The 121,705-nt window shown below is 57.4% G+C and overlaps 8 protein-coding genes and 1 non-coding gene across 26 annotated transcripts in view; 3 read left to right on the plus strand and 6 right to left on the minus strand.

The window, feature by feature from the left end:
• Positions 1-1,522, minus strand: part of TBX10 (T-box transcription factor 10) — a 4,114-nt gene extending 2,592 nt beyond the window's left edge. Inside the window, exon 1 of the mRNA XM_040970810.1 lies at positions 1,516-1,522. Within this exon, the coding sequence (XP_040826744.1) occupies positions 1,516-1,522 (7 nt within the window). The remainder of the gene's footprint in view (positions 1-1,515) is intronic.
• Positions 1,523-3,907: 2,385 nt separating this feature from the next.
• ACY3 (aminoacylase 3) lies at positions 3,908-5,701 on the minus strand. The gene is made up of 6 exons (XM_040970761.1): positions 5,466-5,701; positions 4,864-5,059; positions 4,656-4,749; positions 4,422-4,529; positions 4,227-4,336; positions 3,908-4,093 (listed from the first exon to the last, which is right to left on the minus strand). Exons 1-6 carry the CDS (start codon positions 5,699-5,701, stop codon positions 3,908-3,910), a joined length of 930 nt encoding a protein of 309 aa, XP_040826695.1.
• A 3,608-nt stretch (positions 5,702-9,309) lies between these two features.
• On the minus strand, positions 9,310-12,552 carry LOC121150082 (aldehyde dehydrogenase family 3 member B2-like). 4 transcript variants are annotated; one of them, XM_040970758.1, is made up of 8 exons: positions 12,390-12,552; positions 11,783-11,903; positions 11,553-11,638; positions 11,382-11,463; positions 10,783-11,169; positions 10,362-10,528; positions 9,820-9,919; positions 9,310-9,642 (listed from the first exon to the last, which is right to left on the minus strand). In XM_040970758.1, exons 1-8 carry the CDS (start codon positions 12,549-12,551, stop codon positions 9,458-9,460), a joined length of 1,290 nt encoding a protein of 429 aa, XP_040826692.1. In that variant the 5' UTR covers position 12,552; the 3' UTR covers positions 9,310-9,457. The 4 variants fall into 4 exon arrangements, with proteins under 4 accessions (XP_040826692.1, XP_040826694.1, XP_040826691.1 ...); XM_040970760.1 differs by lacking the exon at positions 11,382-11,463 and adding an exon at positions 12,055-12,165 and having other exon boundaries at positions 10,783-10,908; positions 11,549-11,638; XM_040970757.1 differs by lacking the exon at positions 12,390-12,552 and adding an exon at positions 12,055-12,165.
• An 11,182-nt stretch (positions 12,553-23,734) lies between these two features.
• Positions 23,735-31,132, minus strand: UNC93B1 (unc-93 homolog B1, TLR signaling regulator). Its single transcript, XM_040970756.1, has 11 exons — positions 31,005-31,132; positions 30,741-30,882; positions 30,310-30,463; positions 27,614-27,775; positions 27,399-27,519; positions 27,148-27,241; positions 26,687-26,811; positions 25,579-25,761; positions 25,103-25,376; positions 24,743-24,861; positions 23,735-24,353 (listed from the first exon to the last, which is right to left on the minus strand). The coding sequence occupies exons 1-11, from the start codon at positions 31,098-31,100 to the stop codon at positions 24,021-24,023; spliced, it is 1,803 nt and encodes a 600-aa protein (XP_040826690.1). The 5' UTR covers positions 31,101-31,132; the 3' UTR covers positions 23,735-24,020.
• Positions 31,133-36,382: 5,250 nt separating this feature from the next.
• ALDH3B1 (aldehyde dehydrogenase 3 family member B1) lies at positions 36,383-46,761 on the plus strand. 2 transcript variants are annotated; one of them, XM_040970954.1, is made up of 10 exons: positions 36,383-36,513; positions 39,778-39,940; positions 41,879-41,989; positions 42,063-42,183; positions 42,763-42,848; positions 43,173-43,254; positions 43,592-43,978; positions 44,180-44,346; positions 45,839-45,938; positions 46,448-46,761. In XM_040970954.1, the coding sequence occupies exons 1-10, from the start codon at positions 36,383-36,385 to the stop codon at positions 46,636-46,638; spliced, it is 1,539 nt and encodes a 512-aa protein (XP_040826888.1). In that variant the 3' UTR covers positions 46,639-46,761. The 2 variants fall into 2 exon arrangements, with proteins under 2 accessions (XP_040826888.1, XP_040826889.1); XM_040970955.1 differs by lacking the exon at positions 36,383-36,513 and adding an exon at positions 37,414-37,457.
• A 309-nt stretch (positions 46,762-47,070) lies between these two features.
• On the plus strand, positions 47,071-51,744 carry NDUFS8 (NADH:ubiquinone oxidoreductase core subunit S8). Of its 2 annotated transcripts, none has more exons than XM_040970956.1 (7): positions 47,071-47,343; positions 48,164-48,221; positions 48,312-48,362; positions 48,692-48,781; positions 48,870-49,042; positions 51,333-51,461; positions 51,567-51,744. In XM_040970956.1, the coding sequence occupies exons 2-7, from the start codon at positions 48,164-48,166 to the stop codon at positions 51,696-51,698; spliced, it is 633 nt and encodes a 210-aa protein (XP_040826890.1). In that variant the 5' UTR covers positions 47,071-47,343; the 3' UTR covers positions 51,699-51,744. The 2 variants fall into 2 exon arrangements, with proteins under 2 accessions (XP_040826890.1, XP_040826891.1); XM_040970957.1 differs by lacking the exon at positions 47,071-47,343 and adding an exon at positions 47,463-47,831.
• Positions 51,745-53,118: 1,374 nt separating this feature from the next.
• On the plus strand, positions 53,119-60,001 carry TCIRG1 (T cell immune regulator 1, ATPase H+ transporting V0 subunit a3). Of its 9 annotated transcripts, none has more exons than XM_040971124.1 (20): positions 53,119-53,208; positions 54,644-54,764; positions 55,018-55,096; positions 55,343-55,584; positions 55,663-55,745; positions 55,924-56,059; positions 56,140-56,222; positions 56,304-56,397; positions 56,487-56,699; positions 56,872-57,016; positions 57,478-57,617; positions 57,808-57,965; positions 58,052-58,142; positions 58,462-58,580; positions 58,666-58,879; positions 58,989-59,114; positions 59,233-59,328; positions 59,409-59,526; positions 59,598-59,775; positions 59,851-60,001. In XM_040971124.1, the coding sequence occupies exons 2-20, from the start codon at positions 54,648-54,650 to the stop codon at positions 59,924-59,926; spliced, it is 2,508 nt and encodes an 835-aa protein (XP_040827058.1). In that variant the 5' UTR covers positions 53,119-53,208; positions 54,644-54,647; the 3' UTR covers positions 59,927-60,001. The 9 variants fall into 9 exon arrangements, with proteins under 9 accessions (XP_040827058.1, XP_040827057.1, XP_040827051.1 ...); XM_040971123.1 differs by lacking the exon at positions 53,119-53,208 and adding an exon at positions 53,614-53,847; XM_040971117.1 differs by lacking the exon at positions 53,119-53,208 and having other exon boundaries at positions 54,564-54,764.
• Positions 60,002-61,435: 1,434 nt separating this feature from the next.
• Positions 61,436-117,674, minus strand: CHKA (choline kinase alpha). 5 transcript variants are annotated; one of them, XM_040971127.1, is made up of 13 exons: positions 117,238-117,674; positions 97,637-97,748; positions 87,401-87,430; positions 86,607-86,660; positions 80,460-80,573; positions 69,511-69,644; positions 69,042-69,146; positions 68,536-68,594; positions 67,454-67,541; positions 67,138-67,246; positions 65,074-65,180; positions 64,410-64,491; positions 61,436-62,331 (listed from the first exon to the last, which is right to left on the minus strand). In XM_040971127.1, exons 1-13 carry the CDS (start codon positions 117,531-117,533, stop codon positions 62,272-62,274), a joined length of 1,350 nt encoding a protein of 449 aa, XP_040827061.1. In that variant the 5' UTR covers positions 117,534-117,674; the 3' UTR covers positions 61,436-62,271. The 5 variants fall into 5 exon arrangements, with proteins under 5 accessions (XP_040827061.1, XP_040827060.1, XP_040827062.1 ...); XM_040971126.1 differs by lacking the exon at positions 87,401-87,430; XM_040971128.1 differs by lacking the exons at positions 86,607-86,660; positions 87,401-87,430.
• On the minus strand, positions 113,882-114,039 carry LOC121150333. The gene has a single exon (XR_005882952.1). It is a non-coding gene; the product is annotated as a small nucleolar RNA SNORA23 (small nucleolar RNA).
• Positions 117,675-121,705: the final 4,031 nt, after the last annotated feature.

Raw genomic sequence — 121,705 nt, forward strand, 5'->3', positions numbered from 1 at the left:
CCTGGGCAGCAGGCCTGGGCTCCTCAGGAGGAGATGCTCCTGGGGAGGTTTCCAACAGTTCTGTGGCCATGTGGCCTTGAGAAAATTGCTCCTCCTACAGCCTCGGTCTCTACACCTGTCCCAGGGTTCTCACCACCTGCCTGCCTGTAGGGTCACTCGAGGATGCCGCACTCTGCCCCTTTTGTGAGACATTTTACTGAGGATGCCCTAATGTAGAAGGAGCTGTGCCCTGGGCCCAGCCTCCCTGGAGTCCCCGCAGCCCGACAAGCCCCGTTCATCCTCCCCAGCTCTGAAAATCTGCCTCCAGCAACGTTAACCCCCCCACCGCAGCCTGGGTCTCCCAGGCCTGTCATGTCTGCTCTGCGATCCTGGCAGAAGCTGGGCCAAACAGTCCACCCATGTACACCCACTCGGGACTTCGACAAAATGAGTGTCGCGCCTGACCCAGGACCCCCTCATCTGACCCAGCACCTCCATGCCTGTACCCCCACACCTGACCCAGGACCCCTCACCTGACCCAGCACCCCCACACCTGACCCAGGACCCCTCACCTGACCCTGCACCTCCATGCCTGTACCCCCACACCTGACCCAGGACCCCTCACCTGACCCAGGACCCCTCACCTGACCCTGCACCCCCACACCTGACCCAGGACCCCTCACCTCACCCTGCACCCCGACACCTGACCCAGGACCCCTCACCTGACCCTGCACCTCCATGCCTGTACCCCCACACCTGACCCAGGACCCCTCATCTGACCCTGCACCCCCCATGCCTGACCTAGACCCCCATACCTGACCCAGCACTCCCAATCTGACCAAGCATCCCCACACCTGAGAAGCAGACAGCTTGCAGACACACACACCATGTTCATAACCGCAGTATCCACAGCACCCAAAGGTGGGGCAACCCGAGGGTCCAGTGATGGACTAACAGACGCCTCGGATTCGGGCGGTGAGAAGCATCCTCCTTTGCAATGGTCAGTAACTCTGCCCCACAAGGATTTCTGAGGACACTACAGTGTGGCTCTGCCAGTTACAAACACATCATGGCCACCTTCCCTGCAGATGCCAGGAACCTGGGAGCAGCGTGGGGTTCAGACAGCGGGACAGGGTGTGTGTGGCAGGCAGCACTGCAGGCTCCGTGACGATGCAGCCATGTGTGAGGAGCGGGCCTGTTTGTGCCCAGTGCGTCCTGAACCCGCGGCTATCCCTTTGTCATGATCCCTTGAGAGGCCGCAAACCTGGTGGGGCCCCGTCCTGAGCAGCGCCAGCCCAGGTGACACCCCAAGCAGAGGGAAGGAGGGCAGGACCAGCAGGACACAGACACGCTCACGGTCCCAGGGACACAGCGGTGGGCAGGGTCAGCTCTCCAAGGGCTTCCCGTCTGGCTGCCACCCTCACACCCCAGTCACATCCCCCAGCCCTGGACTGTTAGAACGTGCTGGGTCCCCGGCCTCTCCCTGCCACTGTGGCCCGAGCTGGCCCAAGCTGAGGCCATGTGGCCATCCCATACCTGCCATGATGGTCCTAATGGCCAGCTCCTGGAGAAAGCTGCTCAACTGGGTAGGGCTGCAGCCACCCGACAAAGGGGCTCCCACCTGCCAGCGGGGTAGTGCTGTCCTGGGCTGTGCCTCTGCGGTGTCCCCAGCCACCGAGCAGGGATATGCTGGTCCAGGTCCTGCCCCTGAGCCGGCAGCTGCTCTTCCCAGGTGAGGTCCAGGCTCCACGCTAAGCCACAGGATCTGCAGCGTCTGGCCAGGGCTGGGCCACAGGCTGGGCTTGCGTGGGGGCCCAGGGGCAGCCTCTGTGTGGACGAGGGCGGGTGGGAGGGTTCTGACGTCAGCAGGCCCCCCTCTCCCACCCTCCCTCCCTTTCTCAGCCATCACTGATCAATGGGTCCTGCATGGGGTGGGGCTGAGAGGTGGCATCTCAGAGCTTGGCTGAGTGTCCACAGGGGCCCTGCCTGGCTGGCGGAAGGGGCTGAGGCCAGCGGGTCTCAGGGAAATGGGGGACAGAGCGGCAGTGGTGGCAGATGGAAGGCTGAGGGCTAGAGGCAGTGCCCTCCCACCAGGACCAGACCCCTGACCTGGGGCTGGCCACTGGGGCCAGGGGCAGGTAGATTGGGTCAAGGAAATGTGAGCAGTGAACACTAGGGGGCAGTAGCAGCAAGGGTGAGGAGCCTGCAGCCCTGGCAGCCAGACAGCTGGGCCTTGAGACCGGGCAGGTCCCTGGCAGTGTCTCAAGGCACAGTCTCTCCTGTCCAGGATGGAGCAGCCAAGCATGGGGCAGCAGCCTTGGGTGACACTCCCCACGTAGTCTCCACAGGGTGTGAGGGGCACCGACACTGGCCCTGGTCAGAGACCGTGTGCACAGGTCTGTGTGTTGGTTTCCAGCCTGGCCTAGAACCTTTTCCAGCTGCCCCAACTTGGCCTGGCGTGGCATTAGGGAGGTGGGGATGGGCAGGGTCCTCCCCCTAAGCTGTGCCAGCTCCTTAGTGGTGGCCACTCTTTGGCCTCTAGGCCCTTGCTAACTAGCCTGGGGTGGACCACCCAGCTGGCCCCTGGCCCCCAAGCCACAGTATCCAAGCTGTGCTGGGTATGCTTGACTGGGGTCTCCAATATCCTCTGGGCAGGCCCCACATCCTGTAGAGGCCTCAAGTTCCTGAGAGGGGCTTGTGGGGGCTGAGGATTGGGGACTCTTCTCTCTGTGCCAGGCAGCTAGGAGGTGCCGGCTGGCTCAGTTCTGCGCCCCAGAGAGGGCGGGCTGGCCAGGGCCATGCAGAGCGGAGGAAGGAGGCTGGCTGCTACACAGACACACCCCCCAGCCTTGGCTCGCTAGCGGGCTAGAATAGGGGTACCCTGTGCAAGATGTGGGATCCTGGCTGTTCCCGGGGCCAGGATGGGAAGTGAGGAGGGCCTGGGAGGTATGTTGGTTCAACCTAGACACCCAGGGACAAGACAGTCCTGAGGTCCACACAGTGTGCACACAGGCACACATACAGACACACAGCCTCCCCGGCCCAGCCTGCCCCAGGTGCCTGGTGGCCCCCTGCCCCCTCATCCGTCCTGCCTGTCAGCCCCTCCCCGGTGCCCGCATATCCTTCACACTTTCTCATCTCACTGCTCAATAGCAGGATGCATGGCGTGGCAGCCACAGCCTCAGGGAGACGGATGGGCTAGGCAGGAAGTCAGATTTGTGGGGACACAGCGCTGGGCTCCAGCCAGGCCCAGTGGCCGGCGCAGCAGCTGCAGGGCACCCCCCGTCCCAAAGAGGGGCATGCCTGGCTCCCCAGCTGACCAGCCTCGCCTCCGCCACTGTGGCCACATCTCCTGCCCCGCCCCCACTTGCCTCTGCACAACACAGACCACCGACCCGCCACGCTCCGTTTTACACAGTGGGAGGGTGAGGTTTGGGGCAGCAGAGGGGCCCCCACCGAGGGGGGGGTGTTTTGTTGGGGTTCAGTGAATCCGAGCAAGACTCCGAGGCGAGTTAAATTATTTCAATTTCTAGTCCAGGGGCAACCTCTTGCCATAAGCAAGAAGTGCCCCAAATGAAATAATCGTGGGGTTTTTATATTAAGAGAATCAAAAGCTGCATGACAATGAGCAGATACGTGATTAGGGGCTAACAGTGACACAGAACAGAAAGCATGCGACAGGAATTTACAACCTATAGGCTTGCGGGCCCTGATGCGATCACTTCAACGCAGACAGTAATAAAACAGCACACCTCGAAGGAAGCTGTCTCTCCCATGAATCCAGAAACTCGCAGATTCTCCTGATCTCCTGTCTGCCTCCTGGTGTTTCAGGAAGCAGGAGCTTTACTCCTAACCGGATACAGCTGTCTCTGGAGACCCCAGACTCCCAGGAGGAGTCACCTTTACAATGAACCCTTTTAGGGAGTGGCTAGGGCAGGGCGGGCACGGAGAAGGAGATCTTTTCCGTCTGAATGAAAGCCACGCCCTTTTCATAATAGGCGGCCTCGTTGATGAATATGGGGTACACAGTGGAGTCCCCCTGGTAGAACACGTCCTCTCCGCTGAACATCTGGAAGATGGGGGCGCCGGGCCGCAGCGGCTCAAAGTCGCAGTCCTGGAGGGGGGATGCAGAGGTTGTCGCTGTGTCCCCTGGAGCCAGTGGCTCCAGCTGGGCACCCCTCCCCTGCCATGCCAAGGCTGCCCACTGCGTCCCAGGGCGTGGGCCTGGCCACGTGGACCCCACACACCTGCAGCTGGGGGTGCACGGTGCCCGCCAGCTCCCCCTCAGCTGTGCGTGGGAAGTCCACTCCGTCCAGGTACCGGTAGGCGTCCATCTCAAAGGCTGGGAAGGCTGTGCCTGTGTGTGGGACGGGCGTGAGACCCCCTCCCACCCCATCCCTGCCCCCCGGGCTCGGCTTCCCACCACGCCCCTGGGGTCTCACCCCGGTTGAAGAGCTCCACGAAGTCCAGAGCAGAGGCCACCACAGTCCTCATCCGCGCCAAGTCGTCGGCCCGCAGCACGCCCTGAGGCTGGGGGCCCAGTTCCAGGCCTGGGGGTGACGGGAGGGTGACAGGAGGGGGGCTGGTGGAAGGCCTCGCCCCGAGAGCCCCACCCGCGAGGTCCTGCCCACTTTCCCGAGTGGTCCCGCCCGCTTCTCCGGAGGCCTCGGTCCTACCCAGTGAGTTCTGGGCCGCGGAGCCCACGTGGAAGCTCTCCTCCCCCGGCCGCTTGTACAGGCAGACCCGGCAGGCCAGCTCCGGGTTCTGCAGCTGCAGGCAGAGGAGGAAGGCGAGTCAGGCCCTCCTCTTTCCTCAGGTGGAGACGGTGCGGAGCTCGGGGGAGGTCAGCCCACTCCCACCCATCCCCCTGCTGGGCTGGACCACCTGCAGGTGATGGCACAGGTGCATGATGAAGACTTCCTGCTGGCTCTCGGCGATGAGGCAGGTGCCCACGTTGGCTGTGGTGTTGTGCAGATCCAGGATCAGGTCGAAGGCCTCGGTCGAGCCTTTGGGCCCCAGGAGTTGGTTCAGTTCCCGGGCTCTTGTTACCTCGTATGGGTCATCCGGGGTGGCCTGGGCACTACAGGGGTGGGAATGAGGAGAGCTGCCCCCTGGAGACTGCATGTGCTCTGTGCTGGAGGGGCAGGGACCCTGGTGGAGGCCCAGCCTCCGTTCACCTGCCCTTCTGCCCCTGGCCCTTTTCCCAGCGGCACCTGCTGGTCTCAGCTGCTGTCTGCCCTCACCTTCTGGGGCTTGGCTGAGACACCGCCATCCCCAGGAGGGCTTCCCTGGTGGCTCTAGGCCAGGTCTGATGTTTTGTGGGTGCTGCACCCCATGGTTGTTTCCGCAATAAGCTGAAGTTAACCCCAGTTCCATCCTGAAGCCCAGAGAAAGTTGGGGCCCAGCGTGCAGGCAAGAGGGCTTCCTGGAGAAGGTGGCCTCTGGAGGGAGGGCAGGCAGGGGTGCCCTGCAGGTCTGGCACTCACGTGAGGAAGGCGCTGGTGAAGGCGCGGTTGAGGTCGCAGCCCAGGTAGCGGCGGCATGTGGCGGCAGCTGCAGGGTTGGCCAGCACAGGCAAGGCGGCAAAGCTGGGTCTTTGCAGCTCCCCCGGGGCCCGCAGCCAATGCCGCACCAGGTGCACCCCGGACATCTCATTGCCGTGGGTGCCGCCCGTGACGGCCACGCGGCGCAGGGGCTCCCGGGTCGCGGACCGCGAACTCATGCCTGCGGGCGGGCGCAGGCAGAGGGCTGGACTTCACGTGGCCCTGCGGGAGCAGGGGTGGCTGAGGGCGCGTGGGCCGTGCGTGCGTGCGTGTGTGTGTGTGTGTGTGTGTGCGTGTGTGTGTGTGTGTGTGTGCCTGCACCTCTGCTTCCAGGGCACAGGCTCGGGGTGTCCTTACCGGGGCGGGAAGCGGGGGTGCAGTCGCCAGGAGCCCGGGCTGAGAGCGGTGCTCTCCTGCCTTTGCAGCCTGGGCTGCCCTAGGCTTGCGCTGCCCTCTGGTCACAACCAGCTCTCAGTTGTGTTTACCGACCCGCTGCCCCGGGAGGTGGGGAGAGTTTCTGCTGAGTCAGCCAGGGTAGGGGCTGAGGTCTGTGCAGCCAAAGGTCCCAGAGCTGGTGAGCCAAACCCTGCTCCGCCCTCGGACCTGCACAGTCCACTGAGTCCTCTCTACAGACACCTGCCCCTTGCCCTGCGTGCCTCCTGCAGGAGTGTAGGCAGCCCCACCTCCAAGCCCAAAGGGAAGAGGGAATGGGGGTCCCAGGCCTATAGCTCTGGGGTGCTGTCCATGAAATTTGCAGTCTTCTGATCGTTTCCAGCCATGGCACACCCCTGTACCTGGAATAACTTTTTTTTAAAAAAAAACATTCACTCTTTTTAAAGATTTTATTGGAAAGGCAGATGTATAGAGAGGAGGCGAGACAGAAAGGAAGATCTTCCGGCTGATGATTCACTCCCCAAGCGGCTGTAATGGCCAGCACTGTGCCAATCCGAAGCTAGGAGCTTCCTCTGGGCATCCCACACGGGTACAGGGTCCCAAGGCTTTGGACCGTCCTCCATTGCTTTCCCAAGCCACAAGCAAGGAGCTGGATGGGAAGAGGAGCTGCTGGGATTAGAACCGGCACCCATATGGGACCCCAGTGCATTCAAGGGGGGGACTTTAACCACTACGCTATCGTGCCAGGCCCTGGAAATAATTTTCGTGACCCATTTCGCAGATGTGGACACTGAGCCTATGTGGACACATAGTGCTTAGGGCAGGGCTAAACCGTACCAACCTCACCCACCCTCTCTCTGCTCCCTCCTAAGGGCCAGAAAAAAAGCAGAGCGGACAAGGTCAAGTTCCCTGCTCTCTGCACCAGCTGAGAGGGGCCCAGAAGGGGTCAGCGGTCGCAGGGCAGACAGGCAGGAGGTGTTCAGCTGGGTTACCCACTGCCATTGATATCTGGCCTGTCTGGAGCATCGGCCGGACCGTCGGCCCAGTGGAGAGGGATCAGAGTCCTCCTGCCTGCCGCTTTGAGGGCCCCAAGGCCTGCGGGGCTTAAGACACAGCTTTGTTCCCAGAGGCAGCTGGAACTTTGCTGGGGCAGGTGTGGGGTGAGGCAGGGCCCCCAACTCTGGGAGAGCAGGGACCCCTGTGGGGGGGGGCGGAGGCCACAGCCCGGCTGAACTCCAAGATGTGGTTTTACCTCTGAGGGCCCCCCAGGCTGCTGGGCTCCTGCTGGCCATGTGGGCCGCTCAGCTGGCACCTTCGTGTCACCGGTGGATGGTTATGGAACCAAGGGGCTGCCATCTGCCCTGTGCGCACATTGCAGGGGGTGCTGTGGGCGCTGTGTGGGCCCCCCTGGCTCAGCTGTGTCTACCACAGCAGCAGAAGCAGGCTGGTGCAGTCCTGGACAGGAGAGGGGCCTCCCTAGGCTGTGTGACCCTGAGAAAGTCTGCACCCTCTCTGAGCCTGAGCTCCAGCCCAGGGCGGCCACAAGCAATGGGGAACAAGGGACAGGTACATGGCTGGTAGACACATACAGGTCAGGCCACAGGGTGAGTAAGAACCAGGGGCAATGGCCCTGCAAATACCAAGGGGCCAGACTTCTGAGGTGGGTGTCATGGCACAACAGATTAAGCCCTGTAAGAAGGCAGCTAGGACTTCAGTGCCCAACAGTGTCCTGGAGTGGGGCCCTCCATGGCACCCTCACACCAGCTCTAAGGGGCAGGTGTAATCCATTGTATCAGACAAGGAGGTTGAGGCTGAATGACCTAGGGACCCGGCCCGAGCTCTGGCAATGGAGAGCTGTGGCTCACACGGAGCCAGGCAGAGAGCAAAGGGCACAGGAGAGGTTGGGCTGGTGTGAGGTGTTGAACCCCTGAGGAGCCCAAGGGGCCGGGGCCAGGGATGTGGCGCAGGGTGGGTGGAAGCAGCCTGCTGGCTCAAGGCTCTGGACCCCAGAAGGCCAGCCTGAGTCTTGGCTGTCTGCTGAGCCAGGCCTGGTCAGCTATGACAGAGAAGTCAAGGCCAGGACGTGGTTGGGGTGGGCGTGACCCAGCTGCCTCAGGTGCGTCCCCTTAGGGCTGGAGCCAGAACCTGCTTCCCAGCCAGTGAAAGTCATGTAGTCAGAGGCCCACAGGAGACCGTGGTGTCGGAGCCCAGAGCTCAGCTTCTGGCCAGGCTTGGGGAGGCCCTATGTGACTGAGCCCCAGCCCCGCCACCGGAGCAGGGCCCTGTGACAGGCTTAGGAGTGTGCATGCCTTAGAACTCCACATCGTAAGCCGCTCGGGCGGGGGCTCAGCACACACCTGCTCGCTTTAGCTCAGCTACAGCCCCTGGAGCTGGCACGGCCATGGCTCAGAAAGGGCCAGGACCCTGCCCACGTCTACACTGTCTGCATGAGGCACAGCCGGGATTCAAACCCAAGTCTGCTCAAGCCCAGGCTCCAGCTGCCTCGAAATGCATGGGCCAACTGGAGTGAGGGGAGGGCCAGCTGCAGGCACTGCCCAGGGCCGCTCGGCAACTGGCCATGGAGGTGTCAACCTCTTTCTGAACCGCAAGGTCAACAACCAAGAGGGGCAAGGGGGCTGACGGGGGCGAGTGCTGGGACGGCCCTCCGAGCTAGCCAGAGCTGATTCTGAGGTAGGAATGCAGGGAGCAGGGGTCCTTTAGACCCAGGCCAGCTTTCATCTAAACTTCCTGTCCACCCATTGTCCCATCCACCTGCCCGTCATCCATCCATCTCCCTGCTCCCTTTTCAGGCCTTCCCATCCCTCACTCCCCTTCAGCCCTCCCTGTACACAGTCACCCCAGTTCCCAAGGGATCCAGAACCCCTCCCCCATGTCCCTTCCTCTCCTACCGCCAGGCCAGTTTTCACATGGTCCAGCGGGTGAGGCATCCACCTGAATAAGCCTGGGGCTGTGGAAGTGGACGCAGAGAGCGTGGCACCAGCTGGTCAGCCTGGATCAGACCTGCTCTGTCACTCCCACAACCCCAGTCCTGTCCGGTCCCCAGACCCCTGTCAGTTGGGGTCCCCACATGTGGCCAGCCCTAACCACCTTTGGGAGTTGGCCAGTGTGTGCGCACGGCCATGCCCGATCATGAATCAGCCAACGCCCCCTTGGGGTTTCCACGGGGAGTGCCAGGACCCTTGCCCACAACACTCTGCGGGCAGTGGTCACCACGCGGTCAGACTTGGGAGCAAGGTCCAGTCCCTTCAAGTCAGATATGACCAAGTCCCCACACAGGTATGATGAAGCTGCCGGGAACTGCTCGGTCTTGGGGGACCCATTTATGGCTATGACAAAGGGGTGCTCTCCAGCCACAAAACCAACCCAACTTTGGGAAGTAGGGCGTCCGATTCTGTCGAGAGGGGACCACGGCCCGCAAAGGGACTGGCCGGCCATTGGAAGTCCTGCCCAGTCCTGAGTTGGCTCTGACCAAAGCTGGCACCACGGGACTGAGGAGGTGGGCGTGGAGGCAGGCCGCGTGCTCACAGAAGGGTGCAGGTTGGGAAGCTCAAGGCCCAGCTTATGAGCTGCTGCGTTCGCTCGTTGTAGGGCGGGTAACGGGGCTCGTTGAGCTTCTCCAGGCCCGGGGGGGCGAGCAGGCAGGCGCGGTGGTGAGAGAAGGTGTCGAAGGAGAACTTGCCGTGGTATTTGCCCATCCCGCTGTGACCTGTGTGGGGCACGGGGAGGGAGGGCTGCGGTCAGGGCAGGGCAGACCAATCAGGAACAGAGGGGAGCTGAGGCCTCTGGCCGGGGCCATGCATGTTGAACAGTGCGCGAAGGGCTTCGAGTCAACCGTGCCAACCCCCGCAGTTTCCCCAGGCTGGAGAGAGGAGCAAGGACTCACCGACTCCCCCCAGTGGCAGGGACGACAGGGTCAGGTAGATGAAGCCCTCGTTGCCCCCAAAGCTGCCGCTGCTGGTTCTTTCCAGCAACTGTTTCACAACCTGAGGTGCAGGGGAGGAAGGGGGGTGCTGGTAGACTTCTCCCCACCCCAGAAGTTAGGGGGAGAGAGACCCTGCATCTGCAGGGCCTCCACTCACTCCACCAGCCCTTGAGCAATCTTCCCCACTCCCTCCAAGTCCCTCCATGAGACAGCACCCGCTTGGTGAGGGGTGCCGTGGGGTCAGGGTGCCACACCCAAGCACAGAGAGCCGCCATGACCTTGGCAGTGGTCGGGGCATTGTGCCAACAGTGCAGGCCCCACCCCAGCAGCTCTGCCCACCTGAGGGTCTCAGTTGGACCAGGTGGAACCTGTGCTTGGGTCAGGAGAACTTCCCAGGACACCCTGCCTGGCAGTCAAACCAGTGACCTGGCTTAGTCACCTCCACCCAGCTGTGACCCCAGGCCCCTCTCAGGGGGAACTGCACAGGGGCAGGCCGGCCCCACCTGGTTGTTGTTGGAGAAGGCATACAGGGCCAGCGGCTTCTCGCGGCGGTTGATGAAGGCGATGGCCTCGTCCAGGCTGCCCACGGTCATGATGGGCAGGATGGGCCCAAAGATCTCTTCCTGCATCACCGGCTCCGCCTCCTGCACGTCCACCAGCACCGTGGGCGCTGCGGGCACAGAGGGGTTCAGCCCAGGGCGGGGGTGCTGTGGGTATGGGGAGGCGGGGGAAGGTGGGGGTTCAGCCCAGGGCGGGGGTGCTGTGGGTATGGGGAGGCGGGGAAAGCTGGGGGCACAGAGGGGTCAGGATGCGGAGCGCCCAGGACACAGGGCAGCTCGGCCCGGGGTCAGGCCGCAGCCTCGGGGGACAGCAGGTGCAGGGACCCTCGCTCAGCTCACACACAGCTGCGGCCGAGGCACTCACCGATGTAGCGCTGGCTCTCGTCGCTCTGCCCACCGATGGCCACGCGGCCACAGCGCAGCAGGGCCTGGAGCCGCTGGAAGTGCTTCTGGTTGATGATGCGGCCCAGGTCGGGGGAGGTGCGGGGGTCTTCACCATAGAAACGGGTGATGGCGCTCTGCAGGGCGGGCAGCAGGCGCTCCTGCGTCTCGGGGGTGCACAGGACGTAGTCCGGGGCCACGCAGGTCTGGCCGGCGTTGAAGTAGCGGAACCAAGTCACACGGTTGGCCACGGTCTGGGGGTCACAGTTGTCGTCCACGTAGCAGGGGTTCTTGCCCCCCAACTCCAGGGTGACGGGGGTCAGGTGCTTGGCAGCAGCTGTCATGATAATCTTGCCCACACGAGGGCTCCCTGGGGACATGGCAAGGGGATGCCTCTCAGTTGGGGCATGTGGGGAGGGGGGAGCTGGCACCTGCCTTTTGCTTTCCTGTCCTTCAGAGACCCGATTCCACAGGGCAGCTCCCAGGGTCCCGGTCTGACCCATGGCCAGAGCCCCTCTCTCCACAGCCCTCCCTGCCCTGCTGTCTGCTGTGCCCCCTGCTCCAAGGCCAGGGCCTTCTCACCCGTGAACAGGATGTAGTCGAATTTATGTTCCAAAAGCCGGCCAGTCTCCTCAGGCCCACCCAGCACCACGGCGAAGCAGCTCTGGGGATGGAGCGGGCAGTGCAGGGTGGTCAGGGTTGCAGCCTCCACCTACCCTCCCCGCTCCCCAGAGTGAGCTGGGATGCACTCACCTGGTCCAGGTACCGGGGCAGCACCTCGGCCAGCACCTTCTCAGCGCCCTTGCTGATCTCCGAGGGCTTCAGCACCACGCAGTTCCCTGGAGGGACGCATAGGGGAGGGGTGGAAGAGGACTTGGGGGCCCCGGGCTCCCCCACTCTAGGGTGCCGGACGGGGCAGGCACCTCGTGGGCAGTCTGGAGGCTGCCCAGTGAACAGCCAGTGCCTCAGGGCTCTGTCCTCACCTGCGGCGATGGCCCCCACCAGGGGCATCAACGTTAGGTTCAGGGGGTAGTTCCAGGGCGCAATGATGAGCACCAGGCCGTAGGGCTCCTTCCGGATGAAGGCGCTGCCCAGCTTGGTGAGCTGGGGTGCAGGGTGCACGGTGAGGCCCGGCTGATGACACCCCACCTCCATCCCACCCCGGGGAGTCCTGGGAGGGTGGCCAGCAGCCAGTCTTAAGCGGGGGCTGCCCGTGTCCTCCAGCCCCCACGGCCTGCAGCCCAGCAGGGCTCACCAGGTTGTTGGCCGCGGGCTCGTCCTTCATCCAGGTGTGCAGGTTCTTGAGCGCCAAGTCCACCTCGTTCTGGCACATGATGAGCTCCGATATGTCCGATTCAAAGGCTGACTGCAAGAGAAACTTGGGGTGCTCTAGCCTGGGAGAACCCCTAGTATATGGCTGAGCGTTTTTCATACTCCTGTTGTACGCTGCAGGCCAGGGAGGCGTGCACTGCGCCCACAGGGAGCCATTCTCCACGGACACAGCCGGTCACCCAGGGAAGGACACAGCCAGCCTCACCCTACCCCGCCCTTTCTCTCTCCATCTCGGCCCCGCCCCTCCCCGCGGCCCACCTTGTGCAGGTCCTGGGCCAGCGCGTCCTGCAGGAGCTTCTTGTTGTCCTGCAGGAAGCGGCTCAGGGCCTGCAGCTGCTCAGTCCGGAACTCGGCCGGCCGCGTGCGCCCCGCGCCAAAGGCCTCCCGCAGCCGCCGCAGCGTGTCCTCAAAGGGGTCCATCCTGCGGGTGTGGGGAGACGGGATCGGGCAGTCAGGGCTGCTGGCACCCCGCCACCGCTGGCCGCGCCGGAGCCTGCAGCACCCACGCTGCTCAGGGCATCCCCATGTGTGCAGGATCCACGGGGATGACCCCCACACGGGCCAAGGGCCCCCTCTTTACCCTTTCAAAGGACCTGCTCACCCCCAGGAAATGGGAAATGGGGCTCCCAGCTGCAGAAAGGAGGGTGGGCAGAGGTGACCAGGCTGGCTCTCAAGAGCCTCACCTGCTCTGGGTTTGGCCTGGAGGGCAGAAGAGGAATCAGGCTTGAGGGCTGCCAAGCCAAGGGGACCAGCACACAGATTGAGCCCGCTCCTGATGGGGGCCTCCACAGTCACTGACCCTTCCAGCAGGGCCTGGAGGAGGGCTTGCCCAGGGATGAGTGCTAAGCACTCCCAGGAGAAGCTCAGGGCCAGTGGGGCAGCTGGGACCCTCAGGCTCTGAAGCACCCACCCAGCTGTCCTTGATGGCTACCATGGCAACTGGAGAAGGGCAGAGTTTGCCTCCAACCAAACCTGGAACGGATGGCGGAATTCTGGCAGGCCCCTCAGGCAGTGAGACCACCGGTGCACCAATGAGGGGCACAGACCCATATCCCCCACCAATAAGGGCTGAGGCGCGCCCCCCTCCCCCGTTTCGGCTTCCATGTCGAGCAGTTTAAAAAGCTCCTTCCCCATCTCTTCCGTGCTCTTCTCTGCAGCGCCCCTCCTTCATGCCTGCCTTTCTGCCGCCTGGGGAGGGGAAGCTGTGACCGTGGGTCCCTGAGATAAAGGCATCTGCATTCTTCCCATATACTTGGAGTTATTCTTTCCCTGGCGAGCAGCAAATCGAACATTTTGGCCAGCGGTGAGTCTAACAGTCCTCTCCCACTTTCTAGGGATGAATGCTCAGGAATATGGGACAAGCTGTGACACGTAGGCAAGCAGACATCTGACTGGGACCCAGGGTAGGCAGAGGCCAGGCCCACCAGGGGCAGCAGGGACAGCAAGGCAGGGGCAGCAGGAAGTCCTGCACATGCCCAGTCTCTGCACACCTGCCCTCCCTCCCTCCCTGTGCACACCTGCCCTCCCTCCCTCCCTCACTGTGCACACCTGCTCTCCCTCCCTCCCTGTGCACACCTGCCCTCCCTCCCTCCCTCCCTCCCTGTGCACGCCTGCCCTCCCTCCCTCCCTATGCACACCTGCCCTCCCTCCCTCCCTCACTGTGCACACCTGCCCTCCCTCCCTATGCACACCTGCTCTCCCTCCCTCCCTCACTGTGCACACCTGCCCTCCCTCCCTATGCACACCTGCTCTCCCTCCCTCCCTCACTGTGCACACCTGCTCTCCCTCCCTATGCACACCTGCCCTCCCTCCCTCCCTCACTGTGCACACCTGCCCTCCCTCCCTCCCTCACTGTGCACACCTGCCCTCCCTCCCTCCCTCACTGTGCACACCTGCCCTCCCTCCCTCCCTATGCACACCTGCCTTCCTCCCTGTGCACACCTGCCCCTCTGCAATAACTGAGGAGTCAGCTTCTGACTCGCATACTGTGAACACACAGCCAACGCCACTCAGCCATGCCAGCTCCAGGCAACTGGCTCTTGCCTCTCAGCCCGGCTGCACTGGAGGCACTGGTACTTGCTGGTGTCACGGGGGAGCAGGTTGACTAGGAACTCTTGGCCCAGACTGGTCCCACCTGGGTGCAGGCACCCAGGCCGCTGACCGCCTTTCACTGCCTTCCCAGGAACAGAGCAGGGAGCTTCTTGGAGGTGGGCAGCCCAGACTTGAGCTAGCTGGCGCGCCCATGTAGGATGCCAGCACTGTGAGTCTCCACAGCCCGTGCCTGCTTCCTGGTTTCCCTGACGGGAGAGGGAGATTTCTGCAGCCAGGGCAAGCAGGGAAGGCGACTCAAACTGAGACCAAACCTTCTGTCTTCCCCAAACTTCCCTTTCCAACCTGGCCCTGCCTTTGTCCCCTCTGGGATCAAGCCCAGGGGTCCCTGCCAGGCCCTCATCAGGGCCCTCTGCGGAGGGTTCATCTGCCCATTCCCAGCCAAGGGGCTCCTTCGGGGCGGCTAGGTCTACAAAAAGAGGCTACAAAACAAGACCTGCACCACCCCCGTCCGGGTAGAGCCAAGGCAGGCCAAGGCCACCTCTCCGAGCCCTGCACACCCACAGCCCGGAGGTCACCCCAGCCCAGGCCCCCTGAACACTTACCTGCCATGACCCCCATGCCACGAGCCCCACCTGTCCCCGAGGCCCACGTACCCCAGCGTGGGCTGTGAGCCTTTGACCTCGGCCTCAGACATCCTGCCGCCAGGAATGCAGAAAAGGGTGCTTCCTCCTGTGGCCTCCGCAGCTGACTCCCCGGGAGAGCTGGCAGCCCCACGCAGGGTGGTGGAGTGACAGCAGCTGGGGCGGGGTAGGCCACCTCCTAATTCCCAAGCTAACCCCTTCCCACTGCCAGGAACTAGGGCACTTGCAGTCCTGCCACCCCGGCTATCTGGGAACTGGTTGGACAGGCCTGTCAAGCAGAGGCACACAGGGGCCCACGCAGCCAAGGCTGCCTCCTTCAAGAAGCCTCCGGGGCCTGGCCCAGGGACCAAGCACCTGATCCTCCACTCCTGTGCCGTCCCCAGGCTACCAGGTGCACTCACTCAGGGAAACCTATCCCAGCTGGGATGAAGGGGTGGGGTGGGCAGAGAGAGGCAGAGGGGGCTGGGGCCAGGTGATAGCTATGCGGATGCTTGCCAACCTGGGAAGACGGAGTATCTGTGACAAAGGCCAAGGGCAGCAGGGAACCCCATGCATGGAGCCCAGCACAGGCGGCTGCAGGGGAGGACCGACCTTGAGTTCAAAGGCCAGTGGAATCATTACAATGTAGTCCTAGCTGATGGTGAGGATTAAGAGCGAGGGTAACTGCAGGGTAAGCCAGCTGGAGCGGAGGGAAGTTGGATGCGTGCTGGGCCAGCCGCTCATCCAGAGCTTTTACCTGCAGAAGCCAAGGGCCGTGCTGGGTGTTGTGGGAGCCACTTGAAGGGAGCACTCCCAGGCCCCGCTGGCTCGGCCTCCCGGTCTTGCCCACACACAGGGCTTTACCATCTTAGCTTCGTCCCCTGCCCCAGGTGCCCATGCCACCCTCAGGGAGGACACCACCAAAACACTGCTCACCCCCACAGAGGCTGTGGGGGCGGAGTCCCAAATGGGGGCCACAGATACAAGTCTCCTGGGACACACGGCTGTGCATGCATAGGACACGCCTATGGGAGGGAGGGAGGCAGGCAGGTGACAGGAGTGGGCGCCTCCTGCTTTATTTGAAAGGCAGAGTTACAGAGAAGAGAGACAGATAAATATCTTCCATTTGTTGGTTCGTACCCCAAATGACTGCAACATTCAGACATGAGCTGAACCAGAGCCAGGAGCTTCTTGTGGGTCTCCCATGCAGGCCCCAAGCACTTGAGCCATCCACTGCTTTCCCAGGAGTATTTTAGGGAGCTGGATGGGAAGCAGAGTAGCTGGGACTGAAACCAGTGTCCCTGTGGGCTGCTGGTGCCACCAGTGCAGGCTAAGCCTGTGGCGTCACGGCGCCAAGCCCAAGTTCTGTTTCTCCAGTCCGATGAGAATATTGAGTTGAAGCTGCAGCTGCCTGCAAGGCTGCCCGTCCCTGCGGAAAGACAGCAGGGAAAGCGAGGGAGAGTGGGGCTGAGGTTGTGGTTCAACCGGTAACACAAGGCTGGTAAGCTTCCCTTCCCATGCAGCTCCCTGCTCAGAGGAAGGGGAGCCAGCAGAGCACACCTCCACCTGTTGGCCCAGCTGGAAGGAGCCCCCGAGCCCCCTTCCCCAAGCACCTGGGCGCTGGGTGTGGTATCAAGAAACCATGCCCCATTCCACACTCATAAGAAGCCTGCCCGGGTCCAGCGTGGTGACTGAATGGCTAAATCCTCTCGTTGTAGGTGCCAGGACGTCACACGTGTGGTTCATGTCCCGGCTGCGCCACTTCCCATCCAGCTCCCTTTGTGTGGCCCAGGAGAGCAAGCGAGGACAGCCCAAAGCCTGGGGCCCTGCGCCCACATGAGCTCCTGGCTGTAGTTTGGCTCAGCTCTGGCCGTTGCAGTCATGTGGGGAGTGAACCAGTGGATGGAAGATCTTTCTGTCTCTCCTTCTCTCCATAAATCTGATCTTTTTAATGAAAATAAATAAATCTTTTTAAAAAATAATAAAAGAAACCTGGCCCTGGAGAAGGACACTCTCTTCTTATTGACACAAGCTGGAAGATCTCACCTGTCTGTGGCACATGGAATCAGACCAGGACGTGTGGGCATAAGTGGCCAGTCACAGGGTTCTGTGGGCACAGATCATGCCCCCCTCGTTGTGTATCAGAGACCAGCGCACTGCAGTGCCTCGGCCCTGCAGCAAGCATTGCAGCTGCGCGGAGGTGGCTCCAGGCCAGCACCGAGAGTCCACACAGGCCTAGAGTCAGGGACTGGCAGTCCACTGATGTGCCAACCCCCATTCCTGGGACAGCCAACTTCCTGGGAGAAGCCAAGGCGTGCAGGACACTGGCTGACCTGAACCTGGCACCAGGATGCGAACCTGGCAGGGCAAGTCTCCATCCAGGCCCCTGGGCACTCGCCTTCTCCCCAGGACTTGGCTGGCTGTGCCAGGCTCCCCTCTAACTCTGCCTCATGGCTCCCCGCCACCTGAGGATCTGGCTGCCACCCTCCAGCCCCGAGTGGGGGGCTGGTGTGAGCTGTGAACCCCGTCATTATGATGCTGCCGGAGAGAGCTTCCGATTTTTCAGGGTGAGTATGGAGAGGCCCTGTACACCCCACAGTCATGCTGGTCACGGAGCTGGGTCCAACCCCCTTGGGAAAAGGCAACACATCAGGAACTCTCCCACGGGGTCACACCCACGGAGCGGCCGACCTTATCACTGGGACTATCTTTCCAAAGCAACTGGTGTCGAAACTACCGACCATGACCTTGCAACGGGCTCTCCCTGCAGCTGCCTCTTGCCACCCCGCCCCGTGAACTGAAATGCCCTGACACTCCAGGGAGCTCGTGCGGGTGCCCCTGCCCAGACGAACCCCCACTCTTCTTCTTCAGAAACCACCCCGGCCCCAAGGTTGCAGTCTGAATCCGCGCCACACACATACGTAGTTCCTGATTTCTGTGATTCTGTAACCAGTTACACTATAGACAGCAGATTGGCTCAGTCCAGGAAAGGGCTAACGAACCCTCACCAAACCTTCACCTTGGCCTTGGCCTGGCTTGCATGTTCGCCACACACACACACAGGTTTTTCTTTGACACTCCAGGACACTCCTTTCTGGATGGGATCTTAGCCACCTCTCCCTTAACCGCTCGCCACCTGGCTGCCATCACTCAGTGGTGTCTGGCACTAAAGACCCCCTTCCCCCAGCTTCCCAGGTGAGCGCTGTTGGAACAAGCATGGCATGACTGAGGTCTCAACTGGCCATGCCTCTGACAGCTGCCCACTGAAGCTTGGGACATGGAGGTGGCCGCCCCAGGCTGGGGTCAGCCACAGGCCTCCTGGGTCCATGAAGTGACAGCTCCAGGCAGGTCTGGGCCATCAGGCTGCCAGCCAGTATAGGAGGCAGGCCCTGCCTGTCACTCCTGGGGCCCCACCAGAGACCACTCCTCTCCCAAAGCCCCTTCACCACTCACACTCTGGAGCAGGGGCGTGGGAGACAAGAACTGGGACCCACAAAGTGAATGAGAATTCAGGCACCAGCAGTGCAAATGATGAACCCAGACAGGGTCAGGAACCAAGCTGCGCTAGCTGCTCTGACCTACAGGCCGTCCTTGGCACCACGGCTGCCCTGACCAGCCACTGGCCTCGTCCGAGCTTTCCCTGGCTCCTGGCTTCAGATCAGCCCAGCTCCGACTGTCGCGGCCAGAGAATCAGTGAATGGAAGCTCTCTCTGTCTCTCTTTCTGTAAATCTGCCTTTCCAATAAAAATACATATTTTATTTTTCTAAAGATTTATTTAGTTCTTGAAAGTTGTAGTTAAAGAGAGAAGGAGAAGAAGATCCATTGGCTGGTTTGCTCTCCAAGTGGCCGCAATGGCTGGAGCGGAGCTGATCTGAAGCCAGGAGCCAGCACTTTTCTCCGGCTCTCCCATGTGAGTGCAGGGTCCCAAGGCTTTGGGCCGTCCCCCACTGCCTTCTCAAGCAGGAAGCTGGATGGGACACATCCAGTGGAGCAGCGGGGACACAAACCAGCGCCCATACAGGATCCCAGCGCTTGCAACGTGAGGATTTAACCAGAGACACTGCCCTGGTTTTCATGCAAGCGGTGCTCGCTTACAATGGGGGTTTTGCTTTTCACTGGGAAAGAACTCGTCCTGTGAATTCTGCATTTTGAACGGGTGATGTCTGATCCAGTTCTCTCTTGCCAGGCCAGGCAGCCTGGGCCTAAGCGCCCAGTCAGGCCTGTGGTCAGGGGAGCGGGCAGCCGCTCACGACCCCGTGCTAGGTTGCTAACTCTCACGTTCTATAGGTCCTGTGGATGAAACATCCATGATGCAGAGCACTGCCCACGTATAGGGGGCTCGTGGGTCACATCCCCTCACGGCAAGTCACAGAGCAGGGTCTCTGTGTGCCCTGAGCTGTGCAGTCACCGCCTAATGTCAGCACAAGCCCTGGGCCCAGGGTCAGCAGCTCTTCCTTCCCCACCACCCCACCCCCCGCCTGGCCCTGCCACCTGCCGTCCTGGCCATCACACACCCTGGGTCCTGGCACTTAGGGCGATCAGCTGACCCACAGTGTTGACCACTCAGTACCCCGGCTCCAGCCGAAACCTCAAGACCACTTGCTTGGCTCCATCCCCAGCTGGGACCCAAGCCCCACCCCCACTCCTGTTTCCTCCCAGGTCCACCCTGGGTTCTGCTGCCTGCCTTCTGTTTACTATGCAATGAACATTTCATTCTACCTAACTTAGATGCCAAACTACGGTTCACCGCAATACGCACAAGCTCCTATGGGGAGGGGGGAGTGCCAGGCACCAGGAGTCATGCCACACCCTAGCTAACAGAGGCTGCCACCATGGCAGCGCCTGGGCTGCAGCCATGGCCACTGGGAGGTACCGGCCTCTCTGTGCCTCTGCCCTCGGCGGGGGGATGGGGGGGACTGCTGGCTGCCATTCTTGCCAGGTGGGCTTCCCCTTAAGGTAGCTCTCCCACATCAACAGGAGGTGCCATAACGAGTATGCGCAAAAAGGATCTTACACCCTCAGGAGCAGTCTCTGTTTCCAACTGGGCATCTCTCCTTTTGTCACTGCTTACAAGTGGCCACACCCTAGCTGCAGGCCTTGCACCTAAGCAAGTGTTAAACACTGCTGGGAAAAACACAGCCCATAGCTGGTAGGCATTCTGGGCCTGGCTCATGCCAACTCCATGTTGACTATACCAGTGTTGGCATAGTTGCCTGTTTTTTAAATCTGCAAGAGCCTGACTGAACTGGCTTGATCCCAAGGCAGGCCGCTCCCAGCAGCGTGGTATGCCATTGGCATGGTGCCAGGCTAGGAGCAGGCAGGCCATGGATCCCATGCTGAGCAATTAGGCAGCCACTCCCACAGTGCTAGACCAGGAGACAAGAGGTGGGCCTGGGACAGGGAGTGGACAACCACTGCTGGCATTTGGCAGGCGAGGCGCCCGATGGGTCCTAGGCAGATTGTGCCCATGGTACACCACCATGCCAGTTTGTGAACAGAAGCCCTGGGGCCTGGGGTGGGGGCACTGCTGGCATTTGGCACTGCCGAGAAGTCTGGGTGTTCATGTCCAGCTGGTCTCAGGCAGGGCAGGGTCTCTGGTCTGGGGGTCCGGAGCGCGGGCTGTGTGTTGCGGCACCAGAGCACACGACACATGTCGTGCCGCCTCCTGTACAGGGGAGAGGATCGCGCCCAGGCGAGTCAGCCTGCTCCTGTCGCCCCAGTGACTCCTCAGAGCGCCAACGGCGGTGCCACGGGCACACCTACACTTCCCAAGGCTCATGAGACAGACACATTAGACGAGACAGGGAGACATGCGAGGCCTACACCCCTCAGCAGCAGGAAGTAGCTACGGAAGATGAGATGACTGTGCATCCGTCAGCAACCCTGGAGAGTGGGGGTCAGAAAAGGGGTGCTATCATGTACCCACTCCTCCTTCCAGGCTCAAGAGAAGCCAGCAAGGGGCAGGGGTGCCCCCCTCTCCCCGTGGGCACAAGATGAAAGCAAACATGTCTCCCACCTGTTTGCTCACTGTATCTCGGAATGTGTTTTGGACGTTCCCCCCTCTTCTTTATTTTACTTTTTGCAAAGTTTATTGTAAAGACATGCCTGATCAGCCCACTCCCAGACTGGTGACCCCAGCCGGGCCGCTGGCCAGTTGCTCCCAGATTGGCGTGGTGGTCCGCCACAGGTGTGACCTATCCAGGACAGTGGAGTCGGGCCCCTGGCTGCCACTCCCTTCCCGGCACATATTGATTCTAAGGCCTGTCAGTTGTCTGTGACTGCCCTAGACAGAGTGCCTGCGGACTCACTGAAGTGCAAGACAGTCTGCCTAAAGCCGAAGTCCAGTTTCTAAGATGAGTGCATGTGACACCCGCGATCCAGGAGCAGTCTCCAGAGGGGGTCAGGAGAAAAGGTGGGCGAAACACGTCGGCCTTCAAGTGCCGCAGCCCTCGTGGGGAGAGCCGAGGCTGTGCCTCACCGTTTTGTCTTTTGAAGAGGTTTGAGGTCTGTGACTGGTTTGCAGGGCCCACTCAGTGCAGCTCCCACCGTGGGCCTCCTGCCCAGCGCAGCTCCGGGTGCAGACCCATGCCCGGCGCAGCTCCAGCCATATCTTGGCCCGTGTGTCTCCAGCCACGGGCCTCACTCTAGGACCCTGGTCTACAGGGCATGGCAGTAGTCCATGCCACCCAGGAATCTTGGCTCTCACCTGAGCCCCTCCCCAGGGATCTGGCCTGGGCAAGGTGGTTCAAGCTCTAGGCCATCTCCCAGGGGAATGGGCGGAAACAACACCAGAGCTTAGCCGATGGGAAGCCAGCATCCAGAGCTTCTTCCAGGTCTCCCATGTGGCGCAGGGACCCAGGCACACGTGCCACCCTCTGCTGCTTTCCCAGGCCATAAGCAGGGAACTGGATGGGAAGTGGGGCAGCCAGGACACGAACCGGCGGCCAGGGTAGATGCCGGTGTTGAGACGCAGCCTGCTATGACACAGAGGCAGCCCAGTTACACGTTAGGTGTCGTGGCACAGTGGGCATCCCATGCTGCATAAGTCCCATGTGTTCCCTGCTATGGTCTGTGTGTGTCATGTTCCTGGGGCCTTAACACCCACGAGAGCCCATCAGCTCTGGGTGGAGCGGTCAGCTCCTGGCTTCAGCCTGGCCCACTCCGCTGCTGCAGCTACGTGCAGAACAAGCTGGCAGGGGGAAGGTCTCTCTGCCTTTGGAAAAAAGAGAGATTTATTTATTGGAAAGGCAGATTTACAAAGAAACAGGAAGATCTTCTGTCTGATGGTTCACTCCCCAAGTGGTCACAATGGCCAGAGCTGAGGCAATCTGAAGCCAGGAGCCAGGAGCTTCTTCCAGCTCTCCCATGCAGGTGCAGGGTCCCAAAGCTTTGGGCCGTCCTCAACTGCTTTCCCAGACCACAAGCAGGGAGCTGGACGGGAAGTGGAGCAGCTGGGACATGAACTGGCGCCCAAGGGGGATCCTGGCATATGCAAGGCGAGGATTTAGTCACTGAGCTATTATGCTAGGCCCTCCCTGCCTTTTAAATAAATCTCTTTTTTTTCTTTTTTCAGAGAAAAATCAAACAGATGAGATGAAGGGCCTCGCAGTCAGGGGTTCCCACATCCCCACGGTGCAGCCCGTTTAGGGTTCACCAGCTCTTCCTCTCAGGTGTCCAAGGCCGCGGCCAGCTCCCTTATCCAAGGGCAGTGACACCAGTGCAAAGGTCATGACTGGTACTGACTGTGGGCTGCTCAGGGCTGGGCACTCCCACCTCCAGGCCCCGGCCTGTGGGGCTTGCGGCAGAGACCTCTTCTGTTGCCTAGCCCATGAGTGTGTGAGACACGTCTCCTGCTGTGTGTGCACTGCCCGCCAGGGGTGTGGGTGACACATACATGCACGCTGTGACCATGTAGGTCCTTCCTATATGCTAGGAGCCGCCTGTGGCACGGCCACAAGCCTCCCGTGGGACACGGCCGTGGGACACAGCCTCCCATGGGACACGGCCATGGACACAGCCTCCCGTGGGACATGGATATGGGACACAGCCTCCTGTGGGACACGGCCATGGGACACAGCCTCCCATGGGACACGGATATGGGACACAGCCTCCCGTGGGACACGGCCGTGGGACACAGCCTCCCATGGGACACGGCCGTGGGACACAGCCTCCTATGGGGCACGGCCTCCCATGGGACACGGATATGGGACACAGCCTCCCGTGGGACACGGCTGTGGGACACAGTCTCCTGTGGGACACGGCCGTGGGACACAGCCTCCCGTGGGGCATGGCCTCCCGAGGGACGCGGCCATGGGACACAGCCTCCCGAGGGACACGGCCGTGGGACACAGCCTCCCGAGGGGCGCAGCCGTGGGACACAGCCTCCCGTGGGACACAGCCTCCCATGGGACACGGATATGGGACACAGCCTCCCGTGGGGCATGGCCTCCCGAGGGACACGGCCATGGGACACAGCCTCCCGTGGGACACAGCCTCCCGTGGGGCATGGCCGTGGGACACAGCCTTCCGAGGGGCGCAGCCGTGGGACACAGCCTCCCGTGGGACACAAGCCTCCCGAGGGGCACGGCCGTGGGACATGCCGGAAGCCTCACCACGTGCACCCGCTCCGTGGCCCTTCAGGCCTTCTCCACACAGCAGCCCTGGCACCTCCACACCACAAACCTCAGCGCCGATGGCTCGGGCACACTCTCCTGGCATACACTCGGCTCATGGTGGCTCGCGGCCTTCCACACAGCTGCTCTCTGTCCCGCTGGCGACCCAGGGCTTGCCAGGGTGTGGCGTGGCTGCCCCAGGGGACCTTTGTTTCCTAAGCGGCACAGCATGTAACTATCCCCCTCTTAGGACCCCCGCCTACTCTAGGGGTCAGCCAGGCCCCCGCAACCCTTCAGTCCAAACCAGACCACATAAAATCTCCTTATGGCTTCTTTTCTGTAAAAGGTTACACTTGTGGGTGAGGCAGTCCAGAGCTAAAGTGTGATGCCTGTGGGAGGGTTGCCGACTGCGAAGCTGAGGGATGTGATGCGCAGGAAGACCCCCGACCTCGTCACCTGCCAGTGCCCCTTCCCTCCTCCACCTGGGGACCTCTGGGCAGGGCAGTGTTGAACCTGCGGGAGGAGGCAGAGGGTCCTTCCTACAGCTGGCACAGGACATGGTGAACCGCGGCTGGCAGGCTGGGAGGCGGCGTCTCCGGGCCCCTCACTGCTCCTCGGGTCCGTCGCCCCCCAGCGCTTGCTCGTAGGGGACTGGTCGACGGCCCAGGCCAGCGACGGGCTCAGGGCCAGGCTGGGGCCTCGCGGGCGGCACGTCCTCCTCCGCGCCGTCCACCCGGTCTCCGTCCTGCTTGGCCTCCGCCTCACTCTCGCTCTCGTCCGAGTTGTCCTCCTCCAGGTAGCGGTAACCGCGCACCTTGTGCTGCGGCCGCGGGATGCGGGGCTGGCGCGGGACCACACCCCTCCGCAGCTTCTGCTCCATCCACAGGTAGGAGGCCGTGGCGCCCAGCAGCGTCACCATCAACACGGCCAGCTTGGCCTGGACGCAGGGAGCGGGTGTTAAAGGGGAGGATGAGGGCGCCTGCAGGGGCCCCCAACCCCTACCCACTGCATTCCTGGGCTCATAACCCCAGGGCCTCAGTTTTCCTTTAAGAGGGAGAGATGGTTAATCCCCTGTCTGCTGGGGCAGGAACAGAGGTCGGGGTCCACCTGCACCAGGGCCCAGCTGCCCCTTCCCACCTGATACCCCCAGGACCCCAAGCAGGGCCCCAGCCACGCTCATGGGCACATGGCATGCCTGCTGCTGCACCCCCTCTCTGCCTCCTTTCCATAACATTGGCCTGGATCTGCACAAACGACCCCCCACAGCTGGGGTGCACTGCCCCTGAGGGCAGTGGGGCAGGACACCCCAGCTCCACATAGCCTCACCTTCATGGGCAGGCTCATGCCCAGATACACCACAAAGATGGCCACAGCCTGCCACCAGTGGTAGATGGTGAAGATGAAGTCTTGCCGGTCCTTGTCCTCGTACAGCGCCCCCAGGAGGGCTGCGGGCAGGGCAGGAGGGACACGGTGGCCAGTGGCCAAGCACCTGGGCGGGCTCAGCTCCCAACTGCCAGACCCAGGCCCTGCCGATCACCGGTCCAAGTGGAGGAAGCCAGTGAGGCCGACAGTGGCCACCGTCTCCGGGGCCTGGACCTTGGGGCAGGACCACCTCAGGCTGCCTCCCGTACCCTGGCCGACCTCAGCTCCCCATGTCCCCTGCCCGGGGCCCGTGCTGGCACTCACTGCTGAGTCCCGTCTTGTTGAGGGCGCTGCCCACACCCCAGAGGCTGGCTGCCATGTAGAGGGCCCAGCTGTGCTGCAGGACCCGAGGTGTGGGGGCCCAGAAGAAGAGGCCAAAGATGAGCAGCAGGTGCAGTGCTGCCCCGGCCACCAAGGGCACCGAGCGGGGAAGCCACAGTCCCAGCACGCCCAAGACGGAAGCGGCCGAGGCAGCCAGGCTGTACGCCACCAGCAGGGAGGCCAGCCACTCCAGCCCCAAGGAGCACACACCGTAGCCCTAGGGGACAAGGAGCAAGCACAGAGGTCAGGGAGCCCTGGCTGTCCCCAACGCCATGTGTCTCTTCAGCCACGCTAGGGCCTCAGCATCAGTGTGGAGTCCACTGCACGGCCAGCGCCTCACTCTGGACCTAAGCATTGCTGCACGGCCAGCACCTTACCCGGCTCCCGCCCCAACCGCGCCCCGGGCAAGGGGAACCCACCAGGGCCAGGCCGGTGCAGGCAAAGACCACCTCGAAGCCGCTGTAAATGAAGAAGGGCACGAGGTGGCGCAGGCGGAAGTCACGCACGTGCTTGAAGGGCAGCTGGAAGATGTTGCCCCAGCCCACACTGCGCAGGTCGATCTCCTCCGTGGGCCGGTAAGCCGCACCACACAGGCCCAGCACCTGCGCAACACGCGGGGATGGCATGGCAGCCGGCCTCCAGGCCCCGCCCACACACCAGCCTCGGCCCCGCCCACACACCAACCTCCAGCCCCGCCCACACACCAGCCCAGTTCAGCCCACCGGCCACCAGGCCCCGCCCCAGCCCTGCCCACCGGCATCCAGGCCCCGCCCACACACCAGCCCAGCCCTGCCCACCGGCACCCAGGCCACGCCCCAAACCCACCCACATCGCCTCCTGGCCACGCCCCAACCCCACACGCCCCTAGTTCTGTATGGACTTTATCGATCCTGCCCCCAGCCTTGTCCTTAACTCCTCCCCTCAGGTGAAGGCCACGCCCCCACACCGCGGCCCCTTCCGCCCCGACCACACCCCCAGAAGGCATTCAGACACAGCCTGCCCCATCCGCATCCTGATTGAAGCCGCTTTCCAGCTCGGCCGCAGGTCGGAAGGTCCGGCCGCCCCTTCCCCTGGACTCTAAGGCCTGTCTGGGCCTCACGCATACGCCTCATGACTCCTCCCCGTGCAGCCGTCAGCCACGCCCCACACTGCTGGCCACGCCCCGGCACCGCTCACTCCCCTATGCCATTGGCCACGCCCCCAGTGAGCTCCCCCCCGCTGGTCACGCCTCCAGGCTACGGGCCACGCCCCCGGTGCCAGCCACGCCCTCACTGAGCTCCCCCGCTGGCCACGCCTCCAAGCTGCGGGCCACGCCCCGGTGCCGGCCACGCCCCCACCGAGCTCCCCCGCTGGTCACGCCTCCAGGCTACTGGCCACGCCTCCAAACTACGGGCCACGCCCCACCGAGCTCCCCCGCTGGCCACGCCTCCCGGCTACTGGCCACGCCCCGAAACTACGGGTCACGCCCCGGTGCCGGCCACGCCCTCCCCCGGAGCCCGGCTCCCACCCGACCGTCCAGGGCCGCACCAGCAGCATGGCCAGAAAGGCCGCCGCCATGAGCACGCTCTCCACCACGATGAGGTTCCGGCTACGCGGCAGCGTCCGCAGAACCGTCTTGTTGAAGCCGCTGAGGATGCTGTGGCTGTCAGTACCTGGGGAGGAGGGTGGCAGTGGGAGCTCCGTGAGCAGGGGCGGCGCCCACTGCCCACGCAGCCAGCCAGGGGCAGCAGGGGACAGTGCGTGCAAGGCAGGAGTCCTGCCGCTTCAGCCCGCCTCCCACCTGCACCCAGAGATCCTGCACTGTTTGGGCTCGGACTGTCTTCCTGGCTGGGGTTAAACACTGCCAGCCGCCTTCCTGCTGCGTGCCCACCCCGGGCGTGCAGTGCAGCACCCTGACCTTGCCTGGGGGTGCCCTGGGACACCCTGGGAAGTGAGGCCTGGAGGAGGGGGTGGAGAACCGCCTTACCCCCCACCTCCCCAGGACTGACCGCAGCTCTCCACGTGGTACAGCGTATGGTTCAGGTCATACAGGTAATGGTTCAGGAAATACACCATGGGCAGCTGGGCGCAGGCGAAGCTCAGCTGTGGACCACAGGGAGGGCCCAGCTGGGGAGGGCCAGGCTGGACAGCAGCCCTCCCACTGCTGGGGTGCCGGCTAGGACAATATCAGCAGAAGCCAGCAAGCAGAGGGGCCAGGCGCCTGCATGTGGCTCCCCTGGCTCCCCAGGCGGGCACTCACATGGTAAAGGCAATAAAAGATGGCTTGGAAGACCACGAGGTAGGGCACGTGTGAGCCCCGGGGGGGCCGCCGCTCCTCCTGCTGCTTGTAGTGGGCGTACTCGTAGTACTTCTGGGCCATCCTGCACCCCAACAGAAGCCAGCTGTCCCCTCCCTGCCTGGTCCTGCGCCCCGCCCCCAGCTCTCCGGTTGCCCACCCACACAAGCCGGGCTCACCTGGTGATGTAGTTGCCCATGGAGGCCCAGAGAGGCACGATGGCCATGCCCAGCGCCACGGCCGAGGGCACAAGCGTGTAGTAGCGCTCCCAGTAGTTGGTGGAGACGAAGAGGGCATAAATGCCCACAGCCAGAAACATCATCCATTTAGTGCCAAAAAACCTGCAGGCAGTGGGCAGGATAGTGGCACCATGGGCACGCCATGAGGGCTGGAAGCAGATGGGGTCACGGGTTCCAGGTCCCAAGGGCAGCAGGCAGGATGGTGGCACCATGGGCACAGTGTGAAGGCAGGAAGCAAGCTGGTCTCACAGCGAAGTAGGAGCCCAAACAGGGAACCCCGTTGTGGGAGGGCGGGAGGAGACAGCAGGCTGGTGAGTGACCAGGGCATGAGCTCCACACACAGCCAGGGGCTTGGCCCCGAGGTTAGAGGAGGATGCGAAGAAGCTCCTGCTGGATGGCAGGGGGCTGGAGAGGGGGCAGTGGGGGGCAGCGGGGGGCAGCGGTGTCCCGGCTCACTGCCCTGTGGCCCCTGGTGGCTCCGCCCTGGGTCTGGGAAGGTCAGGAGGACAGGAGGGGCTTGCAGACTGACAGGGAAAGGGCCCAATCAGAAGATGGGGGCTGTGGTCGACTGACAGAGGAAGTATCCAATCAGAAGATGGGGGCTGTGGGGCTAGAGACCACATCTGTCTGTGCTCACAGCTGCTTTGGACTTGACCTCCAAAAGCCGGTGGCCAGTGGTCTGAGTGCTTGGACAGTGTCTTGTAGAGCTCAGGCCCCTGGCTCTCACCACCATTATGCTTCCTAGATAATAAATACGTAGGTTCTCCCTCTGGTCTGTGTAACTGCAAACTGCCCAAACAAAACCGCACTCCCGGCACTGGTGTCATGCCGCTTGCTGCCCCCCTCTGATCCAGCTCCCTGCTTCCGTCCGTGTGCTTGGTCCCTCCCACCCTCCCGACTCCTAGGACAGCCCTAACTGCGAGATCCGGGGAGTGCATCTTGGAATGGATAGTCTGTCTCTCTACCTTTCAAGCGAAAGTAAGGGTGTACATTTTTAAATTCACGTTTTAAATGATGCCGACAGACTCTGGTCATGGGCAGAAAAGCAGCCTGGCCCTGGAAGTGGAGCAGCTGGGGTTCTCCGTGATTCCTAGCAGCAGGCTGGGGGCTGGCTGCTGCCCTCGGCTGCCCAGAGGCAAAACGACAGCATCCACTGTGGACAGCAGGGAAGCGAAAGCCCGCTTCTCACCCGTGCAGGAAGCGAAACAGTTTGGTTGACACTGAAAGCAATGGCGTTTACCTACATTGGACTAGTCAGAGGATGGCTGAGAATAATTTCTGATTTTTTGATTAGCTTATACAAAGGACATTACACGGAGGGGTTAGTCTAATCCTCCACCTGCATGTGCCAGCATCCCAAATGGGCACAGGTTCGAGTCCCAGCTGCTCTACTTCCCATCAGCTCTCCACTTGTGGCCGGGAAAGCAGCAGAGGACGCCCCAAGTCCTTGGGACCCTACATGGAAGGCTGGGAAGAAGCTCCTGGCTCCCAGCTTTGGACCAAGTCAGCAATGGTTGTTGCGGCCGCTTGGGGAGTGAACCAGAGGATGGAAGATCTCTCTCTCTCTCTCTCTCTCCTCTGTAAATCTGCCTTTCCAATGATTACAAAGGACACAGCTACAAATGCAAGTGGAATCGCAGACACCCAAGAACACACACGCCGGGCCGAGGTTTGGGCTGCGGAGGTGGCGGCCCCGGGTGAGCCTGCAAGTCAGTTCTATAAAGTTCACAGAGAACATGCAACCGCAGGGACACACATGGTGAAAACCCTCCCCGTGTTCCGCACCCAACAGACAGCTTTCAGTTCCACTTCCCCCCGCTGCCGGCAGCGCCCTGGGATGGCAAGCGGGAGGAAGTGTGCAAGACGCCCTTGTGCTCTTGGAGCCCTGGGGTGGGCAGTGAGTGTCGCCCACACGCGCTGGCAGGAGGGACACCAGAGCCCAGGGCTGGGAGCACTTTTTATTTCTGATTTCAGTTATTATCCTAATGCTGTCTGTGCAGTTGTCAAAGGAAGCTTTAAAAGAAGAGGGCCCGGCTAAAGTCCTCGCCTTGAACGTGCCGGGATCCCCCTTGGGCGCCGGTTCTAATCCCAGCAGCTCCACTACCATCCAGCTCCCTGCTTGTGGCCCGGGAAAGCAGTCGAGGTCGGCCCAAAGCTTTGGGACCCTGCACCCGTGTGGGAGACCTGGAAGAGGTTCCTGGTTCCTGGTTTCGGATCAGCGCAGTACCGACCATTGTGGTCACTTGGGGAGTGAATCATCGGGCGGGAGATCTTCCTCTCTGTCTCTCCTCCTCTCTGTATATATGTGACTTTGCAATAAAAATAAATAAATCTTTAAAAAGAAGAAGAAGTAGAAAGCCTTTCTCCTCCTGCCCTGGCATCCAGGGCTCAGCAGGGAGAAGGCGTGCTGGCTGGGGAGCTGGGCCACCTGCCTGCCCCACTGTTTCCTAACAGGAGACACTGCGCGAACCGTGCCTAGCTACGTCTCTGCCTCTGAGAGGCGCTACCATCGCCCAGCTGCACCGGCTCCAGCTGATGTAGCGCTGGGGTGCACGGCCGCAGGTCATTTCTGGGGGATCTGGCAGAGCATCTCCACGAGGCGGCCCCTGCCTCCCCCAGCGCCAGGCCCGCCGCACCTGATGAGCACGGGCGTGTAGAGCAGGGCGGCTATGGGCGTCACGTTGATGCCCATAAGCATCTTGTTGTCGATGTCCGGCAGCCCCATGTTGCCGTACTTGACCTCGCGGTAGGTCTCGTCGTAGTGCAGGATCAGCTGCATCTGCAGGAGACCTGGGGACCAGAAGCCATGGCGGGGAGGGCAGCAGGAGGCCGGACCCGCCCCCTCAGGCCGGGACCCAGGCTGGGCAGGCGTTCCCGGGGCGCCCCCTTCGCGGCTCTGGCTGGGAGGAAGCCGAGGGCACCTGCTCCATCCGACCCTCTGCAGGGGCGGGGCGCGGGCAGCCGACGGGGAAGCGAAAGGGGAAGGGAGAGGCCGGCCGGCGCGCGCGGTTTCTCTTTCCCGAAGCCGGCGCGCCGGGGGAGCGGGGAGCGCCCGGGGCGCGCGTACCCAGGTAGACGCCGTAGGTGAGCGTGGCGCCCGCGCTGGCCGCCAGCACGTTTTTGACCACGGCCAGACGCTTGCGGCGGTAGTAGCGGCGCTCCTCCTCTTCCTCGTTGTAGTTGGGGTACGCGCCCACCAGCTCGTCCAGCTGCGGGCCACGCACGCCGCTAGCACCCACGCGCGCCGCCCTCCCTGGCCCCGCGGGAGGCGCCCCCGACCCCATCGCCGCCGCGACCCCGCGTCCCCTCGCGCTCCTGGACCCCTGCTCACCGGGGCGCCGGGCCCGTCGGGGACCCCGAGCTGGTCCTCGTCACCCAGCGGCCCTGCGGCCCCCGCCTCCGGGTACAGGAGCGGCTCCGCGTCCATGGCCGGTGCCCACGGCGTCCCCGGCCGCTGCGGCCCCGCCGGGACCCGCACTTCCTCGCTGGCCCGGCCCGCCCCCGCTCCGCCCCTTCCCGCCCCGCGGGCCGGCCCATCTGGGACCGGCCTGGTGTGTGGGAGCTGCTGGAGGGGTGTGTGCATGTGTGCGTGTGTGCACGTGTGTGCATGTGTGTGCGTGCAGGCCTGCGCAGTCGGCCCTCACCCCCGGGGCGTGCAGAGGGAGATGGGGTCAGTGCTCAGAGACCTGCATGTGGTGCAGCGGTCAGGGCACCTGAGGGTCCCCACCACCCTACACCAGATTCCCACCTCTGTGCCTGACGCCCCCTTCCTGCCAATGCGCGCCCGCCGCGTGGAGGGGATTAGCAATGGTGGAGGAGGCCAGACTGGGGTTCCTGCGACCCACAAGGGATACCAGATGGAACTCTGGACCTTTCTATTTCCCTGTGTTTCAAAGAAAGTAAAAATAAATAAATAGATAGATAGATAGATAGATAGATAGATAGATAGATAGATAGATAGATAGATACATAAATAAATGGATTTTTTAATGTAAAAGATTGAGCCGGGCATGGTAGCCTACTGGCTGAAGTCTTCACCATGTGTCAGGATCCCATATGTGTGCCAGTATGTGTCCCGAAAGCTCCGCTTCCCATCCAGCACCCGTGTGGGAAACCCAGAAGAAGCTCCTGGCTCCTGGCTTCAGGTCGGCGCAGTGCTGGCCATTACAGCCGCTTGGGAATTGAATCAGTGGACGAAAGATCTTTCTCTGCCTCTCCTCCTCTCTGCATATCTGCCTTTCCAGTAAAAATAAATAAATCCAAAAATAAATAAATATTTTTTAAATTTTATGATTATTTATTCTTAGAGGAAAGGCAGATACACAGAGAAGGAGATACAAAGATCCTTTGTCAGCTGGTTCACTCCCCGAGTGACTGCAAAGGCCAGAGCTGAGCTGATCTGAAGCCAGGAGCTCCGGGTCTCGCACACAGGCACAGGGTCCTAAGATCTTGGGCCGCCCTCGACTGCTTTCCCAGGCCACAGGCAGGGAGCTGGAAGGGAAGTGGAGCAGCTGGGACATGAACCGGTGCCCATATGCGATCCTAACAGATTCAAGGCGAGGATTTAGCCCCAGTCTCAGGTAACTGCCTGGGCTGCCGTGTACCTGGGCAAGTCCTGCCCTGCCTGGAGAAACGCAGCCAGCAGCTGGTGGGCGTCCTGGGCCTCCTTATTCTTGTTTCTTTTGCTCTCTCTCGCTCGGTAGCGCTCTCTCTGTTTAAGATAAATGAGGAAGGCAGGGAATTCTGGACTGGGACACGCATCTGGGCCTCAGGCTGAGGAGTTGCAGAGCGCCTGGGGAGGGGCCTGCGGACATGTGGGAGTGGCTGAGGGTACCTCTGACAGGGGAGGAATGATTTCTGGGGTCTTCCACAGAAGATAGGCAAGGGAGCTGAGATGGAGTGTTTAGGGGTTGGGGGAGACAGGAGGGCATGTTGGGTCGGGCCTAGGTACCTATCCACCACATGGGAGACTGGAGCTGGGCTGAATCCCTGCTGGCACTCACAGAAGCTGGCACTGGGGGGCGTGCCCGGCCGGGCCAGGCCATGGTGGGGGGCGTGCTCAGCCGGGCCAGGCCGTAGTGGGCAGCATGCCTGGCTGGGCCGTAGTACCTGCCCATGAGTGTCAGAGCAGGTGGGGTGGGGAGGAGATTCTATACGGGAACTGTGGGCTCGCCTCAAGGGGCTGTAGGTCCTGTCAGCTTACACGGACAGCCTGGGCGGTGACAGGCCAAGCCAGGCTGACCCCAGGACTCACCTGACAAATTTGAAGTCACCTAGGTGAGGTTCCTTGAGAGACTCCCCTACTGGACCACTGGACTCAGAGTCCGGGCACAGGGCAAATCACAGGATGTGTGGTCTGACTTTGGACCGGGCCTCTGCAGGTGCCGGTGCCTGTGCAGTGGCCAGCATGGCCAGATGCACAGGGGACATGACCACCAGCTCCCCTTGGCCAGCAGGGGGCGCTGACTGCCCCGTCAGAGGACAGAAAGCAGAACAGGCCTGACAATTTTCCTGGCCAAGCTTTGCAGCAAGTGTCTGGGCGTGTGGATGCCGTAAGGTGGACTTGTTCTTTTTAATTTTTTAAAGATTTATTTATTTTTATTGCGAAGTCAGATATACAGAGAGGAGGAGAGACAGAGGGGAAGATCTTCCGTCCGATGCTTCACTCCCCAAGTGACCGCAGTTGCCGGTGCTGTGCTGATCTGAAGCCAGGAGCCAGGAGACAAGAGCTCTCACCAAGAAAGGAGCGGCCCCTCTGTCTCCAATGCAGACACACGAGAAAAACAAAGGAAAAAAGGCTGAAACGTGTCCCACCGCCTTCCTTCACACCTGGCACCCCACCCCCATCAGAGGCCCACGGCCTCTCAACTGTGTAAACAGTATTAAAAGTAAGTAAGTAAATAAATACTGTTTTAAGATTTTATTTTTACTGGAAAGTCAGATTTACAGAGAGAAGGAGATGCAGAGAGAAAGATCTTCTATCTGCAGGTTTGCTCCCCAAGTGGCCACAAGGCCAGAGCTGAGCTGATCTGAAGCCAGGAGCCAGGAGCTTCCTCCAGGTCTCCCACGCGGGTGCAGGTCCCAAGGCTTTGGGCCGTCCTCCACTGCTTTCCCAGGCCACAAGCAGGGAGCTTGGAGGAAATGGAGCAGCTAGAACATGAACCAGCGTTCGTATGAGATCCCAGGGCATGCCAGATGAGGACTTTAGTCGCTAGGCTACCTCACTAGGCCCTAAATAAATATTTTTTTTTAAGGGGGAAAAAAGGCTGTGCTTTACAAAGACTGGTAAGGAACTTACAACACGAAACTTGTAACTCACTGTGGTGCCCTCCTCAGCGAGCCTGCTGGGACGCTTGTCTGTGTTTGGTTTTTGCTTTTACTGTGCATCCGAGTGCCCTGCAGTGCCCGGGAACTAGCGGGTGGCGGCTCCAGGAGCTGGGTCCCTGCCACCCGTGGGAGACCCGGCTTGTACCCTGGGCATTTGGCAACACTTGAGAGCTCCATCTAACTTAGTGCCTCTGGAATCAATAAAAAGAAATGTAAAAATAAAAGAACGCAGGAACTGCTTCCTCCCACTCCGCTCCTGCTGCTCCCTGAAGCCGTCAGGGCAGGTGTGCGGGGCGCTCCGTCGGATTGGGAAGCTTGACCAGCTAGACGGAGACAGCGGGCAGAGGGCAGGCACTCCCCGCTGGGATCAGGACGTGACGCCGGGGGCCAGTGGGCTTAAGCAGATCCCCACCCAAGGCGGCCACGCAGAAGTGGGAGCTAAGGGAGGGTCAGGCAAGGGGGCGGGGGCTGGGCAGGAGCGAGAGGAAGTGTGTGGTGGACACCCCGAGGCCATGGTCAGGGTGGACACTCGGGTGCACCCCCGCGGGTGACGGCAAAGTCAGGGGTGGAGCTAGTTCGGGAGGGGGACAGGGGTTTGGATGCCCCAGGAGGGCAGGGGCTGCCAGGTGGGCCACATGGCTGTGGAGTGTGGGCTCGGTGAATGCAATGTAGGAAGATCCCCCAACCCCCCTGAGACCCTTGTGTTTGGGCCCTCGGGAACAGGGGAGGGGTGGGAACCAGGCTTCTCTGTGCTCCCTTCAGGGCTTGGGGGGGCGGTGGAGGGGGGCGTGCTGGCTGGGCCTCGCATCAGTCACTCCTTCCTGGTGCCTGCCACCCCAGGGGAGACCCAGCTGGAGCGCCTGGCTCCTGGCTTCGGCCTGGCCCAGCCCTGGCCGCTGCGGGCATTTGGGGAGTGAGCCAGCAGGTGGAGGAGCTCTCTCCGTCTTCCTCTCAAAAAAAAAAAGACAAGACAAGAATAAATGAAAGTAATTTTGAAGTGACTTATCTTTAATGCTCTTTATTTAATTATTATTGTAGTCCCTCATCGCAGGCAAACACCCCCAAGTCAGGTCCGACAGGGCCTGGGGGCTACACTCCTTGTTGGGGACACCCTTCCCCACCACCCCCGGCCACCACAGGAGTCAGACTTTCTCAATGGACTGAGCAGGGGTCAGCGAGGCATGGTCCAGACCTGCAGGAGGCAGGGGGACATTTTATAAACGGTATAAAATACGGTTCCTGGGCTATGGGAATTAGCAGTAAGGACAGGGCCGGCCAGTGTTTGAAGGGGCAGTTGCCGGGCAGGCGTCCCTGGGCAGTGCTGTCCCTGCCGGTGCCCGAGCTCTAAGCGCCCTGGGGACTGTTTACCCAGAGGTGAGGTGTGCGTGTGTTCACACTGCAGCTTGCTTTCTGTTGCCAATAGTGCGAGACCACAGGCAGGGCCAGCTCTGAGGTGAGCAGGGTGATTCTGGCTCCCGGTTTTGGAGATCTGCACAGCCCAGGTGTCACATGGCCAGGGACCGGCCACACTCTGCGGTGACAAAGTGACCGGGAGAGTCACAGGGTTGCCCCCTGCCAATCTTACCCAACACCGGGGGTGGGTGGTGGCAAGGCAGGAGACTGGTTGGTGGCTCCTAGTCTCCTTTCAGGGACTGGGCACGTATGTGTGGCAGTCCAGCCCACGGATGTCACTCCCTCGTCACTCGGGAATATGTCCCACCACTCTTCCCATGTCACAGCCATGAGAGACACAGGGTCACACAGACAAGCAGCAGGACGAGGACCCTGGGCCGGGCAGGAGATGGCTCCGCATCAGCCGTCATGTTCCCATCACACAGCGGCGTTAGCAGCCCCTTCACGGGAGGTGCTGAGATCAGTGCCCTGCCCGCCCCCTGTCCCTTGGCAGGCCCTGGGCCGGACTTTGGGGTACCCTCACAGAGAGCACCCCGTACCACGCTCTCTACCCTACCTCCCCAGCTCCTGTAGCCTTGAGCAGCAGCAAGCAAGAGGAGGGCTCGGTCCTGTGGTCCAACAGTCCATGGCCCCTGGACACATGAGAGCCCCTGTCCCTGGAACACAGGTGTACTGGGCCTCCTGCAGCCCAGCTCTGGGCTGACAAGCTCTGGCCCTGCATAGGGGATGCTGGACACCAAAAGTGGGGCCTGATGTAGCTTCCACTCACTGTTTCCTTTCCAGGCAGATCTGCGGTTTTGCTGCGTGGCTTGGGGCCAGCAGCCGCCCCTCTCTGGGCTCTGTTCCTGTCGGAGAGCTGCAGGCTCAGCCCTGGCTCCGCCTGTCGCCTGTCACTCGCCCTGCCATGGCTTCTGCCTGGCTCAGCTCCAGCGAGCAGCAGAGCGGGGCTGTCACATGCCGAGCCACGTGATGGGCGGAGGCCAGGGGCTGCATCCCACGCATGCAGGGGGCCTCCATAGCCCCTCGCCCCTCGTCCCTGCCCCGACGGTCACTCCTGCAGGGGCTCGCAGCATGGGTGAGGACCGACAAAGCCCTCCCAGGTAGGCCAGGGAGCCACAGCGGACAGAGACGAGCGTCTCCCAGGTGCCAGGTCGGCTCAGAGGCCCTGAGGCCAGGAGCCCAGGGACACCCAGGGCACAGCATCCGAGAGTGGCACAAAGGGTGCCCCTCCCTCCCCAGCCCGTAACCCAATCGCCCGCCTGTCACACCAGCAGGTGCTTGGGGACTCATCTCTGTAGTGCTGGCTCTGCCAGGGGTGCCAGGTGGTGATGGGGATGGAGCCAGGTGGGGAGGTCCCCAGCCAGCAACCTGAGGCTGCAGCACAACCAACTGTGCAGGCCACCTTGGAGGCGATGGCACGAATGTTGTCCTGATGGCTGGAGGCTCAGCTCGACCTCCCCTGCTCCGGGCGAGAAGCCACACACTTGGGAGGGGTGCAGAGGGGGTACCTGTCTTGCGTCAGGCCCCAGGGTGACTTGAGTCCTGGTGACGTGGCAGTCTGTAGGGCGGCGTGGAGAGACACAGATAAGATATGTGGGGTTGGGACTTGGAGCGGGTGGTGCACACAGCCCCCGAGTTGGTGGGAGAAGACGCCGGCCGGCCCAGGGTCGCTTCAGCTATGGGTGGGGCAATGGAGGCCCAGAGTGGGGAGGCCCTGGGGGGAAGGGGTCCAGGCACAAGCAGAGCCCTCCCTGCTCCATGCCCAGGGCCAGGGGTTCTGAGCTCAGCCCCTGCTATGCGGCCCTTGACCTGGGGCCGACCTCTCTCTGGTCGCTGCTTCTTGCTCTGTGGTCCAGCAGGCTCTGGAGGAAGCTAGTGTCAAAAGCCCTAGGCCATAGGCTTCGTGGGGCCCAGAGCCAAGGCCGGGCAGCAGGCCAGAGCGGCCCCGCCCAGGGGCTGGCCGGGACCGGCACTTTTCGTATTTCATAACAGCAGAGTGGCTGGGCAGAGCAGGGCACGGCACGGCGGCTTGGCAGGGCCTCAGGTACCGGGTCCCGGGAGGGCTGGGCCGCAGGATGGGGCTGTCAGCGCTGGGGTGCAGCCCGGCAACTCCGGGTGGTCTCCAAGAGCCTGGCCGCTCACGCCGCACACAGGCCGCCTTGTCCCAGATGAGCTCAGCCTCCAGCTGACTGGAGGAACAGGAATGAGGGGGCGGGCGGGGGCGACAGCAGCCGGGGGTCCTGCACTGCAGGGGCAGCCTCCTGTGGAACCGCCCGCTCCTTCAGCAGCCCCAGGGAAGCCACAGGTCCGGGGGTGCTGTGCACCCCGGTGCTGGGGCAGCACCCGAGACACACTCCTTCGCCGTGGACTTTGTCAAGGTCCCGGAGGGAGGACCCAGGCGCTTGGGTCTGACTCACAGCCAAGGGACAGTGCTGTCCCCACCCCTCCACCAGCGCCCCCTGGGAAAAAAGGGGCCTACTTCCAGCTTTGGGGGACCTGGTGAACCGCCGAAGGAGGAGGCTGGAGGGCCGAGACCCTGGGACAGTGGGGCCTGGGGGGACTTCAGGTCACCAAGTCCCCTCCACTCTGTCACCTGTGTCCCAGCATGAGCTCCATGCCTCCCTCCCCTGGCACTCACACTGGGTCCAGGTCCCCTCGGGTCCCTGCAGCCTCCGCCCCTTGCCCCTCACGCCTCAGGACTGAGCCAGGTGACAGAGCTCCGATGAAGCTTCGTGGGCAACTGCTCCCAACTGGGCTGCAGAATCCTGCCCATTTCACAGATGGGCAGAGGGAGGCAGAGAGGTCAGATCTCCCACCCCAGATCTGGCTATTGCATCTGTCATTGGGACTGGAGCCTACACCACAGTGCCCCCTCTCCTACCCGGGGGCCAGCCCTAACCCCCACCCCTGGCACTCCCAGCAAGCACCTGGCACTGGATGTTAGAGGAAGTTCCAGGCCCAAGGCAGGCGGGGGTGCTGCCATTCCTGTCCTCACCTGCGCCTCCCGCCCATGTGCCCAGGCCTAGGCTGTGGTCAGGCCCCAGACCAAGAACTTCTCTCCCTGGCCGTCCCGCTCCTGCCCAGGCTAGAGGCAGGAAGCCACACACCAGAGGCTTCCCAGTGTGGAGCTGGGCAGGCTTGGGGCCTCTTCTCGCCCTCTCTGTGCCTGGAATGGATCCAGGGCAACCCCGCTGGGCTGCGGCTGTGGGCAGGCAGGGGGAGATGCCAGCGGTGGGGGTGGTATGGGTAGGGGCTCGGGCCCAGGCCGGCTCAGTGCCCGAAACCTGCCCGGGCTGGTCAGCCCCCTTGTGAGGTCACAAGCCACAGGTTCCTCCTGGCACCCCCGCAGGGCATGCCTGGGCAGACAGCGTGCAGGACACAATGCATCCTGCCCTGCCCTCGGGCCTAAGCTGGCCTCTTGGGGTTGCTAGGCGCGTGGGCTGGAATGTTCCCTGCAGGCTGCACCCCCACGTGGTGCCCCAGCCCCCATTTAGAGCACGCAGTTTGCATTTTTTGTGGGTTCTGAGGAGACTGGAGAAGCTGGCACATTCATCCACAGAAGCTTGAGGGTGAGGGCAGCGTGAGAAGGAAGGCATGTGGGAGTCCCATGCTGTGATCAGCCCCACTTTACAGATGGAGAAACTGAGGCAGAGGCTGCATAAGAGACAGGCCCTGGAGGCTGTCCGTCCTGTCTGTTGCCCCTCTCTGTGGACCCCTCTAAGGATGCTGGGTTCATCCTGTGCCTTGCAGGCCAGGGCAGCAGGTGTGGGCAGGGCAGCTGGAAGTGGCCCCTGCTCCCCACACCTGTCAGCCTGGTGGTCTGGAGGGCCGGAGCGGGCTGGGCCCTCATTGCTCAGCGTGGCCACTCAGGAGCAGCAGCTCCCAGTAGGGCAGGCTCAGAGCGGACGCAGCCTCCTCTCCGGGAACACGCTGTCCGCTGGGGAAAGTACCCCACCCCACTAACAGGAGTTTGGGGCAAGCACACTGAGGCCCAAATGAAGAACTGAGTCAGCAGGGAGGGGGCAGGGAGGGGGGTGAGGCGGAGCATGTTGTGTGTTCTGCTGGTGGTGGCTGTGGTGGCAGCAGGTCCACTCAGGCCAGGCAGGGGTGCAGTGGGCAGGGCCGTGGACTAGGGTGGGCGGGGCCTGAGTGGGCGGCGAGGGAGGAGCCTGGGGCGTGGACTGAGGTCCGTGGGTGTGTTTGGGGCATCGCAGGCAGTCCCCGGCCCGTGTGGGGTCATCCCTGTGGATCCTGCACACGTGGGGATGCCCTGAGCAGCGTGGGTGCTGCAGGCTCCGGCGCGGCCAGCGGTGGCGGGGTGCCAGCAGCCCTGACTGCCCAGTCCCGTCTCCCCACACCCGCAGGATGGACCCCTTTGAGGACACGCTGCGGCGGCTGCGGGAGGCCTTTGGCGCGGGGCGCACGCGGCCAGCCGAGTTCCGGACTGAGCAGCTGCAGGCCCTGAGCCGCTTCCTGCAGGACAACAAGAAGCTCCTGCAGGACGCGCTGGCCCAGGACCTGCACAAGGTGGGCCGCGGGGAGGGGCGGGGCCGCGGGGAGGGAGGGGTCGGACAGCCAGAAAGGAGGCCCAGGGTCCAGGAGCTGCCCATTAGCCCCACTCCTTCATTCGTCCACCTGCTCTGGTTCATCCTGCATTCACTCACCTGTATGTTGTTGAGCAGCTCTCCACCGAGCACCTGCTGGGTGTAGCTCCTGGGCTGGGCTCTGGGGGTACAACGGAGGACCTGAGGACGTGGGAGTGGCCATAAATGGCTCAGGGACACGTTGGGTGGTCCTGGGAGCCACAGAAAGCCTCAGCGTGAACAGGGAGAGGCAGCCAGGCCCAGGGCACTTTTTCAGACTTGGGATGACAGCAAGAGGAGGACAGAATAAGGGCCCCGTGGGCCGAGGGGCCTGGCAGTGGGCACAGCGCCTGCATGAGCCCGAGGGGCCTGGCAGTGGGCACAGCGCCTGCATGAGCCCCGAGGCGGGAGGGGTGACAAGGAGGCCGATGCAGCCTGCAGGCATGGAAGTGAGGCCTGGGCTTCTTGGGCCACACAGGGTCTTGGTGGTAGCTGATTCTGGGCTGGTGGGGGGCAATGTGACCCTGTCTGAATGTGGGATGGAGCCCCTCAGAGTGCCAGCAGCAGTCCCAGAACCCTTGAACGCAAACCCTTTAGCCACACCACCAGCCAGGACCACCTGCCTGTCTGGGCAGCTGTGCCAGGAGCCCAGGCTGTCCTGCACACAAGCCTGTCCCCTGGTGTGGCTTCAAAGGCCATGGCGTCCCTTCCCATCCCCTCCTCTTCGCTGCTGGCTCCCTGGGAACTGCACGTCCCCCCCTGAATCCTTGAGCCTCTGCCAGCTCCTCCATGGGGCCCTGTGCTATCTGGTCCTTTCTCTGCACTCAGATTTCACCTCCGGCCTCCCAGTCCGGATCGGCAGCCCAGAAAAACCACAGCTTCTGCCCACTTAACCCCCAACAGCCCTTCCCTGAGTGGCAGCAGCCCGCGGGCATCCACAGACACAGCCCCCTGTGAGGGGCTGCAGCCCCTGGGCTGGGGATCCCTCCTCGGCTGGCCCGCACGGCACAGGCTGGGATACAGGTGCAGCTCGCAGTGCCAGTGGGCCCTCCCTCTTCCTGTCCAGGCTTTGCCTTTTGGGGGCCAGAGCCCCCCTGCCTGGCCCCTCCCTCTTCTGGCAGACCACCCGGCAGATCACCCAGCTCTGGGAGTGTTGAGTAAGCAGAGTTAGCCCCGTAATGGCCCATCTTGGACAGAGAGACAGGCTGGCCTGGCATCCGTGGCCGTGGCCTTGGGCTGCCTGTAGCCTGTGAGCTGGCCTCCAGCAGCCGGGGGCAGGGCACACAATGTCCCTATTGGTCTGTCTTCTTCTGCTTCCTGCCCTGAAAACGTGCTGACCGTGGCCCCTGACTGTGGGCTGTGAGAACATGGCTCGGCCGGGCCCTGCCTCCTGTACCCAGTGGGCACGGACAGGCCCGTTGAATCCTGCCCCTGGCACCGTCCCTGCCAGGCTTAGCTCCGTTGCCTCAGCTGCTCCGTTTCTTGCGAAGCAGATGAGTCCCAGCCCGCATCGGCCATGGGGTCCTTGCACCTGCTGGGACCGCTGCCCAGAACAAGCCGCCTCCAGGTACCCACGGACTTCCTCCTTCCTCATCTCATGCTTGACGGTCACCTGGGCTGACCATCTTGATCTCTCACACACACACACACACACACACACACACGCGTGCGCAGCTCCCAGACCCCTCCTGTTCCCCTTCACTGGAGCCTCTATCCCACCCTGATGAAGCCAGCCGTGCCCCACGAGCCCCCGTGGTGGGTCTCTCTCTGGGTTTCCTGGCACAGGAAGCAGTGATCATGGGGGAGGTGAGGAAGAGAGAGCAGGAGCAGCCCCCCCCCCCCAAATCCTGGGCATCTGCTGACGCTGCCCTCTGTCCCACAGTCGGCCTTTGAGTCAGAGGTGTCCGAGATTGGCATCACCCTGAGTGAGATCCGCCTAGCCCTCAGCAAGCTGCGGACCTGGATGAAGGACGAGCAGGTGCCCAGGAACCTGGTGAGCCAGCTAGGCGAGCAGGGGCTGGGGCGGCTCAGGGTAGGGGGCTGGGCCTCACCGGACATCCCCACAGGCCACACAGCTGGATTCCGCCTTCATCCGGAAGGAGCCCTACGGCCTGGTGCTCATCCTCGCCCCCTGGAACTACCCCCTGAACCTCATGCTGGTGCCCCTGGTGGGGGCCATCGCGGCAGGTGAGAGCAGGGCTGCCCTGCCAGGCCCCAGGGCCACCCACAGAGCCAAAGAGGACCTAAGAGGACTGGTCACTGTGCTCCTGTCAGGGGCATGTCTCTGGCCTGTGTGGTCTTGGAACTGTCATGTGGTAAACTTTCTAACCAGATTCTCATCTGGAAAGCAGTGAGGCTGGTGCCAACCTACCAGCACCACTGTGTAGGGCAGGGTTGTAGCTCAGGGGTGCAGGGCAGGGGTGTAGGGCAGGGGTGCAGGGCAGGGGTGCAGGGCAGGGGTGTAGGGCAGGGGTGTAAGGCAGGGGTGTAATGCAGGGGTGCAGGGCAGGGGTGTAAGGCAGGGGTGCAGGGCAGGCGTGCAGGACAGGGGTGCAGGGCAGGCATGCAGGACAGGGGTGTAAGGCAGGCGTGCAGGGCAGGGGTGCAGGGCAGGGGTGTAAGGCAGGGGTGCAGGGCAGGGGTGTAAGGCAGGGGTGTAAGGCAGGCGTGCAGGGCAGGCGTGCAGGGCAGGGTGTACAGCAGGTGTGCAGGGCAGGCATGGCCACACTTCCCTGGCTGGCCCCCGCCTTGCCTGTGGCTCTGCAGGGAACTGCGTGGTGCTGAAGCCCTCAGAGGTGAGCTCCAGCATTGAGAAGGTCCTGGCTGAGGTGCTGCCACGCTACCTGGACCAGGTGAGCCTGCTGGGGCCACATGGAGAAGGGACAGGAGGGGTCCTGCAGGCCAGGCAGCCTGGCATGGACAGATACTGGCTGCTAACACCATGCTGCCTGGTTCACGGCGACCTCGGCCTGGCTCCCTAATGAGCCTGACATCAGGGTGCTGTCACTGTGTCACTGCCTCTGGACTCCCACACCCTGGGGGACAACACTCCTCGCCCGCTGGGGCACCCAGCCTCTGTCCCTGCTACCCTGGGTCAGCCAGGCAGTGGGGCAGGGGCGCAGGGCATGGGTGGACGGGACTGGAGCAAACCTCCCGCCTGTGCGCCGCACCCGCAGAGCTGCTTCGCCGTGGTGCTGGGCGGGCCCGAGGAGACAGGGCGGCTGCTGGAACACAGATTCGACTATATCTTCTTCACGGGTGAGGCCAGAGCCGGGCTGGGGGCCACCGACCCAGGAGGGCGGGGTGGGGGCTGGCTATGAGCTTGCCTGGGTGGACTCCAGGCCGCAGCTCCTGTGGCCAGGCCAGGGCCCTGCCCACGGACGCTGAGGCCAGCGCGGGACAGGAGGAGCGGGGAGCCAGTACAGCCAGTACTCAACCTGCTGGGCTGGCAAGGGTCAGAGGCAGACAGGTGAGCGCCTTGGGGCTGGGGCCTTGCTGGAGGTGCTGTGTGGTCAGGGGCTGGCTCCGGGCTCTAGGGATCACCCCCACAACCCTCCCAACCCGGGCCATGGTTTCTTTTCATGGTACATGCCAGGGAACCCCCATGTGGGCAAGATTGTCATGACAGCTGCTGCCAAGCACCTGACCCCCGTCACCCTGGAGTTGGGGGGCAAGAACCCCTGCTACGTGGACGACAACTGTGACCCCCAGACCGTGGCCAACCGTGTGACTTGGTTCCGCTACTTCAACACCGGCCAGACCTGCGTGGCCCCGGACTACGTCCTGTGCACCCCCGAGACGCGGGAGCGCCTGCTGCCCGCCCTGCAGAGCGCCATCACCCGTTTCTATGGTGAAGACCCCTGCACCTCCCCCAACCTGGGCCGCATCATCAACCAGAAGCACTTCCAGCGGCTCCAGGCCCTGCTGCGCTGTGGCCGCGTGGCCATCGGTGGGCAGAGCGACGAGAGCCAGCGCTACATCGGTGAGTGCCTCGGCCGCAGCTGTGTGTGAGCTGAGCGAGGGTCCCTGCACCTGCTGTCCCCCGAGGCTGCAGCCTGACCCCGGGCCGAGCTGTCCTGTGTCCTGGGCGCTCCGCATCCTGACCCCTCTGTGTCCCCAGCTTCCCCCGCCTCCCCATACCCACAGCACCCCCGCCCTGGGCTGAACCCCTCTGTGCCCGCAGCGCCCACGGTGCTGGTGGACGTGCAGGAGGCGGAGCCGGTGATGCAGGAAGAGATCTTTGGGCCCATCCTGCCCATCATGACCGTGGGCAGCCTGGACGAGGCCATCGCCTTCATCAACCGCCGCGAGAAGCCGCTGGCCCTGTATGCCTTCTCCAACAACAACCAGGTGGGGCCGGAGGGCTGCTTGGGCAGGAGTGGGGGGCTACAGGTGACCGCAGGTGGTGGAGGGGCCAGGGCAGCCACACTTCCTTTCCCGCCTCCTGCCCCCACCCGCTGTCTAAGCTTGGTGGCTGCAGTGTCCCCTGGCACTGGCTGCTGGTGGCCAGTCAGGGACAACATGCCAGCTGTGCCTGAGGCCAGGTCTCCCCGTGGGGCACTTCGGGGGCCCTGAAGGCACAGAGCATGCCCTGCTTGCCCTCCCCCAGCAACGGCTTCTCACGACCTCGGCATGTGGGGTCAGTGCGCAGGCACACAGGGCAGCCCTGCCAGGGGTCTGGCACCTGAAGTCAGCCAGGTTCCACACGCTTCGTTGTTTTGTTGTTTTTAAAGATTTATTTATTAGAAAGGCAGAATTACAAAGAAAGGAGAAGAGAAACCTTTTACCTGCCATTGACTCCTCAAATGGTCACAATGGCCGGGACACAGCTTCTTCCAGGTCCAAGTCCTTCAGCCGCCCCAAGGGCACGAGCAGGGAGCTGGGCTGGAAGTGGATCAGCTGGGACTCAAACTGGTGTCCTTATGGGCTCTGGCGCCACAGGCAGTGTTTTAACATGCTACACCATAGCACCGGCCCCTGTGCATCCATTCCCGTCTTGGGGCTCCAGGGTCCTGGATGGCCGGGCCTGAGTCAGGAGTGGGGGCTCAGCCTGCCCGCCTGCCTCTCCTGGCCAAGCTAACGGCTGGCTCGCGGACCACCAGGGCTGCCTGGGATCCACCTGCAGCCAGGACTCCACTTCCAGCCTGGGCTGTGGTGGGTGGGGCCTGGGCTGGGCGGGTCATGAGGTGCCACTCCCCCCTTTTCAGCCGCTCGCCCACCTGCTGAGGGAGGTCATGGGGGGTCTTAGAAGGGTTTCCCTCTTCAGTTCTTTAGACCTGCAGGAGTGATAATGACCTCATTCTGTGGGCTCAAATCTAAGACCACACGCCTCGGGCACTGGGGGCACACTGTCCCTGTCGTGCCCCAGGCTGGTGGCTGGCACAGCCACCCCCTTCCCTCGGGTTTTCTAAGAAGCCCTGAGCTCAGCACACACCTGGGGCACGCTCTACCACCTCGACAAAGCTCCCTGTGTCTTGGTCTTGGGCAGTGGGGTGTGGGACCCAGGGTGCTAACGTGCCCCTGCCCCCATGCCAGGAGGCAAGGTCTGAGCCCACCGGAGAGGGGTCACACCACCCTCTGTGAGCTGGCTGGTGGCAAATGCCACCACACAGGGCCAAGCCATGGCTGCACAAGGACCGTGTCCGGTTATACTGACCGTTCATTGCTCGGAGCAGCTGCGGGCTGAGGAGGAAGGCCTGCTTAGGGACACCTGGGTGAGCTGGCATTTCTGGGCACCCACTTGCCTGAACCTCCACCCCCACCAGGGCTGAGTCCCAGCACCATCAAGGAGCTCAGCCGGCCACAGGCCACGCTGCCCCGACACCACGCTGTTCTCTCCCAGGTGGTCAAGCAGGTGCTGGCACGGACCAGCAGCGGGGGCTTCTGTGGCAACGACGGCTTTATGCACATGACCCTGGGCAGCCTGCCTTTCGGAGGAGTGGGTACGTGTGGCCGCTCACTGGATGGCGAGTTCCCGATGGGGTCTGAGCCCACCCCAGCCTCGAGGGACGGCCCAGCCCCGCTTGCTGCCCCCAGACCTGCCTGTGTCCACACATGCATGGGTGCCCTCTGACTGCAAAGCCACAGCGCCCGGCCTGGCTTTGCTGCCAATTCCACAACCGGGTGCAGCACACGCACACCCATGTGCATGCCCCCCTCCCCGCCCCGGGAAACAGGGGAAGTGGGCTGGGTGCCCCAGGACAGGCTCTTTCTGCACCTGCTTCCTGCCCGGTGGAGTGGCGGGGCCGACGTCCCTCGTAGCCTGGTTTCGGTGCCCGTTCCTGGGCACCCCTAGGCTCTCACCCTGCCTGCTCCACTGGGGGGGAACAGTGGGCAGCTCCTGGCCTGGCCCATCTGTCCCTCCCCACATTGCTCCAGGCACACGCCTGCCACCTGTGGCCTGGCGGCGAGCGCCGCCCTGACCACCCGCTCCCCTCCGTGTCCTGCGCAGGGACGAGCGGGATGGGCAGCTATCACGGCAGGTTCTCCTTCGACACCTTCTCCCACCGCCGCGCCTGCCTGCTGCGCAGCTCGGGCCTGGAGAAGCTCAACGAGCTCCGCTACCCGCCGTACTCGGCGCGCCGTCTGCGGCTGCTGCTGATGGCCATGGAGGAGCGCCGCTGCCCATGCACGCTGCTCTGAGCGCAGGGCGGCCCCGGCCACCTGCCCGCGCCCCCGGCCTCAGCTCCCCCATCTGTGCCATGGATGCCTTCCGAGTCTGCGATGGCGATTAAAGCAGGGCGCGGAGGCCCCGACTTTTCCCGGCCTGGTGTCCTGCCTGCTCTCCGGCCAGGGCCAGGGCGGGCTGGGCCGTCCTTGAACCGCGCCATTGACGCACGGGTGGACAGGAGGGGCCTGAAGTGCGCAGCCCCGGGCACACGCCGCTGCGGCCTCAAGGGCAGCGCCCCAGAGGGCGCGGAGTCGCTCGCAGGCGGCGGCTGCCACCGAACTCGCCATCGTTACCGTGTCAGACACAGCCGGGCACACCGAGCTTGCTCTTCCCAGCTGGCCCGGCCAGCAGCGCCCTTGACCTACGGGAGCCACGGCCTCAGCCACGCCCCGGAAGTCCCGCCTCCACAGCCCCCGGGGCCCTCAGTAATTGGCCTCTCGGAACTGACATGGCGACACCCTACATAACTTCAAGTGCCCGCGGGCGCCTCAGCCAACCAGAGCAGAGATCTCTTCAGACCCCCCCTTTGAGCAGGCCCGTAGCCAATGAGGACAGAGCATAGAGCATCGCTGGGGAGAAAGCGAAGCTCGCCGTCCCCCTGGCAGAGGCCCAGAGCGTAGGCTCCGCCTCCGGGCTGACCGGCCGGCTCGGCTAGGAAGGAGCGGCGGCGCCTCGAGGTGGGTCCCGGGGCTCGGCTGCGAAGGCCGGCCGGGCCGGCGCGGCGTCGGGGGCGCGTGCGGTGTCGGCCCCGCCCGGCCCGCGCTCGGAGCCCATCCCGGCCGGCTCGGGGCTCGCGGCCTCTGTGTCCTTCAGCTGGCAGCGGACTGACGGGCAGCCGGTGCCTCCCGGGGCGCATGCGCCGCTCGGGGCCTCCCGCTCTGCGTCCGCGGGGTCAGAGGGCACGGGGAAGGTCGGAGAAGGGTCCGCGTGGGTGGCCAGGCGGGTGTCCCAGTCCAGCCCTCGCTGCCCCTGCACGGTCACGCGTGACGAGGCCGAGAGCGGGTGGCGTCCCTCAGCAAGGTCACCGGGCCTTCGTGGCCGGCGGGTGGTGATGGCGAGGACTAACTCAGGGCTGCAGGCCTGTCCACTCGGCGTGTGTGGCTATGAGCGCCTCCCGCAGCCCGGCGTGTCCTTCCCGGTGGATGTTGGGGACAGTCCATAGCTGGTGCGTACCCCGGGTCCACAGGTACACACACCGAGGGGTCCCGGCACCCACGTGGGAGACAGAGTTCCACGCCCCCCTGCTTGGGCCCAGCCACCGTGGGCATCTCCCTTCTGCCTGTCAAATCAATAATAATAATAAAAAAGTCATAAAGTTCTTAGGAGGTGAGACGTGTGGAACTTGGGGCCCAGCGGAGGCAGGCGGGGCATGCGTGGGGTCAGGGGCCGTCTTGCCCCTGGCTGGGGCGATGGGGTAGGGTGGGGGTCCTGGGCTGTTGCTGGAGGAGGGGCAGTTCCGGAGCGCGCCCCAGCCCCCTCCCTTTCCATGCTCCCCAGATGCGCTGCCTGTCGTCTGCCGTGCTGTTGCGGGCCTTGGCCCAGGCTGCTGGCGCAGGTAGGACGTGGGGGTGCCCTTCTTGGGGGTGCGGGGAGCCCAGGCTGCCAGCACCTGGCAGGGCCCAGAGCCATCCTCCTCTCCTGGTAGGACCTCAGGCTGGCAGGAGCCTCCACGGCAGTGCAGTGGCCGCCACCTACAGTGAGTGTCTGCGTGGGCCCTGGAGGTGGCTGTGGCCTGCTGGGGAGGGCAGAGTCCCGGCAGCGGGTCCCCAGGTAGCAGGGGCCCCCCCTCTCCCAGCCCAGTTCCCAGGTGACCAGGACACGTGGACAGCGCCTCTTGTTGGGGGCCTGGGAGGAGGGAGGCTGCAGTCTGGCCCTTTGCCTCCTCCTTAAAGTCGGCCTGGACCTGGAGAGGTGTCGCCCGGGGGGCCCTGCTGTCCCACTTGGAGGCGAGCCCCCCACGTTCCCCGCCGGGCTGCCCGGGAGGGGCTGAGTTGCATGTGCGGCCTGCTCTCCTGCCTCCCGCAGAGTACGTCAACATGCAGGAGCCCGAGATGGACATGAAGTCGGTGACCGACCGGGCGGCACGTACCCTCATGTGGACCGAGCTCATTCGAGGTGCGCCCCACTCGGGATGTGGAGGGGTGGAGGATAGAGGGCCGTCCCGCCCCACCTGCTCAGCACCTGCACCCCGTGCCGCCTGCAGGGCTCGGCATGACCCTCAGCTACCTGTTCCGTGAGCCGGCCACCATCAATTACCCGTTCGAGAAGGGCCCGCTGAGCCCGCGCTTCCGCGGGGAGCACGCCCTCCGACGCTACCCGTCCGGGGAGGAGCGCTGCATCGCTTGCAAGCTGTGCGAGGCCGTGTGCCCGGCGCAGGTGAGCCGCCCGCCCCGCGGAGCCTTGGGCCCTCAGGCCCCCACTGGCTGCAGGAGGGGTAGTCCAGGTCCCCCCACTGCACACACACTGCTAGACCCCGGCTGTGGTCTGGGGTGAGGCCAGCTGGCAGACAGGCAGGCAGGCACCCCTCTGTTCCCGCTCCTGACAGCTCCTGCCTGTGTCTTGAGACCATGCCCAGGTTTCCTGGCCTGGGCTCTGGATCAGCAGTGGAGCACCCAGGACACGAACCAGTGTCCACACGGGATGCTGGTGTCACGGCAGAGGATTAGCCTACTATGTCACCGTACCATCCCCAGATTTTTAAACTTACTTGAATATTTGTTTATTTTTATTGCAAAGTTAGATTTACAGAGAAAGGAGATACAGAGAGGAAGATCTTCCGTCTGATGAGTCACATCCAAGTGACCACAGTGGCCGGAGCTGAGCCAACCAGAGCCAGGAGCTCTTCTGGGTCTCCCACACGTGTGCAGGGTCCCAAGGCTTTGGGCTGTCATGCACTGCTTTCCCAGGCCACAAGCAGGAAGCTGGAAGGGAATTGGAACAGCCAGGACACGAACTGGGATCCTGGCCGCTCATGCAAGGCGAGGACTTTAGCCACTAGGCTACTGCACTGGACCGTAAAATTTATTTGAAAGGTAGAGTGTTGTTTTTAAGACTTATTTATTTTGGGCCTGGTGCGATGGTATAGTGGTTGAGGTCCTCACCTTGCACGCCCGTAATCTCATATGGGCGCCGGTTCTAATCCCGGCAGCCCCGCTTCCCATCCAGCTCCCTGCCTGTGGCCTGGGAAAGCAGTCGAGGACGGCCCAGAGCTTTGGGACCCTGCACCCGCATGGGAGACCCGGAAGAGGCTCCTGGCTTCGGATCGGCATAGTATCGACCCGTTGCGGCTCACTTAGGGAGTGAATCATCGGATGGAAGATCTTCCTCTCTGTCTCTCCTCTCTGTATATCCGCCTTTCCAATAAAAAAAATAAAATGAATCTTAAAAAAAAAGATTTATTTATTTTTAGGCAAAGTTAGATATACAGAGAGCAGGAAAGACAGAGAGGAAGATCTTCCATCTGATGATTTACTCCCCAAGCAGCCACAACGGCCCGAGCTGCGCCAACCAGGAGCCTCCTTTGGGTCTCCCACATGGGTTCAGGATCCTAAGGCTTTGGGCCGTCCTCCACTGTTTTCCCAGGCCACAAGCAGGGAGCTGGATGGGAAGCAGAGCTGCCGGGATTAGAACCGGCACCGATATGGTATCCTGGCACATGCACGATAAAGACTTTAGCTGCTAAGCTACTGTGCCGGGCCCAAAATGCAGAGTTTTAAAAAGGAGAATGAGAACTAGCTTTCATTTGCTGGTTCATTACTCAAGTGGCCGTAACCGGCACCGTTATGGATTGCTGTGGCAGCACAGACAGGATTTACTGGCTATGGCACAGGGCTGTTCATACTCACACTTTAACAGACATAGAAAAGAAGCCAGCGGGCCTGGCGCAGTGGCCTAGCGGCTAAAGTCCTCGCCTTGTACACGCCAGGATCCCTCATAGGTGCCGGTTCTAATCCCGGCAGCTCCACTTCCCATCCAGCTCCCTGCTTGTGGCCTGGAAAAGCAGTCGAGGATGGAACCCTGCACCCACGTGGGAGACCCGGAAGAGCTCCTGGCTCCTGGCTTTGGGCCGACGCAGCTCTGGCCGTTGCGCTCACTTGGGGAGTGAATCATCGGATGGAAGATCTTCCTCTCTGTGTCTCCTCTCTGTATATTTGACTTTCCAATAAAAATAAATCTTTAAAAAAGAAAAGAAGCCAGCAGGCAGAGTTCCCCGTGCAGTGGACCTAGTGTTCCTGGCAGTGGTGCTGTGGGCTCAGGGGTCACTGCTGAGCCCCCGTCGATCCTGGCCAGTGCCTTGGCAGCCCCCAAGGCTGCTCTCTGCTCTCCTGGGACCTTGCAGTGGGGAGCGCCCAGCTTCTTGAGCTGTTTTCTCATCTGGTAATGGGATCCCCTAGACTGAAGCCGCAGGGTTGTCCGACACATGGTGGTGGTGGAGCGCTCAGAACGGGGTGAGACACCTGGGGCCGCAGGTGCAGCGGCACTGGGCGGGGGTGTGCGCCCTGGGGTCTGTGACCTCGCCCCCAGCGGGAGATGGCGGCCATCAGCAAACCCACAGGCACGTGGGCGGGAGCAGTGGGTCAGACACCGGGAGGAAGTGAGAGGGCACGCGGGGGCTGGGCACCTGCCGGGCAGCCTGGCAGTACCAGTGGCCACTCTTCACTCCAAGGCCATCACCATCGAGGCAGAGCCCAGGGCTGACGGCAGCCGTCGCACCACACGCTATGACATCGACATGACCAAGTGCATCTACTGTGGCTTTTGCCAGGAGGCCTGCCCTGTGGACGCCATCGTGGAGGTGGGCAGGGATGGGGCAGGGGCGTCGGTGGAGGGTGGCAGGGCAGGGGCGCTCCCTGGGGGCTCCTGACGCAGCCCAGCCTGCCTGTGCCCCCCGCCCTGGCAGGGCCCCAACTTTGAGTTCTCCACGGAGACACACGAAGAGCTGCTTTACAACAAGGAGAAGCTGCTCAACAACGGGGACAAGTGGGAGGCGGAGATCGCGGCCAACATCCAGGCCGACTACCTGTACCGGTGACCCCGCCGGCCGCGCCCGGGCCGCCCAATAAAAGGCTCTGACCCTCTGCGCCTCCTCCACATCCCGTCTCAGCGAGCACCCCCACCGGGGCGGGCAGCACCCGAGGGTCTCCCAAGGGCCACCCACGCGGAGATACACCAGCCAGGGAGGGGTGGGGTGGGGGCTGCCCCGTGGAAGTGTGGCAATTATAGCAGGTGATGGAATCTGTGAGGACCGACTCTCGGGGGAAGCGGAAGCCGTGGCAGGCGGCCAGTCACGAGGCAGTGACAGGGCCCGGCTGCCCCTGAGCTGTCCTGGCCGGCCCCACCACATCCCCTTTCTACCCGCCACCCGCACTTCCTGCTCTGCTCTGGAGCTGCACAGCAGTGTCACACTCGCCAGCCCTGTCCCAGAGTCCTGGCAGAGGCAGCTGCTGGAACTGGGCCTGGGACGTGAGGGTTTCATGTGCCTCTTGGCCCAGGGCGCTGAGGCAGCCCACTGGGGGTCCCCACGCAACTCCAATGCCAACTGCCCACAGCGTGCCCCAAAACACTTCTGAGGAGACACGAGTCTCCTGGGGTTGTCCCTTGCAGAAATGATGGGGGGACCAGCAGGGGTGGCAGTGTTTGCAGGCGCTGTGCACGCACCCCAGCAGACTTCTGTCACCACCTCATGTGGCAGTCACGCCGGGGCGAGGCAGGGACTTGGCAGTGAGGGGAAGTGCTGGCCTGCTGCCCAGGGGCGCCGGCCACAGAGGCTCTGTTGGAAGGGACGTTTCCCAGCCCAGGCCACTGCCAGGCGGTGGGTAACATGCTCATGGTCACCATGGCCCACTGGCCACCCGGCTCTGCTGGTGAGGCTTCCCTGTGACAAACCGCCACCCTCGGTGTTGTCTCAGCCCGGATCCTCACTTCTGCTCGGTTTGTTCGTGTTCCGGGTTCCCAGGCGCCCTGACTGTGACTCAGTTTCCAGGCCTGGCTCTGGAGTCCTCCGCCAGGCAGGGGGCCCTGTCTCCCGATGTGGGGTTCAGGGATCACGGGGTGGGGGAGGGGGCACAGCGGCTAGACGGTGAGGCCCCTTCCGGCCTTAAGACTCCTGAGTCACCCGCAGCACACGGTCAGGGCCAGCCCCTGGCACAGGAGGGGCCCCCCGGCGAACCGGCTGCACGCCCAGGAGAATCCCAGCCTGCTGGGGGCGGGCCCTTAGGACACGGAGCTCCGGGCCGGTGCAGCGAGGGGCTCTAGGGAAGGGCGTTCCTGAGATGGGGTCCCTGCCGAGGTCACCCCCGGCCCTGGGCCGCACAGGCACTGGGGGCCGCTGGCCAGGGAGGCATCTCCAGGCCTCGCCCAGGGCCCCAAACGGCCTCTACCGCTCCGGGAGCTGGCGGGATTTGGGGGTGGCGCCCGAGGCGGGGCCTGAGCTGTGCGTCCCCGCCCACGGAAAGGCGCAAGTTGCGTGGGCCGAGACGGCGGGAGCGCAGCGCGGTGCCAGCCGGAGGCAAGGAGCGGAGCCTCAGCGCACTGCCCAGCGGGTGAGTGCCGGACAGCGCGCCCGTGGAGCCCCGGTCCAGGAAGCTAGCCAGGCGCCCTGCCCAGCAGGGCCTCGCTCAGTGGCCGATGCATGGAAGTCAGGCGGTACCGGGGGACGCGCGGGCGCTCAGAGCGGGAAGGCATGGGGACTGCTGCTAATGAGTCCAGCTCCCACCGCCTGGGGCTCAGAAGGTTTCCAGCTGCGGCTTCTCACTGAGGGGATGAGCCCATTCCACAGACTGGAAGACTGAGGCAGGGGCCGAGCCAGAGGGAAGGTGGCACACCCCTCCAGGGGTTCAGCCTCAGGAAGGGGTGCAGGTGGGCAGCCCTGCGCACCCACAGAAGGGATAAATCAGAGGTAGGGGTCCCAGGGACCAGCAGGAGGGGGAAGCTTGTGGAGTGCCCAGTTCCCTCTGCAGTCAGGAGAGACATTTGGGCAGGCCTTGGCATGCACCCACACCACAGGTTGCTCCATCCTGGAAGGTGCCATCGGGCAGAAGGTCCCTGGTGGGGGCCCTGCCTCGTCGGGAGACCCTGACCTGGCTCCCTTCCATCTGCCCAGCAGTACCCAGGGGCCAGAGGACAGCCCTGGCCCAGTGCCCAGTGTGTAGGGGAGACACTGGCCCTGGCTCCGCATGAAGGTCTGCCACCCACTCCCCTGCTCTTGCAGCTGGCGGGTGGTAGGAGGTGGGGAGATCCTGTCACCCCCACTTCACCCTGGTTGCCCCATTGCAGAGAGGAAGTGGGGGCCCAGAGAGGAAGGGCACTTGGCCAATCACATCCCCGCAGGGCCCGTGCCCTTCTGCTGCCAGCCCCTGGCCTTGGCCAGGCTGCCCTGCCTGGCCTAGGCCCACCCTCACTGGGCTAGGGCACCAGGTCCCTCTGAGGGGTCCCAGGCCCTGGCACGGCATCCATTGGATCCCTGGAGCCTGCCCGGCTGCCACCCTCCCCTTGTGGGGCTGGAGCAAGGCGGGCCAACCCTCAGCTCCCAGTTTCGCTTTCACTGCTTTCCAACCAGGAAGGCCTCTCCCGTCCAGACCCGCGTGGGGGAATAGACTGCTCTCAGTGCCCCCCCCATCTGCTCAGTCGCCTGCAGGGAGGCAGGGTGTGTGTGTATGGGGGAGGGTTCCAGCAGCGCCGCCCCTGCCTTGGCGAAGGGGAGGGGAGAGGAGGCTGGGGCTGCCCCTGGAGTGAGTGGAGTGTCAGCCAGGAAGGAGGCACTGGCATAAGCTGGCACCGTCGTCCCGGCTGGGGCTTCAGCAGGGTCCAGCTCCACTCCCGGTCACACCTGCCACTTGGGTGTGCTCCCAGCACCCCATCTCACCTTCCTGAGTCCCAGGGTGTGGCAGGGGTAGGCCTGTGCATGAGCGTGTGTGTGCTTGCGTGTGTGTGCATACGTAGGGACCCGCTTGTAGCTCTCCCCTCTCTGCCCCCCAGGACCATGAGCTCCCTGTTCCGGAGCGAGGAGGTCGTGCTGGTCCAGCTCTTCCTGCCCACGGCGGCCGCCTACACCTGCGTGAGCCAGCTGGGTGAGCTGGGCCTCGTGGAATTCCGAGATGTGAGTGGGGCCTGGGACAGGAGGGGAAGTGCTGCTGGGGGGCAACCTGGTCCAGCTGTGGGCCCCAGCCCCAAGGGGCACCGTGCAACCCCCACAGCAGGGCCATGGCCAGCTGAAGCCCTGCATGACTACCCTTGTCTCCTGGTGGTGGGGAGGGGTGGGAGGCAGCTGGGGCCCCAGTGTCCTGGGCCCAGGGCAGGGACCTCCATGACCGCTGCCTGGGGCACTGAGTCCCTCTGTGCTCTGATCCCAGCTCAATGCCTCAGTGAGCGCCTTCCAGAGACGCTTCGTGGTGGATGTGCGGCGCTGTGAGGAGCTGGAAAAGACCTTCAGTGAGTTGGGCCCTGGGCTGCTTCCCAGGCAGGCTTCCTGGAGGAAGTACTGGGGAAGAAAGGCCCCTTACCCAGGACCCCGTGGAGCTGGGATCAGTGGGAGGGCCAGGACAGTCAAGGTCACAGCATGTCAGTTATGGACGCCCACCTCTGGGCTGGGGGAGAGCCACTGGGGCTGGATCTTCCTGGGGCCCACGGAGTGGAGGCAGCACCCTGGGCTGACACCCACCATCCCTGTGCACCCAGCCTTCTTGCAGGAGGAAGTGCGCCGGGCTGGCCTGGCGCTGCCCCCGCCCGAGGGGCGACTGCCCGCGCCCCCACCCCCGGACCTGTTGCGCATCCAAGAGGAGACTGAGCGCCTGGCCCAGGAGCTGCGGGACGTGCGAGGCAACCAGCAGGCGCTGCGGGCTCAGCTGCACCAGCTGCAGCTGCATGCGGCCGTGCTGGGCCAGGGCTACGGTGGTGCCCCGGTTAGCCGCAGCCCTAGGGTGGGGACAAGTGTCTGGGAGTGGGTGTGCCCCCAGCTTCCGCCTGGGCTGGGCTCACAGTCTCCTGGCTTGCAGCAGGCCGATGCCCCAGTGGATAGCACCTCTGAGAGGATGCCTCTGCTACAGGCCCCCGGGGGGCCACACCAGGACCTGCGGGTCAAGTGAGTGACCCGTCTGCCCCCAGACCCCAGCCTGGGCATGTGCTGCCCCAGGAGCCCTTTTCTGAAACCACCCCCTGGAGTTTCCCTTGGTCCCGCCTGGGCAGAGGAGCGGGAGGGTAGGGAGGAGGACCATGGGGGGAAGAGGGAGAGCAGACCCCTCCCCCACCCAGCCCTGTGGCCGCTGCAGCTTCGTGGCAGGTGCCGTGGAGCCCCACAGGGCTGCAGCGCTGGAGCGTCTCCTCTGGAGAGCTTGCCGTGGCTTCCTCATTGCCAGCTTCCGTGAGACGGAGCAGCGGCTGGAGGACCCCGTGACGGTGAGCAGGGCCCAGAGGGGCCAGTGGTGACAGTGGCATGGGGCACTGGGGTAAACAGATGTTGTATGTGGCTCTCACAGGGTGAACCCACAGCCTGGGTGACCTTTGTCATCTCCTACTGGGGTGAGCAGATCGGACAGAAAATTCGCAAGATTACGGACTGGTGAGCCACCTACCTCCCCGTGCACTTGCCCAGGGCACCTGCTGGCTCTGAGTAATCCCAGCCCCCCCTTATGTCTGCCAGCTTCCATTGCCACGTCTTCCCCTTCCTGGAGCAGGAGGCAGCACGCAGCGGGGCCCTGCAGCAGCTACAGCAGCAGAGCCAGGAGCTGCAGGAGGTGGGTGCCACTCCGGGCCTGGGGCTCCCCTGCTGCCCGACCCTCCTCTCGCCAGTGCCCCTGATCCACGAACCCACTGCGGCCCTCAGGTGCTGGGAGAGTCTGAGCGGTTCCTGAGCCAGGTGCTGGGCCGGGTGCAGCGACTGCTGCCGCCTGCACAGGTGCAGGTGCGCAAAATGAAGGCCGTGTACCTGGCACTGAACCAGTGCAGCGTGAGCACCACACACAAGTGCCTCATCGCTGAGGCCTGGTGCGCCTCCCGGGACCTGCCGGCCCTGCAGCAGGCGCTCCAGCTGGGCTCGGTGAGTGCTTGCGGCCCGCCATTCCCTCCCCACCCCTCACGGTGCCCAGCAGGGTGGAAAACCTTTCTCCTCCCCACATTCCCTGCCAAGTCTCCCTTGCTTGAGTGGGGAGGGGGCTGCCCTGGACCCTCCACTCCCATGCCCCACTGAGTTTGTGTCTCCCATGCTGCAGAGTGAGGCAGGAGTGAGCGCCGTGGCACACCGCATCCCCTGCCAGGACATGCCCCCCACGCTCATCCGCACCAACCGTTTCACCGCCAGCTTCCAGGGCATTGTGGATGCCTATGGTGTGGGGTGCTACCAGGAGGTGAACCCTGGTGAGAACCATGGTGCCCGGACCTGGGCAGGGCCAGCCGTCCAGCCCGGGGAGGGTGGTCCCCCCGTGCATCCCTGTGTGTTTCCACACCGGCCTGCTCCCTGCAGTGACATCCCTCAGGGGTGCTGGTGCCCTTATTCCACTCTGCTGAGGGTCAGGAGCCAGGGACCCTGGACCAGCTTGGCCTCTGTCCTCCTGTGGTTCCATGGCTGATGCTGTGGTTGCCAGCGCGACCTACTGATACTCATGACACGTTTGTTGTGCGGCTCATAGAGGTGAAGTAGCTGGCCCAGGTCACACCACTCACCTGTAGCTTGCTGGGGCCCACAGGCCAGTGTTGCATCCACCCACCTGCTGGCTAGGGCTGTGTGGGGTCCAGTGTGGCACCCTGGGCTGCAGGGAGCAGATGCCCTGGTATCTCCCGACTGGTCCCAGCGCAGCATGTGCCCTGTACTCCCACAGCACCCTACACCATCATCACCTTCCCTTTCCTCTTTGCCGTGATGTTCGGTGATGTGGGTCACGGGCTGCTCATGTCCCTCTTCGCTCTGGCCATGGTGCTGGCGGAGAACCGGCCGGCGGTGAAGGCTGTGCAGAATGAGGTGTGTGCGGGTGTGGCCAGGGCCAGCAGGGCTCAGCGGCAGCGTGGCTGGGGCTGGTGGGACTTGGCCTGCCCCAGGGTAGGGCACGGCTGGGCTGGCACGGGTGTGGCCAGGGCCAGCAGGGGTGTGGCCTAGCCCAGGGTGGTTGTGACCAGTCCCCGCCCCCCGTCATGGTGCCCGTCCTGCCAAGATCTGGCAGACCTTCTTCGGAGGCCGCTACTTACTGCTGCTCATGGGCCTGTTCTCTGTCTACACGGGCTTCATCTACAATGAGTGCTTCAGCCGTGCCACCACCATCTTCCCCTCCGGCTGGAGCGTGGCAGCCATGGCCAACCAGTCTGGCTGGAGGTGAGGCCTGCGGCTCCCCACTTGGCCTGCCGCAGGGACCTCGCTGCCCCTCGTGGGGCCCCTCACTGCCTGCACTCTCGCCACAGTGACGCCTTCCTAGCCCAGCATCCCTTGCTCGACCTGGACCCTAATGTCACCGGCGTCTTCCTGGGACCCTACCCGTTTGGCATTGACCCTGTGAGTGGTGGGCACTTGGTGGAGGAGATGGTGGTGAGGGACCAGGTAGGGGGTTCCAGGCCCACCCCTGTCATTCCTCCGTATGCCAGCCTGTGCTGCTTGGGGACAGACGAGGTGCCTGCTTACTGGGCCTGCATTACTGTCACAGCCCATGGGGCAGCCAACACTGTCATGGCCACGGCACAGATGAGAAAGCTGAGGCCCCCCAGCTGGGAGAGCAGGGTTTGGCCTGGTCACCTGACCCTGTCTGTGTCAACTACTCGGGGGGCCGGCAGGGCTTGGGGGTGCCCCGAGTCCCGCCTGTCCTTCCGCTGTCCAGATCTGGAGCTTTGCTGCCAACCACCTGAGGTTCCTCAACTCCTTCAAAATGAAAATGTCCATCGTGCTGGGGGTCACACACATGGCCTTCGGGGTGCTGCTGGGAATCTTCAACCACATGTGAGGGCCAGGGCTGCCTGGGGGAGGGATGGGCCGGGAGTGTAGGAGGGGTGCCCCTGACCCCTGCTTGTCCGCACCTGCCCAGGCACTTTGGACAGGGGCACCGGCTGCTGCTGGAGACGCTGCCCCAGCTGGTCTTCCTGCTGGGGCTGTTCGGCTACCTCGTCTTCCTGGTGCTGTACAAGTGGCTGCGCTTCTCGGTTGACAGATCGGCTACGGCACCCAGCATCCTCATTCACTTCATCAACATGTTCCTGTTCGCTCACAGCGCCACCAACCAGCCGCTCTTCCAGGGGCAGGTGGGCTCCCCAGGGTCAGGCCTGAGGCCGTGCGCGCAGGGTGAGGGACTGGGGGGGGGGCAGCGGTGTCCTCCGTCTGAGACGACCTTCCTTGTCCCCTTGCCTGCAGGAAGTGGTCCAGACCATACTGGTGGTCTTGGCCTTGGCCATGGTGCCAGTCCTGCTGCTGGGCACGCCCTTGTACCTGCTGCGCCAGCACCACCAGCGCTCCAAGATGCAACTTGTGGGCCACCAGGTGGGGGCTGGGCTGGTAGCAGCATGGGCACTGCCAGGAGTGGGCGGTGAGGGAGGCCTGGGTCCCCCTTGGGGCTGAGGGGCTGTGGACGCTGCATCCTCCCCGCACTCCCAAGCAGGACAAGGACGGGCTTCTGGATTCACACGACACATCAGTGAATGGCTGGGGCTCTGAGGAGGCGGCTGGGTGCCCGAGGGGACAGGAGGAGGCCGAGGTGGGTGTCACGTCTGCTTGGACAGGATGTGGCAGGGGACTGTGGCCTGGGCCGGCCCCTCACTGTCCCCGTCCCCACAGTTTGAGGCCTCGGAGGTCTTCATGCACCAGGCCATCCACACCATCGAGTTCTGCCTCGGCTGCATCTCCAACACAGCCTCGTACCTGCGCCTCTGGGCCCTCAGCCTGGCCCACGCCCGTGAGTGCCCTGCCCGGGAGCGGGGTGGGGGATGGGAGCGGGTGCCCACCACCTCCTCCATCCCCCTGCAGAACTGTCGGAGGTGCTGTGGACCATGGTGATGCACCTAGGGCTGAGCATGAGCCGGGAGGTGGGCTGGGCTGCCGTGGTGCTGGTGCCCGTCTTCGCCGCCTTCGCCGTCCTGACCGTGGCCATCCTGCTTGTGATGGAGGGGCTCTCGGCCTTCCTGCACGCCCTCCGGCTGCACTGGTGAGTGCCCACCCCCTGCCTGCCCACCAGGCTGGGGCGGGAACTCCCTTGCTAGCCTCTGCCTTCTACTCCCAGGGTGGAGTTCCAGAACAAGTTCTACGTGGGCACTGGCTACAAGCTGAGCCCCTTCACCTTCGCCGTGGAGGACTAGCGCCCACCAGGGCACATCCCCTTGGCCGCAGCCTTTCCCGAGGCGGGAGCAATAAAGGAGGTGGTGGTGCGGGCAGAGGCTTTTCTGGTTCTGTCTGAGTGGAAGGGCGCTGGGCCTGCCTTCCGCTCACGGGGGGGAAGTGGACACTGGGGAGGACCTGGGCCCCCGAGGATACTTGGCAGTGTGCATGAGTATTCATTAAGGGGGCAAAACTCGGGCCTAGAGAGTAAGTTTCCAGCTCGGAGGGAGGGTGTGCAGGTTGGCTGGGGTGGTGGTGTCCTGGACCCAGTCCCCACTGCACACTGCCGTGGGCTGGCCGAGGAGGCACCACCGTGTAGCCATGCTGCCCAGGTGAGGCAGGGCAGGACAGGACCGTCCTGAGCCTGGAGCCAACTCTAGGCCCTGCTTGATCTACCCGCCTCCCAAATGCTTGGCCTGTTTCCAGAAGTGACCAGTGGGGTGGGCATGGCCTGCTGGGGTTGCCTGTGCTCTGGGTTTGTCCACCACTCCCATGGGCTTTGACTTTTCCAGCTGGTGATTTTGAGGCCAGGGCCTCTGTGAGGGCCCAGGCAGCTACAGGAGGGGCCTGTCTCAGGAGACATGGCTGTGGGATGGCAGGACACCTGGCCGACTTGGCTCAGAGGAACCTTGGTTTGGAATGGGGCCATGGGTGACCTGAAGCAGTCTTACCTGTTCCAGGACGGGGGACGGGGAGGGAGAAGGATGTATGTGTGCAGGGTAAGGGAGCCCAGGTGGTTCTGCCCCCAAATTGGGTTGCCATGGGAACCATATATCTAAAGGCACAGAAGGGCACCCTTTGGGGTTTGGGTGGGACTGCTCAGGCAGGTAACTCAGTGGGCATCTGGCCAGGGGAGGGATGTGTGTGGCATGCCTCAGTGGGCCTCAAGTCCCGGCTTCTCCACTTCCCCTGCACCTTACATTGTTGGAGTCCTGCCCCCCATACAGAAGTCCTGGACACTTCCTGGCTCCAGCTCAGGCTGAGGGAATGTCTGAGGAACGAACCAGTGGATGGGGTTGTTTCCTTTCAAATAAAAGAAAATAAGGAAACCACACAGGGGACCTCTGATCCTTGAGAATCTCAAGAGAAGATAAGATTAAACAGCAAAGGGCTTATGTAACAACAGTCCCACCCCGAGGCCTGTGGCAGCCCAGTGCTGGCACTGGGACCAGAATGTGATATCTGAGCCGAAGCCCTGCCTAGGGCCAGGGCCCAGGAGCACTGGAAGCCCCCAGGACTCTTCCGCCTGTGAGGTCACTTCCTGTTAGGATGTGAACATTCACTGGCTGAAGTCTCCCACATGTAGCAGGGTAGACATGGGAGGCTGCTGCCCGACCCCTGTTGTTTGGGCCAAGGGTCTGAACAGTCTGGAAGGTGAGACCCCCTGGGGTACCCCAGGAAAAGCAGTAATAAAGGGGCCTCTGGGAAAACCAGTGTGGTGGCCCAACACACCCAGGGTTACCAGGGTCCCCCAGCCCCGGACACAGCTTGAGGCATGTTACGTGTTTATTCACAAAGTACAAGTTTGTGAGAGATAGATGCACAAAAATGAAGTTCAGAGTGAGAAGTCTGCCAGGACTCACTCCCCTGGGATGGCCACTGTACAGGGACTTGACAGCCGTCACTGCCACACTCTGTCCCACCAGGCTGCTGCTGCCCAGCGGGACATCAGGGACATCTGGGCTCCAGCCCTGCCCAGGGAGCACCAGGCTCCACCTCAGCAGGGGAGGACTGGGAGGTCACCGCCCGTGGCCAGCTGCAGGTCTGTGTAGGGCTCGAGTTAGTGAGGCACTAGGGGTTAGCGGTCAGGAGGAAGGCGCGGTAGGTTCCGTCCAGTCATGGTGAGGCGCATCAGAGAACAGACCTGAACAACAGGTACCTAGGAGCCACGTCTGCCAGCAGCGCCCAACAGACCGAAGAGCAGCTTCTGGAAACAGGACGGGTGCCCCCTGGGAGATGGCCCATGGTGGGGCTTATGCTGTGGGGCACTTCACAGTATGTCACTCGTTGGGTCCTGGGAGCGTCACCTATAGGAAGCCTGGTCCCAGGGTGGACCCTGTGGCGGTCTACCCTTGTCATGTCTGACCGACAGTGCACCGTGGACCCGAGGAGTCTGAGCTATTGCACTATTTCACCGTGTCTGTCCCCCCACCCGAGTCCTAGTGAGATCGGAACCAAGGCATGAATGCCGCTTTCTGGACTATCGTAATTCCTGCCTGCAGCCAGACTGAGACCCCTGCTGCAGCAGCAGGCGCCCACGCCTGGGAAGACCCGCCAGCAGCTGTCCCGCAGTCCGGTGACGAAGGAGGTGGAGTTCTTTATGCAGTCACACTCCAAGCTTCCTCTTCTGGTCGAAATAGGCATCAAACCTGGCCTGGGCATACTCCTGGAGAAGGCAGAGAAGGCCTCACCACGTGCTCCTGCTTGCTGGAGCCCTGCCCGTCTGCCCTGCCCATCTGCCCACTTGTGCTCCTGCTTGCTGGAGCCCTGCCCGTCTGCCCTGCCCTTCTGCCCACGGGAGGCCAGGCCGGAGGGACCAGGCCTTAAAGGGTTAACCAGCAGAAAGGTGGGCATGTGTGGCACGCTGCTCCCTGCACACCTTTATGTTAAATACATCTGCGAACAGCTGCCACGACTGGCACAAGGCTTCCTCGTGCCCTGGGGTGCTGAGGGCACCCGAGGACCCACACAGTAAGCGTCCTCTGACAGCACAGGTGCTGGAACACGGGCAGACACGAGAGTGCATTAGAGGTCACCACCAGCCCGACTGTCACCCACGCACTGAGGTGCTCTTCCATTGCGGTCCCTGCATGCTCTTCCCTCGCTTCGTGCTGACGCACACCCTGGGCTGAGCAGCTGCAGTTGCAGTGTGGCCCTCACGGAGCCCTGGGCTGAGCTCCCTGCTCCTGCTACAGCCTTAGCTCCCCCCACTTCTCTCTCCCTCTGACAGCGGAAAGGCAGAAGAGTTGGTTTTGAGTCCCAGCAAGCCACTTCCTCTCTAGGTCTGTCCCCCATCTGTCCACCTGCGTGGGGAGCACAGCCTGGTAGAGAACCAACTTCACGCCTGAAAATCCAGTTTGCTAATGCCAGAGGTCCCAACATCACTTTCTGGAAACTTAGTCCATGAGGCCACAGCCATGCCCCAGGTCACTGTGCCCCAACACTGCCAGCACCCAGACAGGACTTCTTCCTCAAAGCAGCACCCTTTCCGGCCTTTCACTCAGCATTATGTTGCTGTTTAAAGGCTCAATGACCCCCTTCCCAGGGCACTGGCAGGAAGCTGGGCCGGAAGGACAGGTGCTGCTCATGCTGGCCCTGCAACAGGGGATGCAGCATTTCAAGTGGCGGCTTACCCCACCCTCAGAGGCCGCCAAACAGGTGCCCACTCCTCTCTTCTGCCAAGGTCCCAACATACTTCACCTGCTGGCTGTCTCCAGTTTGGAAGTGTTAAAAATATAAGGTTGCTGGATTGGTGTTGTGGCATTGCAAGTTGGCATCCTGTTTCCCATCTAGCCCCCTGCTGATGCCCAAGTGCCTGAGCTGCACCCACATGGGAGATACCATGAATCTCCTCGCTGTTGTGGCCATGTGGGGATAGAAGAGCTCTCTGTAACTGCCTTACAAATTATATATGTATAGAAATTATACACGATGATTTACGTTGATTATATACTTAAATAAAAGGCTGCTATTAGCACTTGAGGACCAGTCTTGGTGTACAGACAGGCCCCGAGTGCAGGATCCGCCTGATGAGCAGACGGGTCGTGGGTGTGCAGGTCGTGCTGGCCTTTGGACTGTTGTCCTGCTCCCACGCGCCGTCCCCCTGGGCAGGGCCACGGCGCTCACACCAGCCAGCACTGTGCCGTCAGCTCCTAAAGGGCCCAGCCAGGACTGCGGGTGGACAGGGTGTCCTGCCAGGATCCTAATTTTCATGACTTGATGACTATTTACATTCATTATATTTCTCTGCCTTGAAGTGCTCAGACCTGTGCGTTTAGGAAGTAGGTAACTTGGGCTTCTTGCTGAGTTAGGATTATCAACGTATTCAAGACAAGTCATCTGCCCAGTATAAACTCCATTACGTTCCCCCAATCTGTGACTTGCCTTTCATGTTATATGGTGTCATTCAAACAGAATTGTTCATCTGGATAAGTTTAGCATACTGCAAGTTCTTTTTTATAGGTAACATTGATATAACCTCAGAGACGACCTCATAATGTCCGCTTTTGGTCATCAAGTATTTCTCTTGTTTTCTTAGAGAAACTTCACTCTAGAACTTTCCCATATGACGTGAGATTATTGTTCCCAGGCTCAGGACTTAGTTCAAACTGCCCCAGGCTTCTCTCTCAGCTCCTCAGGCCGAGCCACACTGCCCACACACGGCTGGCCAGATTCAGGACCTCAGCTGCCCTCTCAGGAAGGGCCCCTGCTGCCATGGGAGAAGCAGAAACAGTGAAGACGTACCATGTACCCAAATTCAATGGATGAAATCTTGGCCTGTACAATGGACCAAAGTCCCCAGAAGAAATGGGATGCAAGGGCAAACCTGGAATTACAAGAACAAGAAGCTCACATGAGCTGTGTGGGATCAGTGAGGGGACTGATGAGGCTTTGTGGGGGGACATTTGAACCCACTGTAACTTATCTGGATGCACACTGTCTGCCCGGCCAATCCATGGGCTAGTCTACAGGCACCGAGCACACCGGAAATGCCACGGCCAGTCTCTTCCCACCTCTGGTCAATGAGAGGTGCACCTGCAGGTGTGAGCACCCCAGCTGCCTGGCCATAGCACACAGGATGACATTCACAGGAGGTAGCTGCAGGTCTTGGTGGCCATGCTGGCAGAGAAAAAAACAATCTTGGCGACGCCGGCAGAGAAAGAAACACCTTTGGGCACGAGCACGAGCAGCCGGCACTGGTGGCCAGCAAGCATGCTCCCTCGCTCTGCCAGGAGGACCAGAAGACGCTCTGGCTCCCTGCCCGGCTTCCTGCTTGAATGCCACCCTCACCCCCATCGGCTCCCCACGTCGTCACCTCCAGGTTGCACCCCTACCTCCAAGGGGGCAGTCCAGCTGCAGTCCATGCACAGGGCAGCTGGCTGAAGCAGAAAAAGGAAGAACAAAGTACCTATTGATCTCCACCAACATTGCTTCTTCTACATCTGCTCTCTCTTCACTTCTGAGGTTTGCAGAGTTGCTCTGGAAAGCAGCCAAGTAACTGGAAATGAAATGGAGCTGAAGAAAGAAAAGTAACTGTTAGCTAAGCCCAGTGGTGATCTAACAGGGCCCTGTGGCTGTGCCCGGGGGAGGACTCGGGGTGAGGATGGCCAGGTGCCTGGCTGCTGCTGGAGAAAGGCCTCAGGCACCTCTGTCCCAGCCCCATCTCCAGGCGGGGTCCACTTATACCAGCTCCTTCACTGAGGCTGTGTCCCACAGACCCGCCGACCTGGCAGGCCTAAGGAGGCTCTAGGGCACCCTGGTGTTCACCCAGATGCCTGATCCTGGCTTGGACAGAAACTGCTCATTGACAGCTCCAGTCTCCCCTCTTCCTGCATCAAAGGGCAGCAGGGCTCTGTCAACTACCACTTCCCTTTTATAAATAAGCACATTGCTAACGGAGTCCAGCCTGTCTGGGGGTAAAAACCAAGCTCACACACAGGACTCCGCAGTTATGAAACAAGAAATGACATTTCATTGGACAGCAAAAGTCAGATAAAGACAGGAACGCAGAGGGTAAGAAAGGAGGCGAGGAAATGCCGGCTGTGACAACACAAAAGTTCCAGGACTGTGACAGCCTGAAAGCTCACCGCTGTGCGCCTGCCTCTGTGTCCTGACTCCCAGACCCCCGACAGTGCTAGAAACAGCTCTCCAAACTGCTCTATAAACACTCCATACAGAGCCCATGGAGCCCAGCTTCTGCCAGGATCCAGGCTGCTGCCTTCTAGTGTAAAATCAAGGCTACTTCCAGTCCCCAAGTCAGCTTCCACAACACTAACAACCACTCGGTATGTTGTTCCTAACACCTTTCCAGCATCTCCGCTGCCATCAAATTTTTATTTTCCCTTTTTTTCCAAGATTTATTTTATTTTTTGCTAAAGATTTTATTTTCATTACAAAGTCAGATATACAGAGAGAAGGAGAGTCAGAGAGGAAGATCTTCCGTCTGATGATTTACTCCCCAAGTGGGTATAACGGCCAGTACTGCGCCGACCTGAAGCCGGGAACCAGGAACTTCTTCCGGGTCTCCCACACGGGCACAGGGTCCCAAGGCTTTGGGCTGTCCTCGACTGCTTCCCCAGGCCACAAGCAGGGAGCTGGATGGGAAGTGGAGCTGCCGGAATTAGAACCGGCGCCCATATGGGATCCCACCGTGTTCAAGGTGAGGACTTTAGCCGCTAGGCCATGCCGCCAGGCCCTTTTCAAAGATTTACTTACAGGCCTGGCATGGCAGCTAAAGTCCTCGCCTTGCACACACCAGGATCCCATATGGGCGCCAGTTCTAATTCTGGTGGCCCCACTTCCCTTCCAGCTCTCTGCTTGTGGCCTGGGAAAGCAGTTGAGGGTGACCCAAAGCCTTGGGACCCTGCACCCACGTGGGAGACCCAGAGGAGGCTCCAGGCTCTTGGCTTTGGATTGGCTCAGCTCCGGCCATTATGGCAGCTTGGGGAGTGAATCATTGGACAGAGGATCTTCCTCTCTGTCTCTCCTCCTGTCCATATATCTGACTTTCCAATATAAATAAATAAATCTTAAACAATTTTTATTTACATTTACAGAAAAGAGATTTACCAAGGGATGGAGATACTGGCTCACTTCCTCACCAGTCACAATGGCGTGAATGGGGAGTGGGACAACTGGGATACGAACCAGCACCCCATATGGGATCCTGTTCCCCTCCCCGCTGCTGCAAATAACTTTTTAAAAAACAATAACACAACTCATTCAAATTCTTAAGTTTATTCGGAATACTAGGATAATTTAATATTTAAAAAGCATTTGTCTCTGATTTTGAAAATAGCCTTCATCATTTTTTCAAATGGTCACAGCACAATCCCAGTCCCTATATATCATTTTGAAAAAACATTTTTAACATCATGCCTAATTACATCATGCATTAACAAGTGCAGCACTAATTACAGAAATGGATTTTGGTATAAACCTGAGTTGCTGAGGAGGTAAACTGGTGTCTCACCTGTTGTTTCCTGGTGGGATACTTGTGAAGGTTCGCTCTGAAAAACGGGTACTTCTCAGAGCTGTAGTCATACACCCACTCACAGAAGTGATTGCCAATGTCGAATCCCCTGAAAACAAGAGGAGAGTGTGCACAGGAGGCGGGTGGGCGTGCCCGTGCACGGTGCAAGCGAGCGGCACAGGACCACGACAGGGGAGTCTGAGGGCTCTCCTGCAGTCACAGGCCTGGCAGCACTTTAGGAAAACGCCGTGCAGGAGGCCCTGGAAACCAGGGAGGAAGGGAGCGCTGAGCTGCAGGGCTGCGTCCCTGAGCCTACCTGTAGTTGTAGCTGCTGTACTCAAAGTCAATGAGCATCAGCTTCTCCTTCTCCAAGTGCTCCCGGCCTTCCAGCAGCAGGATGTTTCCTGCAGAGGGGTGGGGACAGAAGGCCACGCGCTGACCTACTAACTGCCGCCTCAGGCCCTCCCTCGGACGTCCCCTGGGGTCCCGGGGCCGCTCCAGGGCTGCCACAGGGCTCCTTCCCTCACCTCTCACCCCAGTGCTCCCCTCAGTACGGGCACGGCCCACACCTCACACCACTGGCTAGCATGACACTTCTGGGCATCCACGCAGCAGTTCACTGAGCTCAGAGGCCTAAGAGGGTCTGGCTGGGGCATGATGGTGGAGTGCTGTCCTTGGTGAATAAGCCAGTGACACACCCAGACACTGAGCAGGCACAGGGCTCTCTTCCAGGTCACAGGGGTCTGGCTGCTAGCCCCAGGGGCTGCCGACCCGAGAATCCCACACGCCAAAGTGGTCCCATCTTGAGCTCCTAGGGCCAGCCTTTGCTCACTGTGCTTGCTCTCTGCCTATGCTTTGCTGTGCGAGCTGGTGCCAGGCTCTCTGCATACCTCTTTGCATCAGTTTCCCATGGGAAGCAGGAAGCAGCCTCCTAGGCAATGGCCATAGCGGAGCAAGGCCCCGCTCTGTGCTGCCTGTGAGCTGCCCCAGCACTGTGGACAGCAGATCAAAGGGTCTTAGGGATCAAACTGCTCAGCCTGGCTGAGTCAGGCCTGGGACCGGTCCTGTTCGCTAACTGCTCTCCGAGGGATAAAGCGGGAGAAATGATGTATGATGGAGAAGCTCAAGGTCTTGGTCCAAACTCCAAAGTTTAATGAATTTGGGGACTTTTCTACATGGATATGTGTTTAAGGAAATGGGCTGACACCCTAACAGGGTTTTCTAAAACTTATTTTGCTTCCTTCATTTATGCTGCAAATTTTCCTGCTGTGAGGTCTAACAGTCCTTCTCGTCTCCTGCCTGGTTCCCCACAGAGCCTCAACAGAGGCTCCTGCTCCTCTGCTCACAGTTCCCCCAAGTGCAGAGCCCACCATGTGTGCACACACACACAGTTCTTACCTTCTTGGCAGTCATTATGACAAAACACAACTGGAGATGGAGTCGACTCAAGCAGTGACCTGGAGGAGAAGGTTCTGCTGTGAAGAAAGGCCTCGGCCGTTCCTGGGCACAGTGCTGGGCTGCGGGGTCATTTCTCCCAGTGAGTCAGAAACCTGTCCTTACAGTGGTCTTTGAGGAGACCCCACCTCAGCTCTATCAGAAACCCAGGCTCCAGTCACGCCCCCTGCCCCCCAACACTCATCGCTGACTTGACTGACTGACCTCTCTCTGCCCTGGTAAGCCGCCCTGTCACCATCCTCCACACCAGGCCTGCACCCTGTGGGCACCACACCTAGCCTGCACACCAGGCCTGCACCCTCCCCAGAGATCAGTGTCAAGGTCCTTGCCCGACATTTCCCCCTCTGCAGAACTTCCAATGCTTGAGTAGATGCCACGTGACAGTGCCCGGGGATCAAAGCAGTTGTTCAAACTCATCCTGCAACATGCGGGCTGAGGTGTGTGCTCACCGCAGCTTCTGAAGCTCCAAGGGCAGATTGTAAGCGAGGAACTTCTGCAGCTGCCTTGCTTTGGGCTCCTCAGTGAACTTTATCCTCAGCACCTGAGTCAGGTACCTGTGAACAAGGAGATGCAAGGGATCATGGCTCCACTCCCCAGGGGCCCTCCCGAGGCCGCAGGGAACCCTGCACGGCCAGCACCACACTGGCTGGAAAAGAGGGGCAGGCCTGGGGAAGCACAAGAATTATAAAAAGGTTTTGTTTGTTTTGGCCTGCTCAGCTATTAAGCTGCATCTTTGCAAGCAAGTCTTCTTTCTTGGCATTTACAAGGCTGCTCCTTGAGGCCGACCCCACCAGCAGACGGCCTGACACCAATGAGCCCAAGGCGCACCTGCCCACAGAGGCCAACAGCTCTTGCTCCTGGTGCTGCCGGGAACCTCCTATGCAAAACCAGAGGAAACAAAGTGACCCCAGCACTTACTTCTCCATGGTTCCAAAAAGCCATTTGGGTTCCTTATTGAATGGCATTTTCATACCATGAAATGTGGCCATTTTCTCAGCTATTTCAGCAGAAATATCTGGCAAACTTAATTCTTCAGTGTCTAATCGCCGGCTCTGAAAAACAAGTCAGAAACTGACACCATCTCGCTGTATCTTAAGAACCAGTCAAGTCCGTGTTGGGCTCCTCTTTAAAAACGTGAGAGGCAGAGAGACAAACGAGGGGCACCTTCCCCAAGTGCCTGCACCAGTCAGGGCTGGACCCTGTGTCCACAGCAAATGCTATGGCACTTCCACCACGGCCTGTCTTTAAATTGTACTGAACTAGGGCACGTGCTGTGGCAAGCTGTAGGGACTAAAACTGGCACCGAGCGGGAGCCTGCAGGTGGAGGGTCAGCTGTCCCACTTCTGACGGCCAAGTTCTGGGTCCCTGCATCCACATGAAGACATGGAGGAAGCGCTCAGTTTCTGGCTTTAGCCCGGCCTAGTGCTGACCAGTGCGACCACCTGGAGTGAACCAGCAAATGCAAGACCTAACTGCCTTTAAAAAAAGCAAAAAAAATTTTGAAAAATACAAAAACATTAATAAAAATGAACTAAAAAATTACTTTCTCAAATCTATGATTCTACCTTCTAAAATCCAAAGAATTAGTGTATTTAAGGGCCAGCACCACGATATAGCATGTTAAGCCTCCACCTGGAGTGCTGGAATCCTGTATGGATACCAGTTCAAGTCCCAGTTGCTCCACTTCTGATTCAGCTCTTTGTTAATGGCCTGGGACAGCAGTGGAGGACAACCCAAGTGCTTGGACACCTGGCAGAAGCTTCTGGCCCCAGGTTTTATTTATTTATTTATTTTTAAAGATTTATTTTTATTATTTTTTTATTGGAAAGGCGGATATACAGAGAGGAGAGACAGAGAGGAAGATCTTCCGTCCGATGATTCACTCCCCAAGTGAGCGCAACGGGCCGATACTATGCCGATCCGAAGCCAGGAGCCTCTTCTGGGTCTCCCACGCGGGTGCAGGTTCCCAAAGCCTTGGGCCGTCCTCGACCGCTTTCCCAGGCCACAGGCAGGGAGCTGGAAGGGAAGCGGGGCTGCCGGGATTAGAACCGGCGCCCATATGGGATCCCGGGTGTGCAAGGCGAGGACCTTTAACCACTTCGCCACCGCGCCAGGCCCGGCCCCAGGTTTTAGACCCAGCACCAGCCACTGCTGCCATTTAGGGAATGAACCATCAGATGAAGATCTCTCTCCAACTCTCCTTCTCTCTGTGACTCTGCCTTTCAAATAAAGAAATAAATCAATGAAAGAGAGGAAAATAAACAGTCTATTTGCACACAGGCCACCTGGCTGGCAGCTTACTTGAGCCAGCTGCAATAAGCAGATGCGGTGCTTGGCATGCAGCTTAGCCAGGAGCCCCGCTCAAGGCGCCTGCAGTGTCCGCTGTCCGAGCTGGCACAGGGCAGGCTGCTCAAGACCCTGGTTTTCCCTGTGCAGCCTCACGCCCACTGCAGCTCATGGGAGCTACTGATGCATGAAGATCTTTGTGTCTTTCTTCTTCATGAGAAATGGTGCTCTACAGACCCCGAGACCCAGCGCTCCCAGGTTAGACACACCCCAGCCCACAGCTACAAGCCCAATTTAGGGCTGTGTCTTCCGATTTCTATGAAATGTGAATTGCAGCACAAAACCCCTCAAGGGGCCCATGCTGTGGCATTGCACTTAAGCTGCTGCTTGTAAGGCCACCATTCATATGTGAACACTGGTTTGAGTCCAGGCTGTCATTTTTTTTTTAAGATTTCTTTATTTTTATTGTAAAGGCAGAATTACAGAGAAGATCTTCCATCCACTGGTTCACTCAAGTGTCCCCAAAGGCCTGAGCTGAGCCAATCCAAAGCCAGGAACCAGGAACTTGTATGCAGGGGTCCAAGTCTCTGGGCTGTCCTCCACTACTTTTCCAAGCAGGGATCTGGATGGGAAGTGGAACAGCTGGGACAAGAACTGAGCCCATATGGGGTCCTGGCACATGCAATGTGAGGATTTAGTCACTAGGTCACTGTACCAAGTGTGCTGTCTCACTTTTTTTTTTTTTTTTTTTTTTGATGACCAGGTCTGTTTAATTTGTTTTTCTATTAATTTTTTTTTCTTTTTTTTTTTTATTGTTATTAACATTGTATTATGTGATACAGTTTTATAGGCACTGGGGATTCCCCCCACCCCTCCCATACCCCTTCCCCCATAGTGGATTCCTCCACCTTGCTGCATAACCACAGTGCTGTCTCATTTTTGATCAAGCTTTCTGGTAAGGAAGCGACAGCCCGAGGACGTGGACCCTTGCTGCCCACGTGGGAGACTGGCTCCTGGCCCAGCCTGTGTCAGGCTCAGCTGTTGCAGCCATTGGGGAGTGAATCAGTGGACGGACAGATTCTGCCTTCCTCTCCTTATCTTCCTCTTGGCCTTTAAAATCAACATACCCATCCCCACCCTTGCCTAGACAAATGGGACTAATGGCATAGGGCTCCATGAACTACTCAGTCCTGACCAATGACCACGCCACACGTGACAAGGGCAAGAACCTCAGCTCCCAGCAGCAGGGTAGTCAGGACCTGCTGCGGCAGTTCCCTCTGCCTTCAGAACTGCCCTGATAGTCACACACTGCTTGGTGACAGGGAGACCTTTTGTGGCCACACATCCGGGCTGTGAGGGATGCAACACGTGCCTACTGCTTTAGGGCCATGGTGAACAACACAAGCTCATGGCAAACACAAGACAAAACAATGAAATCAAGAGACGTGGTCACACAAGACACACAAACAAGGCAGTTGGAGTGTAAGAAGCCACACTGTTTTATAGGCAGCAGACACTACTGGTCAAGTGTGTGTGCCATAGGCTCACACCATCACGCAGACACTAGGGGCGTGCGTCAGCACTGCCCGGGACATGCCTGCACTGTAGTTGGCTGGTGTGGTTGTCTCGTGTTGAAGCTTCGATGCTCAGAGAAGCAACCCCACCATTCCAACTTGCTTCCTGGTACAGAAAAGAGAGAAGGCTATTCCCATTCCAGATTTTTAAAGCTATGCTTATGTATTTATTTGAACAGGGGTGGGAAGGAGAGGGGGAAAAAGAGAAAATCTTTCACCCACTGAATGACCACTCAAACCCCATAAAACCCCAATGTCTGCTACAGCCTGGCCAGGTCAAAGCCTGGAGCCTAGAACTCCATCCAGGCCTCCTGTGGGAGCTGCAGAGTCATCATCTACTGCCTCCTGGTGGCCCAGCAGGACGCTGGTTGTGGCAGAGGAGCAGGGCAGGAACTTGGGTGTCCATGTGGCAGCCTCCCCTGCTATGGAACCACACTCGCACCCACCTACCCTTAGCTCCTTCCACAGGCTTCCTGGAACCCACCTACAGCAATACATCCCACCCCAGGCAGTGCTCAGGGCTAACTGGAAATAACAGGTGCATATGCCAGGTCAGAAGTGTCCAACTGGGGCAGTTCCAGATGGTCCCAACTCACAATGTAAAAGCAATCTTTTTCTTTTTACTTATTATTATATGTTACAGTTCCATAGGCCCTGGGATTTCCCTTACCACCTCCCCCACCACCAAGTTTCCCTATATTATCATTATAGCTCTTCATACACAGTCATATGTCCATCATTGAGGACATGGACAACGGCAGAGTCCAGCATCCTATTGTCAAGATATAGTAAACAGTTTCATTAGGAGTCCATTTTTGATCAAGAAGTAGAGGTGAATACTGGATTGTATCCTCACATCTGGATAGGATAGTCTCCACTACAGTTACTATAAATTCCCTTAAATGAAAAGCCACAAAACAAAATCAACAACAGGAAGAAATTAAAAACATGAAGTTAAATAACATGGTACTGAATGGCATGTCACTGAAGAAATGCATAGAAAAATCAAGAACCTTCTTGAAAATGATGCTACTGCATGATGTACGAGTCATTGAAAAGTGTAAGCAGGGCCTGGCGGCGTGGCCTAATGGCTAAAGTCCTTGCCTTGAACGCGCTGGGATCCCATATGGACGCCGGTTCTAATCCCACTTCCCATCCAGCTCCCTGCCTGTGGCCTGGGAAAGCAGTCGAGGACGGCCCAAAGCCTTGGGACCCTGCACCCATGTGGGATACCCAGAAGAGGCTCCTGAATCCTGGTTTCGGATCAGCGCAGTACCAGCCGTTGTGCTCACTTGGGGAGTGAATCATCGGATGCAAGATCTTCCTCTGTGTATATTTGACTTTCCAATAAATAAATAAATCTTTGAAAAAAAAAGTGTAAGCAGAATAAAGTGTTTTGAAGAGAGGAGAAATGGCTCCTTCTTCCCTCAGAGTGAGTCCGCCATGAGGGAACTTGGGAACTGGATTAAATTTCTAGCTCCACCCTGCCGCTAAGATCTTGAAGCTGGGCGAGCTTGGGAGGGGTACAGGCGTTGGGGTTGGGGGCCACTGCAGCTCCCTGCAGTGTGGCAGCTGTGGGGGTGCCCCTGCCAGGTGAGACTCAATGCTAGGGACTCAAGCCAAAGACACTGCTGGAAGGCAGTGAACGAGACCTCGGCTTTGGGCGGCCAGTGCACCAGGTGGTGCCAGGCTTTGGCTGCTGGCCGCCCAGCAGCGAATTCTGGGGTTTTTTAAGATACGTAGTTGCTGCCTGGGGACACCAATGAATAAGGCAAGTTTTAGTGTATGTGAGAGATGAATACTGAGTCATTCCCAGTGATAGGGTCATAAAACTTTCTCTCATGGTTGGGGACTGAGACCTGGTGGTTTGGAGGGAAGTATCCATAAGATAATTTGGGTCAGACCGATTCACAATTCACCAGTCCAATTAAGAATCCAGAGATGGGCTATTAGCATAGATTACCACTGACGGCCACACACCAGTCCACACCAAAGCTACGGATGGGGGCCTGTTTGGCAGGGCTATGTACCACTACCCGACCGGGTGGTGGAATTGTGGAGTGGTCACATTTGGCAGAGTCAAGACACTATCCAGCACGTGAGAGAATTTTGTCTGGAGATAGACTCTGTGGGATTATGTGGGTCCAACCCTATGGAAATACAAGTCCTGCTGCTTAGATTACAAGCTGGGGTTGCGATGGACTAAGCTAGGTGTGACCATGGCACCTGCCATCACTCACGGGTAAAGAAACCCACAACAGTATGGGCAGGTCATGGCAGCAGTACCCAAATATGCATCCTAAAACAGGACGTGGGGTGGGCCGGTCTGCAACTAGAAGGGGGAGGAATGGGAAGGGCCAAGCAAACCTTAACTTACAAGAAAGAACAGAAATCAGGCTGGAGCACAGGTCATGCTGAGTAGGCCCTTGCACCTACTGATCTGCGTGCGCCAGGGACGCTAAGCCACAGCATTTAAGGCAGGGGCCAGGACAGGTGAGGGGTTGAGCCAAGCTGAATCAGAGCAACCACTGGTCTGCATGTGATCTAAGACTGGGACTATGCCCAGTTGGGGAGCTAATGGGACACCCTAGCTGGGTTGAGGTTCCCACCAAGGATCACATGACCTGGAATGGGGGCTGCATTCTAATCAGGATACGGTTGTAGTCACGAATTGGCACAAGTGTGGACTGGGACTGAAAGTACCAAGCTGGGCTAGACTCCAACACCTTCTGTTGTTCTGGAGGACCAAAGTAGATGTGGGACGGACTAGGCTAGGTCTCAACCCCCTACAGAGCCATGTGTGAGCTGTATGTGGATATGGACAAGCCATGGCTGGGATAAAACATCCAACAGCAAGACTGGGTTGAAGGCCAGTCAGGAAAAGCCACTGTTCCTGCTGGGACAGGAGGTGAACTGAATAGTGCTGGCTCATGGACCCTCTGGTATATGCAAAATCTGGCATTAGCAGAGGTTCTGATGGAGGAGCCTGGGCAACCCCTCTGGCAGGACACAGTTCCTTCAGGTAAGTGCATGAAGCATGACAGGAAACAGTCCAGACCAGGCCATGGAAATGATCCCACTAGCATACATCTGGCATGGGTTGGGGGCAGACCAGGCTGAACCAGTTCACATCACCTGCTGGCGAATCCGAGCACCAGAACAGAATGTGGGTTGGGCCAGGTTCGGTCACAACACATACCAGTGCACATTAAGCAATGCCAAGGTGAGATGAGCTGTACCAGATGTGGTTGCAGTGCCCAAACAGCACATGTGAAAACCAGGGGGAAGGAAGTAAAGCCGACAGGGGAATGTGGGCTCCCCTGCTGACAACCGCTTCCATTGGAAAGCGTGAGTAGGGATGGGGGCAGACCAGACTTGGTAAGGCTACAACACCTGCGGGCCTCATGTGAGCTAGATAAGGGAAGGGTCAGGGTGGGCTAACTGTTCCAACTGGTGCAAGTAAAAATTAGAGTGGGTGATGGATGGTTGGGCTTAGCCGCAGCATCAGCTGGCAGAGGCTGCCACTGGGAAGCTAATTCTTTCAAGTCAAATGCCAGAACCACCTAGAGAGTGCATAATCTGGGAGTAGGAGTGGCCTAGTAGGGAGATAGCGGGCACCTCCCTCGTGGGTAACCACTCCCACTGGAGAGCACGAAAACCAGGACAGGGGCTGGGGTGGCTAGACAGAAAGGCACCTGCCAGTATGTGTGTGGACTGGATAGTAGGTTGGTTGGGTTGAACTAGGCTTCAATGCCCATTGACAAGTACGAGAGCTACAAGTATGGGATGTGGGACAGACTGGACAAGCCGGTGGTACATACTGGCAAGCATGGGAACCAGGGTAGAGGGCAGAATTGGTGGGGGTTATGGAGAGTTGTCCCAACTAGGCTGCAGCTCCCACTGGTTTGCATGAGGACCGAGTATGAAGTGGGTAGGATTGAGCTGGACTATAACACCCATTGGTTTGTGTGAAAGACAGGGCTGGAAACAGGACTGACCCGGCAATAGCAACAACCAGCATGTGCGTAAGCTGATTGGGGTGACGGTCAGTGTTGGACCCAGTATTGGCAAACTCATGCAAGAATCAGGCTTGGGATCACCTCAGATGAAGTTTCTTTGGGGATCCCTCCAACTGAACTGCTGATCTCAGAATCCCAACCATGAAGAGACTATGTCAGCCAGTGGATCCTGAATAGGTTCCATCAGGATTGGAGCAACGAGATTGGCAGCAATCCAGAACTATTGAACTATTAAAACTGCTTGAGCACGCCTCACATTGGGGATCTGGGATGGGTGGGAGGCTGGGTGGGGCTTTTCCCTTTGTTTCTCCCCTGATCCCAGATACAGGGGGAAAGATGATAGTATTAGTGTGGAAACAATGGTATTACTCACTTTCACCCTGCAACCCTTGACCCTTTGTACCCTAATCAACTAAGTAAGACGATTGAAAATTAAATTAAAAAGATTTTTAAAAATATGGCTCCTGTAGGTAACAAATAGATTTTTTTTTTTTTAATTCAGAATCTGGAATATGTTGCTCCATTCTCTTCTGGCCTATAGTTTCCTGTGAGAGGTCTGTGAATTTAATTGGCATTCCTTTATATATCAAATGATTTTTTTTTTTCACGTGCACATTTAAGGATCTTTTCCTTATGTTCGGTTGAAGAGAGCTTCATTATCATGTGTCACGGTGAAGATCACCTTTGGTCAGCCCTGTTGGGAGTTCCGTGCCCCTCCTGGATGCTGTTTCCCAATTCTTTCTCTGGATCAGTGACGTTTTCCCTTATTATTTCATTAAGTATATTTTTAAACCCAGCTTCTCTTTCTGCACCTTCTGGGACTCCCATAACTCTTAAATTTGGCCTTTTAATAGTGTCTTTCTTTCTTAACACTTTTTTTTTTAGCCAGATCCAGCTCTGCTTTCAGCTTTTTGTTTCCTTCTGGCAACAGGAAATATCTGCCAATTCTGAGATTCTTTCTTCTGCTTCTTTCATTCTATTTTGAAGATTTTCCAGTTTTAATTTGCTTCACTGTATTCTTAATTTCAGATGTCAGATTTGATTCATTTGCTTTGTGACAAGTTCCTTAAATTTCTTGAACTCCTAAATTACATGCTTCTCATTGTTGAGGTTGGCAAAAGCTTTTGCTCCTTTGCAGCAGAGTCTTTAACAATATTCATTGTGGGGTCTGGCGCAACAGCGTAGTGGTTAAGGTCCTCGCCTTGAATGCGCCAGAATCCCATATGGGTGCCGGTTCTAATTCCAGTGGCCCCACTTCCCATCCAGCTCCCTGTTTGTGACCTGGGAAGGCAGTCGAGGACGGCCCAAAGCTTTGGGACCCAGTACCCGCGTGGGAGACCTGGAAGAGCTCCTTTGGATTGGCTCAGCTCCAGCTGTTGTGGCAGCTTGGGGAGTGAATCATTGGACAGAAGATCTTCCTCTCTCTCTCCTCCTGTCTATATGTCTGACTTTCCAATAAAAATAAATAAATCTTTTTTTATAGATTATTTTTTAATAATCTTACTTAGTTGATTAGAAAAATGAATAAATCTTTTTTTTAATAAATCTTTCACGTGCACATTTAAGGATCTTTTCCTTATGTTCGGTTGAAGAGAGCTGTTCGGTTGAAAAGATTTATTTTTATTTTTATTGGAAAGGCGGATATACAGAGAGGAGAGACAGAGAGGAAGATCTTCCATCCGATGATTCACTCCCCAAGTGAGCACAACGGCCGATACTATGCCGATCCAAAGCCAGGAGCCTCTTCCGGGTCTCCCAAGCGGGTGTAGGGTCCCAAAGCTTTGGGCCGTCCTCGACTGCTTTCCCAGGCCACAGGCAGGGAGCTGGATGGGAAGCAGAGCTGCCGGGATAGAACCGGCGCCCATATGGGATCCCGGGCGTGCAAGGTGAGGACCTTAACCACTTCGCCATCGTGCCAGGCCCAAAAATGAATAAATCTTAAAAAAATATTCATTGTGCTTTTGTCTCCTCTTTTGGTCTTGGTCATTGTATTTCTGTTTAGCAGATTCTTCTCCTTGGGGCAGGTTTCTAAGCTCTGTCTCCCACAGGTCTACAATTCAATTTTACTTATTGTGGTTAGCATACGACTCTTTGTTTGCAGTCACTTGTGCCACTCCCTCCAGTGAGTTCCAGGTCTGGTTCTTATGTCAGATTTCCACTATGGTTTCCATGGCCCCAGCCCTTGGCTCACCAGTCTCCACCTTCTGGGATACCATGCTGAGGCTGCACCACTGTCTGTACAACCTTTCTCCCACTTTCTGTTACAGCAATCCCCAAGATTAGGGAGACACCAGGTGTCCTATAACTAGATTGTTGGTGGTTCTGATCTTGCCAGAACCTGTAGGCCGTTAGGTCTTAGAGCCACACAGATCTGTTCTGATGTGTATGATGCCAAAGTTGGTATTGTTTTTGCATGTGGGACTAGTGCAATCCAATGAGCTCAGTGAGTTTATACCCAGGTCAGTGCATGCGCAGCTGTTGTTCCTGCAGTCTTAAAGCTTTTGCCACAGTGTAAGAAATGGTGCCTGATGTGCTACTTGTGGAGTTCTTTATCTACTTGGACCTTTCTTGGGTGAAACCTATAGGATGCCAACGTTGTTGCAGTTCACTTAAGCAGAAATGAGCTCACTCCCAGCTTAGTGCATGCGCAGTACTGTCCACAGCCTTTGCCTTCCTATACAAAACAGCACACATTCAGCTCTAGGGGGCTGACTGGGCTGTGAAATCTACCCTGTTCCTTGCACTGTCTTCCTGGGACCTGCTGCTCTATCTCTGTTCCTGGCCAAATCAAACAGCCCAGAAGGACAAGCAGTTCTTTCGGTTCACCTCGGGAGCTCCTAGTAAAAGTCCCCTCCCACCTGGTTGCTGGTCCAGTTCCAGCTGCCAGTGGAGTTCAGATCACCGTTTGCTGGGATACTGGTCCCTGCAAAACCACGCCATTGTGTCTGCTGCTTTCCTGTGTCTGTCAGTCTCCAGGTGCCCCTCTGCTGTTGTTCTGTCCTCTCCTATTTCCTGGAATGTGCCCTCTCTGCTCCACACTGGCTAATGTTTCTCCATCTGTTTATACAGGTCCTTACCCTATTCCGCCATTTTTATTCTCCCCATAAAAGAAATCTTAAAGGATCCTCAAGGCACCAGAACACACTGCAGATTCCAAGTGGCAGAGCCACTTGTGCCGGCCATGGCTCTCTTCCCGGTACTGCATGGCCATCAGCTGGATCAGCTAATGACAGCCTTTCTTGGTTGAGATCCTGAAGGAGTTCTGGGCTTCTGGGTTTTGGTTTTGGCCTGGCCCAGCCCTGGCTTTGGGGGCCATTTGGAGGATGGACTAGAAGATGGAAGATTTCCCTCTGTGCCTCTCCCTGTCACCCTCCATTTCAAATAACAAAGAAAAGCAAAATTTTGAGCACACACGTGTCCTTAAAACAGCTTTAAATTTTTTTCCCTTTGCTGGACTTTATACTATTGCCACTTTATATGAACCCCATCAAGGGTTTTAAGTCAACAACATCCAGACACTTAGATCCTCAAGCCCAGCAGAGGCTGCCGTCTTCAGCGGGAAGACTGAAGCACAGCAGCTGCCATGACAATAGCCAGGAAGCAGGCCGAAGGCAGTGGCAATGCCATGACCGCCCCTGCACACAGCTCAACATGTCCTCAGACTAGCAGCTCTGACAGAGGGACACACACCCATTCCTGGGCTGTGGGATCACAGGCGCCTTCCCCCAGTCCCACATCCCTGTGTGGGAAGTTGGGAGAATGGAACAGGAGTCACTAATAGTGTCCTGTGACCCAGGGCAGACAACAGCGCACCCAGTGCTTGCCAGTGGTTGCCGTCAGGAGGGAATGATGGAGCGAGGCATTCTGCTCGCCTTTTTCGTTGCAATGGATATTCCTGAGGCCTGGATGAAAGCCCCAGGAGCAGCTGTGTTTCTGTCTTCGGTACAGGCTTTGCCCCTGGAGGTGCCCACCCCGCCAGGAACCTTACCGGGATGAACTGCTCCAGGCGGCCCTGGGGGAAGATGCCATACAGCTTTGGGCCAAGTGCCCTCTCGGCAAGAATGGCAAACATGACACTCTCCAAGACCATCGCTTCAGCACCCTGCAACAGACAGTGAGAGGCAAGCGTTCCGTAAGCTGTGTCCACGGTGTCCTCTGGCTCACCAGCGATTCTCTAACAAGGGCATTAACATTCTCATCACACCCACTCACTCCATTATTTGCATCTTTATTTGGAGTTTCAGAGAGAGACAGATCAAGATCTTCCATTGCTGGTTTATTCCCCAGATGATTATGTACCTGGAGCTTCTTCTGGGTATCCCACATGGGAGGGAGGACTCAAATGTGTGGGTCACCTTCCACTGATTTTCCTTGTCATTAGCAGGGAACTAGGGCAGAAGCAGAACAGCTGGGACATAAACTGGCACCCATATGGATGTTGGTTGTTACACGTGCAATAGCACTGCCCCATCACACCCAATTTTTTAAAAGGAGTTACTTATTTTGATTGTAAAACCAGAACTACAGAGAGGAGGAGAGACAGGAAGATCTTCTGTCCTCTTGGTTCACTCCCCCAGTGACCACAATGGCTGGAGCTGCGCCAATCCAAAGCCAGGCGCGCAGACATCCTCCTGGCCTCCCACAGCTCTGGGCTGTCATTGACTGCTTTCCCAGGCCACAGTTAGGGAGCTGGATGGGAAGTGGGGCCACCGAGATTAGAATCAGCATCCATATGGCATCCCAGTGCGTTTAAAGGCGAGGACTTCAGCTGCTAGGCTACCATACTGGGCCTCATCACATCCATTTTAATGAGGAGGAAATAGAGATTTGGGGTAGGTGTCGTGGCACAGCACTTAAGCCACTGTTTGGATAACACTCCCCATACTGGAACATCTGGGGTCAAGTGCACCTCTGCCTCCAGTTCAGCTCCCTGCTAATGTGCCTGGGAAAGTAGCAGCTGACAGTTCAACTATTGAGTTCCTGCCACCCTTGTGGTTAATTGGATGGGGCTCTTGGCTGCTGGTTTGTATCTGATCCTGTCCTAGCTGTTGGGGCATTTGGAAAGTCAACCAGCAAGTGGAAGACCAATCTCTCTCTCTCTCTCTCCCCTCCCCTCATTTCTGTGCTATTTTACCTTTCAAACAAACATTAAAATAGAGGAGACCCAAAGGCCACAGATTTTGCAGTTTGCAAGCATGACATTGTACTGATGACAGACTGACAGAAGTTTGGTCTACGTTACCGGTTCTGCGCACAGGACAGTGCCTTTCAGCACTTGCATCTCTTCTCAACCTGGTGCACCAATCTGTGCAGATTCCGGATGACCATACATCCGACTGCCGCAGCCTCAACTGCTCTTTGGTTGGGACAGCCGAAGAAAGAAAGAAAACTGCCCCAGTGGCCTCCTTATACCAACGGGGACAATGAGTCTGAGACCTCTGACTCGGGGCTGGGGATCTAGCTTTCTGGTCTGAAGAACACCTACCTCTGAGCCCAGACCTTCCCTCTGACCAAAGCTCCAGAAGGCCCGCACAGTCCCAACAACTAACGTGCATCTAGAACTGTTCTGTTTCAGCTCCATTTCTTCCTCAGCCTATTTCTCTTGCCCTGCGGTTGAAGAGCTTCATCTGCTTGGAGGAAGGAATAAACAGGAGCCATTTCCACACCCTGTCGGCTTTTTTCTCAGGTCACTAGGGAACCAAGTGCGTCCTGAAGAAGCACTCCACTAGTTCGCTCCATGTATGTGGGAACACGATCCCAGAGAGGCTGTTTAATGTATCTCCACATTATAAAAATGAGCTGGGAAACTTCAGAAATCACCAAGTAGTAGGGCTAGGAGAGAATATATGCACAGGAAAGTAAAAAGCAAGTTCCAGGGCCTGGCGCGGTAGCCTAACCGCTAAAGTCCTTGCCTTGCCTGCGTCAGGATCCCATATGGGAGCCGGTTCCAATCCCAGGGGCCCTGCTTTCCGTCCAGCTCCCTGCTTGTGGCCTGGGAAAGCAGTGGAGGACGGCCCAAAGCCTTGGGACCCTGCACCCATGTGGGAGACCTGGAAGAAGCTCTGTTATGGGGTGCAGCCAGTGATAGTCAGCACCTATTGACAGTAGGCGAATAATATGTGGTCCTGTCCCCCGCCCTGTCCTTAAGGTGGGTCCTAACAACAATGGAATGTTAAATTCTGTCCTCAGCCACTTCCCACCACCACCTAGGTATTTGTTCCTGCCCACCTGTGACTCACCTATCATCTGAGAGCGGGCAGTACTGCATTGTGTAACCACTCCCCTCACAAGAACCTTTAAAGGGCCTGTGAAGCAGGGGCTCGCTCTCTTTCTGGTCAGGTGTTTCTGTTGCTCTGGCACCTCAACTCTTGGCTGACACAGGACCCTGTGTACCGCTTAGATGGGACAATGGATATAGCAATATTATTTCTAGTTTGTGTGCTGTCAGGAGTTTCAGGAGAGGTGAGGCCTAGCAGTGCTGGAATGTGGGCAGAGAAGCCAGGGAACGGTGGCTGTCTGCAGCTTTGTAAGTGTGTCCGGGTTGTCTGTTGCATGTCTCTTAGGATAACTTACATTGCTGGGGAAGCTGGGACGTCGGTTTTCAGCTTAACGGATGGACTTGAGGGTAATGACCATCTGTTCCTCTTGGGGTTGTCTGGCTGGATTGCCGTATGGACGAGTGATTTACTATTCCCGGTGTGCTCTGTTATTCCAAGCTTGGCTAATAAAGACTCCTTAATAAACCTTAGATATGTCTGCTGTGATTTCGCTCACACCCCGTAACAGCTCCTGGCTCCTGGCTTTGGGTCAGCACAGCACTGGCCACTGTGGCCACTTGAGGAGTGAATCAATGGATGAAAGATCTTCCTCTCTGTTCTCCTCTTCTCTGAGCATTTGACTTTCCAATAAAAATATAGTAAATCTTTTTTTTTTTTTTAAAGCAAGTTCCAGAGAAAATCCAACCACATGAAGTTATAATCAATCCAGCTACATTTTTTCTCGTGGTTTGTCAGAACTGCAGGCTGCCCAGCATCTTGTGACCCCCACAGTAAGGGTCGAGCCATCTGTAGTTGTATTTGACATTCACACCCAAGTGACTACATCCGAAATCAGGAATTGCTGGCAGGAAGTTTCATTCTTTTTTTAAGATTTATCTTATTTTTATTGGAAAGGCAGATATACAGAGAGGAGAGACAGAGAGGAAGATCTTCCGTTCAATGATTCACTCCCCAAGTGAGCATAACGGCCGATGCTATGTCAATCCAAAGCCAGGAGCCTCTTCCGGGTCTCCCATGCGGGTGTAGGGTCCCAAAGCTTTGGGCCGTCCTCCACTGCTTTCCCAGGCCAAAGCAGGGAGTTGGATGGGAAGCGGGGCCGCCGGGATTAGAACCGGCACCCATATGGGATCCCGGGCATGCAAGGCAAGGACCTTAACCACTGCGCCACTGCGCCGGGCCGAGGAAGTTTCATGCTTAATCCCTGTGAGGCTACAGTAAATACTAAGCTCCCAATTTAGTCTTAGCAGAGGTTTCTAATCACTCCTTAGGCTCTCACAGTGAACCTTCTAGAAGGGGCAGTCACTGTGTGACCTTGAGCCAGCAACAGAGAGGTGAGTTGCCCCAGCTGTGCCAAGCAGCCTGGGCATCTACTGAGACACTCACTTCTCCACTGTCACACATCACAGGGTTCGAGTCCACCTGGCCTCCCACACTGTACAAAACCAACGGCAGCACGCGGGAGGGATGGACCTGGCCTGACACTTGATGAGCTGGGCATACTCACTGGCACGGGTCAGGGTCTCTTCTGTTTATCCTAAGAATCAATTTTTCTTTTAAATATTTATTTACTTAATTAGAACGGAGGAGGGACAATCTTCCTTTCTCTTGCTCACTCTGCAAGTGGCAGCAAAAGCTGTGACGCCAGCCCCATTTATTCACTCTCTGCTCCAAGCCAATGGATTCGGGAGATCAACGTGACTGGAGTGGTGGGTTTGCCAGCAATTCAGGACTGTTGAACTATCAAAATCTCTTCTTCATGGTGTCGTAAATTTCTATTTTTCTTCCTGTTGATTTTGTATTGTGACTTTTCATTTAAGGGGGATGTGTGGTGACTGCGTAATGGAGTATCATATCCAGATGTGAGGAGGCAGTGCGGTGCGCATCTCTGCTTCCAGATCAAAGATGGACTAATGAAACTATTAGCTGTATCTTGACAATGGGAGGCTGGACTCTGCCATTATCCATGCAATGATGAACATGTGACTGTTTATGATGAACTATGCTATAGAAATAATATGAGAATTGGGTGGGGGGAGGGAGTTTGGGAAGGGGACAGGGGAAATATAAATAAAAAACAAACAAAATTTGGGTGGTAGGAAGAGGACCCAGTGATGGCTGGGGTCACAATGGAGGCAGACACAGCTGCTATCAGAGGATGAGGCACGAAGGGCCAGGGACAGGGACAGGACTCAGATGGGGGCAGGAGGGGGCAGACAGGAGATGCAAGAGTCGTTTTTAGTGGACTTAGTGGACTTCACACTACCCATCAAGTTTCAGCCAGTCCTGGCTGTTGTGGGTTTGGGGAATGAAATAATGGATGGAAAATCTATCTTTCCCTCCGTCCTCCTTTCTCCTTCTGTTAACTTGCCTTTCAAATAAACAAGTAAATAAACACAGGTTTTTAACAGATCACAGGTTTTGGACTTCAGCTTTGGATGCCTGTGGTAGGCCTCGGACAGAACTCCCGCTCAGGAGGGCAAAGCTGCCCGCCCCCAGCAGGCTCCCAAGTGGCCTCCTGAGCTTGGAGGACACAGGGCAGGGTGCCCACCTGTGCAGCTCCACGGCAGCAGAGTCTAGGGCAGCACAGGAGAGGTATGCAGGCCAGCTCCTGGGCACAGCAGGGGCACAGGCTGCTGGGCACGCAGGATGGCTGCTGGGCACAGCAGGGACACAGGCTGCGGGGTGGAATGGAAGGAGAGAGCTGAGAAGGAGGGAGACAGACAAAAGGGCTCACGATGGCAGGACACAGGTCCTTGACTGAGACAGCAAGCCACAAGGGGAGCAGGCAATAGCTGCAGGGCCCACGGGGACCTGAAAGATGGGCAAGTTGGGGACAGTTGACACTGGCATGATAGAGGCAGCCTAATTTCTGCTACACAATTGAGGACGAGAAGTATGAGGTCACTGGGGACAAGGCAGTCAAGAGACTCTGCAGGGCAGAGGGCAGGGGCAGCCGAGACTATGGCAGGGCAGAGGCAGGGGCAGCCGAGACTCTGCAGGGCAGAGGGCAGGGGCAGCCGAGACTATGGTAGGGCAGAGGGCAGGAGGCCTCAAAGGAGCAGGGAGCTTTCTACAGATGAGCAAGGCAAAACCAAGCCCAGCAGCAGCCCAAGATGAAAACACCCCCGCTATTTCTCAAGTGGAAACACCCTAGGGCAGGCTGCAAGGCAGGGACCTCTGAGAGGCAGGCATCCAAGGGCTGTCCAGAGGAGGGGGTAAGGCATGCCAGCAGACCAAGAATGCAATCCCAAGTGATTAGGCCAAGCACTCCACTCTGCCAACCAACCAGCTGCCACCTTCCACCCCAAAGGGACTGCCCACAAATGTAAACTTGTGTTCTTGGTAGGCCCAATGAGAGGGCTGGACAAGAAGAGCATCCCAGCAAGGGGCACAATGAGCTAGCATCAGTCGCAGTGGACACCATGCACACGCTGGAACCACAGCTGTGCCTGGATGGTGAGATGCAGAGGACTCCTGGGGGTGAGGCAACACTGACTTTTGTGCACATGCACACACTGACCCCTCCCTGGCCAGGGTCCCCTTCCTCAGGCTGCGTGTGCTCACTGCTCACCCCCATTCATCCGTGTATCTGTCTGAGCAGGGCTGCGAAGAAGCTGCTCCACCTAGGGCGACTCTGGTTGCTGCACACCTGCAGGAGGACCCAGGGGGACAGAGAGCCCTGCACCAGACTGTGCCCCAGCCTTACCACCAAGGAGCCAGGAACTCCACGGCTGGCCGCCAACACACCCAGAGCCACTCCTCTAGTTCTCTAGTCCCCAGAGACATCACCATACCACTGAGCAGGAGATGGCCGAAGTAGCACACATCTCACAGAGCAGACGCGCTGAATTACTTACTTGAAATTCACTTTCCTTCTGAGTTTGTTCGGATCCCTCTTTATTACAGGACCTCTATGGATGAGAAAGAGCAAACACCTACGGTGAGACGGGGAACACCGAGCAGACACTAACCCTGTAGTCACATGTTGACCAAGGCCCTTGGGCACCGGCGCGGTTGGCCGCAGCCTCCAGCACTAGGCCCAACGTTTGGAACACTCCTCTCTTTACCAGCAAAAGGTTATGCTGACAAGAACACAACAGTGCTACACCTAAAAGGTGTCCTATGTACCTTCACATTTCAATGTCAGAGGCAAGCCAACAGGTGTGCTCTGCCCCTCAGGCCTCATAAAGACGCACAGGCGGGCCAGCCTGGCGCTGACAGAACCTCACACTTCAAGTTGGCCTGAAAGAAAAGGGCATGTCAACATGCCTAAGGCTGGCTGGCATGGGCCAAGCTGGGCTGGGAGAGGCCACAGAGCCACCACAGCCACTGCAGATATGACTGCACGACAGGAGAGTAGTGTGCTGGACTGCTAAGCCCTGAGCTTTCAGGCCTTTAGTCAGGTGTTTTCAAAGCACTCCCACCTCAAGTGCTTCATCAGCCAAAGCTGCCAACTGTCCTCCACAAGGGCAGGGGAGGCAGGCCAGAAGCTCAGGCTTGTCAAAATAGGAGCTCAAACACCACCTCCAAAACACACTGTTCATAATAATTAGGTTACATTGCACAAGTCAGATACAGAAGAGATTCCATAAAGGAAACTCTTTTAAAAACTTAAGGTAACATATTCTTGAACATCCCATGAAAAACATACCTTTGCATTCCACAGCTTTATCAAAAATACCTGTACCAAGGGTGGAAAGTATGGACAGGAAAAGAAATGCCACGTTAAGCAACACCAGCTACGCTAGCACCAGTCAAACCCAGCAACGGACAGCAGCCACTCTGGTCATACATCACAGTAACATCCCACGGCAGCTTTACGCATGGTCTGTCTGAACAGGGCACCTGCCATCCTACTCAGTAAAGAAGTAAACAGAACACCCACAAACACAAGGTTTATGTGCAAAGGCTCATAATGCTCACACTCACAGACTCAACATTCTCTTTAACACACACTTAAATATACTTGGTACAAGTACAGAAGTATAAATGGGGATATACAGCATTTTCATTTGTGTTGCCTGTGTTTCTCTGATAAAAGCTGTAACAGGTTAAATCCCGTTACAATGAAAGCTATAAAAACAAAAGTGCTACAAAAACACTTTGAGCTTTGCTAGTGCTTTGACAGGCGCTGGGAGACCCTCGAGAGGAACAGGATGGAACTGAAGCCCACCTCCCCAGTGCTCGCACTGTCACAGCAGACTCCTAGTAAACAGAAGTCCACCAGGTATGCATGGTTGGTCTCTGTCCAAAGCACGGAGCGACTCCTGACGCTCACTAGCCTTTCCACTGCGGAGCGTGGAGCACCGGACACTGGCATGGCTGCCATGGCCACGAGAACCCTGAATGGGCAGAAACGCTCCTTTCCCAGAATCCCTGTGCGTTAGATCTGGATGTGCGGCTGCAGCCTGCTCTAACGGGATTTGACCTGTACGCAGCTCTGCGTGCCTACGGTTACTCCTGCAGGGTTACCCCCAGGCTGTGCCCGCCCAGGGTGCACAGCGCACGGTTACTCGTGGCTACTCTGCAGCAGAAGCCCCTCAGCCTCGCGGAATGGTGCTCTCTGGCAGGCGCTTCCTTCAAAGTTACGAAGTGGCTTAGCTCCCAAGGCCATCCCTTTAACATCTTAGGCCTGTGCCAGTCAGTCCCACCAGCAACTTCCCCACCACAGCCCCCCGCAGGGCGTCCGTGCACCCCAAGAGCACCATCACGAGGCAGGGTGGACTTCTGCAGCCCTCAGCCCTCCGTTCTGTTTCCTCAGTACAGAATGCCCAGGTTCCCTGAGTTCCGGCCAACAAGAGCAAGAGGAGGGCAGCTTGCGCCAGGAGACACTGTGAGCGGGCAGCAGAGGCCGCCTCCTCCCTCGGGGAGCCAGCCATACACGGATTCCCTGGGCAAAAGGAACGACAAAATCTATTTTACCCAAAAAAATGCCCAGTAAAATATATTTTGTAATCTGTGGGATTTTAATTCAGTGGCAGATATTTATTTGAGACAGTTAATAACAGACATTTGCACAAATATTTAGCATAACTTCCAGCTTTTCTCCAACTAATTTGTAAGTTAATAAAAATCACCCTTTAAGACTAATTCTCTGCCACAGCAGCAGCATCCCATATGGGCGCCAGTTTGTGGCCGAGGAAACGAGCAGAGGGTAGCCCAAGTCCTTGGGCACCCTTACCACACGGGAGCCCTGAAGCTCCTGCCTTCAGGTCAGCTGGCTCGCCAGTACGGCCTTTCAGGGAGAGACTTGCAGATGGATAAACTTTTACCCTCTGTTTCTGTAAAACCAAATAAAGTAGTAAAATGACTTTTGAAAAATCACCTTGGGGGCAAGTGCAATGGGTCAAGGGGCTAATCTCCTATCCCCAGCGCATCACTTAAGGGCACCGGCTCATGTCCTGGCCGCTCCACTGCCCTTCCAGCTCCCTGTCTGTGGTCTGGCAAGGCAGCTGAGGATGACCTAACGCCTTGGGACCCTGCACATGGGAGACCTGGAAGAAGCTCCTGGCTTCGGGGCTCCCTGCTCTTCTCCCTGTAGAGATACAATCCCTGAAATGTCCCACTCACGGCTTTTGAAAAGAAATACTCACACGATAAGCCCAAAGAGATCAGAATGTCTCAATGCATTAACAGTCAACTTTATAAATATATTAAACATGAGAGGTTTACACATTGTAAACAGGTCCTTGGATGTTGTAAAGCTCTCAGAGGAGGGAGGGAGGAAGCAGGGGAGAGAGAAGAGGATAACTGCCTCCTGCCTCCCCCTTTCTCTTCCCCCACCTTCCCCTGTCTCTCCCCACCTCCCTCTGCCGCTTCGCTCCTTCCTTCCTAGTTTTCTTGAGAATCTATAGGTTACATTATGCATTCACTAGCCTGTGAGGTAGAAAATAAAACAGGCTGAAGTGATAGCAACAATAAATTATGTGTAATTAATATGTTGTTTTTATAGTTACAAAGTTTTCTTCTAAGATTTATTTATTTTTACTGGAAAGGCAGATTTACAGAGAGAAGCAGACAGAGAAAGACCTTCTGTCAGCTGGTTCACTTTCCAAGTGGCCGCAATGGCTAGAGCTATGTCAATCGGGAGCCAGGAGCCAGGAGCCTCTTCCGGGTCTCCCACGCAGGTGCAGGGTCCCAAGGCTTTGGGCCGTCCTCCACTGCTTTCCCAGGCCACAAGCAGGGAGCTGGGTGGGAAGCAGCCAGTATACAAATTGGCGCCTATACGGGAGTCCAGCGTGTGTAAGTTGAGGATCTTAGTCCTTAGGCTACTGCGCTGGGCTCCCAGAAGATGTTAAAACACAAAAGTAAGTCTTTGGCTAGACAAGAGCTTTTAGACTTAAAAGTTAAATTCCTCAGTCTAAATTCTATTATCTAGAAAGTAAGAAACTTTAAAAAAAATACGTATAGCTGAGTGTACATTTTTTTGGTAAGATTTATTTACTTTTATTGGAAAATCAGATTTACAGAGATAAGCAGAGACAGAAAGATCCTCCGTTTACAGATTCACTCCCCAAGTGGCCGCAACAGCCAGAGCTAAGCCAATCTGAAGCCAGGAGCCAGGAACTTGTCTCAGGTTGCCCACATGGACACAGGGTCCCAAGGCTCTGGGTCATCCTCTACTGCTTTCTCAGGCCACGAGCAGGGAGCTGGAGGGGAAGTGGAGCAGCCAGGACATGAACCAGCGCTCATATGGGATCCTGACGCAAGCAAGGCAAGAATTGTACCCACTACACTATCACACCGGACCCAAGACATTTTATAAAAAGTTTTGAGGGCCCGACGCGGTGGCCTAGAGGCTAAAGTCCTCAGCTTGAACACACGAGGATCCCAAATGGGCAGCAGTTCTAATCCCGGAAACTCCACTTCCCATCCAGTTCCCTGCCTGTGGCCTGGGAAAGCAGTGGAGGTCGCCCTGAAGAAGCTCCTGGACTCAGCTCTGCACGGCTCCACCACTGCGGCCATTTAGGGAGTGAGCCAGCTGACAGAGGATCTCGTTCTTCCAGGAGGGCCGCTGCCGATGCCACTCTGGGCTCCTGGCACCAGCCTGCTGGCCCTGCCAACAGCTGGCTCTCAGGGAGTGAGCCAGTGGAGTCGGTCGGTCAGTCTCAGTCTCTCTCTCTCTCTCTAATAAATAAAAATTCAAAATGTAAAGAATTGAAACAGACGAGAGACTTGTAATAGTTTATGGTACTCTCTCTATCACAACAGTCTACAATGACTCCGCACTGTTGAAGACAGGACACGGGACTAGCACATTTGAAGTGTTCTGACTGACGTGAGGGAGTTTCAAAAAGTTCATAGCAAAATGTGTATTATGGAAAAGTTACACAGGGATTTCAAATCCTTTTTGTAAAAAACAAGCATTTAATTCCATCTTCCACAAACTTTCTGAAGTACCTTTGTAGGTAACTAGAGGCCTCAGACTCTTCTCCAAGTTCATGTCGAATGCAGGGTAACCTGGGGTGAGGCTGAAATGCTGCCACAGGGGCGCCCCCCGAGCTGCCGGCAAGCATGCCTTCACTGTGTGCCTGAGCACGCGTCCACAGCAGGCAGCACTGCAGAGATCACGCAGGCGCTGAGCACCAGGCTGAGCAAGGGGCACCACGCGAGGCAAGGCGAGAGCTCACACCTAACTGACCGAATGCTCGGGGTGGCAGGCCAGTGGAACTCCAGTGTCTCACGAAGTCTGGCTGAGGCCCACAAACTTCTGCAATCACTAAAGGAAACCGTCATCTTCTACTGAGGAAACAGAAGGAAGGAATCTGAATTATCTTGGACAAAAAACCCAAAAGAACAAAACCACAAAGTGATATATTCCATCCATGACATTCTGAGCTCTTACTCACTACACTGTTTCAGACACAGCACACACTATAGCTGGTGCTACTTAACAAGCATTACAACTTTCTTTAGTAAAAAAACATTTTGTGGAGTCCAAGAACTAAAAGAAATTAAAGCTGTCACGAATGCTCCGACTTGAGAAGGCTCATACTATACCGTGAATCGTGTCTGTCACCTGGACACCAGGGTGCTCCAGGCATGATCGCATGGACAAGCCTGCAGCAGAGAACACATGCATATACGGCTCATGTGGTACATTCCCCACGCCCTCGCTCCACCCGCAGACATGCCTCCCCAGGGCGCTGGCCACGGTCACACCAGTGCTCCAGGGAGCACGCGTCTGCACTGGCTTCATGCTATAAATTCCAAACAATGAAGAGCAGCAAGACAAAGACACATCGGACATGTCAAAATTAGACACAGCAGTCTGTGGGGGATTTAGTCATCAAACGAAGGCACCAAGGCAGGTATGGAAGGACCATGGGCAGTAATTTGGCAACCATTTTTGGAGACCATTAGCTAGACAAATGCTGGGTAAGACCAAATGAGAATACACAGTCCTGGAAAATGTTTTACCTCTAAGAGGGAAATTTTTGCTAGCTTAGAGAAACAGAAATAATTAGACCATGCTCAAAGTACAAGGGGATTTTTTTTTTTCTTAAATTAACAAACAATCTATACTCGTAATGAACAAACACAATTAGCGGGAAAAGACAATTCCTGGGCTCCAGTCCCCATGGCAGGAAGCTCACTGGCAGTGCCGTCCTCTCACGGTCGGGGGACTGCCGGCTAAGTCCACGGGCTGCTTTTATCAACTTCTCAATGGTCAATAGTTTATTATTAACTGTCTGTGAGCTATCCCATATTTTATTGTAGTTTCATGTTAATGAAACTGGAGTTAAGATAAGACACAGCAGAGGTCTTGTGCCAGTGTCTCAAGCTATCCTCTTCTGAATCCCTAACACATATCTGCGTTGTGCCTTGACACCTTTAACTTTATTATGGTTAGTAACCAAACAAGCACTAATATTAGCTTTCTTTTACCAAAAATAAAAAAGGCAAAGAAAAACATTTTTCCAGACAACATTCAAGAGAGATCTCTGGTGTATATTATAAACATTTACGCCTGTGGACCGCTGCTAACGGTGAGGCCAAATCTCTCTACTCATGCAAAGGAGGAAATGGGCTTCACGGTCACTGCTGCCGGAGCACGGCCAAGGCGGTCCCGAGACGTCTGCCACCCAGTACAGGTGACACTGAGTAAACGATACGTACTGACATTTGTGTCTTCCACAATTCATGATAAACAAGCACACTGGTTAAGTGTGACCAGCCAGACCTGCTTCTGTGAAAGGCTGCTACCGACGTCGCAGGGCCGTGTGCCTTCCCAGCACCAGAAAGGAAGGCCAGGGAGTCACATTCAGAGCTCGCAGCTCGCCTCTTGCAGCAATCCCACCTCTCCCCCGAGCAAGGCTAATCCAGCCCATTTCAGGCCACGGTAACTCCACAGGCAGCCTGTCTGATCCTCGCTGTCCGTGCTGCAGGTGGAAATAACCTCTCACTAAAGTTAAAGCTATCTGGGCAAAACAGGAACTCTGCTTCGCGGACATGGGTTCCTCTAAGACCAAATTCTTGTATTTTAACAACTCCCTGTAAGTGACAGTATAAAGCTAGCTGTTTGTGTCATCTTTCTTCACAGAACCCTTCTTGTCTAACGTGGGGATGCTGGAATCCCCCGACACAAACGTAAATCCTCCAGGACACACTGTGACATCTAACCGACCCACACAGCAGGAGCTCACTTCTGTCTCGTCTGGTACAGAGTCAGGCGTCTGTGGGACAGACTGTGGGCCTTAACACCAGCGGAAGGCTTTACCGTAGCTTTCTGGTACTTAACCCTGAGAGACCTGCATCAAAGAACAGTAATTTCATTGTCATTATGGAAATAAAGGAAGTGAGTCATCCCATGACACCAAATCGGAAATAAGCACACTGAGAAGTATCCAGATACTTTAAAACCAAGTCGCTTGTAAACATGAGAAATACTTCTACTTAGTATTTGATTTTCAGAGATAAAAACAGTTCAAGTATTCAATATAAGTAGTGACAAGGAAAACAACCAACGTGTCCTAGCTCACAGCTGGCGGTCTGCAGTCAGCACCGAGGGAGCGGCGAGGTCTGAGCCGCCTGCGGGACGCTCACCCGGCTGCCGGGCACAGTGGCGGGCACACTGCAGGGCTCACACGGAGGGACAGCGACTTGGAGCTGTGCTGATGGGTTCTGCCTGCGGTCCACACGTTTACCAGGTTAATGTGACTTACTACTTGGGGTGCTGAATTTTCTCACTCAAACCTTTTAAGTTAACGCAAATTCTGACAACTTGATCAATTCTGACATAATTTCCGTAGCAATGGGACAAAGGCCTGCAGACAGTAAATCTCTCCTCCCACTGCAGGCCAGATTCACTCAACAGTTGATTGCAGCAACCAATTAAGAGGGGGGAAAATCTTAAAAGTACAGAAAGCATCTGAAAAAGGAAGTCAGCTTGTGGCGAACTCCCGGGCACCGCGTGTAACAGGTGCTGCCCTCTGGCGTCCTGTGCGTGCTCCGCCTGCTCGGACTCCTTCCTGCCTCAGCATTTTAGTTTTGTTTTGTTTTTGTTTTTTAAATACTTATTTTTTTTATTGAAGGGCAGATTTACAGAGAGGAGAGCGATATTCCATCCACTGGCTCACTTCCCAAGTGCTCACAATGGCTGGTTCTTCCACATGGACAAGCAGAGCTGGATGAGAAGCGGACCAGCCAGGACATGAGCCAGCATATGGGATCCTGTACAGTATTTGTCCTCACGGAAGAAGCAAAGGGACAGTCTTTCCCCAATAGAAATGACCTCATTGCCCAGGAGTCACACTGGCTCCACACAAAGTCATCTCCAAATGCTCTAGCTGCCATTACTTAGGAGGTGCAGCTTCAACCAAGGAATCAAGGTTAACACTGGCCAAACGGACCCAATGAAATGACTCAGTAGCTAAAATCCTCACCTTGAGAGGGCCAGGATCCCATATTAGTGCCAGTTCATGTCCCGGCTGCAGCATTTCCCATCCAGCTCCCTGCTTGTGGCCTGGGAAAGCAGCGGAGGACGGCCCAAAGCCTTGGGACCCTGCACCTGCATGGGAGACCTGGAGGAGGCCCCTGCTTCAGATCGGATCCGCTCTGGCTGTTGCAGTCACTTGGAGAGCGAACCAGCAGATTTTGTCTCTCTTCTCTTTACAAATCTGCCTTTCCAATAAAAATAAATTTTAAAAACTTGCCTAACAAAAATGTAACTGAAAAGCAAAACTTCTTCTGACCAAAATCAAAATCGAATGTAAAACATATTCAATTCCATTAATTAGTCTGAGATGATTCCATCTTCTTTAATAAGCTTCAACTATTCTATTGTTCCGACTTACCTAATACTTTTTTTCCTTGAAAGTAAGGACATAGAACTCTGTTTAAACAAATTTTATTTCTAGACAGTTTATGTTCTCCAGTTTCCTTCCTGACTGCTAACACTTCAGCAAGGACAAAGGGCAGGGTTGGGCCTGACACTCAGGATGCCCACAGGGTTCTGTGATCGGACCTGGCTGCCAACTCCACCTTCCTGTCAATGCACTTCAGGTCGAGTGACCAGGAGACCTGAGTGAGTTTTCAGCTCCAGGATTCAGCCCAGCCCAGTCTGGGAGTGTCGTGGACATCTGGGGAATGGTCTCTCTCTAAATAACAAAATTTGGTCAAAAAACAAACAAAAGAATCAAAGATTAACAACTGACAGTGAATGTTTATTAGGAAAAAAAGCTAATTGCCAAGTTGCAAGCCATGCTACAGTGGCTTTAACTAAGTTACCTAAACACTGACCCAATGTTTAACATGGTAGCCACTGGCCATGGGACTATTTAATTGAAATAAAATTTAAAATTCAATTAACTGGCCACACTTGCTATACCTTAAGCTCTCACAGTCACAAGTGGCTGCTGCCAGGAATGCTGGACAGCCCAGATCCAGAACATTCCATGACTGCGGTGCTACTCAAGGGCACAGGACTCCAAATTTGGTCCAGTACATGGAAGTGCACACTGGAAACAATTCCATTCATTATAAACAGAAATGAAAGCCTTATAAAATTATATTTAACAGAAATCTGATATCTCACTGCAATTTCAGTAAGTGTTCATAGCATTAAATAAGTATTATTTAGCAGGCCTAGCGCAGTAGTTTAGCAGCTAAAGTCCTCGCCTTACATGTGTCAGGATCCCATATGGACACCGGTTCTAATCCCGGCGGCCCTGCTTCCCATCTGGCTCCCTGCTTGTGGCCTGGGAAAGCAGTGGAGGTCGTCCCAAAGCCTTGGGACCCTGCGCCCGCGTAGGAGACCGGGACTTCAGACTGGCTCAGTTCCCGCCACTGCGGCCACTTATGTAGTGAATCATTAGATGAAAGATCTTCCCCTCTGTATATCTGACTTTCCAATGAAAAATACACAAATAAATTTTAAAAAGACCATAAACTTAAAAAAAAAAGTACTGCTTAGGAACCTGTGCTATGGTGTGGCATGTTAAGCTGCCACTTGCCATAGTAATGCCACATCCAGATACTGTTTGAAACTTGACTGCTCAATTTTCAATCCAGTTCCCTGCTGACGTGCCTGGGAAAGCAGCAGAGGGTGGCCACGTGCTCGTGTCCCTGCACCCATGTGAAAAGACCCAGAAGAAGCTGCAGGCTCCCGGCTCCGGGCTGACCCACCCATGGGTGCTGTGGTCATTCGTGGAGTGAAACAGTGGATGGAAGATCTACCTCTCATATTCTGTAGATCTACCTTTCTTTCAAGTAAATAAATAATCTTTTTTTTTAAGCATTGCTTTAACTCAAAACACAGAAAACATAAAAGCAGTGATGGGACTTAACTGTTACAGAATGTGAACAATCCTCAAAGAAATACTTTAAAAAAATAGCCAAAAGGACATCAAGCATTTTAAAAAACATGTTTTTAAATTGGAAAAAGGGCATCTGTACTGAAGAACGTAGCCGTCTTCCACAGCTCGCACTGCAGCCCTAGTTCAACCAAGGCACGCACTTCAGCTTTCCCGCCCAAGGGCACAGCAGACATGCCTGGCGGCTTCTAGCACCTTCACAACTGGACACAGCCTAAGAAAAATGTACTCGATGAAAGGGTCCCTTCACATTACGACAATCTAGACTGCCAATTTTTTACCTTAATATTATTAATGATATCATCAAATACAGATGTGGCACAACCTACTTTGGGGATTAAGCTAAAACAGTCTGTCTTTCTAAAAATCTAACCAAAAGCAACGTGGTTCTATTTCATGAAACTAAAAATGGATTCTTCCAAGAAAGAGCAAAATGGATGGTAAAATCTCAGCACAGAAAAACCTTAAAATATTTCTGTATGTGGTCAGCGAAGTGATAAATTCATGGCATAAATACCATAAGAGAAAAAATTAGACATGTGGGAGATCCTGTAACTGAGTAAGACAGTTCAACAAACTAGATAATTTAATCAAAATATCAAATTTAGAATTATAAACTTAATTCAAGTTTTTACAGAAATGTAAGCTGAGGCTCATTGGGATCACACTTCCATCTTTTTCTACTAGAACTCTTCTACGATCTTTTTTAACTGACACGTAACTGTGACACTCACGGGGTAAAACCCTTTACACAAATCTAAGACTGAGCTAGCAATTTTCGGTGTATAGAATACAAACCCAAGAATCACCAGGCCCCATTGAAGATCTAACCAACATTATACTTTTTACCTTCTCAAAGTGTAAGAACTGAAATATCAGGTCTAATTGACTAATAAATAATAATCAAAAACAAGAGTTACAATGCATACAATAAACCAAACTGTGGAGCCCAGCTAAAATGAAGTTAACTTAGATATTCTTAGACATGCCTCTAAGAGGCTGGCCTCCGGCTGGGCACCCCACAGAGCACTTCAGGACGTCAGGAAGCCCGCCAGGGTCACCCAGGGCCTCACCATCTGCAGGATGGCCCCATACAGGCGCAGCAGCACTTTGCGGGGTTCGTCGCCGATGCTGTCGGTGGTGTCCGGCAGAGAGCACTGGAACAGCATGTTACTGAGGCCGCCCCTGCGGAAGCAAGAGGACCGTAAGAGGACTATGCCGCACTGCACTGCTCACTGTCCTCCCCTGGGTGGGACAGGCAAAGCAGCAGGCCCCACCAGAACCATTCTTTTTTCTTTTTTGCATTTATTTATTGTTATTGGAAAATCAGATACAAACAGAGAAGAGGAGAGAGAGAGAAATATTTTCAATCCATTGATTCACTCCAAGTGGCCACTACGGCCAGAGCCGAGTTGATCTGAACCCCAAGTGGCCACTATGGCCAGAGCCGAGTTGATCTGAAGTCAGGAGCCAGGAGCTTCTTCCGGATCTCCCACATGGGTGCATGGTCCCCAAGGCTTTGGGCCGTCCTCGACTGCTTTCCCAGGCCACAAGCAGGAAACTGAATGGGAAGCAGGGCCGCCGGGATTAGAACTGGAGCCCATTTGGGACCTTGGCTCATGCAAGGTGAAGACTTTAGCTGATAGGTTACCATGCCAGGCCCCACAAGAACCATTCTTTTTGTAACTTGCAGGTCAATCTCTCAGAGCTATTAAAAACATAAATAATTAACTCCATAGTTTTCAGATTAATTGTATCCACAAGTCATATTACAAGTGAGCTTCCAGGATGAACTCGGTGGCACAGCAAGTTGCACCTCTGCCTACAATGCCAGCACTCCCTGCCCACACAGCCAGCTGGAGTCCCAGGTCCAAGGCCTCGCCACCTCTTCCAGGGTCCCAGTTTCAGCCTTCCCCAGCCCAAGCTGCTGTGATCCTTTGGAGAGAATCCTTCAGAGATGGAAAAACCTCTCCTTCTCGGTAAACACTTTTTTTTTTTAAGGATTTATTTTTATTATTTTTTATTGGAAAGGCGGATATACAGAGAGGAGGAGAGTCAGAGATGAAGATCTTCCATCCGATGATTCACTCCCCAAGTGAGCCGCAACGGCCGATGCTATGCCGATCCGAAGCCAGGAGCCTCTTCCGGGTCTCCCACGCGGGTGCAGGGTCCCAAAGCTTTGGGCCGTCCTCGACTGCTTTCCTGGGCCACAGGCAGGGAGCTGAATGGGAAGCGGGGCCGCTGGGATTAGAACCGGCGCCCATATGGGATCCCGGGCGTGCAAGGCGAGGACCTTAACCACTTGCGCCACCGCGCCGGGCCCGGTAAACACTTTTGTAGACAACTCTGATCAGTGAGACCACTTGGGAGTAAACTAGTGGAAGGAAGATCTTTGTCTCTGTCTCTCCTCTCTATATATGTGATTTCCAATAAAAATAAATAAATCTTTTTAATAACAATAATATGCTGACCTACTGGCTTAAATGTGCCCATATGATCAAGTGCAAAGATGGCCCCATCTCTGGGGGGCACCCATGCAGCACTTTGCCTCTCCCCGCTGCGGCTGCCGAGCCCTTTAGTGCATCTCCATCCGCTGTTCCCTGCAGCTCCCACACAGCAGCTCCGCAGAGGCACCTGTCAGCCCCAGCTCCTTAGGAACGCGCCCACATGCCTGTGTCCTGAGGCACTAACAGAAGCTGGGCCCCCCCAGTCTCCTCAGAGGATTAGACTCCGCCCTGGGCACCTCCACCCAGGGATGGGCCAGCCTCCTGCTGGCCTTCTCAATTCTTTGGCCCCAAATCCTCCATTTTAAGTGCTCTATGTTGAAATGCCTAGTGCTGATCCCATTTCTTGCCAGGCTGGCACTTCAGAATGGCACTTCCACAACAGGAATGCGGTAAGGAGCCGGCAGCAACCTCCAGCCAGGAGCTGCACTGCCTGGCTGCTTTCCAGACTTGAGGCTGAGAGGCTGAGGATGTGGGGACAAGAATGTGACAAGCAGCTAACTTAGAACTCACTGAAACTACTCATCAGCACAGCCCCTCAGGCGTGTCCTCTCAGCCTGCGGCCCCCTGGATGCTGTGCTCTACAAGCAACCACAAGGCCCAGCTCCTCGAGGACAAGTTCACCGTCCTCCATGTTGCCTTGAGGAGCTAACACCCAAGGTCCCGTTGCCAAGGTCTTGTAAGAGTCACAGCGCCCGCACCACTCTGCCCACCCTCCAGCAAACCCGGCGCCCTCGCAGACAGCTCTCAGGAACAGTGCCATCCTGCAGGAAGGCAGCGTGAGACATGAGCCAGGGATCAGGTCCCAGCTGTGCCACCTGTGGACGTGTACACTCCTCCATCATGGAGCCAGCACCCACAAGCAAGGTCAACATCAACCCACAGTGTGCATGCTGAGGTCACCCCCATTTTATAAATGAGAAAATTGAGACATATACCAAAATCTCACAAGAGGGCCAGCAGGTATTCAAAACCTTCCTTTTCATTACAATGCTGCGCTGCTCAAAGCAAGGCAGCCCACCGGCCACACGAGGCGCAAGCATGTGCTGTGAGAGCAGCAAAATCCAGTCTCAAAGACCTGTGGTGGGGGCCCGGCACACTGGCTCAGTGGCTAATCCTTTCCTTGCACGTGCCCGGATCCCATACGTGGAGCTGCTGGGATTAGAACTGGAGCCCATTTGGGATCCTGGCGCATTCAAGGCAAGGACTTTAGCCACTAGGCCATGTCGCCAGGCCCAAAATAAGTAAATCTTAAAAAAAAAAAAAGACCCTCATCAGGGCTGCTGCTCTCTGGCATGAAGGTGCTCACTTCCAATCCCTGCTGCAAGAAGTGGTACAAACTCAGTCACTCCAGGCAACACAGGGTTATTATCTCACAGCCCTCCAGGCCAGAAGCCTGAGAATCGGTTTTCTGTGGTTAACATCAAGATGCTGAGAGCAAGGCAGCTGCCTAACAGATATACATGTGCGTGTATTTTACTCATATAGATTTGTGTATATATACACCACACTCCAGGAAACACACAGAAATCAGGTATGTGTCTGAGCTACTGATCTTACAAAGCAAGGGACACGAGGGAGAAAAGATGGGAGTCAGGGCTTAATGGGGACAGAATTTCAATTTGGGAGATGAAAGAGTTCTGGAGACGGCTGGTGGCGAAGGCAGCATAACAATGTGGATGTGCTTCACCCCCTGGACCGTGCACGGGCTCCAGCAGCAGAACAGCAAGCTGCATGCTACGTGTGTTACCAAGATATTAATGAACAGGAATTAAATACTGATAAATGTTTTAACATGTACTCAAAGCAGCCAGCCACAAGAGACCACACCCCATATGATTCCATTCATGTGAACTGTCCGGAATGGGAAAGCAATGGCAACAGCAAGCAGACGAGCAGTGCCAGGCCAGGGTACAAGGGAAGCAGTACTTAGTTCTGAGAGGAAATGTTCTAGAACTGTGCTGATGGCTGCACATACCTGTGGGCAGGCTAAAGGTCACCTGCATATACTGCTCACAGTGGAACTTAGTGGTACTGGGATGCAAACTATGTTTCACTCAAGTTTTTTTTAAGTTATATGTATATAATTTATTTATTTATTTAAAAGAAAGATTTACAGAAAGAAGAAGTGAGCACCAGTTTGTATCCTGGTTGCCCCACTTCCCTTTCAGCTTCCTGCTTTTGCCCTGGGAAAGCAGCAGAGGATGGCCCAAAACCTTGGGACCCTGCACCTGCATGGGAGGCCTGGAGGATCCGGGCTCCTGGCTTTGGATTGGTGCAGCTCTGGCCGTTGCGCTCACTTGGGGAGTGAACCAGTGGATGGGAGATCTCTCTCTCTCTCCTTTTCTCTGAAAATCTGGCTTTCCAATAAAAAGAAAATATAAGAAAAAAAAAAAAAAGCAGCAGCCCTAGCACTGCATGGTGGAGACTTTCCCAACTGGCCATGTTGAGAAGAACTGCAGGAAGGAGAACGGAACCCTGTTTCTCCCCGGCAGCTGCAGAGACGCGAGAGCAGAGACGGCGCCTCGGCTCATGCGGGCCTCCAGGCAGCGCCTCTCTGCGGCTGACCAGAATCCTAAGAGTGTCCACTCAGCCAGCACGGGGATCCGGCTACCAGGCAACAGGACGGCATTGCAACACCAGAGGGAAAAGCCCTCATTCTCCTTCCTGTCACACACTCGCAAAAGCAAACACATGACAGTGTTCCACATTGTGCAACCTGATTCAAAGTCCGCAGGCCTGACCAGCAACAAGTTCCCGGACTGGACATCCTTCATCTGCCGGGCTTCCTGGAGACTCTGTTGCTCAACAGGCTTTAGGGACTAAGCCAGCAATTATTTTTATGACAATCAAAATAAATAAAGCAAGGGCCCTGGCAATGAAAAACTACCAAGAAAACACAAGCTTCCAGTGAGTCAACTGGGATTGGGAACAAGAAAATTGGGTGCAAAGGCAGCAAAAAGACAACAGCGTAATTTACCATATTAAAAAAAAAATCCTTGCAAGGTGGATGCTTGGTGTAACAGCTTAACGGTCACGGCCTGGGATGGCCAATCCCCAGTGCTCCACACTTGTGCTCCGGCTTCCTGCTGCTGCGCTGGGGAGGGTGGCTCACGGTGCCTCAGCCCCCGCCCCCCACGTGGGCACCTCGGATGGAGTTCCCGCTCCTGACCCAGGCCTGCCCAGACCTGGACTGGGCCACTGAGAGACAGAGGCTAGCTTGTTCTTGCCTTCCAAATAAATTTAAAACAAATTCAGAGGTTTTTTGCTTGCTTGTTTGTTTTTATTTTTTAACTGGAGTGGGCATTGTGACACAGCACATTAACCTGTCGCTTGGGGCACCTGCAGCCCCTGAGTGCTGGTTCGAGTCCTGGCTGCTGAGCTTCTGGCCCAGCTTCCTGATAACCCATTTTGGAAGGCAGCAAAGGACAGCTCAGGTGTGTGGGTCCCTGACATGCACGTGGGAGACCCAGATGAGGTTGGACTCCTGGTCTAGCCTGGTCCAGCCCAGGCTCTGGAGGGCATGTGGATGCCCTCATTGGCACTGTGTCTCTCACAGCAATTGCTGCAAGTTGGTCCATTTCCAGGTAGTGCAAATCCTTAACCTCCCTCCTCACATCCACCCTCTTCTCCTTCCGTCTCCATTTCCTGGGACCCATCAGCCAGACACATAGGACATCTCAAAATGTGACCAAGGAAAAACGCTGTCACATCAAGACCCAGGAGAAAACCGGCCCCACGCAATTCCTGCCTTCCACCTCCCTCTCGGGACTCCTCTTCCTAATCTCAGAGTGATAAAAAGCAGAGATGGGGTTATGGCCAATAGGGTTAAGCCTCTGCTTGTGGTGCTGGCATCCCAGGTGGTTGTCAGTGTGAGTCCTGGTCCCCTCACTTCTGACTTGACTCCCTGCTAACACACCTGGAAGGGCAGAGCTGGCCTGAGTATTTAGGGAGTCCCCAGACGGAGCTCCTATACCGTCCTGACCCAGCCCTTACTGTTATGGCCATGTGGGCAGCAAACCACTGAACGCCATAGTGATCCATCTCCTTCTCCCACCCCTGACCCTGGGAAACTCTGATTTACTAGTAAATACATCTTTCTAAAAATGCAATGGAATGAAACACGGCATCAGTGTTGCGAGCAGTGGCTGCGCGCACCTGCACCACAATAATCCGGGGCGGCTTCTCTGCGGGTCCTGAATCTCCCCACTGAGATTTTGAGCAAGCTGAATGGAAAGCAAAAAACAGAGGAATACTTGAAACCAAACATCCGATGGCTTTGAGTAGGACAAAGACATATGAGGAGGACATCAGCCGCCTGCAGGCTCTGAACGCCGCCCACAGAACCCAACTGGGCAACAGAACCCAGAGACCAGCTCTGCCTGCTCTCAGCACTCAGTCTTGAAGTGGAGAGCTCAAGGTGGGTGGAAGACACCCTGGGAACCCTCAGCCCTGCTCTGCACCTGTGGGACCACAGCATGATGTGTGGTCTTCATGACAGGGAGTCCAACCCAGGCGGAAACTGTCTTCTGTCCTCAGCGCCCGTCTAGACGGTGAGACCAACAGGCACCCTCCACGCACTGGAAGTCCTGCTCAGAAAGCACATTCCTAGGATACTTCCCCACACACCTCAAGGACAATGAGGACAACTGGAAAGCTGCTTATCTCACAAAAATCTGTACAAAAATAGAGACAAGGAGACATAATCAAGTACCAAACTCAAGTGCTTTTCTGAGAATGTGAAAAGACAACATCCTGAAGTGCAGCCGGAAATTCACAGCTCCACGCTGGACACGCAGACAGCCCAGAGACCCACAGCCGTATGCTGGATACCCTGTCAGGGAGCCCCTCCACACCAGGGCTGGACACAGGGGCCAGGGGCCAAGCTAGGTGCAGGCACTATGTCACTCAGAGAGATCTGATTACAGTGATCAAGCCATTTAATACTGAACCCCTTCCGAAAATCACAAAATTATATTTAAATGACAATATAAATCCTAAGCAGCTACTAAAAAGAGTAAGGCAGCTCACTGAATACCGACACAAAGCAATCTCTAAGATACACTATTCTTTTAAATACAGAAACAAACACCGTCTCCAGGGATCTATTCTAGACATTAATGGAAAGGCGCCACTTGTGACACCCCATTCGTGCCCCAACAACATCCTGCCTGCTAACGGCCTAGGAGCAGTGGCAGACCGCCTGTCACGGCCCTGCACCCAAATGGAGCCCCAACAAAGTTCCTGGCTTCCTTGTCCCAGGCTGGCTGTGGCAGCAATCTGGACAGTGAATCGGGGTGGAACTGGGATGAGCCAGTCACCCCATCTCTGACATGCTCAGTCCCTGTACAGCAACCAGGCACAAGGTAGACTATTGTAAAAACAGGTATGTCCATATAAACGTGCACGTGTGTGCTCCCTAAAGAAAAATTTTAAAGTTATCTATTTGGGGGGAGGGGCTCAGGACTGTACCCTAATGGCTAAATCCTAGCCTTGCATGCACTGGGATCCCATATGGGCACCAGTTCTAGCCCCAGCTGCTCCACTTCCCAAACAGCTCCCTGCTTGTGGCCTGGGAAAGCAGTCAAGGACAGCCCAAGGCCTTAGGACCCTGTACCTGCATGGGAGATCCAGGAGAGGCTCCTGGCTCCTGCCTTGGGATCAGCTCAGCTCTGGCCATTGTGGCCACTTGGGAAGTGAACCACTGGATGGAAGATCTGACTTCCAAAGGGGGAAAAAAACCCACATTCATTGAAAATGAAATCAAAAGTCTATTTTGCAATCCACGCCTAAGATTTCAAAACATTCATGAAAAATGTGCATTATGAAAAATTAAACATGGATTTCAAATCTTTTGAACCAAACAAGCTTATCCCTTATTTCCATTTTCCCACAAGCTTTCTGAAGCGCTCTGCTCCGAGTGCAGCAATCCCTGCAGCCCACTCCCCCGCCTCTCCCACAGGCACGCACTGTGAGAGCGCCATGCAAGCCTGGTGCGCTGAGCCATTCACACGGATTCTAACTATTTCACACTACAAAGCAGTCAGCACGGTCACGAGAACTGCCTCAATCCCAAGGGTGAGCAGAAGAGCCGAGCACACGTGCTCCGTCAATTCCCCACTTCACAACCCACCACATCCAAGTCTCAACTCAGTCTGTGACAGCAACGAGTTGGAACCATTTTTATTTATCTTTTTTAAACTGGAAAGTCAGATATACAGAGAGGAAGAGAGACAGAGAGGAAAGATCTTCCATTTGTTGATTCATTCCCCAAGCGGTCACAATGGCCTGAGTCGATCCAAATCCAAAACCAGGAGTCAGAAGCCTCTTCTGGGTATCCCACACGGGTGCAGGGTCCCAAGGCTTTGGGCCGTCCTCGACTGCTTTCTCAGGCCACGAGCAGGGAGCTGGATGGGAAGTGGAGCAACCAGGACATGAACCAGCGCTCTATGGGTTCCCATCACTTGCAAGGGGAAGACTGATCAATTCAGTCATTGCACTGGGCCCCAAAATCACTTTTTCTTTTGGTAACTCAAATATTTTACTTAAATATCTGTATACAAAGAAAAAACAGGGCCCGGCGCCATGGTCTAGCGGCTGAAGTCATTGTCTTGAACGCCCGGGATCCCATATGGGCGCCGGTTCTAATCCCGGCAGCTCCGCTTCCATCCAGCTCCCTGCCTGTGGCCTGGGAAAACAGTGGAGGACGGCCCAAAGCTTTGGGACCCTGCACCCATGTGGGAGACCTGGAAGAGGCTCCTGGTGCTGGCTTCGGATCAGCATAGCATCGGCCATTGTGCTCACTTGGGGAATGAATCATCGGAGGGAAGATCTTCCTCTGTCTCTCCTCCTCTCTGTATATCTGACTTTCCAATAAATAAATAAATCTTAAAAAAAACCAAAAACACAGGGGCCCAGGGCGGTGGCGCAAGTGGTTAAGTCCTCGCCTTGCACGTCCGGGATCCCATATGGGTGCCGGTTCTAATCCCAGCAGCCCCGCTTCCCTTCCAGCTCCCTGCCTGTGACCCGGGAAAGCAGCAGAGGACGGCCCAAAGCTTTGGGACCCTGCACCCGCGTGGGAGACCCGGAAGAGGCTCCTGGCTTTGGATCGGCATAGCACCGGCCGTTGCGCTCACTTGGGGAGTGAATCATCGGACGGAAGATCTTCCTCTCTGTCTCTCCTCTCTGTATATCCGCCTTTCCAAAATAAAAATAATAAAAATAAATCTTAAAAAAAAAAAACACACACAGCCCACTATGAAAGTACATTAACAAATTCTTCCATGAAAACCAACACAATACAACAATATCTTAAAGACCCTATAATGTGCCAACATGGTCAATGTAAAGTCTTGTGTCAGTTGCCAAGAGATCCACCGCCTCTTGAAATGTCACAATGAACTCCTTCAAAACACTACACTTCTCCTGTTGTTTTAACTTCTCAGTTCTATAGAATTTCTGAAAAGCTGGCAGGTACTAGCTTGTCCACGAGCCAGGCTCACAAGAGCCAGATTGGCCCAAACACTTGCACCACCTGCCACGCTCTCTTGCCTCACATTACCGCCCTCCTGTGAAACCAAGTGTGAACTTACTAGGGACCCTTCCCTGACTCCCGTCAGCCCCACTGCTGCTGTAAACACAGCCGCTCCAGGGAGGCTCTCAAGCACAGGGGCTGAGGCTCTGGGGTCCACACAGGCAGAACTGGCTCAGGAGAGAAGACCTGCGAAACCCTGATGCTCAAGGCCTTGCAACCCAGTATCTAACAGCGGCTGCTGGGAGGGCTGCAGGACAGCAGGTCAGCAAGGCTTGTCAGCACCCAGTGAGTCCTTCAGAAGGTGACAGGGGAGACAGCAAAGCCTGTCCTTGAGTCCACTCCTATGGGGCTCAGCCTCAGCCCTCAGGGCCTACAGAACAGAAAATCCTTTCTTTAAATTTTACTCACTGTGCCCGGCATGGTAACCTAGCAGGTAAAGTCCTCACCTGGTATGCACCAGGATCCCATATGGGCGCTGGTTCATGTCCTGGCTTCTCTACTTCCTTCCAGCTCCCTGCTTATGCCCTGGGAAATCAGTCGAGGATGGCCCAAAGCTTTGGGACCCTGCACCATGTAGGAGACCTGGAGGAGGTTCCTGGCTCCTGATTTCAGATTGGCTCAGCTTCAGACATGCAGCCACTTGGGGAGTGAACCATCAGATGGAAGATCATAAAAAAATAAAAAGATTTATTTATTTTTATTAGAAAGGCGGATATACAGAGAGGAGAGACAGAGAGGAAGATCTTCCGTCCAATGATTCACTCCCCAAGTGAGCGCAACGGCCGATGCTATGCCGATCCGAAGCCAGGAGTCAGGAACTTTCTCCGGGTCTCCCACATGGGTGCAGGTTCCCAAAGCTTTGGGCCGTCCTCGACTGCTTTCCCAGGCCACAGGCAGGGAGCTGGAAGGGAAGCGGGGCTGCTGGGACTAGAACCGGCGCCCATATGGGATCCCGGAGCGTGCAAGGTGAGGACCTTAACCACTGCGCCACCACGCTGGGCCCTAAATAAATCTTTTTTAAAAAGTTTTCTACTTACTGGCTTATTTCAAAACGTAGAGTGAAAAGATAGGAACATAGAAATACCTTCCATCTGCCAGTGCACCCCAAAACCAGACACCAGAAACCATCAGAACACATCCATACAGGTGACAGAGACCCAAGCACCCAGACTGTCAGCCACTGCCTCCCAGGCACCTTAGCAGGAAGCTAGCCCGGAAGTAAGCACATCAGAAGTGGACACCAAGGGTTCAGCCCACTGCAGCCCGACAGCCGCCCTAGGGCTGGATAATTCTGAGAGGAGAGAGGCTGGCCTTGCACGTAGCTCGTCGGCAGCATCCTCATCCTCCGTCTGCTCGATGCCTGTTGTCCACATCAGCGTCAAGAATCCAAAATGCGATGCCAGCGCCATACACAGCAGATTATGCCTTTGCCTATGGTGCCAGCACCCCACATGGGCACTAGTTCAAGATCCAGCTATTCCACTTCAATCCAGCTCCCTGCTGATGGTCTGGGAAAGCAGCAAAGGATGGTTCAAGACCTTGGGCTCTGTGTCTGGAAAAAGCTCCTGGGTCAGACTGGCTCAATCTGGCCACCTCAGCCATTTGGGGAGTGAATCAGTGAATGAAGATCTGTCCCTCTAACTATAAATCATTCTAGTAAAATAAATCAAAAAACAATTTAGAAAGTGGGTCCTGGGGCACACCTGCACCTATCTCTGAGGGCCTGGCTAGACCCCTAAATACCCTTGGTTCCCATTGAGCTTCTTGCTGGCACACCTGGGGAACAGCTGGTCATGACCCACATGCTTGGGCTGCGGCCACTGCAGTCCTCAGGGTGCACTGTCTTTTTGCCCTGCCCCTTTTTTAAAAAGATTTATTTTTATTGCAAAGTCAGATATACAGAGAAGAGGAGAAACAGAGAGGAAGATCTTCCATCTGATGATTCACTCCCCAAGTGACCACAACAGCCAGTGCTGTGCCAATCCGAAGCCAGGAGTCAGGAACTTTCGCCAGGTCTCCCGCACGGATGCAGGGTCCCAAGGCTTTGGGCCGTCCTTGACTGCTTTCCTAGGCCACAAGCAGGGAGCTGGATGGGAAGTGGAGCTGCTGGGATTAGAACCGGAGCCCATATGGGATCCCAGAGCTTTCAAGGCAAGGATTTTAGCCACTGGGCCACTGTGCCGGGTCCTGTATTTCTGCCCTTTAACAAATCCTGTTCTTTTCACCTCTACTTGCTTCGCCTGGTTGCATTCTCACATATGGCAAGAAAAAAACCTGGCCTCAGACCCCCCAGAGAGCTGGCTCTCCAACAAGAGTCTTCAACTCCACAGGGGGATATGCCGGTCCCCACCCACTTCTTATTATCTTCCCCTCCAAGCCATCCCCTGGGCCACCCCAGAATAGGTTCAAAAGGTACTGATTTTTTTTATATATATATCGACAAAGTAGCCTGCTTCTGCCTACTCCAGTTCCTGGAACATTCCTTTCACAAACCTTCCAGGTTCAGGAATGTTCCTACTTCCTCCCAAAGTAGAGGAAGCTCCTCCCCACGTGTGTACACACACACACACACACACACACACACACACACACACACACACACACTCACTCACTCTCTCTCTCTCTACCTCCCGGCCCTGCTAGGTACTACTACTCCCTCAGCCCCTAGGCTACTCCAGCACTCAGACCAAGACGCATCAGCACACTGTGAAAGACCTGGAAATTACAGCCAAGTAGAAAGCTCAGGGTCAGGCTGTCCCCAGAGCACACAAGTTAGATTCTGAAGAGGAGGCTTGCTGGCGGGTTCCACTGCAGGAGAAAAACCAGGAAGGCCAGACAAATTGACCGACAGGCAGGCCTGTGGCCACAAACGAATACAGGAGCCCTCTACGCGAGGCACCAATACATCCCAAGGAGTTCGCACTGCGGGGCTAACACAGAGGCTTAGAAGCCGGCACCTGATGCAAACAAGTGAACAGCTGAACTGAAAACCTGGCAACATCTGCCAGGGAAGTGAGGCCACAGGGCAAATTGCTGCTGTTGCCCTAACTGGACAAAGACAGCTATGCAGAAGCACACATTATCAGAGAAAACAGCTCCACAGGAACCAGGGCCAGAGTCTGAGCCGGGAACTCTGATGGGGGACAGTGGGCACAGGTGCTGGGCTGCTGCCTGCGGCACGTATACCCCACAGGGGGGCACTGCTGGAGTTCTGGCTCCCAGTGTGTGAAACCCAGGGTGTTGGGACTCCTGGCACTGGCCTGAATCAGCCCTGGCTGTTGTAGGACTTGAGGACTGAACCAGTCGGGAGGTTTTTCTCTTCCTCTCTCTCTCTTTCAAATAGATGAAAATAGGCATTATTAAAAAAAAAAAAAAAACACGTTATGGACACAGCGTAGTAGCCTAGCAGCTAAAATTCTCGCCTTGCACACTCTGGGATCCCATACAGGCGCTGATTCAAATCCCAGCAGCCCCACTTCCCATCCAACTCCCTGCCTGTGGCCTGGAAAAGCAGTCAGATGGCCCAAAGCCTGGGGACCCTGCACTCGCGTGGGAGACCTGGAAGAGCTCCTGGCTTCAGATCAGCTCAGCTCCAGCTGTTGTGGCCACTTGGGGAGTGAACCAACAGGCAGAAGACCTTCCTCTGTGTCTCTCCTTCTCTCTGTATATCTGACTTTGCAATAAAAAATAAATAACTTTTTAAAGAATGCCTTGTTACCCCTGTAACGATGTGTCTGTGGACATCTATGAACTGAAGGCAAAGAAACGCAACCTTAGGGAAGTGGAGCCAGCTTGTTCCCTGAAGGCTCAGGATCCACCACTTCACTTTGAAAATAAAAGTTGACTTCATTCACGAGCCTGGGAGACAGTGAGATGTGCCACCCACCATTCACTGCCCAGAGAGCTGCAGACAGCAGGGCCGCAGACAGCAGGCAGAGGAGCGGGGAGCCGCAGCTCAGTCCAGCTCCCCAAGTGCAGCGGCACAGAGCACAGCACCAAGCTTTGGAGGGTGCTCAGCCACAGGAGGCTGGGATGCGGAGCTCAGCTCAGCACCCACACACAGCACAGACGAGCCAGCCCGCATCTCCACTGCTGTCCAGCCCAAAGCCTTGCACCTTCCGTAAGATTCACTTCTCTGGAAGAAGCTGGATGGGCGAGCTCCCTGCTTGTGGCTTGGGAAAGCAGCAGAGCACGGTCCGAGCCCAGCCTGGGAGACCCAGAAGCTCCTGGCTGCCAATCAGCTCAGCTCCAACTGTTGTAGCCAGCAAATAGAAGATCTTTCTCTCTGCACATCTGCCTTTCCAATGAAAAATCTCTAGAAAAAATCAACAATAACAAGCTGGCTGGGAGGCAGAACACGGGACCCAAATGGGCCCTCAGGTGTGACTCCAGCATCAGAAGGCAGCCTTCTGCAGCCGCAGCACCGGCTCCTGACCCGCTTGCAACACACCAAGCACCTCAGGAGACTACTTTGCAAGAGCCTAAGCCTAAACGACTCAGGGGAGGGAAACACAACCCTGGCCTCTGGCCGCCCCGTCCCATCCAAGGGCACTAAGAGGGAGACGGAGCAGCACCACAGGCACACGCAGCATCAGCGAGTGCAGACGGGACAGATCTCCCACTCACTGCTGAGCACAGGAAGCAGCTAAGGTGCCTGGAATCCAGCTTCCTATCACACACCTGGAAGGCAGCTCCCCACAAGGGAGACCGAGTCTCTGGTTCCTGGGCTGGGTCCCCTCCTGCCCCTGTCCAGTCCCTGCGACTCTGAGCATGTCTATGTATAAAAAAAAAAAAAAAAAAAACAAGCAACCTCTCAAAAAAACTTGCTCAACTTGATAAAGAACATCCATAAAAATTAACTAGGGCTGGCATTGTGGCACAGCCAGTAAAGCCACCACCTGCATTGCCAGCATCCCATAGGGGTGTGGTTTGAATCCCAGTTGTTCCACTTTGTATCCAGCTCCCTGCTAACACTCTAGGATGACCCAGACCCTTGGAACCTGAAGAAGGCTCCTGGCTTCAGATCAGCCCAGCTCTGGCCGTAGCGACCATCTGGGAACTTCACCAGTAGACGAAGGTCTCTGTCCCTCCCTCTCTGCAAGTTGCGGCTACAGGGCTCCCATAGTGGAGGACTGGGTCCCCAAAGTGCTAAGTCAATGAGTGACAGTTTAAAAGGTAGAGACTTATGGGATTACGGCACCCCAAAGTGGATTTAGTAGCAACACCTGATCCCACCTGGGCACCAGTTCACATCTCAGCTGTTCCAGGAGCTCCCTGCTCCTGGCCTGGAAAAGGCAGAGGATGGCCAAAGCATCTGTGCCCCTACCATCTACTGACCCCGGCCAAGCCCAGTCCCAGTTCCGCTGCCACCTGCGGAGGGGACCAGTGGATTAGTGGATTAGGATTCCTCCCTCCTGCTATGGAATACTGACTTTCAGAATTAATTAATTAAAAAACTTATTCAAATTAAAAAGAAAAAGGAGGGGGCCCGGCGCGGTGGCGCAAGTGGTTAAAGGTCCACGCCTTGCACACCCGGGATCCCATATGGGCGCTGGTTCTAATCCCGGCAGCCCCGCTTCCCTTCCAGCTCCCTGCTTGTGGCCTGGGAAAGCAGTCGAGGATGGCCCAAAGCTTTGGGAACCTGCACCCGCGTGGGAGACCCGGAAGAGGCTCCTGGCTTCGGATCGGCATAGTATCGGCCCGTTGCGCTCACTTGGGGAGTGAATCATCGGACGGAAGATCTTCCTCTCTGTCTCTCCTCTCTGTATATCCGCCTTTCCAATGAAAAAATAATAAAAATAAATCTTTAAAAAAAAAAAAAAGAAAGAAAAAGAAAAAGGAGGGTATGAGGCCAACACAATGAATAGCTCGTCTAGCTAATCCTGCACCACCTGCATGGACCTGCAGCCTATGCCCCTGTTGATCCACAGCCTGGTACTCCACTTGCCATCCAGCTCCATGAGGACGCCCAAGGCCTTGGGACCCTGCACCAGCACAGGAGACCCAGAAGAAGCTCCTGGCTCCTGGCTTCCGATCGGCACAGCTCCGGTCCTTGTGGCCACTTGAGGAACCAGCGGACGGAAGGTCTTGCTGTTTCTCCTTCTCTCTGTGAATCTGCCTCTCTGATAAAAATAAGCCTTAAAGTTTAAATAAACAAACAAAGCTGGCCCAAGGGTAGGCTTAGGTCACAGGGTAGGGGGGGTTCACCCATGGAAGTTAGCTGGATCAAAGTGCAGCAACTAGGACGCACATCCCTTGTGGGATTACCAGCGAAGGCAGCAAAGCTGGCCACATGTCTGGGCCCATCACCAATGACGAGTCCCAGATGGAAGGCCTGGCTCCAACCCGGCCCAGACTGGGTTGTTCCAGCCATTTGCAGGACAAACCAGGGGATAAAGCATCTCTCCCAGCACCCTACGTTTGACACTGTGCCTTTCAAATAAATATTTGACGCTGTGCCTTTCAAATAAATATTTCCTTTAAAAATAAAGTGTATTCATTTTTTTAAAAGGATGTATTTATTTACTTATTTACTTATATTGGAAAGTCAGAGATTTACAGAGAGAAGGAAAGAGAAAAATCTTCACTCTGCTAGTTTACTCCCCAGATGGATGTAATGGCTGGAGCTGAGCTGACCAGAAGTCAGGAGCCAGAACTTCCTCCAGGTCTCCCACGCGGGGGCAGGGTCCCAAGGCCCTGGGCCGTCCTCGACTGCTTTCCCAGGGCACAATCAGGGAGCTGGGTGGGAAGTGGGGCCGTCAGGACAGGAACCAGCGCCATATGGGATCTCAGCGCTGATCAAGACCAAGATGAGGACTTTACCACTAAGTCACCGCCCCAGGCCCCGGGCTATTCATTTTTAAAATGAGAGAGGGAGTCATCCAAAAATACAGATTTTCACAGTAAATAGTTAAAGCAAAGTATAAATGAAACTTTATCTTCAAAAATAAAATTTAAGCTGATCTTACACGTAATCTGAATGAGGCAACTCATACAACTAGGGACCTATACTGAAAATACAAAACAAGTAGGAAGTTTGGGTATAGTTTTCCCCCTAATATTTTAGGATGACACTGTTAGTTACAATTCGCTCCCTATGTGATTTCTGCTGCCATCACTGTGCCCGGGCATCTGAAGCTGCCAGTCTCGAGGCCCCATCCACCTGCCACATCTGAGTGCTGGCACTTGCCTGGGCTCCTCCCACCTTTTGTTTTGTTTGGATGCACAGTGAGCTAGTAGCACATTACATTCCCCACAGCCATTTCTAGTCCCAGCATTCTATGGGTACGGGAGCTTGGAGGCTGGCCGGCAGTGGTGACATCCAAAGACAACACCAGACCAGTATTACGATCTCGTCTACCACACGGTGTGTGTGAAAAGGAAGATCTGAATGCAAAACAGACACTGCTACAGACTAAAGCCACGCACCCACTCCGTCCAATTCCAGGTGCAGGTACAACGGGGAGAGCAGTGGGGAAACCGCCAGCAGTCTCCACACCGCCCTCACGAAACTCCAAGCGTGGCCAAGCTGCAGCTCCTGTGGTGACCGTGCCTGCTTTATCAACCGGCAACAGGCCCGCCAGTAAAAACAGACTGAAAACCCCTTGACTTGAGACGCGGGGATGGACACAGGCTGCGAGGAGTGGGCATGCGGGGATGGACACAGGCTGCGAGGAGTGGGCATGCATGTGTCACTAAACGGTCAGTGAACTTTCACTTTCCACGGAACAAGCACTCTTGGCTTCTGCCTGCACCACTCCTATTCTTGGGAGTCTGCTATCAAGTCTCCTACCGGGCCTGGCATAGTAGCCTAGTGGCTATACCCTCACCTTGCATGCACCAGGATCCCATATGAGTACCAGTTAGTATCCAGGACGCTCCATTTCCCATTCAGCTCCTTTCCTGTGGCTTGGGAAAGCCCGGCACAGTAGCCTAGTAGCTAAAGTCCTCTTGCATGTGCCAGGATCCCATACGGCTGCTGGTTTGTGTCCCAGCTGCTCTACTTCCCATCCAGCTCCCTGCTTGCGGCCTGGGAAAGCAGTCAAGGACGGCCCAAAGCCTTGGGACCCTGCAGCTGCATAGACACCTGGAGGCTCCTGGCTTCGGATTGGCGCAGCACCGACCTTTGTGGCCACTTAGGGATGAATCAGCGGGTGGAAGATCTTCCTCTCTGTCTCTCCTGCTCTCTGTTATCTGACTTTCCAACACAAATAATCTTTTAAAAATTAATTAATTGGGCCCGGCGCGGTGGCGCTAGTGGTTAAAGGTCCTCGCCTTGCACACCCGGGATCCCATATGGGCGCCAGTTCTAATCCCGGCAGCCCCGCTTCCCATCCAGCTCCCTGCCTGTGGCCCGGGAAAGCAGTCGAGGACGCCCAAAGCTTTGGGACCCTGCACCCGCGTGGGAGACCCGGAAGAGGCTCCTGGCTTCGGATCGGCATAGTATCGGCCCGTTGCGCTCACTTGGGGAGTGAATCATCGGATGGAAGATCTTCCTCTCTGTCTCCTCTCTGTATATCCGCCTTTCCAATAAAAAAAAATAATAAAAATAAATCTTTTTTAAAAAATTAATTAATTAAAAAAATATTTATTTGAAAATCAGGCAGACACACAGGGGCAGACAAAGAGATCGTCCATCTGCTGGCTCATTCTGCCAGATGGCCAAACGGCCCACTGGCCCAGGCCGAGGCCAGCAGCTTTGTCTGCGTCTATCATGTGGGTGTGGGGCCCTAACACTTGGGCCACCTTGCGCTGCTTTTCCAAGCCAGCAGCACTGAGCTGGATAGAAGTGGAGCAGTCTTTCCCCCTCTCTGTAAATCCGCCCTCCAAATAAAAATAAACATAAATCTTTCAAAAATATAAAGGTCCTTCCTGGCACCACAGTGCAGCGGGTTAAGCCTCCACCTGCAGTGCTGATATCCTCCAGGGGCCTCAATTCATGTGCTGGCTGCTCCATTTTCGATCCAGCTCCCTGCCTGCAGCCTGGGAAAGCAGCAGAGGACCGAGTCCCCGCACCCAAGTGGGAGAGCAGGACGAAGCTCCAGCAGATGCGGCCACCTGGGGAATGAACCAGCAGATGGAGGATCTCTCTCTCCTTTCTGTAAATCTGCCTTTCCAACTGAAGCAATAAATAAAAAGCCCCCTGAGTCTGTGGGGACTCCCAGGCCGGCAGCGAACACGCAGTAACCTGCCACGCTGCGTGGCGGGCGGACCCCGCAGGGCGCTGCCACCCGGGCCCCAGGCTGCCAGGGGGCGGGGGCAGAACCCGCTTTGTTCCCGGAGCCCCCACCCTTGTGGCACGGATCACGCAACACCTTTTGTTTGCTTTTTTTCTTTTCTGCTTTGCTCCTGAGCCAGAGCTCACCCAGGGAGCCAGGGGCGTGAGCTCGGCAGCGGCGGGGCAGGGGGGGCGGGGCGGCCACGGGAGGGGGCTTGGGGGGGCGCGCGCACGCACACACACACCACGCACACACACACACCCACACACACACACCCCATCCATACACACACACCCACACACCACGCACACACACCCACACACACACACACACCCACACACCCCACGCACACACACACACCTCCCCACACACACCCCACACACACACACACCCCACCCCACGCACACCCCCACACACCACACCACGCGCACACACACACACACACCACACACACACACCTCCCCACACACACCCCACACACACACACCCCACCCCACGCACACCCCCACACCCCCACACACCACACCACGCACACACACACACACCACACACACACACACCCCCACACACCACGCACACACACACGCACACACACACACCACGCACACACACACGCACACACACACACCACGCACACACACACACCACGCGTACACACACCACGCACACACACACACCACACACACACACACCACACCACGCACACACACACCACGCACACACACCACACCACGCGTACACACACCACGCACACACACCACACCACACACACACACACACACACACACACCACGCACACACACCCCACACACACACACCCCCACACACCACGCACACACACACCACACACACACCACACCACGCGCACACACACCACGCACACACACCACCCACACACACACCACGCACACACACACCACACACACACACCACACACCACACACACACACACACCACACACACCACACACACACACCACACCACACACACACACCACACCACGCGCACACACACACACCACGCACACACCTCACCACGCGCACACACACACACCCCCACACACACACCACACCACGCGCACACACACACACACACCACGCACACACCTCACCACGCGCACACACACACACACCCCCACACACACACCCCCACACACACACCACGCGCACACACACGCGCGCGACCGCGACGAGCAGGGCGAGGCCGACCCTCCCGCTCTCGGCAGGCGCCACACCTCCCGGCCCGGCGGGGGAGGAGTGCCCGCGGTGCCCGCGGTGCCCGGCGCCACCAACAAGCGACTCTGTGCTGAGCGTGGGGCCGAGGGAAGGTCGGCTCCCCGGCTCGGCCGGCCCCGGCCCGCGAGGGAACACAGCCGGCATTGTTCCCCGGCCGCCGCCCACCCCGGCCCCCGGGCCCACCTGATGACACTGATGTGGAACTGGTCCTCGCGCAGACCCCGCCAGGCGCCGGGCAGGAACTCCTTGCACCACAGATAGGCCCTGCGCCGCGTGCGGGGCTCGGGCTGCTCGGCGGCCGCGGGCGGCGGGGACACCGGCTGCCCGCCGCCCCCCAGCTGCTTGGCCTCGAGCGCGCTGCCCGCGTCCCGCTGCGGCTGCCCCGCGCCGGGCGCCGCCGGGGCCCCTCCGCCGCAGCTCAGCAGCAGCCCGAGCGCCGAGGGCTCCGCCTCGTCCCCGGTACAGAACTTGGTCTTCATGCCGGACGGGCGGCCCGCGGTGCCGGAGGACGAGGCTCTGAGGGCCGGCGAGCGGCGGTTGAGAGCGCTCCGCGGGGCGGAGGGCGGCGGCTGAGGAAGGCGAGCGAACGGCGCCGGAGGCGGCTGAGGAGAAGCGGAGGCGGCTGAGGCGAGCGGGCGGCTGGCGTTCGAGAACCGGCGCTCGCTCCTATACGGCCGCCGCCGCACGAGGAGCGCCGGCCGCGTCACAGCCCGCCCTCGCGCCGCCCGCTGATTGGCCGCCGCGGCGCATCCAACCAGCGCAGCCCTCGCCACGCCGGCCTCCCATTGGCTGCGGCGCCCGGCCGCAGGCGGTGTCGGGGAGCTGGGCGGGCGCCGAGGGAAGGGACGGGCCGGGGGACCCGGCGGCGGCGGGCGTGGGCGCGTGGGGTTGCTGAGGGCCGCGGGGTGCCGCGCCGGGGAGGCCGGGCAGTGCGGCGGAGCCCACGCTCCGTGGGCCCGGCTTCCCCCGGGGAGCCCCGCGGCCTCGGAGGTCGGGCTCCTGGAGGGGGGCAAGCAGGAAGCCGCTGCCTGGAGGCCGCGCGTGACCTTGGGGCCCGGCCTGGTGGAGAGAGCCGGGGCGGGGCGGGGAGGTGTTGGAAGCCGCTCCCTGGACCGGGGGAATCGGGTGGAGGTGGGCGGCCTCAGTTTCCCTGTCCGTGGTGCTGAGGCGCGGACGCGCGTGGCCGCTGGCCCGGGGTGCGGGCCACGGGCTGCGGGCTCCCTGCCCCCTGCGGGAGGCAGCGAGTGACCCTGACTGAGGCACCGTGGTCCCTGGAGCGTGGGCGGCGGGACGAGGGTCTGTTTACCTCACCCCGTTCTGTGTGTGACCTTCACTGCTCTTTGGTCCCCTGCCACCTCTGTCCTTCGCGACATTAAATGAGATTACGCTTGAGAAATACAAAAACATCAGAGCCCTTTTGGTGTGGGATAGAAAGCCCAGCTGCCCAGCTGAAACCAAACATCTCTTCTAGAACTAGTGTTCTACTCCAAAAACCATAATAATTCTTAACAAAGGGTTTAAAAAAAAAATGGGGGCCCGGTGTGATGGCTCAGTGACTAAATCCTCACTTTGTAAGCACCGAGATCCTATGTGGTCACCAGTTTTTTGTCCAGGCTGCTCCACTTCCCATCCAGCTCTCTGCTTGTGTCCTGGGAAAGCTTCCGGATGACCCAAAGCCTTGGGACCCTGCATCCGTGCGGGAGACCCGGAAGAAACTCCTGGCTTCAGATGGACTCTGCTCCGCTGGTGGAGGCCACCTGGGGAGTAAACCCACAAAGGGGGTTTTTTCTGCCTGTCCTCCTCTCTGTGGATCTGATCTGCCTTTCCAATAAAAATAAACAAATCTTTAACAAGCAGGCAGAGATAGCAGGGCTTTGGGATGTGTGCACTGGCTGTGTGCAGAGGTCAGAATTCAAGGCTTCTGGTCAGATAAGCAAGCCAAGGACTTAGCTGCTATAAATACCATCCCCCCAGCCAGCGGGCAGAGTGGGGCCTCCTAGGGGACAGGCCTTGGTCATCCCAGGGCCCCAGGCTGCTCATCTCAGCAGGGTCCTAATCTGGCTGGGGAAAGGGGCACCCAGAAGGGAGGTTAGAAATGGCCCTGCCTCGCTTCAGGCTCTGGTCCAGACTACGCCAGGCCCTCCTTCAGGAGATGGCACTCGCATGCAAACTCTTGGACCCAAAAATTGGGAAACAAAACAAAAATAGGATAGTGGAGTGCAGTCCGACCTTGCCCCCCAGGGCTCTGGGACTGCTCTGCGGTGGGCATGGCAGCAGCTTCTGGCCCTGGTCCATGACTCACCTTTTCTTTCACAGCCAAATCCTGTCCAGGCTGAATGCTAAGGCTGGGACTAAGCTCCAGTTCTGCGTCCACTCCTGTCCCCTTCTCCCCACCCTGAACCCTGGGTTCTGCTAGAGGAGCCGTGGCCCACTGCTACGTCCTGTCTCCGTGCCACTTTCAATGATCTCAGCCCTTCTCTAAAAGGGTTTAGACAAGAGCCCACCAACAGGTGAACACAGAAGTGATAAAGCAGATGAGGTGTTTGATATAGATCCACCCCAGCATACCCCACACATCCCCGTACAGCTCCTCCCTCAGGGAGACTCGAGCTAGCTCATGAGAGACAAACCTTTGGCACAGCAGTTAAGCCCTGGGAGCATGGACTGCCTGCATCCTGTATTGGAGGCTTGGTTCAATTCCGGATACTCCACTTCCTATCCAGCCCTTATGATGCAATCATTGGGGACAGTAGGAGATGGCGCAAGAGTTTGGGCCCCTGCCATTCCCCAGGAAGACTTGGCTGGGGTCCCGCACTGGCAGGCATTTGGGGAAATGAAGCAGCAGAGCAAACTGCTCTCTTCCCAGCACCTCCCACCCCGCCTCCAGCCTCTCATTAAATTAATAAAATAGCAATAATAAGTTGTTGGGAAAATGAGCTATAAAGCACATTTGCCTTGGTGCAAAAGGTTTTTGATATCTGGACCCGGCGCCGTGGCTCAGTCGGCTAATCTTCCACCTCTAAGCACAGGGATCACATCTAAGTGCTGATTCAAGTCCCGCGTGTTCCACTTCCCATCCAGCTCCCTGCTTGCGGCCTAGGAAAATAGTAGAGGATGTCCCAAAGGCTTGGGACCCTGCACCTGCCTGGGAGACTGGGAAGAAGCTCCTGGCTCCTGGCCTCGGATTGACTCAGCTCCAGCTGTTGCAGCCACTTGGGGAGTGAACCGGCAGATGAGAGGTCTTTTCTCTCCTCTCTGCAAATCTGCCTTTTCAATAAAAGCAAATATTTAAAACATTAATCTATTTGCAAGGGCAAAGTTACAGGGAAAGGAAAAGATCTTCCACCGCCTCAGCTGCCTTCCCAGGCACACCAGTAGGAAACGGGATTGAAACTGCAGCAGCGAGGGTGAACAGGCTCCCATATGGGACTGCCAACATCACAGTGCTGTTTTCACCCACTGTGGCACAGAGTCAGCCAGGAGATGAATGTTCGTCCCTCAGTTGTAATAGCCAGGGCACGGGATGCTTGTGCGGGCCAAATAGGAGGGTGGGTGGCAAGTACATGGTGCCAGGAACCACCCACGTCCAGGTGGCAGGCAGGGGGCTGACTGGCACAGCCTCTGTGCCAGGTGGCAGTCACAGATGACCCGTGCGCACACTGTAGCAGCATATAGTCGAGGAGCACAGCACACCGTGGGCACCCAAAACTGGGCATGCGTGGACAAAGTCTGGGGTGGCACTGGTCCCGGGAGGAGCTTTTTCCAGGTATAAAGACTTTCATTTATTTTTTAAGAGGCAGGCTTAATTTTTTATATATACTTACTTTTTTTAAAAAAAGAAGTATTTATTTGGGGCTCGGCACGGTGGCCTAGTGGCTAAAGTCCTCACCTTGAAAGTGCTGGGATCCCATATGGACACAAGTTCTAATCCTGGCAACTCCACTTCCCATCCAGCTCCCTACTTGTGGCCTGGGAAAGCAATCAAGGATGGCTCAAAGCTTTGGGACCCTGCACCCATGTGGGAGACCTAGAGGAAGTTCCTGGCTCCTGGATTTGGATCAGCACAGCATGGGCCGTTGTGGCCACTTGGGGAGTGAATCATCAGACGGGAGATCTTTGTCTCTCCTCCTCTGTATATCTGATTTTGTAATAAAAATAAATACTTTTTTTAAAGATTTATTTTATTTTTATTGGAAAGGCAGATATACAAAGAGGAGAGACAGAGAGGAAGATCTTCCGCCCGATGATTCACTCCCCAAGTGAGCGCAACGGCCGATGCTATGCCGATCTGAAGCCAGGAGCCTCTTCCAGGTCTCCCATGTGGGTGCAGGGTCCCAAAGCTTTGGGCCATCCTCAACTGCTTTCCCAGGCCACAGACAGGGAGCTGGATGGGAAGTGGGGCTGCCGGGATAGAACCGGCGCCCATATGGGATCCCGGGCGTGCAAGGTGAGAACCTTAACCACTTGCGCCACCGCGCCAGGCCCAATATATATATATATATATTTTAAAGATGTATTTATTTGTACTGGAAAGGCAGATTTACAGAGAGAAGGAAGGACCAAAAAAAAATCTTCTACATACTGGTTCACTCCATAAATGTCTGCAACAGCTACAGCTGAGACGACCTAAAGCCAGGAACTTCTTTCAAGT

This window comes from Ochotona curzoniae, unplaced genomic scaffold (assembly GCF_017591425.1).
Source record: "Ochotona curzoniae isolate NIBS_2020 unplaced genomic scaffold, NIBS_Ocur_1.0 scaffold_4937, whole genome shotgun sequence".
Lineage (NCBI taxonomy): Eukaryota > Metazoa > Chordata > Mammalia > Lagomorpha > Ochotonidae > Ochotona > Ochotona curzoniae.

Bases quoted from the DNA above. Each gene is read 5' to 3' on its own strand.
- ACY3 (XM_040970761.1), bottom strand. From the start codon at position 5,701: ATGAGTTCGCGGTCCGCGACCCGGGAGCCCCTGCGCCGCGTGGCCGTC. The intron at 4,337-4,421 runs GTGAGACCCCAG...TCCCACACACAG, and splicing joins CGTGGAGCTCTTCAACCGGG to GCACAGCCTTCCCAGCCTTT. The intron at 4,094-4,226 runs GTGTGTGGGGTC...TCCCCCCTCCAG, and splicing joins CCGTGCACCCCCAGCTGCAG to GACTGCGACTTTGAGCCGCT.
- ALDH3B1 (XM_040970954.1), top strand. From the start codon at position 36,383: ATGGGCGGAGGCCAGGGGCTGCATCCCACGCATGCAGGGGGCCTCCAT. The intron at 39,941-41,878 runs GTGGGCCGCGGG...TCTGTCCCACAG, and splicing joins TGGCCCAGGACCTGCACAAG to TCGGCCTTTGAGTCAGAGGT. The intron at 43,255-43,591 runs GTGAGGCCAGAG...GGTACATGCCAG, and splicing joins CGACTATATCTTCTTCACGG to GGAACCCCCATGTGGGCAAG.
- NDUFS8 (XM_040970956.1), top strand. From the start codon at position 48,164: ATGCGCTGCCTGTCGTCTGCCGTGCTGTTGCGGGCCTTGGCCCAGGCT. The intron at 48,782-48,869 runs GTGCGCCCCACT...TGCCGCCTGCAG, and splicing joins GTGGACCGAGCTCATTCGAG to GGCTCGGCATGACCCTCAGC. The intron at 51,462-51,566 runs GTGGGCAGGGAT...CCGCCCTGGCAG, and splicing joins CTGTGGACGCCATCGTGGAG to GGCCCCAACTTTGAGTTCTC.
- LOC121150082 (XM_040970758.1), bottom strand. From the start codon at position 12,551: ATGGACCCCTTTGAGGACACGCTGCGGCGGCTGCGGGAGGCCTTTGGC. The intron at 11,904-12,389 runs GTGGGCCGCGGG...CCTGCACCCCAG, and splicing joins TGGCCCAGGACCTGCACAAG to CTCACCAAGCTGGGCAGCGC. The intron at 10,529-10,782 runs GTGAGTGCCTCG...CTGTGCCCGCAG, and splicing joins CGAGAGCCAGCGCTACATCG to CGCCCACGGTGCTGGTGGAC.
- CHKA (XM_040971127.1), bottom strand. From the start codon at position 117,533: ATGAAGACCAAGTTCTGTACCGGGGACGAGGCGGAGCCCTCGGCGCTC. The intron at 80,574-86,606 runs GTAAGTAATTCA...TGTCTGTTGCAG, and splicing joins AGAAGGAAAGTGAATTTCAA to GGTGCTGAAGCGATGGTCTT. The intron at 65,181-67,137 runs GTGAGACACCAG...TTCTTTCTTCAG, and splicing joins ATCCCACCAGGAAACAACAG to CTCCATTTCATTTCCAGTTA.
- TCIRG1 (XM_040971117.1), top strand. From the start codon at position 54,570: ATGAGCGTGTGTGTGCTTGCGTGTGTGTGCATACGTAGGGACCCGCTT. The intron at 56,398-56,486 runs GTGGGTGCCACT...TGCGGCCCTCAG, and splicing joins AGAGCCAGGAGCTGCAGGAG to GTGCTGGGAGAGTCTGAGCG. The intron at 57,966-58,051 runs GTGAGGCCTGCG...CTCTCGCCACAG, and splicing joins GCCAACCAGTCTGGCTGGAG to TGACGCCTTCCTAGCCCAGC.
- UNC93B1 (XM_040970756.1), bottom strand. From the start codon at position 31,100: ATGGACGCGGAGCCGCTCCTGTACCCGGAGGCGGGGGCCGCAGGGCCG. The intron at 25,762-26,686 runs GTGCGGCCCTGG...CGTGTTGCGCAG, and splicing joins CCTTTCTGGCCATGCTGCTG to GTGCTGGGCCTGTGTGGTGC. The intron at 24,862-25,102 runs GTGAGTGCCAGC...CCCTGCCCGCAG, and splicing joins CAACAAGACGGGACTCAGCA to CCCTCCTGGGGGCGCTGTAC.